Raw genomic sequence first — 144,179 nt, forward strand, 5'->3', positions numbered from 1 at the left:
CTAAAAATTAAAAGGAAATATCTCTATATGTTGGTGATAAATTCAATCGTATGTGTACTGCTATATTCATAATTATTTTTAATTCTCATTGCTATTACAAATGAGCACAAAAAGTTTCTTGTGTCCAGTTTTAATTTACATATTTAATTTGCTTAATGCCCTCTGGCTGTACATTTAGGAGCATGGAACTTTAAAAAGGAGAAGTGGTATTTGTAATGCTCCATAGTACCTGTGCCATTACAAAACTGGCATTTTTCATTTTGGAGCTTTTGGCGTTTTATTATGCCTTATATCTCTCCAAACACAATATATAGCAATAACTCATGATATATTTCCTTATTGAACTGTCTTGTCTCCTTCCATGCAGCTAGAAGAGAATACTTTTGCGACCATTAACAACGCTCAGGAGTATAACATAATGAAACCTATTTTCATCACTAGCATTCATGTTTTTCGGCTATTCAAGAGGTACAAAGGACCTGGATGCAGGCTATAATGAGTTCCAGCCTGAAGGCAACTTCTAGACAGTCGCAGCTGGACACTCTTCCCTGCTGCCTCTGGGGGGACCAAGCCCTTTCTGAGCTGCTCACACAGTCCAGCGCCCAGGCAGCTGGTGCAGATCAGAGCAGGACCCAGGCTACTCTCATCTTGGTGGGACTAGGGTTTGCTCTGGACACGCAAAACAGCCAGGCAGTTATTACTGTCATCCTGACAGACTGCTGTACCCTTGGCACTCAGCAACATTGAGACTCTTATTTAATCTACTTAAGTGAAGTTGCACTGTGGTGAACACATGCCAGGACGATTTCTCACTTCTCTCAGCAGTCAAGGGCACCTCTCCTGTTCTCCATGTCACCAGCCCTTTTCCTAGCTCCCTTCTGCCTCTTGGTGCTGCTGCATCCCCATTCCATCCCTGTACCAATTCCTGCCTCCAGCAGGTCTGCCCTTCATTGCTTCATTTGGGTGTTTCTTGGGGCATTCCCTCAATTTGAGAAGAGCTGCACAAGTGGGTTTCAAACTGAGGGCACAGAAGGCAGCCAATGCACTAGCAGAATTTCCTCTCCTGCATGCCCAGGTAGCCCAGGCATTGTTTTATTCTGTGCTAGATGGTGGGAATGCAATAGTGCTTCAGAACATAAAACAAGAAGAACATGAAAGCTACATATGCAGTTTTATTTCTTACCCAGAGGTGGCTTGTCCTTTCCAAAGTCAAAATGAAGGAAGGGCCTACAGGAGGACAAGGTGCTCCTTTTTCATAGTAACAGAGTGAAGCTTCCCTTACCTTTCTGCTTTGAGATAGCCAGTCTGCGGTGCACTCCATGAAAGAGATGTGGAATTCCATGCTCAAGCCAATATCAGGGTCCCAGAGATCAAGAACTCATCACAGGAGGTTTTACTTCTGACCACTGCAGGATTCTTTCTGTCATCCTCAACCTGTGCCATGTGGTGCTGGCTCCTGCCAGGAACTGCACTAGGCAGACTTGCCTTGAGCCAGTGGAGCACTTCTGCTGATCCTAAAATGAAGCTGTGGAGGTGGTAATTACAGGGAGTTTTCAAGTTCATCAACTCAGAGGGGCTCAGAGCAGTATGCTCACTATTGGGAAGAAACCTTGGGGAAGTCCATCCTTACACACTAGCCTGGCAAACTGGAGGAACCAAATGACACACCTGGGTGTCACCCCGTCACCTCCATGCTCCCAAGTTAGCTATCTCTGACAAACCTGGGCCTTTGCAGAAGCCAGCCAGTCAAATCAGCTGAGCACATGGACTAACTTCTGTGTTAACACTCCAGCAGCAAGGTAGAGGGAGTTACTGAAACTCTGTGCCTTGACGTCACTGTGACCATGAAGCTCAACCCGGGATTTCAGAGAGTCCGTGGGTTATCCTTGCAGAGCTCACAATCAGTCAGTGGGCAGGACACACCGAGCCAAGAATCACCATGAAGGTCTTTGCCTTGGGCGAGCAAACTAGCCACACTGGAGCGTGCCAAAATGATTCCACCCTATGCAAGTGTAGATGAGGTCCTCAGTGACATCATTTAGTGCTGGTCTCGGCAGTCCTGAGGTAATGCTAATGGGGTCCCTCTGCTCTAGATTTGCGTGGCAACCACCGCAGGACTTGTACCCAGGCAGGTTCCATACAGCCTAAAACCTCCTGGAGGAGGCAAACCACACCAGCCCATGCCAAGGACCAGCAGCAGCCGGGTGTGCCCGTGTTTTTCCACCAGTTCCGATTCCATGGAAACCGGACAGGAAACCCTCGCCTGCTTGGCAAAGGGGTAAAATTAGGCGTTTTCTGGAAAAAACCTCCCAAACCCAAATGCGGTGCAGGCCCCTGCCCGCTAGCCCCATACCCACACACCCAGGCTCTGCAGGTGCAACCGCAAGGACGGGGCCGGCCCTCAAGTCTCGCCTCAGCCCGGCCCCCAGAGGCCGGGGGGCTCAGCGGCGGAGCAAGCCCGTGCTGGGGGCAGCCCGCCCTTCCCTCCCTGCCACGCCGGGGCCAGCCCCGTTGAGGAGCCGCTTTCCAGCGGGCCGGGAGCGCGGCCGTGGAGCCCCTGCCCCTCAGAGCACGGCGACGGCGGCTCCCGGACAGCGCCCCCGCCGGTCCGGCCTGCCCCGCCCGGTCCGCGGCGCTGGGGGCGGGCCAGCCAAGGCGGGGCGGAGCGGAGCGGAGGGGCCGCCCCCGGCTGTGCCGCTGCCGCTGCCGCCGGGGCGGGCGGTGGGGAAGGGGAGGAGAGCGCGGGGCGCCGCTGCCTCGGGCCCCGCCCCGCCGCGCCCCATGGTGCCGGCGCGGGCGCGGGGCTGAGGCAGAGGCTTTGAGGCCGGCGGGGCGCTCGCACCCCGCGCCCGCCGCCGCCGCCGCCGGGCATGGAGGGCGCCGAGGCGGCCGCCTGCGGCAGCAGCTGCAGCAGCCCCGCGCAGCCCCGCTGCTCCTCCTGCGGCTCCGGGCCGGCCGGCGGCGGTGAGGCAGCGGCGGCGGCAGCAGCAGCGGCCATGGAGGAGCCGCTCGGGGAGGCTCCGTCTCCGGAGGTAACGGCGGCGAGGAAGCAGCAGGGGGTGAAGCGGCATCACCACAAGCACAACCTGAAGCATCGCTACGAGCTGCAGGAGACCTTGGGCAAAGGCACCTATGGCAAAGTCAAGCGGGCCATCGAGAGGTTTTCTGGCAGAGTGGTAAGGCAGGCGGAGGGACTCCTCTTTGCCTTTTTCTTACATATAGATGTGCATGCGTGTATATGTTTCTTTCCAGCACGTACTTCAGGATGGAGAGGACTGCGTGCAGTCCCTCTGGGACTGGTCCCTGGATGTGTCTCAGTGAGGCGGCAGCCTCGGGGCCCCAGGAGCGTGAGCATCCCACCCGTGTCTGCAGCCGCTTGGGTCCAGCCACGGCTTTGTTTGGAGTCCAGATCCTATAGAGCAACTTAGTGTTTGGGGGTTTTTTTGGTTTTTTTTTTTTTTGGGGGGGGTGGGGGTGTTGGGAGTGGTGTAGTGGTACTAGCTCATCAATATGTTTTAAAAGGATGTGTTATTATTGTCAGAATAGGGTGGCTTATAGTTTTTGTTCTGTTTCTACATGTGGGACCACTGCAACCAAGTTATCTTCCCCCAGTGGTTTAGTGGAACCTGTCACATCCCCCAGCTAACCAAAGGAACGTCAGAAGGGAAGACATTGGTTCTCCCATTAAAAATGCCGTGATTCAGTCATGCTCTTGTGACCTGAACTTTGCTGACACCTAAAAACCTTGCAGGGACTGCAACCCAGCCCCACTGGTCTTTATGATCCGTTTCACCGCTCAGCGGTGCCGGCTGGCTAAAGACTTCAAGCAGCCCGGAGGTTGTCCAAGCAGTAACTCGGCTTCAGCATTTCCTCATTGGTACAGTGCTCCAGCAGGGTGCAGAAATGCAACTGAAGAAATGTACACGTTAGGCTCATTGTCATTTTTCCTTCCCTGAAATACGTAACTGTTCACAGAGGGTGAGCGAATGAGAGGCGGGCGTTGCTTTAAAGATCGCCCAGAGAAATAGATGGTTTTCTAAGGAGGTCTTAGCGCTGCTTCTCGTTTGAAAAAGACTAATGGAGTTTTTACTAGACTTCATTTAAAAGCAAGGCATTTCCCTGGTGATGGTATAGGTTTTGCCTCATGTATCTTTCCCTTTCTGTTGCCTGGAAGCTCAACATGCACCCAGAGGCAGAAGCAGCTGTAAAACAGAAAATGAAATTGCAGATGCCAGTAAGGGATGTTTTACTTTGGAACTAAATATCTTTGTGTCTACAGTGAAAATGCGTGTTTCAGCCAAGTTGTAGAGTCATATCATGTATGCTTTCAGTTTATTAGCTCATTCGGAGGCTGGCTAAAGAGAAACCAGAGATGGACATCTCTGCACATGCTCACTCCAAGTCCATGATTTTTAAAGTTTGCTGTCTTGGCTGTTTTACAATTCCAGGCTAACAAAAGCTCCAGAGCTAGGTTATATACTAGCTACTATTTTGTAAGTACATTAGTTTTGAGTTGCACTACCAAATGTAGTAAATAAGCAAATATGTTAAAAACCCCTTTTTTCAAAAGACTTGATAAATTAAAGCAAAGGTGACTATTGTAAATATGAGATGCAGATTTGGGAAGGGCCCTCACAGGAGGAAAGGAGGTAGCATTAACCTAACCAAGTTAAGAGCACGCCAGGTCTTTCTGTATGTTGCTGTCAAGTGCTTCAGCTACAGAGCTAAGAGTACTTAGATGATACAGTGTGAAGTGAATTTGTGTGGCTAATGCCATCTTGAAATGGAGAGGGTGAAAATCAGAATACTGTAGAAATGTTACACTCTATCAGCTGGCATGTAGAAACTAAACAAATCCTTACCCGGGTGTGAGTTTTATACTGGAGTAATAGAAGCCTTGGCGTGTGGCACTTTATAATTATTAACTAGTCTGCAGGTGAGTTCTGGTGCAACATGTGTGTTTGAACTTTAACATCTGTGAGTGTATGTAAAATACCCACGTTTTGTCCGCTTACAGAGTAAAAGCTAGTTGTCAGGAATCCAGCCAGACCAAAGTGAATGGAAAATGCTTCTTGTTTTCTGACAGTTCCCCTGTCTGGCTGTTGGCGGTGAGCACTGATTGCTTTCTGTGGGTGAGATGAGAGCACTGACAGGATGAATGATCAGAAAGGGGCAGAGTTTTCCTTCAGTTCCCCCTCACCACCACCTTTCTCTCCTCTCCGCAGTTCTTGTTAGTGGTCAGCATTTGCAGTGTTGGTGAGCAGGTTGGACTGGATGCCCAGCAGGGGATGCACACAGCGAGCAAGTTACCTGGCACCCTCTCTTGTACCACATCCAGTGCAAATCATCTCTGCAACTGGCAGCTAGGTAGCAAGAGAGAGAGTCCCAAGGTTGCTCTAGTCCAGTCCATTTGCTTCCTTTTCTGCTACTGGTTTAGCTAATATCTTTTTTTTTTTTTTTCTCAGTGGTAAGCAGGTATTTCACGCTGCATGGTAACAGATTGCAGATCTGGACCTTGGCAGTGGCATTATGTTCCCAGTTATAAGCCTTGTCCAAGCAATTCTGTTTGGCCTTTCTGCTTCTCTTATCTGTCAACAATCCCTTTAGCTGTATGGCATTTCCTGAAGATATCTGTATGATTAGCCAGGCACAAACTTCAGTTTTGTTGTCATCTGTATAAATTGAGAGCTCAGGAGTAAAGTAGAAATTAGCGGATCTGTGTTAATGAAGTAAAACCAAGGTGAGAAGACAGTTTGATCCAAGGTACACACGTGCATTAGTCCTGTGCCACTGGAAATCAATAGCAGGATTTATTTTGACTTGAATGAAAGTAGTCTTTGGCAGTTATTAGCAGCTTGCATGTTTATTCAAATCGTCATAGTTTCTTTGTCATTCCTCTTAATTCAGTGGAAAGTGATCATAAAGCTTCCTGCCATAAAGCTCTGAGGTAGATAGTATGATACATTTAGTTTGTTATTGGAAACAACTTATGTGAATTTGTGTATTAGTTACCACAGTGACTGCAGACAGTGTTGCATGCTGCATGAAGCAGTTAAAATATGGCCCGCTACATGACGAATGAGGTGCCTGATACTGCCAGCAAGATTTCCTTCATTAATACTGGCTCAGTATACACTGTGTAGCTTACAGTATTTTAAATTAAGGCACCTGTTAGTAAGTGTAAGGATGAAGAGATGATATCGCAAGCCTGTGAAGTAACGCTCATGCTGACATTTCTGTGGGTGTTTTCTCCACTTGTCATCTTGCACATGTTAAACCAAAGAGCTGAGCTTTTTGTGTTATGTATTCACTGTTTGTTAGCCAAGAAATCGACAGTTACACTTATGTCAGCCTTAGATAAGCTGTGTATTGACCACCTCTGGCTGATCCCATTCATGATACATGAAGCTGGTAGGTGCTGCTGGATTCTTCAAGTAAATGATTCCACTGGGGTAAATACTCCTTATAATGCAACTTTAAAATACAGATAGCAAGACTGAAAACGCCTATCTGTCTTTCCCTGACATTATACAGAAAGCAATGCCTGGATACAACAATGCGTTAGTATTAAATCAATGTTAGTAGAGGAACATGTAGCTCTTTAAAACATGGAAGACCCCCGATAAACCCTGTTAGATACCAGATAAACCTGGAGCACTTCCAGCAGAGTTTTAACTTGGTGGTTCCATACCCTGGCTCTCACAGCTTCCTGTGGGTGCCCTCCAGTGAGGTGCTTTGCTGGGAGTTGTTTGCTCTCCCTGCCACTGTGGACCTGGAGCCTGCTAACGTTGCTGGTTTCTTACAATCTCTCATGAAGCACCCTCTATTATCTGCACTTCCTTTTGGTTACTCTCTGTTCTTAGGAGACATTTTGCCATTTGCAAAAGCCAGGAGCTTTTCTCCCTTTCTCTCCTTAGGCTGCACTTCAGAGGAGATAGGGAATAGCTGCAGGGGCTTCACCTCCTCTCTGCCTGAGCACCAGGACATCTTTTCTTCCTCCTCACCAGCAGGTGGAGGAAGCACTATTCTCCTCTAGCTGTTCCTCCAGAAAGTTAATTATTTGGGAATTGATGACAAGCTGCAGCCCAACATGAAAAACAGGCATGCGGTGCATATCAGTGCAGGCATGTTATGTGTGGTGGTGTGTGTTCTTTATCTGTTCTGCATAGAAGAGTAGGTAGGAGGATGTTGCCAAATGATACTCGTTTCTGTAAAAATCTGTTAAAATCTTGAAAAAAAAAAAAAACCCCACCAAACTTCTGAGCAACAGAAATATTTCATTTACAATTCCAGTGAAAATCTTTGCTTTAAGACAGCTCTGCTTCATGATCCTTTTGGAGAGTTGTGCAGGGGTTTTGGAAACCCTGAAACAACAAGAGGCTACATGAAAGGAGGACCTTTGTTTTGCTGATTGTATTTCTCCATATCATGACAAAACCAAAACATGAATACCAACAATGACAGCTCATGTCAGTAATTAAGGCCTTGTTGGCCACATAACCGTTTGTTTGTTTGTGGTGTGGTTTTCAGGGGTTCCAAATAACAAGAGAAAACCATGCTCATGGGTCACTGAGTACAGTGAAAGCCAGGTGGGATATTTGTCCCAATTCTCTTGTCTACTTTTGCTGCTATCCCTCTCTTCTTTCTTATGCATGCGAATTCCCTTATCTTTAATGACATGTTATGTTTCATTTTTTTTCCTGACAACTTCTGCTTCAGTTAGCAGCTGGGTCACTAGTTAGTACTGATTTTTGTCTTGATCACTCAGTGTGTATCTTCTCCAGTATAATGTCCAAATCTGATGCAGAACTGGTTGGGTTTTTTTTGTGATTCTTTGTTGTTCTTATTAAGATATCTTCCTTTGTTGCAGACACCAGTGGAAGTATCTACACAACACTGCTGTGATGTAAAGTGCATGTACAGTACTTTGCACAGCAGGATCCCGATTCGTGAAAGTGGCTTCCACAGCTATGATAATACACTTGAATAATAGTAACAATGGCTTGTATCACTACACCGTCTTATACATGAGAAAGAAAAACTTGCCGATTGAAGCCAAAATCATCAGAAGTATCAGCTAGTTTTGAGTGCACAATCTAATACCTGATTTTTTCAGACACGCAGAGTGTATAACATCAGGGTCCTCAGGATGACAGCCTCCTCCTGCAGAGCTTGGTCTTTCCTGCCTCCTGGGCACTCTCTTTACCATGGGTCTTTGTCCCTTAGTGACATTCAGCTTTGGTCTCTGTTCCCAGCCCCTTTGTACTCCAGTTGTGCTGCTGCCTCTTGCTTTGTTTTGCATGCCAGCGCTGTGACCCGCACCGAGAGTGCTGCCTCGCTCCCTGCTTCTGAGCTGGTAGCTGCCAGCAGAACCTGTGCAGCCTGTGGGTGAGGTGCTGCATACACATCTTCTGCCACAGCACACTTATGTGGGGCCAGAGGTTCCTCAGTGAAGAGGCATTCTTGCAAAACGTATTGCCAAAAACTGAATTATTTAAGGTGTGCATACTGAGTTCTTTTGGGGACTCATAATGTGATTAAATCTGGACAATGTTTTCATGGTGCTGAAGGCATGTTAGCGAAACTCAGGTCATCCTCTGTAAAAGTTGTGCCAAAGCATGCATGCAAATTCTAGTTACAGAATGAATAGAAGTTGGAAAGATAATGTGGGCCTGAAAACAGTTTTGCTGTTAATTTGTTATTTGTACCACCCTTAATTTTTAGATGTGTTCTGAGACTTTGGTTTCAAAAGGGAAAAGGAAAATCCACTGGATTTCATCTGATGTAATTCACAGTGAAGATTGTGGGCTTATTATAAAAGTAGTTACTACCTGGTTGTAAGTACTACTTACGGAAGACTTGTACTGCTACAGTCTTCACAGAAACACTTGTATAGCTGAAATGCCAAAGACGACCTAAACATAAAAGGTTGCAGACAAAGATAACTGATTTCAGCATGCAGATCATTAGGGGGAAGGCACTAGTGCAAAATACTTGTTTTCTGCGCTGAGAATTCTTGTTGATGAAGCAGATTTGTTCAGGGGAGTATAGTTCAGTGGTATGAAAGTCTGAATTAATGACTAGCCAGTTAGGGGTCATCTGAATATGTTAGCTTGTCATGTCAAATCTTGTACCAAATTAAAGAACAGCGTGTTCTTTCTGAGCTTTGAGAGGACATCATGTCATCAGAGATGTTGGGCTTTCTTACAGGTGAAGAATGAAAAGTTTTCAAAAGACTGCTTCTTTCTTCCCTTCCCTTTTCCCTTCATTGAACAGTTTTGGGCAGATCAGTTAACTTCCCTGTGCCTCAATATATCCCTTTCTGAAGAGATACTACTTAGCATAGGGAAGCTAGACTAATTAATGGGACACATTTTGGCCTGCTGTGTACTGAGTGTGATCCATCTAAATGGGAAACGCATAACAGAATTTGAGCCAATGTTTATAATGCAGCCTTCAGCTAAAAACACTATAAAATGCCTAAGCGTTATTACAAATTGTTTCATAGACCATATGCTGGAGAACACAACAGAATGGAAATTGCTTGTACAAAATCTTTCATTAGATATGGCTAAAATATACTGCATTTTTTGGTGGCATGTGTTCTAAAAATTAGTATTATTTTCTAAGAACCACAATGTGGATTTGTCATGTGGAGACAATTATTGTATATGTTGTAGTTTGGGGTCATACATGTTGAATAAAACTGTGTGGAATGCGCAGTTCTTGTGAGCAATTGTTTATTCTTTACAGAACTGTAATTGTAGTTAGTCTGTGTTTTGTCTGGTAAATAAATAAGTAGAAAGTCTTTGCTGGAGTGAGGAATTGCAAGGAAGAATGTGGTGGCCATGACAGTGCCAAGGAAGTATGCTGAATGTGAGACCAGTGCCAGGTATATAAGCCTGGAACACTGGCAGGTCAACGTGTGTACAGCCATGGTAATCTAAATGCAGAGCATATGGGACATGTTTCCAAGCCTTGTATTCCAGGGATTCAGAAATTGGCTGACCTTTGCTTTGATGTGGGCATCTACCTGTCTTGAGTCTCCTCCTCCTGTACCGTGCTTATGTACCTTATATCTATGTGAAGCAGGATGCTAGTGCCCAAGCATCTTCTGTTACTGTACCATGTTCCTCTCAGCAGGACAGTGTTGTACAGGATGACCGTGAGGAGGGATGAAGGCTGCTGCCGATTCCTGCCTCTGGTGTACAGTTTTGATGGTTTGCATGCTAGTGATGGGCATGTTGGTGTGGGAATCTGACCCACAGAGGTTATTGAACTTGTCTCTTCTTGCTTCCTGTATAAGTCAGGATTTGTCCCTAAACTGCCCAGGCATGCACCAGACACTTTATATTAAAACTCTTGTCGTTAGCCTGATGGGTTGATGTACTTGGGATAGTTGGCATGTCAGAGGAAATGTCTCGGATGAAAAGGTCTCTGACTGAATATGCAAATGATATTTGTCAGTGTTTTCCCTCAAACATCTTCCAGCAGATGTGAGTACCATGTGTGTCCACTTAATAAACTAAACTCAAAATAATTTCCACTTTGCTAGATAGCTGAGGGGGGTGGGGAGCAAACTACAAAGCAAGGTAAAAACTGCATATGTGTGTTGTTATATTTGATGACCAATTCATTAAAGCCATAAGTGTATCCAGGCTTTCAATAGTGTTCTCCTGCTGTTGCTTCCTGTACTCCCTGGCTACAAAATCAGTCTCTATGGCTCTCATTTGTCTTACCCACATGAAAGACTTTGAGCATCTGCAAGTTATGATTTGAGAAGTATCTGCTTTTAAACAGAGTATATGTATCACCGTGTCTTTGCAGGCAACAGAGTATGTTGTATAAATTAGGGGATCCTAGACCTTTGAACACTACAGGGCTGGGTGCGATAACTTCATGTCTGGCCATACCCATCAAACATCTTGGACCCCCACCAAAAATGCCAGATGTTCAATAGATGTGGAGAACCCTCCTGTAACCTTTGCTGTGTGTTGCAAAGGGGGAAAGAGGCAGGGGGCAAGGTTATAGCTGTCCCTTGCTTTTGTACCATTTTAGTACATTCATTTGAGTTCAGTGTTTTTTATATTTTGAACTAAAGGCTGTGTAGCAACCCTCAATTCAGTCTGTTGAACTATTGCATGGAGTAAATGCTTAGTGCTCCCTAACACTCTAAAATGGGTGGGCTTTGCTCCTAGTTCTGGTGGTTTAAGAGACATCAGTCCTTAAAGCAGCCACTGGCCCATGGTGGGATGCAAGGCCTGGGACCTGCTCAAGTGTAACTTTTCAGGCTCTGCTCTCACCAATGGAGGAAAATAATATACTTTAATGGGTGGCTCCTTTCATTAAAAAAACCCCAAAACAGCCCAGCCACCCAGCAGCTATGGGAAAAGGGACTGGCATGGCTGACATGTTTGAAACTGTCCTGGCCAGTTGTAGGTGAATGTGGAATCACAGAATAAACTCGGGTGTTGTGGTTTGCAAGTGTTAACCTAAGCAACCTCAACTGTCTTCTTAACGTGTGACTAATGTAACATAATTTCTGGTTGCCTCCTTGGCCTTCCCTTCTCCTTGTGTCAGCTCACCTCAGCCACACCTCTGGCATGGCACCTGAAGCCCTTTGCGGTTGGATTCCATGGGATGCCAGCCTGGTGCAGGGGAGGGTCTCCTGCGCCTTGCAGGAGGCTGTCAGCCTCTGTGACAAAGCATTGCTTGGTTGGCCATTGTTGCCTTGCCTTCCCCGGAAATGGGGGCCTATGGTAATCCCAGAACCCCTTGGCTACCCTGGCCCCGCGGCTGGCATGTGGGATGATTTAAGCAGAGAGGCTGGAGAAGCCAAGTGTCTTTGTTCTGAGGTCTGGCAGCTTGAGGGACTTGCAATTAGCCAAAGGTCTTACTGTGCCGAGGAGCTGAGTCAGCGTATTTGGGCTCGAGCACCACTGCCTTGGAATAAAGACACCGGTTTAGGGATATTAGGCTTAAAAAAACAGAAAAGAAAAAGAGGAAATGAATTGTTCCTGTGGAAAGATACCATGCCAAGTTTGGAGACTAAATTTAGCCATTGATGGGTAAATCAGAACGATTTGGGTCCTGTTGCTGATGGAGCGCTCAAAGCCTCCATATCATGTTTCCCATGCACAAAAAGGCATTTCATCTCTGCTATTATTTCTAATCTCCATGAAACACCTGATGGTGAATGATATTTCCCTGTATTTGAGCCACAGGTATTATTTTAAAATTGAGTGTGAATGTTTTTTGATCACTAAGGTTAGCAATGAGGGTTGGATAAAAATACCTGTTTGAGCCATGTGGTAACTGGACAAACGTTCCTTTGTTTAATGGTGTTTTGTTACATTTTTAGCCTTTTTTTATCATTGTCATTTTTGTCATTGATGCAGAAAGATGAAATCTTTTACGCGCAAGTCTGACAGGGGAAGATGGCAAAGCATTTGTTAAAAAAAAAACAGCTTTTGAGGTATGTGTTTGGAGCTGTCATTTATTTGTGGATTTTTGCCATAGCACTCTGCTCAAATCGAATCTCAAAGCTTCCCCAGTGGAGTTTGGCTCAGGAAGGAGGAGAGAAGGCTAGCCAGTCCTTCAGGTGGCCAGGGTTGCCTGTGGGCAGCTGCCATAGTGGTTTTGGTTGGGTCATGCCGTGGATTGTGTTGGCATGGAGGTTGAAAAAAAGTCTTTGAGAGAAGAGGGGAGAGCGCATCCTTCCTGGATGGTGCGTGCTCTAAAGCTGTGTGTCCTGGAGCATGATGTAGCTATGCTCCAGTGCAAGACAAAAATGCCTGTAAGATACCTGCTGGAGGAAATACAGGCTTGGCTAGCCTGGGCAGGGATACAACTGAGAGGCTTCCACACGCTGCTCTCCTGGGAAGACACCAGGCCTATACATGAGGCATAGCATCCTTCAGGTCCCTTGTCATAGAGTGGTTCGGATTGTCCCCTTTATTCTTTTCAGGGTGCCCAAATGAGGTGAAATAATGAAATGGTGATCTGTGTTAAAGCTCCATCTCCTGTATGAGCTAGGTGTGCTTCAGATGCCCAGGGGGTGAGTGGTTTCCTTGAGGTTCATCTGGAAAGTCTGTAGCCGTGGGGAGAAAAAGACAGGGTCAACCACAGCTCCAGCACAGCACTGAGGCAAGTTGTTCCTTGTATAGGTGTAACCGTCTCAGGAAGGTCGCTTGTGAGGTGAGTGTCCTTTTTCATGGCTGTAGTCACACTTTGAAGAGGTGGTACTGACTTTCCATAGTTAGCCAACTGTTGTGTCTTGGGGCCTGGTCACTACTGTGTACCACTGTTGGTCACTGCTTGGTCACTGTTGTGTCTTCACAGCCTGGGAAGAGTAAAGACCTTCGGCTAGACCGTGCAGTGCGTTTACATCCAGGCCAGGGGCTAGCCATCTCTTTCAGCAATGGGTGGTTTTTTTTTCAGTGTACAGCTTGAGAGTTTTCTACCTGCCTCTGTGTTTCGATAAAACAAATGTATTCACCCATCCTGTCTGGCGTTTCATGATGAAAACATGGTGTAATGGGACCTGTGAAATGCCTCGTTGTGGGTTGTGTGTTGCTCGCAAGGAATTCAATGGGGGAAAGGATTTCATGCTGTACTTTAACCTCCTTCCAGCCTTTCTTGGATGAAAGGAAAACTGTGCAGCCGTGAATGTAACTGGTTATCATTATTGGATGTCATTACTCACTCACTCCGAGCATAAAACAACAAAAAAAATCGCATCCCCTGTGATGTCCGTGGGTAAAAGGCTGCTCTCAGTTACATTAACACTGTTGTAAAACAAAGAGTAGAGATCGGCCCTTTTGTTTCAGTTGAAATATTTGTTTAACACAGGCAAGGACTAAACAATACACTTGAAAGCGATTTGTGTTATTGTCTGTAGAGCAGAGCTTGTATTTTATGAACTGGCTGATCATAAAGACAGCATAAATCATGTAAAGCATTCTCATTTACTTTTTCCTTTTTTTTTTTTCTTTTTGCAGATGGGGCTTGTAGAGTAGAGTTGCAGTCAAATGTCTGCTCCAGGATATTTTAGTTGAACTGTGTGAGTGCATTAAACAAATGTAATGGCTTTTTGGAAAGAAGCGCTGCATGTTTCAAACCAAATGTTTTACATAGAGAACATCTGGGTAGTTCTGGGTGTTTGTATGTAGAGCACATCAGACAGCAGCCGTAGTGAGCTCAGCTGGGAGGTTGCCTGGGATGTAGTTGTAGGATATGACAGTTCGGTTGTTATGGGGAATAATTCCTATGAAGTATTGCCATAAACTGAATGTTTGGCACAAACAGCTATGTCTTTGTTTTACTGTACACCCAAGTTATTCTTCTTATCTGCCCAGCAAAACTCTAAACAGTGTTTAAACAGCCCAGTAAATGTTGGCACCTCTGAGCTGTGGCATGCTTATTAAAGCAAACTTGAGGAAGCCGTTACTGTTAAGGGGAAACAAAGCTTGCTCTATTTTCAACGAAGCACTATTGATTCCTGCCACGGGCAATGCAGTGTGTGCAAATGGGTCGTGGGGTTGAGATGGGAATGATCGATGTTCCAGTGGTGTTGCATGGTGTTGCTCTGAGGAATGTGAAGATGCAGAGCTGGTGAAATGCATGTAATTAGCCTGACATTAGAGTTTATTAGGGCTACTGGAAGAACTTTGACCTGGTTATATTAATAAGCCTGCTTTTACTTCACAGCATCGGAGGGAATATATTTCCAGGAAATGTAGGAAATGTTGAAAAATGTCTTATTTGGGAGCTGGTTCCTAAATTATTTCTGCAGTTTAGCTGAGGAATGCGTGGTTCAAATGAGATTAAAGCTGTGATTTCCAGAGTAGCAATGCAGCTTCCCCTTTCAGGATTGTTTAAGTAAAAAGTTAAACAAAGTGGGTTAGGCAGTCTTTTGCTCCAGTCCCTTGTGGACAGCAATTCACATTGCGCAGCACTGGTTTAATAGTCCTGCTCGGTCTGACATGATTTGTGGTATTTGCTGAGATGAATTTCTGGATCAAGCAGTGTGAGAGGGAATTGCTCCTTACTCTGAGGAAGGGGGTATGTCCAAGTCTGTGCGAAGGTCACTGGCAGGGTGAAGTGGGAAGCCTGTGCTGCTGCTGTTGCACTACCTAACAGCTTAGCTTTTGGCAAGGGGATCCCAGAAATCTGAGTGCTAACTCTCCCTTGTTCAGCTGACTCCAGCCAAAACACGTGCCAAAAAAGGTGTTTGTGCGTGTTGAAGAAGGGGGCAACAGTTCTGGAGATCACAGGGTCTGGGCGAGTTCTTAGCCAAAAGCTTTCCATCTAGAAAACAGATCGCTTTGCTGTTTCTCCCCTCCAAAGTTAACCCTCCCCGTAACCGCTTAGAACAACTGCCTGCAGTTGTGAGCTCCCCGTCTAGCAGGGAAAGCTTGAATTATGTGTTTAAGGCTGCAAAATTGCTTGATCGCCAGCCACTTAATTGTAGGAAAGCATAATTCATTCCTCACCCTCGCACGTCTATTCCAAGCCCAGCTGGCTACAGGGAGCAAGAATGTTCCTGTTCCTGTGTTACTCTCTCCACTGAGATATTAGGGTGGCCCTGGTAATTTACTTTCAATAAATAGAAGGGAGCAACAGGAGGTTCCTCTACCTTCAGGGGTATAAGTATTTCTCAGATATCAGAGGCGGATGGGGAAGAAATGTTAGCAAACTCCTTTCCTCCCTCTGTAGCAATTCCACCATGATCCGTCATAAATTCTAGGACGGTCCCTTCCAAAAAGGAACCATTAAATAGGTAATGGCCAGGCAGAACAATGTAATACTGAAGCAGTGCTTTTACGAAAACAAGTTTAATATTGCAAAGTGATCTGCAAGCCCTGGAGTGAAATAACCTGGGTGAGGCTTTGATACACGATTGCCAGTCTTCTTGTTTGCCAAGTATTTTTCCAGATAGGATGTGGGTTTATGGTTCACTAGATTTCTACCAGAAAGTGGCATTTATATTTTGATCCACCTTAAATCAGTTTAGAAAAATATGCTTGATGTAGGTGCTTCTGATAGGTCTCTCCCATTAACTGTTCCAACTGTGCTGTTCAAGCACATCTGTGTAACTTCTGTGATACAGTCTCTGTGGCCCACCATCCTTGTGCAACGAATCCCTGCTCATCAGTGTTAATCCAAAAGCCTAAACTATATAAACTCGAGTTTAAAATCTCTCCACATTTCAAAGTTCCACTGGGTTAATTAAGAATTTGAGGTGCTTAAGCAGTATAATGTGGAGTTTTAATGAGCATTGTGGTGCCTGAAGGTATGGACATTTCTTCAAGAAGAAGACTTCCCAGGTTTTCCTTGTATTATTGTAATTCTCATGGTGAAGTAGCACATCCTTTTTCCTTCAGAGGACTACAGGACCAGGAGAGCAGAATTAGAAGATCCACACAGTACCAGCTGACTTCACGGTTTTGGCAGAGGAGGCATTGTGAAGGTGTGCAAAGCTCTGGTTCTGAGGCTTCTCTGAACGCACAGAAACATCAGTGAAAGAGAGAGAGTAAGCAGTCATGTTTACTTACCCACATCTCCTTCAAGCAGGATGTACCAGTGAATGAAAATCCACTCTCAGGTGGCTTCTTGGAGGAAAAACTAGTTCTAAGGAAGAGTTCAAACAATGTCTAACCCCCTTCCTTGTTTAATGGGAGTTACAGCCTTGCACTGATTTAGCACCTTTCACTTAAATGTGCAGAATCACTTTAGGGACTCTGGTAACTGCTGAAGTTACCATTATTTCGCAGCTATTTAGCAGCACATTGCAATAGATTGCAGTTGCTTAGAGGGTGTGAATAACCCCATTTCCAATTGAAATTATTGGGAGGAATTACAGGAGACTGTAATTTTCAAACTGGAACTAGATCCAGGCACCAGGGCTTTATACCGCTCTTCTTAAAGTCATAAAGGGTTTGTTCTAATGAAGTAGCCAGGACTTTGGTTTTGCATTTCATCCCCAAATCAGTGCCTTGAACAATGTGCACTCCTACTCTGGAGGATTACTTCACTGTGGTTCACTGCTTAATCACAATGAAAAAACCAACTCTGAATTAAAGTTCCTCTTTGCTGCCCCAGGTTAGCATTTTGTCTGCATGAGCAGCTGTGGTAGCTGTGAGATCAAGCCTCAAAATTAATGTGAAATCTATCTTCCAGGTTTTGGAGGGGGAATCTGTAATACCCATGTAACACTGAGAACCATAAACTTGGGGCTTGTGAATACTTTCACTCCTCTTGGACTTGACTTGCCAGTAATTTAATTAGTGCTAAACAGTCTGTGAATAGACTTGCAGAAGTTAGAAGATGGACTGACACAGGATTTGCTTCCAGTGACTTTTCCTCTTTTGCACATGTGTTGGATGGAGCTGTGCTGTGTTTGGAAGCTGACCGATAACGATTGCACAGTTCTAACCTTATTTAAACTATGATATAAACAGACATGTTAGAAATGGATGCTACCAGGATTTTTCCTACTTAAAAATGAAATCAGCTTTTCTTTTTCCCCCCCTGCCTTTTTTCCCCTCCTCCTGTTCTTTTTTTTTCCCTTTTTGGTTCCAACAAAATTGTAACCTGGAAGAGAAGCAGTTAGACTTTGTGAAATCCCAATTCAGTATAGCATTTGGCTTTAGTGAATGTGGAAGCCAAAAATAAACATCTGCTTGGCAACTTCACCAGAAGTTAACTGTAAGTGCAGTTTTCATCTTTTCAGTGGATGTGGCATTTAGTGCTGGTTAACATCTATTAAGAGGAAGGATCCGTAGTTGGAGGTTGTAAAGTGCTTTTTTTTTTTTCCTTTTAATTACACTTGTGACCCTCCATTGCCGTGGGGAAATCCCCTACCCCACTTTCTTTCCAAATATAATTTCTTATGTGCCAAAACATGAACCTCCCTTGAAAGCTTCAACGTAGTTGGATGGGATATTTGTGAGTTATTAGACTTTGGAAAAGAGATGGTCTTCCATCTATGTGTGCATGATGGCCCCAAAACTTCAACTTGGCCATTTTTTATCTTTTCTTTGGGCCTTCAGAATTAGATCTTAAGTAACTTTTTTTTTTTTTTTTTTTGCAGGCTGTGTTTATAAACATTTTAAAGTGCTAGATATTGTGTCTTTGGATATTCAGAAGGCTATGGAGTTACATTTAGAAGTGAATTAGGAAAAATGTAAGCGGTTCCACTCTTTTTTTCTCCAGGAAGGTGACGTCTGCACATGACAGGGACTCTCCCAGGATGCCAGCCTTGGGGTCCAGTCCTGGCAGCAGTCTCTGCTGCTACCAGGACAAACTTGTTTCGCTGTGTATCAGGGAGAATTGACGTGGAAGCAGATTTGCAGTAGCGGGCTACTGGGACAGTGGGGATGGGAGAGAAGGGGCAACTTGAGGCAGGACTATGGGAAACACTGCCTTATTGCTGCAATTGGCGACTTCTTGTAGGATCTTTCTAAAACGGAACATTCCTACAACGTAGGACTTCAGTAATGTTGTATGAAATCCTTTTATTTTGGGAAAGGAGAAGTTTTTTTGGGAGGTTTCTGACATGTATCAGTGGACTCTCCATTTCTGAATTCTCTAGCCCTCCCTTCTCCCTGTGTTCAAGATTCACTGCCCCTTTATAGAAAATCAATAACCAGGTTGCTAGCATGTGTTTTTAAATGCTGTTGGAATAAACCAGATGAATGACTTTTTTTATTCCTAGTGGTAAATCAGCCCTGGAATGATTAATACAGAGCTGTAAGATCTGCCTGGTAGTAAGGATGACTTAAGGCCAGGATTCTCAGCACTAAATGAAGAAAGGTCTGCCAGAGATGCATGGTGCAAATATGCCAGGCTTTATAAGACATAGCTGAGGGTAGGGGTACCAAACAATGAAGGGATGTAAATTTTCCAGTAAGGCAGTAGTTGCTCAGGAAATGTGCTCACAAATCCTGTTAACAGGCACCGTATGCGGGGGTGAGGAAAGAAGTGGAGGAAGGGTGTTGTACGTGTTCCTCCTGGCACCCACTTTATATATGTACAACATAAATGTGTTCATCTGGTGCCTTCTACTGTTTATTAAAACTTGGTTCCACAGACATTTTCCTTTGTGTATGAAGGGGGAACTAGAAAGAAGATATAACCTCTTTGCCGAGTGTTTGTGATTAGTTAATTTCTCTTCATTTGATGAATCATTGTTTTTGAGATAATAATAGGAACTACGCCCAGCAGAATAAGAAGAGGAAAATTAAACCCAAGGTGGTTGTACCCTGGTTCTCCAAGAGGGACTGGCACTGACTTGGAACTTTTAATGCCTTGGTGCAGGAGTGAGTTTCTATACAGGTAGTGAGTGATAGAGTGGCAGTAAATCAGCTTTGGTTTTAGAAATATGATCTTTTTTATGTGATACATTGGGGAAAGGGGAATGAAGCAGAGAGGTGCAGGTGTTTGCTATATGCTTTTACCATACAGAGTGAGGCAGCTGTAAAATATACCCTTGCCTCTTAAAAGCAAATGAACTTGAAAGGTGCATCGTGGCACATGCGTCCTTGCCCTTTATGTGTGCAGCTGCTAGTTCACAACAACAGTAACAGCGTTTTGTCCTTGGTAACATCCGTGACATGAACAAACATGCAATGGAACAAGAGTAATGGGCAGAAGCCCTGAGATTTAAATCAGCAGAGTCTCGCTGGGTGCAGATGGCACCAGTTACTGCTCCAGGCAACACCCCTGATTGCTGCATAGTTTGCCAACATATCAAAACAATAGAATTGGGCCATGGATAAATAATAAATAAGGATTTTTTGGCATGCTTGTCTCCCAGGCAGTATCACTATGGAGATGATCTGGCTTTTCGGATCTGAAAAGTAACACTCTCCAAAACAGTAGCATTGTGTCGACCTTACTCCTTCTCTGAAAGAGAGAGCTCTTGGAGATGTGTTAGCAACATGCACAAGGCCAGGCGCTAATTTTGCTTAAACTCACAATGGCCTTTTATTCAACTTTTCAGTGAGTGCATGAAGTGTTTTCTATGACTGTGCAAAGCTTGTTCTTAGAATTGCATGTCCTGTGTGATTCTCTCTATTAACCACATTTGGCCTGGGATTGGAGTCTTAAAAATAGCTTTTTTTTTTCCCCAGCAAATGTGGAAGATGCTCACAAGAAGAAGTGGGAATACCTTTGCAGAACCATTTGGATGCTTGGTTTCCCTGTAGGGGTATCCATCCATGGCTCCTTCCCACCTGGAAGGTCCAGAGACCGGATAGACAGTTATTCAGCCCATCCCCTGCCTTTCCTTTCTCTCCTTTGTGCAGCCTCTGGAAGTGCCATTTCAATGCAACTGCATTATCAGCATCCTCCTTCTTATCATTTGACTGCAGTAACCTCAGGGACCACCCAATTTCATAGCTTTGTTTCTCTTCCTCTTGTGTTGGTGATGTCTGGGCCAAGAGCCATAGGCAGAGACTCCCCTGGAAAAAACATAATACAGTGCCAGACGTTATTCTTTCTTGCTCAGCTCCGTGGAGCTGGAGAAAGAACAATGCGCCTTTTCTCTCCCCACCCCCAAACATCCTCTGCTCTCCCTTTCTTTTCTCCCCTAGAATAGGTTGATCCACCTATTCTTTACCTCCCCGCCCATGTTGGCACTTGGCACATTGCACTTCCCACCTTAGTCTCAAAGAAAGGAAGCAGAGCTGTGAAACTGGCTGGGCTCACCCACTTCCCATTGCTGGGTGGGGATGGCTTCTTTTCACATCTTTTGGAAAGGAGAGGTTTATGTGTGTTTAACCCTCCCCTCCCTCTTCACCCCAAGAAAATAGTTTGTAGTAATTTTCTTCAAGCTGCGTTCCTGAAACATCTCTCAGTAGCAGCAAGATGGTTTCCCTTTCTTGGGGACTGCACTCTGTCCTTATACCACTTGCTGATGCTCCACTATAGTACAGCAAGAGCCCACTGGAATTTGCTCCAAGCACTGGCGATATGCACAAGAGCTGGAACCAGCTTGAAAGTCACAGCCCACACGGTGGAAAGAAGCAGTTTGCTCATATCTCACTGCAGTCCTAAAAATAGCCCTGATAGATAATAAAGAGTGGAATATTGTTTTCAGTGGGACTGAATGTACTGCATGCAGAAATAGCCAGGGAGGGTTCAGTGGTTTGTGGCATTCAGGTGGTCAGCCTCAGTTACAGCACTGACTGACTTAAAAAAATCTGTGACTTTCTGCACTGTGGCTAATCTTGCCACATCTCAGCTGGAAATGAGGCAAATGTAGGTTCATTAAATGGAAACAAGCGCATGAACCAACTTCCTTGGTTGAAACCAAGAGAAACAGCATTATGCTTTGATGAAAATATAGCTTTGTTGCTCATCCCATGAATGATAATGCCAGCAGTGACTCAGCAGACACAGGGATTTGATATTGAAATGGGCACCTACTGCCTGTCATGCCCTTTGCCAGTTGTTCAGACTTTGAGATATTTTTCTCTACATGATGGTTTTGATCTGCCTCTATAAAAAGGAAATTCCACCCATTTTGCTCTGCCCAGCAGCCGAGAAGCTCATTAAAGGAGGAGAGACATTTCTCTCACAGATAGGACTGAATGTACAGAATCCTCTGCAACCATCATCCTTTTGAAGTCATTATAGTTCAATTCAAATTATTCATACCAAACAAAAGCAAAGAAGAATGAAGTGTGTTGGAAAACACTTAGTAATCTCTCTACACCAGTACAGAGGGTGAGTATAAATCCTCTTTCCAGCAAAAGGAGACAGGTAATTTATTGCAGCCTTGAAGAGAGCAGCTTATTTCTCCACTCTTCCTGCCCAGCAAACTCTGCAAGCTGACTCATTGAGGGATGGGAAGCCAAAAGCTGTTCTCCCTCTTTCCTGTCTGCTTCTGGAAGGTAGAGCAGCAGTGTTGCTGGGCTATGCTTGGGCAGAGCTTGTGCAGGCATTTGGAAATGCCTGGCCGTATTAAAGGTTCACACGCACCCTGCTTTCTCTCCCCTGTGCTATACGTTTTGAAGAGGGCCATCCTCTCTCCCTGCTTGTGAGCAGAGGATGGCACCAGAACCGGCAGTGCAGGTTGAGGTGGTTTCAGTCCATCTCTTGTGCGCCTTTCTCCCCCTTTAACCCCATGTGTGGGACCGTGTTGCCATCAGAGCTGCAGAATACGTACTGAGGATTTTACTGGTACATACAGCCAGTATTGATCCCCAGAGAGACCTTTGGATGGCCAAGTTTTGAGCTGTGACCTTGGTGCTTATACATATAACTTAACATGTGCGAGCTATCCCACAAAAGTCAACAGCCTGCTTGCACGTGTGAAGTTAGGCATGTGCTAAAGTGTTTTTCCAGATTGGATACTGTGTCTACAGGGGTTTTGGGTGAAGTTGAACCTGTTTTGTTGGGGTGAAAGGGTTTAGATTTCATTATTAAGAATCTGATATGTTACTCTGTCTGAGTGTAAGGTCTTGGAGTTATCTGAAATTCTCATTAAGACAAGAAGCTAGGAAAAATACAAATTCCTCCACTAGTAAAGTTAGTAAAACTAGTATAATTAAATTATCCAAGTCTTAAAACCAGTAAAATATATTGAGAAAGTGTGGTAGAAGTGTAAGTACAGTGTCGTGAGAGTACCAGAGGGACTAACAGCACTTTCTCTGCAGATCCTGAGCTGGCATATTTGGAGTGGTTAATGTAGCTGATGTAAAAAAGCATGTTGCGTTTGCCCTGCTCTTGATTCATAGGCTGTGACCCTTAATAAATTTAAATGTTGTACACAGTGGAGCTGTTGCTTTCAGGGAAAGCAAGGAAGGTAAGCAAGCAAGGAAGAAAGAAAAAGACCTGAAGAATGAACAAACAAGTTCTTTCATAAGATATTTCTCGATTGAGATTATTTCTCATTAGGCTTGAGTTGCTCAGGTTCATCATGTACCATATCTGGCGGCAGTCCTGCAAGTGAGGTTTTGAAAAATGGAGCCAGCTCTGCCTGGTGTAAAAGCGTAAGTGCACTTTGAAAATGTATTTTTTGGGAATACATTTCTGAGTAAAATACGTTTAATGAAAGAAATTCCATTATTGATACTTTAGAATACCTGGAAGAGAGACTTGGTTTACAACCTGATACCATAACATACAGCTAAGGATCTGACGTTGCTCAGAGAGATGAAAGCAGTGTAATATATAATAAATACCTAAATTATGGTCATGACTAGTAATGTTTCCATGAAATACTTCAAAAAACCCCTACCAAACTGGACTGCTTTCTTGTTTATGTTGGGTTTCTTTTGTATCAGTAGACTTAAGCCCAAGTAAGTTAAGGTCTGAGCAGATGAAAGAGACTTGGCTGCCAGAAATCCCTTTCTTAGAGAGGAAGAGCTGGAATCAACACTGTGCTGCTGCTCTACGAATCCTGCTTTGGGCTGCCACCTCTGACAGTGACAGTCCACTGGTAGCGATCACTTGCTGTTTAGCCTTTCAGACCAGGTCACCAGCAAAGCTGTGCACTCTTGAGAAGCTTTGATATGTGGATCCTGTCGACTTGGGGATTGTGCAGGCCACCAGGCAGACAGCATGGTGTGAAAAGTATTTATTGAGATGCTTTCAAACTTTTCACTTCCCTGAAGCTCTTTCTGAGGGGGAAAAATAGCAATTGAACATAGGCAAAGGTATCAGAAATCAGCCTTTAATAATCAAATAGTTTGTTGAGCCAGGCAGTCCCTGTAGTGTGTTACACAATTTGGGAGGGAGAGGCAGGCAGCAATTTCTGAGATGCTACTGTCCTTGTTTCCTTTCACAGTTATATCAGCTTTCAATTCCATTTCCTAATCTCCTGAAAGCCTCCCAGGGTTTAATTAATAAATGGCTGCACTCTGCTTTGAGCATGCTCGTGTACTATGCGAATAGTTATATTCTTTCATTAGTTCATGCCTGAAGTGTCTGAAGCCTTGCTCCTACAGAGCTCTTGTACTGGTAACACGCTGTGCCCTGACTAAGGGGCACTGCCTTCTCCACAGCACTCTTGCTGTTTGTCAGGATCGCAGGGGATGGTCCGAGTGTGGGCAGAGGGATGCCTCAGTGGAAGCAGCTGCCCTGGCTCCATTGACACCACTGGAAATGGTTCACACATGCTAATTCTCTTTTCCTTGTTTCCAAGTGCTGGTCACTGTGATCTGAGGGAAGGGAAAGTCTTGAATGTTAAAACCTGAGGTCTTGCAGCCTGGATGTCACTGATGATCCCAAGTACTTTGGGCTGCTGAATTCTACCTCTGCAACTGGGAAGTGATGTTTTCAGGAGAGTTTAAGTATGATCTTCAAAAGTTGCTGAAAATTTTGGGAATGGCCTTTATAAAGTAAGGCTCCTACATGCCTTAAGCACTTTTTAGTGTGGGTTGTGAGACTGTAAACTCTCTGGTCCTGTTGAAAAATATGTTCTCAGGCAACACATCTGTTTGCATTTGAAGATTAATCCAAACAAATATTTACAGACTATTTTTCAAACACATTTGCATTTTTGTATCTAAAAATGTATGGTTTTATATATGCAATTATTCCACAGAGGCCATTTGCAGTAGTTAAGTGTAGATGTACAAGAGTTCTGTCTGTGAAGCGCAGAGTCAAGTTAGTAGGAGATTGGCATGCCCTCTGAGGTGCTGTTATTACTTTACCAGCCACGAATGTTGAAGAATTTGCTCCCTGTTGTATATTTGACAATGAAACCCTTCTTAAAGTCTTCCTCAGAGCCAAGTACAAGACTGTCTTTTAATAGATAATGTGTTTTTACCCATGTCTCTATTTATTTTTTGCAGGAATGCACATGCTGCTCCAAGAGCCACCCACATCCTTCTTGTATACAGGGTGTATTTGCATTTGCAGCCTTTCCCAGTGCAAACTTGGGAAGGGGGAAAAATCCAACCTCATTTTTAGTGTTAGTTGCCTTCTCCATCTCTAGAAGTACTTGGAGATTATCTTGATCACTTATACAATTGCGATCTATTTTATTACCTTTTCTAGAAATATGTACCAAGTAAATAAGCCCATAGTTATGTTGGTACTTTTAAAATCTCTATCCCAAATGCTTGGGTCAAGAGGAAGGAAAGAATTTTTTAGGTTTTAACATGCAAATTGTTTTGTCCCTGGAATTCTGCTTTTCATTCTGTTGTCCCAAAGAAGGCTAGCTCTTGAGCATGACCTTAATTTTAAGCATGTGCTGAAATCTTTGGGAGTTGAAGGGGATGGGGCATGTGCTTAATGCTTTTTTGAACAATGTTGCTTTTCAGAGTTGAAGGCTTTGTAGGAAACCTGATCTTTTAAGCTAGCTCCTGTTTATGTACATTTCTATTTTATAATATTTTACATTTTTTGTACTTTCTTCAATATCCTTGATACTACCTCATATAATGAAAGCAATACCAGCCATGCCACTTGCAATTACTGAAGTAGGCAGTAAAATTATGTTGTTCTGAAGGAACTAGGGAAATCACATAAATCACAGATTTACATGTTTTCCCAGGAGAAGTCCACAGTAGTTGGCTGCACAGAATGGCAAAAGTTTTGTTTACCCGTAAAAGGGTGGTCATCTCAGCAGGCCAGTGATGCCTTTCAAAGACGTATTGATTTAAACTAGCTGGTAATTTATTCCTTCAACTCCGGCATACAAAAATAAAGCAGGGTAAATACTGAATATAATAAAGGCCATGCTGCCATTCAGTATGCACAATGCGCTCACCTTCCCTCTCCCACCAGCTTCTCTCCATTGTTGGCTTTGCATTTCTTACAGGGCATGAGCTGACCTCCGCAATTATTTATGGTGTTGTTCAGATAAGCCCTTTTTTCACAGGCACCACACATGCACACACTCACAAGGGCTGTTATAATTTGAATTTATATGGCAAGTTCAGCTATCACTTCCCCTGTTCCCACCCTGCCTTTTGGAAAGATACCCAGTCACACGATGTGCTTGAAAAAAAGGTTGCTGATTGAGGAAGGAGGCAGGAAGGATATGGTTTTGCAGTGATTGCATAAGTGCTATGTAGGACCCCAAAGCATTGGGTTTACATGAGGACGAGTTTAGATGTGAATTTCAAAGATTTATTTCTTCTGATTTTTAAGTAAGTCATAACTCCAGAGTGGTTTGCTTGCTTTAGAGAACCATGGAGCAACCTGTGTTAATGTGATCCTCTGTGTATTAACAGGGACAAGTATAAAGTTGTAATTGGTACCCTGGTTTCCTTGTCTCTGTGCCATCAGAGATCTCAACCTTATTTCAGAAAAATTGCTTCCAAAGCTTCTGCTTGAAATTGTCGGATGCAGTCATGTTTAAGCAAATGTATTTCCCATCAAAATCTTTTGGGAGTTTTGCCATTTGCCTTGGATGGAAAGTGCTTAAGCTAACACAGGGATCCTTCCAAAAGATGCTGCATTCTCCCTTAGTGAAGTCTTAGGACCTGAAGACCCTAAAATTTCATGTCACTCATTTCTGTAATGAGCGTGTATTTATTGGTTTAAAATGAAGGAGTTGGGGCATGGAGATTTGTATTTTAAAGCTTTGTTTTGGTCATTCCACATTCTGCCAACATCTAACATCTGTATTTATTTTTTGAACTCTCCTTAACGGATTATATGCATTTGTTCAGTTCCAAGAATAATGCTTGGTTTCCTGAATTTATAGGTTGCAATAAAATCCATTCGTAAGGACAAAATTAAGGATGAACAAGATATGGTTCACATCAGACGGGAGATTGAGATCATGTCATCCCTCAGCCACCCTCATATCATCACCATATATGAAGGTTAGTGAATACGATTCTCTTCCCTGACTGCTCTGTTATGTTCCTTGCAGACCTGATGTTGATGTTTCTTGAGATCACGCAACAAGCAAACCCCTAACCTAGTGTAATCCATCCCTTACCAAAGTGACTGTTTTGAGTGCTGCATTCCCTCTGAACCACCAGTGTTTCACAGATACATAGCACTTTGGCTAGAGGAGCAGCTTCATGTATGGCTTAAGTGCTGTATCCGTGGCAGGTGGGAAATCGTTGCATGTATCACCTCATCTCCTTGGTCCCATTGGACAGTTCAGTTTAATTTCACACCTCACACACTAGCCTGGTGTCCATTTATGTCCCCAGCCCCTAAACCAGACCTTGTATGCTTTATTTGCCCTAGACTGCACAAGACCAGTCTTGTCTGCTGTAGACCTTTAGTGCTCCTTTACCTGCCAGTGAGTCTTGCTGGTTCTGTCACGGTTGCTTTTCCCCCTGAATCCCAGCATCCGCTTCCTATCCACCTCTGCACACTTTCCTGTCAGTCTAGTCACTGGCTTATCATTGCTGTTTACTTATCCTGTTTCCCCCTCTAACTCCTTTCTTCCTGGGACACAGCCGAGAAGCCTGCTAATTCCTGCCTCCGGAAGCTGCTCTCTGGTCCTACAGCAAGGAGCAGGAAGCCAGGGGCATTCACCCCTCATTTGCCTGTTTGTTTGTTTATGTATTTATAGAGTGTCACTCTATAGTAAAATCTCCTCCTCCTTCCTTCCTTCCTCAAGTAACATCCCAGCTCTAGCTGAGGTGTTCAGGATGGGTACGTGCTAAAAGACACCAGCCAAGAGGTCTGTTGGTACAATGAGGGCAGCTGCATGGTGGACCTGGGGCGTGGATTCCAGAGGTTCAGAGGGATCAGGGTCAGGCCGCCTTGTCCCTGTGGATCACCTCTTCCCCTGCATGCAGAACAGGCAGCCTGAATTTAGCCCTTTGTATTTACATACTCATGAGGTAAACATGCAAGGTGATGATATGTATATGGCAGCTCCACTCCGAGAGTTGGTACGACTGATTAAAACAAGGGCTGGCTTGGCGTACTGTTACAGTATCACATATTGAGTTATTCAAAAGCATGTTCTTGTACTTGAAAAGAGATGAATATCTGTCTTTTTATTGAATAAACTTATAACAGGATCTGGGAACAGAAAAGGGGAGGGATGCTGTGTCAGCATGTGGGTTGCAAATGGAACAAAAGTTATTTCAAATGTGCACGGGAACTCAAAAAGAAGGAAGATTAAGCATGCTGCAGTCCTTTGACCATTGCCCTTCTTGTCCTTAATTTAAATAGTTTTTCCTGAGTTAAAACATTTGTAAAAGTTAGGAAGATTACAGCATTTCTAAGAAGCAGACAGTGAAGTCCTGTGGGAGCAAAGCTTGCCCCTTTGGCCCCATGGAGGGAGGAGCAGTGCTTCTGCAGCAGAGCCAGTTAAGTTCCACGATGTAGGGCTCATTCTGTCTACAGGAGGGCGAGTGCTTATTGCAGGTAATGTTATGGTCTTCTTGTGGTCCATCTGCTTGCAGCACTGCTTTGTGGCAGCAAACCTGGAGGCTTGTTCTCGCATTCTGGGAAGTTTCCATTCTGTTATTGGTTTGTTTCCTTTTTTTTTAGAAAGCAGAGCAGCTTTTTGTGGATTCTGATGTTTGATTCCTGGCCTGAAGGGATGGGCAGTGGAAGTCAGCTTCTTGATAGGGCTGTAGTCCATTGGAAGGAGTTACATAGAGTGGAGCTATAGCAGCTATACAGCTCATCCAGCCTTTCCAAGTAGTCCAAGTCAGTATTTGGCCTTTAGCAGCCAATGCTGTAACTTAGATACTGTAGCAGTGGGAAGACGTGTGTGTGCAGCTGAACCCAGAGGAGCGGCTATGTACAACTCGGAGATAAGGATGTGAGCTCAGGGATCCTTACGTGTTTGCTTCATTTTAAGTTGAAGAGTACTTGTAGGGAAGCTAAGGGTCTACATCTAGGACTGAAGTATTTGTATCCTCTTGAAGTCAGATTTTAAACATGGCTGTTTCTACTGAGCGATGCGTAGAGTGATGATATTGGTATCTTCTGACACAAAATGTTGAAGTTAGTCAGTGCTCAGGAATGGGCTTAATCTCACCAAATTTAAGCCATCTAACATTTAGGCAGCGGTTGTACGCTAGAAGTCTAGTGTCCCTCTCTAGTGAAGAGAGATCAGCATCTACAGAGGGTTGTTTGCTCCCTCCTGAGAGAGATTTTTTCACATAGGAAGGATAAATGACATGCTGGAGGTTCCTCTTGGCTGTAGAGGGAGTCTAGCTGATTAACATAGATCAGATGCTTAACTTTTAAACCGAAGCCACCACACAGATAATCTTCTCCTCTCTGACTAATCTTTACTGTAGATTTTCAGACTGCCACTGCATCTCTGACAGTGGTTTCTGTAGGTGCCAGGCTGCACAGGTCTACATAGCATGGACAATGCTGTATCTCCCTGTAGTTATCTTTGAAAGCTCTTTGTATTTCATTTACAAACATGTGTTTTCCTTAAGTAGAATCCTTGTTTAGGTATCCTTTTGACCTGCGTGCTTAAAAGCAATTAACCTCTGAATTTGTCAACTTGATGTAAACAGAAGCTTATCTTTTTTCAGGATACTTAGCAAATTCAGATGTGTGGAAACAAAGCTTTCCAGTTTAGGTGTATTTTTTTGTAACCTAATCAAAGTACCTTGCCTGTTACTGCAAGGGCACATGTACAATTGTGACTCCAAAGAAATTCCATCCTCTCAGCAGGGCTGTAATTGGCAATCTGTCGAGTGCGGCTGTGAGGGAAGTGCTCTTTCAAGTGACTTCAAACTCCTTGAAAGGGACTGGATAAATGAAGCTGGCTTTGCTAGCAGTGTTCTGATTTCAGCACATAAATTTTAATTTATAGAATAATGCCTCTCTCCATTCATCTCTCTGTCTCTCCCCCGCCCTATTTCTTTTTTGCCTTGAAAACTTCAGGATTTGATAATAAAGCCTTTGAGAGCTAACATATTTTTCCAGGGGTAGCCTGAGTGCAAAATCTGTCTCATCTGGCAATACTTTATAAAACTTAAACCAGGGAAAGAGCATCAGGCCTGATTCTGCAAACATTTAAACATGTGTTGGACCAATCATGAGAGTGAAGTTACACTTGGTACATTCAAAGAGTGAACTCTTGAGTCTTTGTAGTGTGAAATACTGTACCTATGTGAGTGTTTCTGTGCTAGAAGAGTTGTCGTTGATCAGCATAACCGTACAGAAAAGTCCACCCATTTTCAAAATGCCCTTAAAAATGAACATGTCATTAGCTAACATGTTTGTAGAAATAGTTCATTGAAGATATTCCTTGAGAAACGAGTAAATATTAGGATTACAGTTTGGTGCCCGTGGAACATGGTGGCATTAATGTGAACGAGTAATGGGAGGGAAGCATGTGCTGAAGTGCTTTTCTGGATTTGGGCCAGGATGCTTAGAACAGCACTGGACCCTTTGCAGCAACAACACAAAAGAATGGATTTCCCATGTGAGAGAAACTTCTTCCCTCCCTCTTTTTTTAAAGCACAGATTCTCCATCATGTATCTACCAGTCCACAATGACTTCAGTTGCATGATTTGGTTAATGAGGAAACTGGTTCAGCTCTTCAGTATTTTCAAATCCCAAAAGCAGTGGATGAAGATCTGAGAGTGTAACAGTGGTGGCACAGTATTCCAGGATACTTACTTGCTAAATACATGTTCACTCTTATGCTTTGCCAGATTTCATGCAACAAAAAGCCAGTGCACACTTGGTAGGCTTGGCCTCCAGCACAGAGCTTCTTAAACTGTCAGTCAAGTCACCATGTCATCACCTAAAGCAGCCGCATTGCCAAAATTCTGCCTGGGTGGTGGGTGGCAGCTGGCAAGGTGCATGGACGTGAGCCATAGCTGACAAACTGTGTCCCCTCCAGCAGTGCCAGCTCAGGCAAGTGTCCTCTGCCATCAGCTGCGATGTGCATCCCTGGATGGGCCAGGCAGCTGGGAACTGAGGTGGCAGCTCACACTATTGGCGGGTTTGTGCATGGGCAGAGCAGAGTTATGTGCTGGAGAGGCAATCTCAGCCTCTGTCCCAGCCTCTGCTATGTCCTGGTTTTCAGGCATAATCAAAACAAACTTTGGTGCCTAATGACTTCATCCTTTCTGTGGTCAAAACACCTGAAAAAGTCAAAAGTCCTTTAAAACATCACATGGACAGCTGGGCTTTAAACAAGAATGATGAAAGTTGGAAAGCTGGAATGATTTTTTCATTACTTAGCCAAGAAAAAGTACTTCAGCAGTGACACTATTTAACCACATTTCTAATTGATTTCCTCTAATTATGTAGGCTTTTGACCTTTGAGTGCTTTATTGCCATTGTTTTCAGTTGATAACGTCCAAGAACATAAAGTAATATTTCAAGAGTCTGGCGATAGTAATGAAACAAGTAAAAACAAACTTAACTCTTTAGTTACCATGCCCCACCTTTATGAATTTCCTGTCATTCAGGGACATGAATCAATGCTTTGTTAGACATGACTTAAACTGAAATGTGTGAGATCACTGGCAGGTCCAATTCAGATGCCGAAATGATTGCAAGCAATGATGAAGTTTATTTTTATCTTTCTATTTACACAGTCCTCCCACCACAATGTAAATGTTTGCTTGTCTGAAATTCCTCAGCAGTTTGTAATCATAATTTGGAAAAAAAAAAAAGGGAATTAGCTCTTTAATTCTTTACTGAAATAAAAGACAATTAGCGAAGCATGTTATTGTGGCTGAATTAGCAACTGTCATCTTTCTTTCGTTGTTAAAGAGTAGACTGTCAAAATCTGCTATATCCCCAGTCTTATTCTCTGAGAAGCAACCTCAGCAAGGGTAATGGTTCTCATTCTGATTTAATCGCCTTACTGAGGAGTAAATTCTAGCATGCTGTCTGATTTAAAATGATTATTGCAGGATCTTAACTGCATTCCTTTAATTTAAGAAGATATGCAGAAGAGAAGGCTGTAATTCAGGAAAACAGTTTAACACAAGTTTAGCTTTAAAACAGATACTTTATATCTCACTATCTTCAATTGTAATTAGGCATATGCACACTGTATTACTTAAGCATATTCTATATATATATGCTTATATAGAAAACACATGGTTTTCTACAGTGGACCCTGGATGTTTTAAGGTCTGCTCTATGCACTATTAAAAAAAAAGTAGTCATAAGATAATAATAATAAACTCCCCCAAACAACAAAATAAAAAATACACCAAGGGGCTGTAAAGCTTTCAAAGCAGTCAAGCACACAGAGGATGCATCGGGCTGGATTTCCAAGGTTAAAATCCCCACTTTTCAGTCCTCGCATGTCTTTTTGAGGAATAATTCGAGCCTTATTACACAAGTGAGGTAATTGGGTCAAACATGACTTTTCTGAATGAAAAGGTTATTCTAGTCTGCATCTCCAAAATTAAAAACAAACTTGCTTGTTCTTTTGATTTGGCTGACCTTTAATAAAAGAGCATTTTGTAGCAGTGGAAAGGTACTTCTGTCTGCGGCTGTTAGGAGAGTAATAAAAATACCGCTGAATGGAAAGACACCAGATGGAAGGAATGTCAACATACTGGAACTAATTTAGGAGATCGCTCTGATAGAGAGCAAAGGCATGAAGAGAATTCAGATGGTTCCAGTGCAAAGAGATTGGCCGCCCCTCTTAAACTAACAAACTAAAATCCTTACCCTGAGGTTACATGTAAACCAAATGGAAACAGCCCACAAGGAGGTAGTCCACTGTACGCTGTACGGAAATCAACCCCCCTCGGCAGGCACTCGCTCTGACTTTAGCATCCTGCAAGCTTGGAGGGAGGGCAAAGTCTTCTGCTTTGTTTTGCTCTTTGAATTTGGTAGTAAGTCCAAAGTGAACTGTCCTAATAGAGAGGTGCACAGTGTACTATTAAATCTTTCCGACCCATGCTTGGAAGCCCATGCCCATGTGGGCTTCCAACACTTTCAGGGTGAAGTCCATTTTAGCATTTTAAGAGGGATAGTGAGTATGTTCATCCAGTCTCAAACTCATCCTGTAGAGTTCCAGTGCAGGTAACTTTGGTGTAGCTAAATGTAAGGATTTAGCAGTAAGGTTGAAGAGAAGAATGCTGATCGGCAAGATGTCCCTACACAACCAACACTGGAAAATGGAAAGCTGTAGATAGAAGCTGAGTTCATCTTTTCACAGCCTCTAAATATAAATAAGTGGAGAGATTATATCCAAGAATTATTGCTATAGTAGAACAGCCTGTGAAAGAGACAGATTGTTGATGTTACAAAATGTACTTTGACTCAGATATGTCTTTGGTAGTGAGAAGTGAAGTTCTTTCCCAGTTTCACATATATATACTTCAGTGATCTCTGAAGCCAGCAGATTTGGTTTCAATTATCAGCCTAGAAGTATAGAAATTTCCTTCTGTCTTTTTTCCCCCTCTTTAAACAAACAAACAAACACATTTGTTTAAGGGGGGAGTTTAAAGAAATGCTGCAAGAAATCTTTCTTTGAGCACTGCATCTTAAGCACCCTTTGCTGCTTGGGTAGGGTGCTGCTTTTAGTTTCTGTTGAGGCTCTTGAGGTGAACAGAGCAAGCCCAAGCAAGCTTGTAGCTCGCTGGAAAATGCTGTTTCTCCACACTGCTGAGACCCACATTTTAGTACATTAACAAAGTACTCTTGCTCATCTCCTGGGAATAGACATGTTGTTCCTTGTACCTCGTGACACATCCTACTCCTTGGTTCTTGATGTGCTCCCACAGATCTGTCCATGCCTTCTTCCCTGTGGCCAGGTGGAAGTGTAGCTGTCTCAGAAGTCAATGCTTCATCCTGCATGTCTGTGAAGGAATGCTGTCATTTTGCAACCACTGGCCTGTACCACTTGATACCACTGTGGCTGAGGTGGTGCAGTGGCCCTCCCACCATATTGAGGTCTTGCTGCTCAGTGTAACCCAGTTTGCAGAGTCATGGAAATAAACACAGTGGCTCAGAAATCAATGACACACAGCTTGTAGTGAGCATTTCTCCTGCTGCTGTCTCCTCTAATACGTGGAAGCTCATGCCTTGTATCTAAGCAACCCCTATCTCTTGATTTGTGATTGACAGACCATCTCTCCTGCTACCATTTCTGGGTGTTGATACTGACAGTTCTCCACTTATCTTATTTGGCCAGCTGTTTGCAGAGTATTGATGATTTGAAAGAAGCAAGAGCAGCCCCACATTTCTTATACATAACCCCCTCCTTCCTTTGACCTTGGTCCAGGTTGAGGAGCAGTCTTATATGACACAGCTGTCCCATCAGCAGCAAGCTGTGGGATGTTCCTGGGGTGCAGCATCCTGCTGAAGCTTTGCTTCTCCATCAGCAGTAGGTACAGCCAGGGTTCAGGCATACTTCTAGGTGGGGGTGAGTTTCGGAACGAATATCCTGTGGGATGGCAGGTAATAAATCATCTACAAAAAAAAAAAACGAAGAGTGAACCAAGCAGGCCCAGAAGCTATATGGAGGCAATCCGTCCATCATCAACTCGCAGGTTACAGCCCAGGTGTTAACAGGGCAGTATATTTATTACCTCATTATTAATTGCAGTAAGTCAATCCAGTCTTTAATTGATGCCTCCTCTCTTCTCCCAGCCGTTGGCCACAATGCTTTCTTGAAGCCTGTGTTTATAAAAGTACGTACTGTGCTCAGAAGGGAAATTCAGAAGTGTCTGTATGAAACCTGCCTGAAATCCTAACTGCTACTGTGAAAATTTGAGGTGTACGTGGCTGATGGTCTGAGACTTGCCAGAATATCACCTTGTCATGTGCTCGATAGTTTTGACCACCAAATTCCTCTTTAAGATTGTGTCTATAGACATAAATCCCACTGCCTTTTCATTCCCTTCTCCTTCAGTGGCAGCTCTCATTTAAGATGTTTTTGTCCACTTTTCATTTCCCTATCTACAGGAGCTGCAGATCCCCTCTTGAGATTCAGGTGATACAATAGAGGTGCTCTGAACTGAGTTGATGCAGTTGTAAATATACCTCCCACCTCCCTGGATTAAAAAGAAGATTGTCTGTTCACCTCTGCTGGTTGGTGAAGAGAAAAATAGGTGCTTAGTTCTGTAATCATTGAGCTATGATGATGCTGAGGAGACCTCTGTAATGTCATCCGAGTCCAAGGATAGTGTCCTCCCCATGCTTCCTCATGAAGAAAAAGGATGTTCCAATCTGTCCTGAGAGTGCTGGTAAACAGAAACCTGAATACAAGTTACCAGGATGCTTCTGTTCTCATTGATTCTAGTGCTGTTTTGTGGCAAAAATTAAAAATTTGAAAAAGCAATTTCTGCTTTCTTAAATTCAGTTTCCTAGAGGGCATAAGAGAAAATTTGAAAGTACCTCTAAATGCACATTCCTCCTAACCAAATGTCTTTCCAGTTCATTTCTGTAGAAATGCAGGAAAATATGTCTGGATCAGGAGTTGTATAACATGCTAAATTTAAGACCAGAAATAAAATAGATTTTGCATTTAAAACTTCAGAACATCAAGGATGACTTGAAAAAGCTCTTATGACTGAGAGATGGAGGCAAAACTTTGATTAAAACAGGCTGGAAGAATGCTCCATCGTATCAGGGCTGATGCTGCTGTTATTGTCATCATTGGCACTGAACACCTGATAGGGCATCAGTGGTCAGGGACCTGGATGGGAAGAGCCAAGCGCCCTTTCACCCCCATGCCCTCATCCGTGCACCTCTGGTGAGGCAGATTGTCCCCCTGAGCTCAGGGTGGTCCTCAGCTGGTACTGCTTAAAGTGTGCACCACCATGAGAGTCCACTGAGGTCAGTGGTGCCATGTGGCAACTTCATCTATATGTGCATGATACAACCCTAACTCATCTGAGCAGCTTTTTTTGGGGGGAGGGTGGGGAATTGGGTTTGGTTTCTTTTGTTGGATTTTTTAAAATCAGATCTCCTAAATAAGAGCATTATTAGTGATCTGTGTAAGCTTTCTGAAACTATTTCTTTTTGCCTTCCTAAACTGCCCTGTATGTAATAAGCCTTTCCAAGCTTAGAGAAACGAATGTGTGCATTGCTGCTTCATTGGTAGCACATCACTGCACTTCCCTGTATGACATGGGGCATGTTCAGTTTTTCCCAGATAATGTCAGTCTGTCATTCTTGGAGAGGATACTCTAAGTATAATCCATCCAGAGGTGGCTCTTCCAGTTTCCGAAGTTTATTGCTAATGAGGATGCACATAGGATGTAATCACTGGCAGGAGCCTCTACTTTGGGGTACAGTGAGGCCAGCAGACAAGTCAGCAGCCAATTTTATCTGGCTGTTCACTTTTGCTTTTATCATAACTGTTTGGCTGGGGTTCAGGGGTGTTAGAGGGAACTGCAGAGGCTGTGGCTTGTAGAGTTGAGTGACAAGGTGTGAGAGGACATGAGACAAAGCCTGAGAACAGCAAGTATCTGTGTGTTGAGAGAGGCAGTTTCACATTTCACTGCAAAAGCTGAAGTTGGGTTTGGTGGTTGTTTTTATGTTGGTTTTGTTGGGTTTTTTTTAAATAAAAAACCCACTAAGGACTACTGACTGAACTTTGCGAAAGAGATAGAGGAAGGCGTTGTTCCAGTAGGACTGGTCAAAACTAACAACCATTTGTAATAACCGCTGTAACCTCATTAATTTGCAGATGCTTTGCTGCCAATGTGACCTAGCCTCAGCAGGCTGCTGCCACAGATAAAATGAAAAGGAAAATGACCATATTTTAGTATGAGCAGTGGTTATTTATGGCACATGCAGGAAATTTCCAGTGGGTCGCGGTGGATTTTCAGTGTCAGAAGGGAAAAACTCTTTAGCAGCCAGGGTACTATGGCAATTCGAGACTGCTCACAGCCTGCTTTACTAGATTAAGTGTTTAGTTATATGCAGCTCCCAGTGAGGACCTTGACAGCATGTGGCACAGAGTGTGCTCAGGCCCAAAGAACAGTCAAGTTGTGACGTGTATTGGATGAATGTTCCTTTTGTTGCTTACGTGGGAGCTGCGCATTGTTGCCAGCTCTGCCTAAGTGGCATATCTATAGCATGCAATGGGACATGCGATGGTGGCAGGAGATAAGTAAGCTTGAGGATGAGTTGGGCGCATGAGATGGGGTGAAGAACCATACTGACAAGAGCTGTTCAGCTCCAGAGACATTGCAGCCTCTGCTAGCTCAAGTGTCCATGCCCACCATGGTGCTGCACAGAGTTGGGCTGGAAGACAACACATGCATCAGTTCACTTTTTGGGGTTTTGATAATAGGTGAAAGCCAACCAATGTCATAAGCAAATAAAGCATTGGCTTATATACAGGTAACCCTGTATGAACCAATCATTGAAGACCGAGTTTATTATGCCTTCTATTAACCCTTTCCAAATTTTGAGAGCTGCTGTTTCCTTCTGGCCTTAAGAGGACTACTGGTAAGAGGTAATCCCAGTTGGAGCAGGGGTTAGTTTTCAGGTGTCACTAGCACAAGTGTCTGCTTCATTAGGATCAAGTTGATTTTGCCACCCTGTGATCCCGTATTATAAAGACAAAGAGCTTCTTTAATGTAGCCACAGGAAAGTGAAGATAGCCTCAACTTCCTTTTCTTGGTCTGAAATGTAATCTAGAAAAAATTAGCTTTGGAACTTGTTTTTTGCAGTGGTGTTGGTAGTGCATCTCTCCAAGCTGCAGTGATGATACAGGATGTGTTCAGTCACCCTGACTCTTCTTCACTCTTCAACGTGTCAGTTTTCAAACATATTGAATCAACTGTGATGTTTTTTCTTTTGTTTTATCCTGTGCAGTGTTTGAAAATAAAGATAAGATTGTGATCATCATGGAGTATGCAAGCAAAGGAGAGTTGTATGACTACATCAGTGAGAGGCGGCGATTAAGCGAGAGAGAGACAAGACACTTCTTTCGACAGATAGTCTCTGCCGTACATTACTGCCACAAGGTGAGCAAAGGATCGGATATTAAAAAATGCTGCTAGTGACTTACATATTTCAAAGTTTGTCTGAGGCAGCAGCATTCGTTATTAAATATCACAGCATGTGATTGTATCAGTATGGCAGGAGATCTTCGTTTAAAGTGTTGCAGTTCGCTGTCTGCTTTTAAAGACTAAGGGTGTTTTCCTGTGTTATGTCAGATAAGAGCCACTCCCTTACATTAGCCCTATGTTGCTTTTTTGCCTTTAAAATAATTCTCTTGACGTTAAAAAAACTATTAACATCATTAACTAGAAAAGGCATCCTATAGGATTTCTACAATATTAATAAATTCAATGAATGATAGTTTGCAATTTGAATATACAAGTGAACAACTTTAGGAGATAAAATACATGAAAGAAAAAAGCCAAGAGAATGGTGTTCATATACAAGCTTTAGCATGTACTCATTTTGGACAGGCAAAAGGAACTTTTCCAGATGTAGCAGGAGCACTAGAAAGATGCTTTGCTAATGACTTTATCTGGTACCCACTAGAATGACAAATTAAGCAATTAAATCCAACGTATCTGACTGTCATCGTGGACCTTTTATCCCTGCTTTTGAATCAACTGCATAGAGAAAAACTTGCATGAGGCTAAAGGCGCTGAGTAGCTAGCACCATTTTTTATTTGAATTCTTAAACACTTGAATTCTGATCAGCAAGAGAGGTTTTCAAAGTCCTTACTGTAGTGCTGAAAAGCTGCAGCTCTCTTTCCTGTGCAGTTCATCTTTCCCAAATTTCTTTAAAGAAGGCTCTGTCCTAAACCCAGCTTGTCCACTGCCATCCTTAACATTTACAGTCCTTTAGGATTATAAGCCCCCAATCCACATGGCTGCACATTGGAAGAATTAGGGCTTTTGTAAGGACTAACGTCATTGACAGATATTGTTTTCTGGTGCCTGGGAAGAATATATTGCTTTCACACAGTGGGGGCAGGATTCAGGCTGGAATTAAGTTCCGAAAAGACACCCCCCAGCCCTCCATTCCCCTATCCCCCTGCTGTTTTAGAGGCTTTGTGGGAGGACAGATTCCAGTCATTCTTCCCTTAACCACACACCAAGTGACTAATGCATTGCCTGTCACTAGTCACTGGGCTGTGAGTGTTATGACAGTGAAATCAGTCCTGAAATGTAGATGCAAAGACCACCCTGCCAGCTCACCTTTAATTTTCCCAATATTTTCTCATGTTCTCCCCTATTTTTTTTTTCCTTTTTCAGAATGGTGTTGTCCACAGGGACCTAAAGTTGGAAAACATCCTTCTTGATGACAATTTTAATATTAAGGTAAGATTCTTTTTCTCAGCTTCTCAGAATGGTTTTGTATGTTTCATAACATTTTTAACCAAAGAATTAGAAGAGCCAGTGTTATGGCAACAACTACTAAGCAACAGATTCTGGCAAGAGCCTCAGGGGTTTGGAAGTTGGGGAAAGAGCACTGCTGGTCACTGGTCACAGATGCTAAATGAAGCTTTGTGTGACCTGGGGGAAGTGGCCCTGTCCTGCCGTCCAAGGTCCATGATTCCCGAAGCAGTATCTATTTACTGGTAGGAAATAGCAGAGCATTTCATGTAGTTGGGTTTATTGTACGAATGATATTATTGCTGGCTGCTGCTGGGGCTAGCAAGAAACTTTCCTGGTCTACAGGGTTCAAGTGCCTCCTACAGAACACTCTGAATGTCCTTTTGATCATGGCTGGAAAATAAGCAAATAGAGTTTCAAAATAAACCTAGTAAAGCACATGTGCTTCATTAGGAAATGGCCTTGGAACTCCAGACACAAACGTATACTTTGGATAGTGATGCCAGTGATGTCATTTCCATGTCATTTCTCCCTAGTGAAAGCATGGGAATGACTTTTTTCCCTTTGTCTTCTTTTTTTCCTAATAGCTGTAGCACAAAGAAATAATGCAGAGATAAGTGTAGTTTCCAGGTAACTGAACCTCTTTCACTTTCCACTTTGTTCCTCCCTGGGTAGCTGGATGTGAGGGTGGCTCGGTGTACTCATCTATGGGCAGAGGGAAGGATGCTGAGGAGTTTCTGCTGATGCTTGGGCATCCTTTTTTAATTAACAAAATAATCAGGGAGCTCACTGCGTAGCCAAATACCTAAATAGCCTAGATCTTAATTTTGTCTTCACTGAAAGCTATGCGGCTGCAACCACTGCCTTCTGCTCTGCATGCAGGAGAGATTGTCTTCATTTTAAGCTGGTGTGCAATGGAAATGGAAAGTAACATATGGTAGCTGCCATCTGTGTAATGCTGATGACAGAAGCTAACTTGGATCAACTAGTGGATTAAAGGCACATAAATATGTGGTTTCTAAAAATAGTCTTGTACAGAAGGCCCATCCAATGCAATACTTGGATGTTTTGCTGTTAACATCCAGTGTTAGAGCAAACCTCCCTGCTCCTGTCCCTGCCGGGACACTGGCTGCAGCAGCCTGAGCTGTTCTCAGCAATGCTTAAAACAAAAAAGTAGCCTTTCTAGGACATTGTATACGAAACAGACTTCCGCAGGCACAATGACCTTTCTTTCCGCATTACACGCCAAGCTGTCTTCCCAGCTAATCAGAGAATTCTTGAGAGAAAAGAGGAATTTGGGGAATTTGCTAGCTGCGGTGGGCTGGATCTCCGCGCTGTGGTCCTCATATGCAAAACCAATCACTTCCCCAAGCCTCCAGGGAGCTGTGCTTTGTCAGAAGGCTCCACTCCCTCCCCGCTCTTCTTTATGGGAGTCTATCGTCCTGCGGGTAGAGCGGGAGGATGGGGCAGGGACAGGTAGCTTTGTGTTCGAGTCCAGACCATGGAGCTGACCCATGGACTTCGGAACCACAAATGCATTTCAGCTGCCATAATGAGTGGTACTGCTGCGGAAGAAATTCAGATAGCCGTGACTCCCCGCATCCCTTTCAGTCATTTGGGCATCTTTTTCTTGAAGGCTTTGCTTTCCTGAGCCGCTGTGTTTAAGCTGCCTTGTAGGTATTTTGCTTATTTCCAGCCTTTCCTTAGGTTCTTCTCTGCGAACGGTAAGGTACACCCCTGAAAGGGCAAGGCTGCCATGGCATGGGTAGGTGGCTGCAAGCTCCCTTGCTGTCCCATAACAACTGTTTCTGCAAAGGGTCTCATGAAGCTGAAAACCAGACAGGACTTGGGAAGCAGTTGGTATTTCATACATCTTGCTGTCGGTAGTGCTTGAATTTGGATTACTTAAAGAGATGACTTTTTGTACTGTTTTCCTTTTTCTCCCTGCTGTCTGTTTTTTACACCTCATGACTAAGATCAGCTTTGAATACTTGATGTTAAGCACACTGCCAGTACTTCCCTGATACTGAAGCTCTGAGTACATTACTGTGGTTTCCATGTTACTTCCTTCTTTTTGTTTCACCAAACAGTAACCGTTGGCAAGGAAACACATATGGAATAGTACATTATTTATTAGGAGTAAAATTATCAGGTCCTCATTCTGACAGTATTTGTATATGGTTTATTCAGGCAGAAAAAAAGAAATATGCATTTTGGGGTTTGGTATTGACTAATGGCTTCAAATACTCAGTGGAAGGCATTTTTTAGAAATGGAGTGATAGTCTTATCTGTACTTTCCCATTATTTATATTTCATTCAGTGGATTACAAAGCACTTACAACATTGGCAATTTGATTTTAAGAATGAGAAAATGAAAGGAATCCCTTTGGTCTTGGGTGCAATCTGCAATTAAATACATGTTTCTGAAGAAACCAGTGATCTGTACATTAGGCTATACACAAACATGTCATAGCAATGTGAGGAGCAAATAAGATGTTGTAAAATTAGATCTGTGTATAGTGATTAAGTAATACTTTCAGAACAGGAAATGAAGAGAACATGTAATCCATTAGAAATTATTATCTGACCGAAAAGGGCCCCAAGCCATTTTACGTGATACTATGCTAACTTGGAAACCATTCTTAAATCTTAGCTAATTATATGAAGGTCATAAAGCAGTGTATGGAGGTATGGTAGTGACAAAAAAGTCTTTGGAAATGGAGTCATGTTGGAGTACAGCAACTCTGAAACACCAGTGTCTGGAGGCTGACATAAAATTATGCATTTTGAAGAGTTCTGCAGGTCCACAGGCCAGAGGTGGAAGGTGATGAGGGGAGGAAAGTAATCTGCTCTGTGGTGTATAATTATGTTTTTCAGGGACTTGGTGTTTGTGGTAATATTTCCTGCAAACTATTACTTGAAACCCCTAAATGCAGCAAATCACAAGTGAATAAAGTGACTTTAAAACACTTGTGAGGCTGAACATGCACACAGATGCATGGGGTACAAGGAATTCATCCAGCCAATTAATCAAACAGTGCCTTGTCTTGCTCCCCAGATACACACTCAACTGTGCAGCAGAAACCCTGAGTGTGAATGTTTCTCTTGGGACCTACCCTGTTTGTGGAAGTCAGTACTGGGGCAAAATCCTGTTGCTAAACCTTCCTAAAACACTGCAGCCTTTTAGGGCAGAAGAGCGTTCTTTGCTTTCTTACCTTGCTCATGGTGCCATGTTCTTTAAAGAAATACTGTGGCAATGAAGTAAGGTTTTCTGCAGCATGTACAAACCTCTCCTTCCTCACATTCATGTGCCAGCTGCTGACAGCGCAGTTCACCTTAGAATTTACTCTGTTTTGCGCTTGGTGACAGACCCTCCAGCTCAGGTAACTCAGAGCTGCCCCTTCTGCTTGCCCTGGGGTGGGTACAGCTGCTGCCCCCACCCTGCAGTGGCACAGCAGCTTCTCGCTGTCATTTTCATCCCATCGAAAGGATACCATTATTCATAATCCTAGCACAGCTGGAGATGGCAGGGTCAGACAAGCACTAGGGCTAAGGTAGCTCCAAATTGCTTCACTGAGTTGGTGAGTTAGAAAGCCCTTTTTGGGAAGAGATTCATGATGGTTTTAGGCATCTGCCTTTGGTGGTCTTCAGAAAGCCTTCTTGTAGTGCCTTTTTCTCTTCATCAGTTTTAAAAACACTGAGGATACTAGGTTTTGGTTCATTGTAGGTATGAACTTGCTAGAAGAAATAGCAGTGGGGTGAGGATGTAGCTGCCTCCATTCACCCATAGCTCCTACAATTCGGCATGATGAGGACCTCACATCCCCAGGCACTTCAGCTCTCTCCAAAACTGCATGCAGGGATGTGGAGAGAAACTGCTGCCCAGCGCTGCAGCCAGGGAATTAGTGCTTCTCGTTGGCCTATCCAAATACAGTGTCCCTGCCCTGTTTCCCAGCCTATCCCCAAGGATACCTCTGTCATGTAACCTGGCATAATGAAGGGGGCCTCGTTGTTCACAGCAGGGCTGTGGAGGATCTTGGGCTGGGAATTGCACCTAAAAGAGATGTCTAGCAGACATTGACGTAAACTGTGTGATCAACCCCAAATTGATAGAATGAGAGAAAAATGCAAGTATAATAGTAACATAATCCTACTAACTGCGCTTTCTCTTGGGCTGGTAAGGGGACACCAAGCAGACTAACCACTAAAAACCCATGAGGGTTTCATATTTACAGAGTAAGTATATGTAATTGGGATTTACCTTGCTGGAAATCTCACTGACTGCACATACGTTTCATTTGCTTTAAGAGACCTAATTATTTCTCTGTCTGCAGTACAGAGGGACAGATTCTTAAGTGGGATAAAACTGACAATTTCTGAGTGTGAACTGCATGGAATTTATAGTCCACACTTAAACAATAAACTACATCTGGTTTATCATAGTTAACAGTAAATATGAAACATACACCTCCTGAAGCGAGTGGAATAAAAGTCAATTTCCTTGCTCCTCCCAATTTAGGAAGTTTTTTTGACTTGATGCCTTAGGTCCGTTTAAGTGCCAAGAACATGAAGTAATGTTGGCTTCTATTAATCTTGTTTTGGGGGGCATGACAGTTTTAATGGGAAAAGCTGATAAACATCAGTCTGTGAGTATGGGAGTGGGCTGTAACATAAATACTCTTTTCCGGAATGGTCAAAATGAAAACATGAATACCCAAGTCTGAGAGTTTCTTAGTGCGAACAATGGTATGTGTGTCCCTATATATATATTCATGCACATCCACACGCATTTTATACATTCCATGGTGTTAAGGGAATGTATTTTCTTAAGGAATCACACTGTGTAGTGTTTGTCCTTGTCTTAGCTGCATCCTGAACTAAAATAAAACTCTATGACCAGCAGGAATTTTTAACACTTGAAATGATCCCATTCTTCCCCTGATTGACAGGGCACACTTCATAAGGCTTAAAACCAACTTCCTGCAAGCCAGGCGGGGTGATTTGATAAGAAAGTGGAATTTAGGGCAATTAAGTGCAATCTGAGCCATGAGAATATGTTTGCAGACTGCAGTTGTACACCAGCTGTTTTCAATGACATTCCAGCCATACAGTGAAGATTTTTACAAACCACATTTATTTAAGGGTTGAATTTTCTGCTGCGGGTTGATAATACACTGTCTCAGGGACTGAGTGAATGCAAACTATGAATGGGCATGGGGAGATACAGTAACATTAATGAACAAGAATCAGATACTCTTTGAGCAGGATAGTATGAGTCCAGATTGTCAGTGGAACACCTGCAGAACATCAAAATAAAATAAGGCAAAGCATGAAATCTCATATTTGGTCTATGACTTTAAAAATTCTGTGAAAATGATAGTTTTTTAAAATGTTTTTATTTGTAATGTGAAAGTATCTATATATACCTATATATATATCTATTTATGAAGTGTGTATATGCATGTTTCTGTTTGGGGTTAGAGAAAGAAAATTGGGAACTTCTCTCCATACATCACCAGCTTTGTTCATTTTGGTCTCAACTGTGACATTTTTTAGGTGTGTCTGTAGGAGTTTAGATAGTAGAGACGAAGACTTTATGTCTCCCAAGAGTTCACTAGACATTGCAATTAAAACAGGTATTAGAGGCACTGATGACATGCATTTTAGAAAGCAGGAATGAATGATGCTGCTGGTAAATCCTTTTCTGTTCAATTTGTATTTTCTTGAATTTTCTCTTGTGATAATTCCTAGGATTTAATTTCTTTCTGGTATGAAAGACCAAATAAGGTGAAGAAAACCCAGAGAAAAGTCCTGTCTCTTACAGTTATAATACTTCTTTAACACCTGGGCTTTTAATGCTAGTCTTTTATGTACACCTTATGTCAATAGTGAGCAGTAATAAAAGTATCTCTGGGAATCAGAAGTGTTTGGGTTTTAAAGAAGATAAAAATTGAGATATGTTGCCTTGTGCTAGAGAAACAAAGGAAATGCAAAGGTTGTGGGAGTATTTAGTGTTGCTATCCTCAGCCTTTGTTTTGTAAGAACAAAACCAAAGAATTGAAGTAAACAAAATATTTGGACCTGATCCTACAATTCCTACATAGGCAAAATTCCCAAAGTCTCAGGGGAAGTTTTGTTTGTGTTGGGAAAGCCGGATTTGGGCCTATTGTTTCCAGTTAGGAACCAGACTTGTGTTTATTATCTCATGATAGACATCTCATGTGCTTAACAGCTCAGATTTCTCAGCCGGAGTCCCTGAATCTGGAAGAGTCAGAGAGCTCCTCACTTTTCCCCCTTCAAGTGTAGCAAAATTCCAGATAATTTCAAAAACCACCTTCTTCTGTAAAGCTTAGTTTCCTGTGACACTTGTGTTTCACTCCTCCTGTTGGATTTAAAGGTCTTGGCTTTTGGCTTGCATGTGTGTGATAAGAACGGTAGTACTTTCTGCTTTGCTTTCCTTTGCTACTGACTGTACAAGGTGAAGAGCAATCAGTGGACAGCAGGCCCAGTGCCTCCCAGTATAAGATTGTCTTTGCAAGTATGTGCAGTTCATCCAGGATAAAATTACTGACTGATAGTTGTGTAGTCAGCCAGTGACCTGTCTGGGAATGGAACCAAAGCATCCTTGCTCCTAATCTGGGGGATTTAACCTAGGGACCCTTCTCCTTCTCTGGAGGATCTTTAGAGAGAAAAGTAAAAAAATCATAGAATAATGGGTTGACCAGAGAACCTGAGAGATTTTCCATGTCGAGATCCCTGCCCTCCAGAAGGGACAAATATAGCTAAGTCTTTCCTGATAAAGGATTTTCTGTTGCATTAAGATAACATTAATACTACAGATGCCTTGTGCAATTCTATTTGCAGATTGCTGATTTTGGACTCTCCAACCTTTACCACAAAGACAAGTTTTTGCAGACCTTTTGTGGAAGCCCACTGTATGCTTCCCCAGAAATAGTTAATGGACGACCTTACAGAGGCCCAGAGGTAAGAAGGGTCAGTTTTTCTGTGGTGGTATGGGGATGTCTTTGATGATGGTGTTCTTGAGGTTTAGTCTTAATGCTAGTGTTATTTCATATGTGGGTTTGGTTGGGTCTCTCCCATACTGTGAGTTCTCAAAGCTCCCTTCATTTGCTTTGTCTGTGGTTAGTCAGATGTTAGATACGGTTTTGCCCATCAGTAGGCACAGCTGGATGTGATGCTGCTCTTGCGGTTCTAAAGGCAAGGAGAAGGGTGGGGATCAGCTTTCCTGGGCTTCACATGGGTTGCCTCTGTATTTCAGGTTGACAGCTGGGCCCTCGGTGTATTGCTTTACACTCTGGTTTATGGAACGATGCCCTTTGATGGCTTCGATCACAAAAATCTCATCAGGCAGATCAGCAGTGGAGAGTATCGTGAGCCAACACAGACCTCAGGTACAAAAAAGGAGTGAGGGCAACATATTGAGCTGACAGGAATTCATAATGGAGGGTTTGCCTTGCCCCTTCTGACATGTTTTGATGTCATATTAGAGTGATGAAGAAAAAAAAATACCTCATTCCCCTATTGGTTTCATTTGCTATCAATTCCTATCTGGGTGCAGCATTTACCAAAAGCCCTTTTGAAATTGAAGTTTTGTAGCAGATAGATTTTATTGCCTTGGGGAAGTTGCAACGGGCTCTTTTAAACAGATCTATGACAGTGGAAAAGGTCTGTTAGCTGTTGCAAGTGGAATTGTTCAGACAAGCTGTAAACTGATACAACATACTGGTACAGATCAGTCCTCGCTAACTACACTGTGGTATATCACTAGCAGAGCGAACATGAATGGTTAGAGCAATGCAGTCTCTTATCCAAGAAGGCAAGCCAAAATCTGAATTAATGCCACTGTGTTCACATTTAGTTCTACTTGGAGGATAACACATTAAGCAGTCACCTGACAGAATAGCATCAACTAAGTCCAGGTCATTGATTATAATGACTCTGTACAGCCTTAAAAATCTGTTTATACGTTATATTTAAACAAATATTGTATCATTTGAAAATATACCTTTAAAATATACGGGAGACTACACTGTTTATGGAAAAAGTAAATGTGAAAGCAGTAATGTGTAGATCTTTTACACTGTCCCTATTCCCCTTTGTTTTCCTCTAAGATTTGCAGTTATTAAAGTCAGTAGGTTGCTGACGTCTTTCAGTAATATGGAACTAATCATTGACTAATACAGTATGAGTATTAATTTGATAACCCAGTGTACATTTCTTGGGTGAATCATATTCTTCTGATAAGAACTAGTACTCAAATCCATTTTCCAGTGTTGACTGGTGGCCAAAGCTTTGCCCTCATTCACTTCTGTTGTAAGAAGCATTATTGTTGCTCATTTGATTGGCTTCACACTTACATTTTAAACTGATGAAACTAAGAGTGTCCGTACCTAAATATGTTATATTCCATTCTTTGTCCGTAGATGCTCGTGGTCTTATCAGATGGATGCTGATGGTGAACCCTGAACGTCGAGCAACCATTGAAGACATTGCCAACCACTGGTGGGTGAACTGGGGCTATAAGAGTAGTGTTTGTGACTGTGATGCCATGAGGGACTCCGAGTCCCCATTGTTAGCAAGGTTCATTGATTGGCATCACCGTTCTACTGGCCTCCAACCAGAGACTGATACCAAAATGAAGTGCCTTTCTAAGCCCAAAGGTCCTGAAGTCACACTAGAGAGACAAAGGTCTCTGAAAAAGTCAAAAAAGGAAAATGACATTGCACAGTCCATCCAGGAAGGAGGAGCTGAAAATACATCCAAACCCACCTCCAAGAGACCTAAAGGCATCCTGAAGAAAAGGAGCAACAGCGAACATCGATCTCACAGTGCAGGTTTCATTGAAGGAGTGGTCAGCCCAGTGTTACCCTCTGCTTTTAAGCTGGAGCAAGAGTTGTGTAGGACTGGCATAGCCATTAAAAGTGTTGTGGAGGGAGAGGTAGCGGGCAAATATGGCACTAAGCAGTCTTCACTAATGCCAAAAAAAGGAATATTAAAGAAGACTCAGCAGAGGGAGTCCGGCTATTACTCTTCTCCAGAACGAAGTGAATCTTCTGAACTCTTGGACAATAATGATGAGACAGTAAATAGTGACACTTCTCCAGGGGTCACTGAGCCATCCAGAAATGGGTCTTACAGCCATTCCTGCAGGCGTAAGGGCATCTTAAAACATAACAGCAAGTATTCTACCAGCAGCACTGAATCTGCTTTGATTAGCCCTGACACACCAACACTGGAGGCTATGGAAGAAGTGGTCCTGCCTGGAGATGTATTACCTCGAAGTTACAGTCGCCCCTCCAGCGTGATTAGTGATGACAGTATTTTGTCCAGTGACTCCTTTGATTTGCTGGATTTGCAAGAGAACAGGCCAAACAGACAGAGGATACGGAGCTGTGTCTCTGCTGAAAATTTCCTCCAGATCCAAGACTTCGAAGGAATTCAGAACCGACCACGGCCACAGTATCTAAAGCGTTATCGCAACCGTCTGGGGGACAGCAGTTTTTCCCTTCTCACAGACATGGATGATGTGACTCAGGTCTACAAGAAAGCCCTAGAGATCTGCAACAAGCTCAACTAGCGGAGGGAAGATGGAAAAGGAGGGAAGGGAGTTTTTCTGTGTACCTTTGTGATGGAGTAAGCCGGGTCACTGATTTGCTGACAGTGGTAGATTTTGCTTCAAAGGAGCTGGCTCTGTCTTCTTAGCTGAACTCCTAGTAAAGTAGCCCCAAAGCCATCTCACACTTCTCTAATGTTGTGTCCTCAAAATATTACCTACCTGACCAGAGAAAAACCTTTGGTCTTTGTATACTTGGTAAAAGCACATCAGGATCTAGCAGACAAAAGCATCAAGACTTGATAGCTCAAAGTCAAAGCTAGACAGAATTAAAACTGGAAGTGAGCGACGCATGTTTTGGGAGGTTTGTAATTGATAATAGATTAGCTTTATCAAGAGATGAGCTGAATTCTTCAAGTCAAATTTGAATGTCTTTTAGAAAGCCGTTGTTTCTCCCTGAAGTTATTTGTCTGGATACAGTCATTGCACATTGGGAACCTTTGGCTAGCATTATGCAGGAGGCCTGGCTAGGTGGTCACCACAGTCCCTTCCACCAGGATGGCATGAGAGGTTCTGAATGCTGTCCGAGACAGATAACTTGAGAGACTCACCCTAGAATAACCTCACAAAGTGTATGTGGACAAGCAGTGGAGCAGGCTTTCAGATCTGACCCCTCCCTAAGCCATTGCTCTTCAGCAAGCAGGAGGCCCTAAGATTGTTTGCAACTTTCACAGTCACAGAAATGATAATGGGAACTGGAAGGAATGGATGTTATCAGCTGCTAAATGGCCTTTTAAGGCATTTCAGCCTCTGTGTTCAGTTTGTGCCTCTCAAAATGGCCAGCCAGATGATTGCCCAGACAAAGATGGATCTAACAAAGGATCTCAAGGGTTAACTAATCTTCCAATCTAGAGTTCAGTCGCTGTCAGCAAGGTGCCACCTTATAGTATTTGAGGGTAACAGGTAGTTTGCAACCAGGATGTTAGGTAATGAAAAGGTTGTAGCATGTAGGAAGTGGATAGAGGTCAGAAAGTTAGTGGGAAGATGCCTTTCTCCAAATGAAAATGTTTCTAGTTAGTAGTAATGGAGCGGAAAGAATTGAGTGATGAAATGATAATGGTAGATTTGATAACATAGCATAAAACTGTGGGCCTCTCTATATAGTGTAGCTGGTACTGCGTGTGCAATGATACCAGTTTGAAAAAAAAAAAAAGTAAGATATGGGTTTGTGTTCTCAAACAACTCACTATCCAAACTGAAGGCTTCAACTCCCATAAAGGTACCACATGGGTCTACTGGATTACCTGAATGTAAGCCTATGTCAGAAAGGCACTGTGTGTTTGACAGGCCTGGGCAAACTGGAATCTTAAGGCCCATTTCAGTCTCATTTCCATGAGCACATAGCCCCTGGCTTTCTTGGAGGTGCACTGGTGTGAGTCAGTGGCAGGTTTCAGCCTATGATGTCAAATGATCCACAGCTGCAAAACTTACGTCTACACATACGCCCAGGGGCAAGCTCTGTTCTCACTCCTACCCTGTAACTGGAACTGAAAGCAGAATTTGGCCCACTGCATCCCAAATCCTAAGCGACACAAGGAAACAGAATAGAGTTCCTCTGGGGACTCCCTGGGAGCTGGGGATAACCCCATAAATGACTGGTGTCTAGGGCAAGGAGCTATTTTACTTGCAGATTCCTCATTCGGCATATCATGGTACTTAAGTCTGCTGGTTCCTCCTAAAAATCAGCTGGGCTGTCTAGCATAAAGATGAGCAAGCCTGAGTTTCTTAAATCAGTGAAACTGCCTCTGTGGAGGACCTTTACTAATTGTGAAACACTGGACCAAATTTGGCCCTGGAATAAACAACATCAATACCATGAAATTTATGAGAGACGTGCTCTCATGCAGTCAATTGGACTTTGGCTCAGGAAGGGCAACTGCGGGTCTTTTCTCTACAGATGTGTACCTCTCTGTATGATACTCAGCTGTCCTATTTTCTCACAGGCCCTGCATGTGCTCTTTTAGCCCGTCCCATATCAACACCCCATTTTGCAGTGTATTGAGTTAACAAGTTTGCTGTGGTGCATTTTAAAACAACTGGATATAGTCTCCGTGGCCTGTCTGAAACAAGGATGATGTGCTTTGCAGCCATGGCATTTAACTGGTGACCAAGACCATGAGAGCCAGATCCTCAGCTGGTGTAAATCAGTGCTGTCCTGTTGGCATGATGGAGCATCACTTTGGTGGGGTTGCGCTGATTGACACCTTCCCTGCAGATCTGGTGCTAAACCTTGAATGCATTTAGAGAGGTTTTAGGATGAAGGGAAGGGAACTCAGCCAGCCGTGGCCAGGAAGTGAGGAGCACTGAAGGCTCCTACCTCCTGAGGCTTTTGCCCAGGCCTGCTTCCTTGTGTACAAATGTGAATGAGTGAGTGCCTGCTTGCTGCCAAACTGGAAATGTTACGTAGGGATTTACTGGCATGTTACTGGCATGTTACATGTTTACTGGCATGTTATCATTCCTAGAAGAGAAGAAAAAAGAAAACAAACTTGACTGCACATTGTTATTATTAGTGTTGTGATTTTTATTTAATTTTTTTGTAATACAAAGTTGACTTTTTTATTTGAATTTGTCTCTTTTTTTTTTTTTTATTTATTGGTCTGAAAGCCATTTCAAAGGTATAATAATATATTTGGTGTAATTTAATTGGTGCAACATTATTTTACAGCTCCGGCCAAAATTGTCTGGTGTTATTCTTTTTTTGGTTTTGTTCTTTTTTTTCTCCCAATCCTTGGTTGGTTTGAGCTCTACGAGGCACACAGGGGAAAACGCTGGATAATCACCCGAAGTGTTTGTATTTTTAATCTGATACTGTTTTTTATTAAATAAAAGGAAATTAATGTAACTGTGAAGAGTCTCTCTCCCTTTTCTTTTCCACTGTACATCAGCATAAGCTGAGGCCAAATGGTAATGAGCTTGTCATGCAGAAATACAGCAGCATCTCAGCACATTGTACCAAGTTGTTTATGCAAAGCTTCTTGGCTCGTTTGTGCATTTGAATATACTGTGGGTGGCCACAGAGACTCCCGTGCTACGAAGCATTTGGCACTGCAGAACACACAGAGCTTTCAGCTATAGAAGTGTTTGGTGGAAAAGGATAGCTGACTGGGTTTTTTCTGCTCAAGAAGAATGAGGTTTGTGGGCTAGGTGTGCTGTGCAGGTGAGACAGAGCAGGCTGGCTGACCCTGCATGGCACAACTCATCTGTAGCCCAGGGATAGATGGCCACAGTCCTTTCCCCTCTCTGGAAGGGAAAGGGACAGTTTATTGACAGTGTTGATGTTCCTGTTCGTATAAATTAGGGGTTATTTGGGCAAAGAAGACTGGTGGCTGCTGTCAGATGTGGGATGATCGCAGTCAGATGGCTCAGAACAGCCAGCCTAATCAGCTGGTGAGAGGGAAAAAGGGAGTCAGTTTTCTTTTTTTTTTGGAGTCCCCTTGATAACCAGAAGGCTTTAGATTGTTTTTCTTGGAAAAGGGGAGGGCGTCATAAGGGAAACTGGGTGTTAGGTATGCTGCGTGTGCTGGGGACTTGTTAAATTAAAGTAAATGGTTGGCAATGTCCTAACGCTGGCTCTGAGCAAGGCACCATTAAACTTCAGCCTTGGAGCAGCCAGCCAAGATACCTGTGGTGTATATTCTCCTTTTTAAATTACAGGCGGTTTGGATTAGGATCCAAGGTTTGGATATCATGCAGAAAAGGCTTTCATTTTTCTAATTAATTTTCTCTCTCTTGAGCTTTTTAAAGCAAGAAGCCAGGGCTGTAGGTGCTAGATTTATTCAGGACAACTGCTTTCAAACCAGTGGGAATAAAGGGGAAAAGCCAATGATGCAGAAAGGCAAACAGCCGCTAATACATTACAAAGGGAATGATTAGCTGCTGTATGTTAATTGAGTCGGAAATTGTATATATTCAAAGTCAGCACACGTGTTCTTGTACCTGAGGTGAATGAGGTCTTAACTGTGTGGGTGCTGGAAACTGTAATGGAAGTCTCTTCTGTAACAGCAATTATGAAACAACATTTTTTTGTTCTTTTTAGCACAGTAGGAAAAAAAGCAAGGTTGGGGGCAAACCATTTGTTTTGTTTTGAAAATAATGACTTTTAGGAAGCAAGTTCTGGATGGCTGTGTATGGCGCGTGTATGTGGCAAGCACTAAGTAATTATGCACGTTTGTACAGCTCTCAAAGTGCATGCTGTGGGGTGGGGAGGAGGGCGTCTCGTTTTCCTGTTTCTTAAAGGAGGTAAGTGTACAGTGATATGCCTTAGCTGAAGTCACATAGTAGGTCTGTAGGCAGACCTGGTCTTCTTTCCAGTTTGCTCTATGGGGATTCCAGTGTTTCTCAAGAACTGTTGAATTTTTATGGACTGGGCAAGGCAGGAGCAAGGAAGCAAGACAAGAGCCTTGGGAGCTACATGGCTGAGTGACAAAAGCAGTAGTGGTCCGTTCCTTTTCTTTGCCTCTAAAAGTTGATAATCTCAATTTCTGATGCTGCAAAGGCTGTGTATGCATGCTGTGTGATAATACCAGGGATCCCTGAAGGCCAGGGGCAAGCTCACTGAGCAGCACTCCCTGATGCTGAGTGATACTTCCATATGTGAGTAAAGCACTTGGAGGCCAGCGCAAAAAACTTACAGGCTCCTCAAAGATCGCCAGCCCCAAGTCACTGGTGGAGAGGGAGAGAACTTGTGCTGATACAGCGTGAGGCAGATCTGTGCCAGTGCTGTCACCAGCTCAGAGGTGAAGCCCACAGCCAGCCCCTAGTGCTGGCGTGAGAAGCCAAGTTCAGAGCGAAGGGATTCAGCACTATTTCTAGCCATAGAAGATTGCGTTTGATTTGTGTGACTCTTCTCACAGAGGAGACTGGTCCCCATTTAGAGACTTCAGGGACTGTGAAAGTAAGGCGCTAAATTGAGGTGAAAAGATGGCATTTTTAATTACCGCAGACAAATGTGTTTACAGCTAAATTTGCTACTGACTCCATGAGGATGAGGTAACAATAAACTTCGCAACACCAGAGCCTCAGTTATAGCTACAGGGTAAGTCATAAGCAGTCTGATGAAGGGAGAAGTCCAATACTCATGTAAATTCAGTGTATGTGATAAGCTTATTGCTTCAGTTAATCACTTACCTCTGTGATTCACATCTCATTTTAATGAGATGCTTCTGGAGACAAATGTGCAGAAATGCTTCTGCTGAGCCAAGAGAAACACTGGTGTTTGCTAGCATCAGTCCAGGCTCTCCGGTACCTGTCCCAGGGTTAGTCGTTTCAGGGTTTCAACTGGAAGTTTTACCATGGAAGACAGCAAGTCATGTTTCCCCTGGATTAATGGTTTTTAGTGTTCAACTAAGGCGTGTTTATCATTATTATTGCTGTTGTCTGGTGGAGCTGTCTTTTCCTCCTTGCCAAACCAAGACATCTTTCTCATAAAAGACTGAGTAATTTGGCTGGAGAAGCAACTTTTTTGGATAGATAATCTGAGCATTTTCTTTCTGGCCATCTCTCTTTAGCTCTTGCTCCCTGCCCCATATTTCCTGGAATTTCATCGGTGCAGAAAACCCTTTGATTCACCATGCAGAACCCTGCACTTTTAAGGACATTGTATGTATTTGCACCGGTGCTTAACTGTTCCTTGGAAAAACAATTTACAAGAGAATTTTATGCATCACCAGAAGGCTCCTCAACCTGGTTCGTGGCTGGGCCTAGGGCTCACACTGAGAAGAAGCACACTAGGCCACAAAGGGATAAGGTAGGTGACTTCCATGTAAATGAGGAAATCAGTCCTGTTGGCTGTAGATGCGCTTGCAGGTCAGGACATCACCTTACTTCTTCATTCAGCAAAGCAGCTCTACTGCCAGCATGAACTTAGGGGTTTTAGTCGCTGAGCACCTCTGAAAACTCAGGCCTGAGCTTTCGCACAGTGCACACCCAGCCTGAAGCCTTTGCTGTACAGAGACCATGTGGGAGCGTTGGCATCAACCTGCCTTGAAGTTTTCGCCTTGCCTTTTCCCCTTTCGTTTCATCTGTTTTTATTTAACATGAGTAATGTCCTTCAGTCTCTCATGTAATCCAAATCTTGTTTGCTGCCCTGTTTTAGTTTTGCTCCGTAGGCTGCATAATATCCTGTCAGGATGGTGGGTTGAACTATGCTTTTGCAGCACTAACCCTGTCTGTGTTGTCACCTCTGCTTTGGACGCTGAAGGCTCAGTCTAGTTCTCCAGCTACGATGCTTTTGCAGCATCTTCCTGGATGCAGAAACTGTGAATAGGACCTTGAGCTAATGGCTCTCTCTGAAGGAGACACCATGCCTAGGAACGATTACAAAGCTGGGCTGCCAGGACAAATGGGTTAGACCAACTGAATATCAATCCCTGGAAGCTGGTGATGAGATTACACCCTACCTGGCAGGAATCCGCTTAGAAAACTGTGCCTCTTCCATCAGCTGGGGAGACACTATTGCGCTCAGAAATACAAGCAAGGAACAGCTGTAGAACTGGCTGAAAAGCCAGGCAGGAGCGAGAGTTTGTCTTGTGGCTGTGCAGTATATAGAGTTTATTGAGAGACCCCTCCCAGTTACAGCCTCAGAGATAATAGGACAAGACATACTTTAAATAGAACCAAAGGGAAAACAAATTCTTACCAGATGGTGGAAATATGTAAATATGTGTTTATATTTACATACAAAGCCCTAGCTGCCTGCCAGGCAACTTTGCTAGGACCAGAGTGTGTGTCATCATCCCGGCTACGCTGGGAATTATCGGTATTTCTTTAAATGTTCCTTCAAACTCTGGTGTTCTCTTCAGCCGCACGTCCCAGAGCTTGACAGTTTAATCGGATGATTTCTTGAGATGAGGGATCTGCTGCCTGAGAAGAGAGATTTGCCAAATTCCCATGCAACTCAGTGCCACAAGGAATGTTCGGTCAGCTCCGTCCCTTAGAAACCCCAAGGTAGTTAATCCCCTGTGCTCCCAGGAAAAAAATGGTGTCAGAGTGGAAAGAGGCAACAGTCAAGTTGCCTCAATGGGCAATGGTCAAGTACTACATCCCCACATAGTGCAAACTGATGTTGACCCAACCTGGGCAAGCACGTTAATATTATTGTGGAATTCTGGTTGGATTCAGTGGGAATGTTTTCCGATCCCACATGCTCATCATTGATTTCCTTGTATGAAGAGTTCTGGAGTTTCAAAAGTGGTTTTAGAAATACATGTTTCTGAGAAGCCAGTTTGAGCTGCCTGGGATTGGATGACTTGGGATACTGCTTCGAGGACAGCGAGCCTCAGCGCTTTGCAAACAAGACACTTGCAAAGCTCCTAGCAACCTAGAGCTTGTGTATAGTTCAATAAATCTTCTGTTTCCTTAGGGAAGTGAGGTAGTGCCTGTTGGTCATGTTTCTAATGTGGTCTTAACCCAGTGTATCCCAGCAGATTGGTGGCAGTAGCATACAGATCAATCCATACCTGGATGGACACAGAAATTGCCCTCCTTTGACAGGCACGAACAGCCCAAATAGGTAGTACATGAACAAATTCACCTGGTCTATGAAGAAATCACTTCAGTGGCCATCATACTTTGCCAGAGCCAAAATGCTGTTTTCTAAAAAGTTCCAAATTAAGGCCCTGATCTGGCAATGGCTTAGGTAGGTAACTGTGGAAGAAAGAGAACTATTGAAGATTACTGAAAGTGAGGCAGAGTAGAGGCTACATTTCGTCTTGGTGAAAGAGCAGAGGGACAGTCTTTTCTTGCACTGGAGGTAAGTGAATAAACCAGTTTCCTCCTGGTGTTCCACTCTAAAACTGAAGCAGATTTACTGGAGCCTCCCTCATCACTTTTCCCACGGCAAGTACAAGCAGTTGGGTTTGCCTGCAAGAGCCGCAAGTTTGTACCTTGTCACCAGCTTCAGCAGAACTCCAATATTGCATGGGGAGGATAGGATCCTGCTTGAGAGCAGGCAGAGGGAGAGCTCTGAGAGCCCCTCCAGGGAGTCCTGTTACAAAGACAACTGTAGCATAAGAGAAGGGTCAGAGCCCATAACGTGCTTGAATGGAGCTGCCAGGGACAGCTTTTGTTCAAGTTCTGCCATGCAAAGAAAGGAAGACCTGCATATTTTGCCCTCTGACATAAGCACGGCCCCCAACACCTGCAAAATCACTCTTGATACAGAGGCCACCTCTAAAAAACACTTCCAAAAATGCACATGCTGTGAGAGAACCTGATTGCTCCAAACAGCAGAAAAGCTGTTTTTGTCAATGCATTCACTACACCTTAATTAAAACTATAGCCCTTGACTGCAGAGTTATCTGGCTTTTCATTTGGTGAAGCTGGTACTGCTGAGACAAGAATTCCAGCATCTAGTTTGAATGTCTTCCCCCCTTAAACCATTTCTTCTGGAGAAGCCCTGGTCAAAAGCTGAAGCAAGGTCCTCCTATTACAGAAACAATGCTCAAGTCAGTCTGAGAAATGAAACGGGAATTACATGGCTTATGCAAGCTTGCCCATGCTGCCTGCATTGAACATTGCATATCTAGTGGTATATTCCCAGATCTACTGGCTAACTTCTCACTGGTAGGGAAATGTGTTGGAAGCATCAGGAGGCTCTAGATTAATTCAGTCCTCTGCTGTGGTATATATATTCTTCGCTCCTGTTAAACACTCCAAACAAACATTTAGTTGGCTGGAAGGACAGTCGAAGCCTCAGAGCTGCTACAATTCGCCTTACCCACTGCAAATTTCAGAAGAGAGATTTGATCTTTCACCACAAACATACCCACTCTCTCTTTCACATGCATGTGAATAGAAAGCCTTTGTTCCGATCAAGCCAAGGAGAAATAGACTATTGTTGGAAGGTTATTTCTGCTTGCTTCAAGGGATGGGGAAGAATTGCAAAAAATAACCAAATGTGGTCTTCTTACCAGTAATTGCAGGCATTGTCTTTCAGCAGAACAAGTTTTTGTTAGACAGATGTGCTCTTGTGTTGGGCTAATTCAATGTATGTTCAGGCGAGGGGTTTATAAATGTTTTAGGTAGCACAGCTCCTGAGTGTCCACTTGGGACACCCTAGCAAGGTTTGGGTTTTAGAGGATGAGTGGTTCCTATGAGGAGACAGCAGATGCAGGCACTCAGTCTACCTTGCACGTCTTGGTGGTTGCTTCTTTGACTTTGCCAGCATTCAGGAAATTATGGGCCCAACTTGCTATTAGCATAACAAAGACTTCCAGTAATCTGTTCTGTACTGATATTTGGAGTGTTTGCTTGGATTTCATACTCTGCCTTAGCATAAGTCTACCACCAGATTGGCAGCAGCCACATGAAGTCCCTCTTCTGGCAAACCACCACCACTTTTATAAAGAAGAGTTTTGCTGCAACTAATAAATTCATTATAAAGGGAGGGTGGGAAGGGGGCATATGTGTCATTTTAAATATAACTCTGCCAGGATTTCCTGTAGTTTAGTCCTTTTATGAAATCTTCCCCCCTTACCTCTCTCATATGAGGCCTGATTCGGTAAATTGCCCTTATAAATAACTTTCACACGTTTAAAGGTAGGCCTGCCCATTCCTTGCTGACTCGGGGGTATGGCTTTCTATCTGACAGTGAAATGCTACCCAGGAAAATCCCCAAAGGTCAGTTTTCAGTGTTATTTTTTGACATGAACAAAAAGAGGCTGGCAAAAACTCTTCAGTAGTGGTTTTCCAGAAAAAAAAACCCCAAAAAACTAAGGAATATTATGCATCTGTCTTTCAGCAAATCTGAAGCTTTGGTACAAACCACAGTTTGCCTGGCTATGTCCTGTTTTCTTCTGGTTTGAGTATTTATTTCTGCAGATAAATGGCTTGCAGTAGTCCATCATGCAAATGGTTGTTAACAAATCAAAGCTGAGATTTTCAGAAGCATTCAGCTCGCTCTGCTCCTGTTCAAGTTACTGGCAAAACCCCAGGGATTTTCACGTTGGTTTTTATTCCTTTTCCTGCTGATAGCCTCTCAAAGCCCACCTTATCCCTTTGCTCCAGAAGAAAATCTTCCCATTTCTGGTAGGATCATTGTAGGAGTTACTGCATAATGAATGAACACTTTGGCACGATTATAATGGCAGCCCTGATCTTCTTTTATATAATTATATAGCAGAAGGAATTCAATCAGCAAGCTTAGTGAGAAAAGCTGGTGAGGTTGTTCCAGTACATCCAGTGTCCCTGTCATTTTTCGGTTTTATAGCCCATAAAGTCTTCCCTGCTGTAGTGGACAGGCCATCCTCACCTGTATCTAGAATGACTGGGATTTATATGCGGATTTGTCTTTCCCAAATGGCATAGGTAATCTCCTTAGGCTACGGTTTAGACTTCTTAAAACCCCAACAAAAATAATAAAGCTGACCTTTAACCTGCTTGATTTCTTTTTAAGTGCCAAAGTAAAGTAAACAGTCTTTGAAGGGAAGGAAAGAGGCAAAGCCAGAGCTCAAAGCAAATGGATATTGCAGGGACTCTCTTCTCAGCTCTTTCCATCCTGACTTTCTTTGTCACCCCTTGAGCCATGGAGCAAGTCCCAGCACAGGCACGTGTCAGGAATGTCAGCAGCAGCCTCCAACAGAAGCCCAGATCTTCTTGCTCCAAATGTGCCATCATTCCTAGGAAACCCCCTAGATCCCTGCTGCGTTGTGCCTCCTGAACATCCTCTGCTCCACACACACGTTGAGCTGAATGACTTTTGGGATCACTGCTGCTCATTGCTGATTGAGGGCCAGGGCACCAGGACCACATGTTTTCCTCCAGTTTTTCCAAGCTAATTTGGTTTGTAGGTTTGCACAGGCAACTGCAGAGAACAATTCTTAGCTGGACATCATGTCCCATAGTTCATTCTCACTGGCTCCCCTAATCTACACCTTCTGCTGGGGCAGGCAATTTATTTTCAAAGTATGGGAAGGATGGAGGGACAAAGCAGTGGGTTTCTGCACTGGGAATCCCTGTTAGGCCAAGCAAAGGCTATCTTGTTTGCTGAGCAACAGAACAAGAACACAGTGTTACACAGGGACACCTCAGACCTGCAGTAACCTGCCACTCTAGCAGCCTCTGCTATGCCGGCTAAAGCAGATGGGGAGGCCAGCTTGCCTGCATCCAGATGTATGTCTTTCAGTTGAGCATCTGCTCCTGGCTGCTCATCCAGCTTTCTCCTTGTTCATAAAAATGAGTAATGGTATAATATTATTTTTATTAAATAAAGATGAACTAAGGAATAAAACCATAGCCTACATCTTCTGTGTGTCGTCCCCCCCCCCACCCCCATACTTCTTGATCATTGCTGTCTGCGTGGAGCACAGGTTGTGAACTCTTTGTGGGGGTACAATAGCATGCACACAGCTGTGCAGTTTTTATGTACATTTATACCACAGGCCTCAGCTAAGCACAACTTTGATGTCATGATTACTCATACCAGATGTCTCACGGTGGCGTTCAGGCTTCTGTTCCACTTTCATGATGACTATGGCGAGTGGTGTTGGGCAGATCTTGCGGAAGTGCCATCGTCAGGAAAAGAAATGAAAATCAGCTAGGACTTTGCTCCTGTCAGTGAGTGATATCTGCTGTTCAGGACATTTTGAGCTACTGTAATAACAATAGCAGCTCCCTCTCTTTTAATTTGCATTTGCTTGGACTTGAATTGTTCTCTCAACTTTCCACACTTGTATTCCTTATGAACTTCTTGTGAGCTAAACCAGAGAAGCAGGAGACCTGCATAGCACAATTACTGTCTAAGTGATTTTGGGTACAGACAAATTCTCATAGGAAAAGTTGTGAAAACAGTCTAACTGCTGGAAAAATAGAGACCCTTTTTTTCAGCTTTCCATCAAATTGTAATTAAAGCATTTTGTCTAAATTCCCAAATTTAAAAAACTTCAGGAGCCACACTGATCACTCATTCTGCAGCTGCATTTAGGGGAGACTTGACAATCTGTGAAGAGGCCTGGAGAACAAAGACTTCTTCCCTCAGGAAGAATATTAATATTGAAGGAGGCCTATACTTGAGCACATTTCTACCGCTGCTTCGAGGGATTTTCTTGCAGCGGGGATTTTCCTGCTTCAGTTACTACTTTGCCTGAAGGCATTCTGACTAGTCAGATTCCTCTTCATACTTTTTGTCATAGCTACGGTATTTGGGGGACACACAGTGAAAATCTATGAATCTATACACATACAATGAAGGAGCTGTTAGTATATGATGAAGGGCAAACAAAGGATTAGCTTCTAATCTGCCCCTTTTGCTAAACTGAAGTTATGTTTACCAGACTTGCATCTGTTTTAATTGCAGCTTATCATTTAGAAAATAGCCAACCTTGGTACAAGCATTCCAGTGGATGAAGAATCAATTGCATTCCTTAGGAAATTGTTTCAGTCATTTATTGCTAATACATGAAACTGAGATTTTCAGAGTCACCTTGAGAACTGAGCAGCCCAAGTCCTGAAGGCAGTTCATCTTTAAACTCTCCATATGGATTAATTTCTCCAGCATTTCGACAGACTCCCTCTGGAACATGTCTGAAACGGAAAATGTTATTAAGTCCTTGACGTCTTTTGATCACAAAGAGAACTTTAAAAATGGTTGGAGAATATGAATACTCAATGCATGTCCACTGTGTACACTTAGCCCCCTGCCCCTTTCTCCCCAAAGATCTGGCTATATACTAAACAATGACTGAATGGGTAAATAGATATTGCCTGTGGCCAGAGTCAATAGGTGTGCAAAACATTTCTCTGGTTAAGTTTCCATCTGCTCCTATGGGATGTGTATACTGAGAAATGCTCCCCTCTTACTTACACAGATCTGATACACGGAGTTTTGGCATCCTGTAGCCAATGCTCCGAGAGCGAGTGCTGGGCCATTGGGACATTGGAGCGCTTTCTTCCCTCATGCCAAACAAAAACCAGTCCTGGATAATATTTGCTAAATTGTTTTCGAAAACCATCATTTTTCCCCATCAGGCAACAAATTTTCCTGACAGGTAAATTAACGTTCCAGGAGTGTTCTACTGTGGCCAGTCTGCCCCTGAAATGTGCACAAAGTTCCTAATTAATCTCTTGCAGCGATTAGCTTTGAAAATACTGCACAGGGTTTGAAATCCGTAAACAGTAATTGATATAAATACACAAAAGAAACCCTACATTATTCGACAGTGAAGCTATTATGAAGAGCAGAAAGTTAGCCTGGAATAGAAACCATCCCTGATCTCCTGTCTGATTTTCTGATGTCTCTTCCTACTGGTATCAGTGATAGCGTGTGAAAAACAACCACAAAATATGTAGTTTCATCATACCAGAAAGACACGTAAGCAGGAGAAGGGAACTGGATTTCAAGAAAGCAAGCTGGATTTATGGAGGAAGATTAAAAAAGCTAATTATGTTTAACTTGGCCGACAGACAGCTAAAAAGGGGATATGATAACTGCCTACAAATATTTGAAAGATGCAAAATACACCAAGGAAAGAGGAAAACAGTTTGAGACGAAGTCTAGTAAGGGAAAATTTAGGCTGGGTAGAATGCTAACAATGAGACCTGTCAGACTGCAGGAAAGTTTCCCGAGGGAATTAGTCAACACCTCATTAAAAATACTTTGGACAACGCACGCCGAAGGGGATTGTGTGGAATAATCCTTAAGTGAGAGAGTCAAGGACCAGGAAGCTTCAGAGGACACATTCTACTCTAGTAGCAGTATTGTTGTCAGTAGGATATGATTGTAAAGGTTTTCCCAACAATGTTTTTGAAGCAGGAGGTGTTTATTTCCACCCTGACAAACAGGAGGTGGAGGGAAGCTCTTTCTGAGGGAATTTACGCTTTCCATGGAAAATCTGAAACAGGAAGGGAAAGTCACCGTATTTGGACCTGGAGCTGTGCAACACACCAAAATGGTGTCACACCGGCCTTCCTCTTCCCCAGGGAAGTTTTGGTGTGGGCTGAAGTGCCAGGGAACCGAAGACAGTCTGCGGTTTGGATCATGTGTGAAGCTTCTGTTCAATGTGAGCTCTGTGGTAGACTTGACTTACACTTGAGCAGCTATCCTGTGTCAAAAGCCAACCTGCCTTGCGTCTGTGGGGTTTTCAACCTGAACCAGCTAATGTGATTTTGCCAGCCCAGCTCCAGAGCACATCATTTTTTGCAGTCTAGACCTACCTTCACTATTAGGAGGTGCAGTTTCTCTGCCAGAAATACCAGCCTATATTTTTTCCTGGGTCTGGCTCCTCTGCATGATCTACCACAACTGACACTTAGCATAGCTGAAGCAGAGCAACTGTGAATCTACTTAGAGTCAGTCGTACAAAAGTCAGTGGAAACAGCTGATCCCTTAAAATGAGAAGGGAACCAGTGTTTCACTGCACATTTATGCCGATGTAACTCTTTTGCCTCATACTAGGATAAACTGAAGCTAGGCAGCAGTGAATCAGACCTAATATATTTAGTACTTGTATATTAAATTTATGAGGCACTCAGTGACATTTGCCTTATGTATAATGGTAGCATTCCCAGCAGGATGATCTAATCATTCATGAGGAATTACGGTACAACGTTGGAGTTTATTTAATGCTTAATGTTCACAACAACCTCCAGCATTGATTTTAATCTGGTTACTGCACACATTGTGAAACAGATCTCTGCAGAGCAGCCCCAGCAGCAGAAGAAATCAACCACATCCCGTGCAGCATGGCATATATCAGCAATACAAGGTTGCACTGTTTTTCTGACAAGCAGAGGAAGCGGAGTTGATTCACACGCCAGAACGATTCCTCTCACCAAGACACTTAGGAATGCATCAAAGGAAACCGGGCTTTCTCTTCAGGCTTCCTTTGAGCAATGGGCTTACTGTAAGTCTGAGACTGAAAGAATAGCATTTTCAAAAAATGGTGCCCTTGACAAAAGGAGCAGGAAAACCTGTGGAAATTTGGATCCAGCGGAATGGATATGTGAGAAGCGCACGCCGAGGTGTTGATTTTGCAGCACGCACTTGGAGTGGCACATTTTTCTGCTTCTAACATTGTATTCCCTCCAGAAGGGAGACTCGGGCCAAAAACAGTTCTCCATCTCCAGGCAACACACTGTCCTTTAAAAAGAACCCAGAATGGGAAAAAATGGAAGATAGAGGAGGTTCTTCCAAGTTGGTTACTCAAATGGTAAGGAAAAGGTTTCACATCAGTGAATGAGCTTTTCGTAACCAAAATCCCCTTCTGGGGTCCCTGCAGTTTGGAGCTGGAACATGCTTGGTTCGTGTTGCCTTTGAGCCATTTTAACAGCAAATATTTCCTGAGCAGGAAGGGCAAATTGTCCTGCTGGTGGAATTTAGTCACAAGGTTTTAGGGAAATAACGTTAATATTCACAGCGGCTGCGTCAGTGCCACAGAGAAGAAGCAGCTTTGGGAGGATGACTGGTTTGTGTCCTGTCCAGCCTTCACCCAAGGCTGGCGAGCTCATTTTGCTGGTTTTCCCCTGGAGACATCGCTGATTTATGCCCTCAATGATTTCTTGAGCGACTTGCTTAAAAGAAGTATTTACATGCATCTGTTTGTGTGATTGATCCTTCTTGTGACTTGTTGCCCAGCAGCCGCTTAAATATTACATTAAAAAAACCAGCATAGAAATTTTCTTCATGGTGAGTTAAAGTTACATCAAGGAGGTTCTCACATTTAACAGTCCTCCTGTGACCACATGTGACAACGTGGTGAGGAGCAGGACCCATCCAACTTGTTTGCCTTGGGCTGTCAGAGAAACAGATGACCGTATACTTTCCTAAAGAAGCTTATAACATCATTTCAGATGTCACGGGGCAATAGCCAAGGTGCGTGTACTCTCCAAATGAAAACACATCGCCTGTGTCTGGGCACTACCGACACAGATACTGCTTTCTGGCTAGGAGGAGAAGCAACCGCACCGCGTCTCCCACAGCTGTGGAAACAGCTGGCAGAGCGTAACAGCCTCATAGGGCTCCTCAGCTGCCCCACATTTGCAGAACAGTCTCCCCACTGCCCCTCCCATGCTGCTTTGCTCAGTGAAAAAACCCTCAACCTGCCATTTGTAGGCAGGCCTCTCTGTGTACCCTGACCAAGGATGCCTCGAGGCAGGGACACGAGCTCTTGGCCTGGCCTGGGGTGGTAAGTGCCCACCATGAGCAAGAATCCCAATTGCAGCTGTGTTCTGGGCTGCACCGTGGGGAAATCGGGTCATCCAAGGGTGAGACAGGCAGGGGGGTGATGTTAGTCAAAGCAAGAAGCTCAAGAAATCAGAGAAGGTCAAGTTGTAACTCTGGGATAACTCTGATCAAGTTCATGATACAGGATGTTATTTGGTACCCTTGGGCTTCTCCCTCAGTAAGGCTTGGAGGGCTTGATCTCACCAGTGGCAGCGGCTGGTGGGCTGGTGGGAGGGACACCCCTGCAAGCCTTGCAGCTAGTGCTAATTGTCAGTCACTCTGCAGGCACTTTGCATGGCTCCTGCGACTGCAAGCCAGCGCCGGTATGTGCAAACTGCTGAGGAACAGCACTACAGCACTATTATTGGGTAACATGTCTGGTTACTTTATAGACCCAGTTAACAAGGTTGGGGGGGAGAATTCCTACATTGTGCAAAAGAGTCTTTTCTGCCCCCACCCTGTCGTTTGGACCTTTGCCACTGTTTAAATTTAAGCAGATTTGCTATCCCAACATCTGCAGTTTGATTATTTGACTATTGCCTGGCTCTGGCTCAAACCACAGCAGAATACACTAGTCTGTGATTTACAGCCTGGGCTGTGATTATAATAGTTTTATTTTAGTTGGACCCCTATTTACAAGCTCATTTGTATTAGTGCACAGTGTTATAATAACAATGGTAGAATTATTAAGTCTCGCAGAAACAATCGCACATAGTAAATGGCTGCAGCTCACAGAGTGCTGCTTAAGTGCTCTAGCAGCCCGGCGATGTCTGTAACACAGGGGTTTCCATTTTAATAGCGAGGTGGTGGTGGGGAGCGAGAAGAGGGGGAAAGAGCCGGGGAGAAACGTGGTTGTTATTCATTCTTTCCTAAGTAAATAGAAAGGACGTGTGTTTCCTGGATTAGCAACTGAAAACAAATGCTGAGAGGGGAAAGCACTGGTGTTTCCCTCACCAAGGTTAAATAAGGTACTCTGCTGCAGCGCTGGTGGCTGCTGGCTGCTTGGGGCTGCGCCACGCGCCATGCAAAACGCCATGGCTGGTGTGCTGAGGGGTACATGGAAGTGCCTGGGGCACACAGGCCTTGCCAAGGAGTTCAGTGGCTGAGTGCCTCCCAACAGGTTCTGCCTCGGGCTGGTGTGAGCCATCATTACGGTGTCCTGAAAGGCTGAGCCACTGCTCCACAGGCATTTCTGGGGTTTGCCTCCGGACCCGTGTCTCATGAAAACCCTCCTTTTGCCAACAGCAGAAAGAGCGCTCAGGGCTTTACCTAGCACACCAGGGATGCTGATCAGCAGGACCCCACAGCGAGCCCTTGGCTGCATATGGCTGCAGTAGGTAGCTCCCGCTGGAGACTTGTGGGTGTGCAGCATTTCTGCACATTAGATCCTTTGAGTGACTTACTTATTACTTAGAAATCCTCCTCACCTCCTGCCATCATTTTCATGAAAACAGTAATTCTATATCTTCAGGATGCAGAAAGCTCTGTATTTGTTTCCTCTCATCACCCCATTTTACTGCTATGTAACAAATACACACAAGTAAAGTCAGACTCTGGTGTGAGCAAAACTATGAAAGCCCAATACACACATACCTAGTAAGGAATATGAATAAGAGAGTGAAGCTAAACTTACTTCAATTTTATATTGTCAAGATTCCTCTGAACAAATACGACTTAATTAAGACTCCAGGAACTGTGGCCGTAATATTGCAGGGATATTTGCTAGTTAATGTAATAACTTGGCTAACTTACATCATGTATTAGCGTAATAACTGGAGAACTTTACCTGTTTCGGAGACTCCATAATCAAGTAGAAAAATCCAAGGAATAGGGGGACCAAGAGATATTATCATTCTTTGGGAAGAATGTAAGACAGCGAAACAGCCCTGGAAACTCACAGGGCTTAATTCCTTTCCCCTGTGGGACTCCCTCAGCCATCACCCAGGGCTGCACATGAAGAACAGATGAACTGAGTCATCTTCTCTCCTTTGTCTATGGAAGGAACACAGGGCAAAGAAACGCTTCATATGCATGTTTCAGATAAGTTACTCAAGATGCCTGAGATTAAAACAGTTTAAGATATCCTAGCTGGGATGACTGGTATACATATGAGTGTCCTTGATGCCTGTCCTGTGCTTAGCTACCCATCCTCTTACAGATGTCCAGGATTCCTGACCAGCTCTGTTCAAGGATAAAACCCTTCAAAGCTAAGAGAAAAAGTAGTGTTTCTCTTCCTCTGGCTGACCTCTGTCTGTGTACCCCTGTGTTTAAAAGCTGCTGGTTTCCTGGGTGTTTTGGTCTTTTCCAGAAGAACCTTCTGACAAGAATTCTGTATAGTGAGAGTTTTCAGGGCTTTCTGCAGTCCCTTTGTCCTAATTGATTCCCCAGTGCATTAGCATCACCAAAGCTAGATTAATCTTCTGTCCATTTTACTGCTGAGATCAATGTCTCTGTCAACATAGTTTATTGAATGCGTTACAGTTTTACCACTTGCCTTTACCTCCTCTAGGATGGCTTTTCTCTTAAGTATGTCCTGAGAAAGGATCCCTCTTTAAAACTCTCTCTGGCCACTCTGTGGGGTGGAATTGCTCTCTTGTGGGGAATGACCCAGTGTCAAAATCCCTCCCACTTCATCACAGTAGCTAGATATCCCAGCAGCTGGCATGTTATCCTACAGGTTTAGGAATTAATATATACCTTTTTGCCAGGGAAAAATTAGGATGGACTTGTCTGCTAAAGGGAGGGACTAATAGGAGATACTTTCACACTTGGGCTGTGCAGCCTGGGCTTGTCCCATGGCTGTAACACAACAGTTCTGCAGTACAAATCTTGTTTTCTGATGGAGCCAGACATCTTCCTTGTATTTTTAGGTGACATTGAAAAATCAGACGGAGAAGTAATTCCTGTTTAATTACCCAGCCTTATAAAAAAGACTGAAAAGAAGAGGACTTTCAGGTGGTCTTGCCTGAGCTCATCTATTTCGTGCCACAATAGTCTGGGGAAAACAATCTCTGCTTGCTTATATGGATGGCACGCACAGCAAAGGGTCATTCAGCACTGAGTCTGCTTCTGCTGAAGCGGGCAGCAAACTGCCACTGACTCAGGTGGCAGGTGGGCATGATCTCTTTCGGATTGGTTTCGCACTCTTTTCTCTTTGCTTGTCAGGTCCTGTAAACTTTCTGTGCATCGGCTGCTTCCACCAACTTCAGGGATATATTTGAGTGGATAAAGATTATTTGCTCCTGTGTGGCTTGCAAGATTAGAGCCAAAGAAGAGCAAATCTTGCCTAAGAGGGCTGAACCAGATCTTACTTTACTCATCTGCTCCTGCCACATGCAATGAATCTGACTCGTAACCCTGCTTCTGGCTTCAGTGTTATGCTAAACCCTTTGCAGCACAGCACTTCCCAAAAGAGCTGGGAACCCCTCCATATGCAGGGAAAATCAAACAAACAGATTGGAGAATTTAATTGCAGAGCTCCCACACGCAGCTCTGCATTCAAAATGAGTATAAACAAATAGATGTGACAAGCTGGGCTTCTGAGAAAAGAAGATAGCAAATGCAAACCAGAAAAAATCAGTTTGCATTTATGATGTTCTAATCAATTATACCTTCATTAAACAAAACACTTAAGTAGATGCTATGCTTCACTGAAGTTGAAGGGACTTAAGTATATGCTTAAAATTCTGTAAGTGCTTAAAAGTATTGCCAAACAAGGATGCAAGTCCTCAAAGTGTTTGAGCTGAGTGTATACTTAAGTGTTTTGCTGAATCAGACCCATGGTGTCACAGAGCCTCAAACGGAGCTCAAGAGCTTCAGCTGAGATGAGGGATAAAGCCAAACAGCACAACAGGAAACTCTCAGGATTTTCCAGAGTCTAGTGCATAATTAGATTAAATGCGCAATCCTGTTTTGGGATTATGAACGCATTTGGGGTTTTTTAACTCATTAAAAAGAGAAAGAGCCTTCCTTTGCAGACGTACACAAAATCTATCAGGTAGCTTTTCCTACGCTTGCACTTTCCTAGTATTTGGCATTTTGAAATTAAAGAAAAGTCAGTGGCATTGCAGTTTAGTCCTGAGTAACAAAAAGTGCCCAACTCATGAGGGCAAATCCTTCTCCCGTATTCATGCAGATAGTGTTAAATTCCTTCTCAAGTTTCCCTTGGGCAACTAAATGGATTATAATGGTATTGCAAGCACAACGTAACACTGACCATAACAATTAGAGCTAAGCTGTGCTAACCGTATATTTCAGCAAACTATTCTTCTCGATTACCTGCCTTGTGGCACATAAGCACATTTATTTTAATGTACAGCTCACATATTTGAAATACGCTACTCCTACCTCTGATCAGTCTTAGCCACATCCATTGCCTGAAGAAACGCACAAAGCAGAGCAGATTGAATAGCTTATTCCCACTGCTTCACATCTTCATTCCTCTTAAAATTCTATCCTATCACCCAGCCCCTGCCTGATCATGCCCTCCAGCCCTGCTAAATTTCAAGGAGGTGATAACTGCTTTGAAATTGATGGAAAAAGCCATAAAGAAGACTAAAGACACAAAAAGCATGTTACCTTCTCGCTAACTTTGTCTGTAGCTGGTAGGTGATTCCTTTCAACTGTTTGAATCTATTCAGTCATCCCAGCATAGGTCCTGAAATTGTACAGTCTGTCAAGCAGAATGTCATTGTTTGTAACAAAGACATTGCACCTCTAAGGAGAACTAGACTATCTATCTCTTGCTATTATCTACACTAATCTTACCCTTGATGCATCCTGTTTGCTGATGATCTGAACCTCCACACTCCTGGGCCAGGGTCCCTAAGGCAGGAGTGACTGCCAGCCCTCATTAGCTGGGCTCAGATAGCCCCAGATATGGGTGACCTGCCAGGAGCTGAGGTTCAGTGTCCCAGGCTGATTCCTTGCAAGAGACATTGGAGTGTCTCTGCACCATGCTCCTCTTGTAGCAGCCTTTCCCTTTTCTGGGATACCTGAGCAGTCCCCCATCATCTTCCTGCCTCCTGTGAGCACAAAGGCAAGAGCTGGCTGCAGAGCAGCATCCACCCCAGGATCTCTAAATGTGCTCTGATGCCTGGAGTTGGTTTCACAGGCCAGATCTGGCTGAAGAGTGCTGCAGCAAAAATGAAAAGAGCTCTGAATTGTGAATGTAGTTTCACTTCCAAGATGTCATTGGCCTCCTTTGCCTTTCACACACTCTGTATATGTGACTTTAAAGTGGGTTGGCAGTGGAGCTTAGAAGTTACAAAGATATGCTAAGGGCTTAATTCCTTGTGGGCCTTTGTTCCTCTGCTGCGGCTCCATCAAGGTGTCAGAACAGGTCCATGTGATGCGGCCCAAACTCCAGGTGAGGGTCACCACTTCACCCAGCATGGCCATGAGGTGAGCTGTGCCAGTGGTCCTCCCTGGGGGCTACAAGCAGCTGCTCTGCCCCAGCTCCAATGTCCTTGCCTCACCCTACACATACTTGTGTAGATGCCCCATGTTACAGATGGCCCCAAAAGGAGGTGTGGAGGCAGGCACAGCACAGCGCTTGCAGGCTGCTCATTGCTGCTCCAAAGGGGACAAAACCTGGGCATCGACTTTTCCCACATACCTCTTTAAAGCATGATCTGACAATAATTGCTTTAAAAAAATACCGTCATATCTCAATGGATACTATCTTGCCACATCAGCTTTAAAATCTAGTGAATGCAGGAACAGTCAAGATCTAGACCTCCTGCGAGTGGCAGAGTCCTCAGTAATAAGGAAATTAGCAGCTGGAAGATAAAGATGCCAAGGAAAAATGAAACAAACAGGCCTTCAAAAAGCACTTGGGAAGATATAATTGAGAATGCTCAATTAAATATGGATATTGTTTAAAAAGTATGGGTGGAGGCAGCAAAAGGCAAAGAACAGCTGTGCCTGTTGAATCCCATCTTTTTTTGAGCAACAGCACAAAGCCCCACACATGTGGGATCTTTCCTTATTATTTTACCCCCTACCTCATATATACTTATCTTTGTTTATAGCATCTCTGTTAACAGCATCTCAGGTTGTAACCTTCACTCATTATACTGGAAATGCTGGCACACCATTTTGTTTGCATGCAAGCTAGCTAGGTGAATTTCATAGCTGTGCTGTAATGTTGCCATGAAGATTAGCAGATGTTTAGCTGATTTCCATTTGCACTCCTTGGTGGACAATCAACAATGTCTGATAACTTCTCTCGCTTGCTATGGGGTGGCCCAGAAATCTAAGTGGGGGGTCTGGCCGGGGAATCATACACTACTGGATCAGCAGAATACCTCCATCAGCCTTTGCATGGGCTTGATAATGGTAAATAGCTCAGTAATTTGGGCATTGCTTGGAGCTGCCCTAGGTCTGTTGCCAAACCTTTCTGGGTTGTTTTGTTTTTGCAGTAAGTCCTCTTCTGGGACTTCTCACCGGACAGCAGGCACCTTTCTTTTCTTCAGGAACTGGAAGCACGCAGTACAGATGGCTGAGAAACATTTCTCCCCTAGTGAGTATTTTCACTAAAATGGAAACATCTTTATTATAACTGAATTTCCCATACAATCTCGGTGAGAAACCTCTTGCTTTTCAGAGGAAAACAAACAAGCAAGCAAATCCTCAACCCACTCTTGTGCTCGGCAAGTTCCCCAGCTAGGGATCCAGCCAGGCTGCAAAAATTGTGTTGTGTGATGCCATGGAAATGTAAGAAACACAACAAAGTGCTCTCATCCCTCAGTCAAGCTATCTTCCCACTCTTTTCCACCCAATTTTTACTGATATCTGCCTAGTGACTACAGGGGAGCTTCTCCCTGAGGGAGTCCTAGACTGTGTGATGCAGACAGAGTCTGTGTCACCCAAACAACGGCCCTGTTTGCACTAGAGCACTTCAGCTCAGCTCTGAATTGATCAGGATGCATCCAACTGTATACCAGTTGACTCAATCCAATATCAAAGCTGACTCATGCCAAACCAGTGCAGCTTGATCTAAAATTGCTCAAGAAGCATGGCTACTTGAAAGGGTGTTAACTTCACTGATTGCAAGGGAGTTACTCTTGTTTTGTGCCACTATAAACAAGAGCAGAGCTAAGCCGTGAGTCATCACCCGTCTCTCTTTTGCTGCTACTATTTTCAGAGCAGATCTGCTGGCTTTGCTGCTGGCTGAGCTTGCAGTGATGCTTTTTGGAGTTTCTTGCTAGTTAAACAGGGGTGGACTTTGTTCTCTGTGGGAGAGCAGGGAGAATTGGGATGTTATGAGCCAGGAAAGGCTGAAACCCAAAGGCTCACGCAGTATTTTTAGTAATATTATAAAACACAGGTGTCCCAAAGCTTAGGTTTTGTCTCAGCTGGTAGCAAGCATTTGAGAGCAGTCATTCTGTGGCCAACTGGGTTCTGCAAAAAAGTGCTTGTTCTGTGTGGTTAAAAAACAGGTTCCAGGGAAAGAAGTTGATGGTATTACATGGACCTGGACAAAGATGCCTGAGGTGAATAGTTATTTGAACCCCTTAAGTATCTCTACATTGCCGTATAATCAAGAGGTATTTTTAATAGAGGCAGCTATTTTAAAACTCATTCTCCTGACACAGGCATGCATGAGACAGGCAACGTAGCAATCCATCAGCTGAGAAACATACGAAAAAGGGTGGTTTTCTTCAAAAAGAAAATGGCTAAAGAAAGCCTGTGGCTTTCAGAGCAGGAATACTTTATTATTATTATTAAAGAATACAGTCCATGAAATGTTTTTAGTCTGACATTTAGCATTTGAACCATCCCATGTGGTCCAGCATTGTAGCTATTAAAATCACTTGTTTGCACCCACTAGTCAGCAAGTAATTCCATGGCTATGGTGCTGTGTTCATATAGAATCATAGAATCATAGAATAGTTAGGGTTGGAAAGGACCTTAGGATCATCCAGTTCCAACCCCCCTGCCATGGGCAGGGACACCTCACACTAAACCATCCCACCCAGGGCTTTATCCAACCTGGCCTTGAACACCGCCAGGGATGGAGCATTCACAACTTCCCCGGGCAGCCCATTCCAGTGTCTCACCACCCTAACAGGAAAGAACTTCCTCCTTATATCCAGTCTAAACTTCCCCTGTTTAAGTTTTAACCCATTACCCCTTGTCCTGTCGTTACAATCCCTACTGAAGAGTCCCTCCCCAGCATCCCTATAGGCCCCCTTCAGATACTGGAAGGCTGCTATTAGGTCTCCACGCAGCCTTCTCTTCTCCAGGCTGAACAGCCCCAACTTCCTCAGCCTATCTCCATACGGAAGGTGCTCCAGTCCCCTGATCATCCTCGTGGCCCTCCTCTGGACTTGTTCCAGCAGTTCCATGTCCTTTTTATGTTGAGGACACCAGAACTGCACACAATACTCCAGGTGAGGTCTCACAAGAGCAGAGTAGAGGGGCAGGATCACCTCCTTTGACCTGCTGGTCACACTCCTTTTGATGCAGCCCAGGATACGGTTGGCTTTCTGGGCTGCGAGCGCACACTGAAGCCGGCTCATGTTCATTTTCTCATCAACTAACACCCCCAAGTCCTTCTCCGCAGGGCTGCTCTGAATCTCTTCTCTGCCCAACCTGTATCTTCTTTTTCCACTCAAGCTGCCATTAGCTGTCTGGTTGTTGCTTTCAGAAACCACACATTGCTTTCACCAGGCCTGAAAACAAGACGTGGTAGGAGCCATTACAAATGGACAGATTCTGTTTGCAGACTTAGGGATGGATACCATGCCCATGAGAGTCATGTCTTCCGTGCACATGTTGCTTTTGGGTACAGTTTGTCCTAAAGATTGCAATGCGGCGAAAGAATGGGATTAAATCCCCCCTTATAGGCAGCCAGCGGGGGGTATGTGCTTTTCCACAGTCTCCTGTAAGTCTTATTTTGACAGCGCAGTAATGTACAGCCATTCTGTTGGTCTTCTGAAAATGAGTGAATTCCAGTCTTATAACTTAACTGGTGTCACGTTATTATGAATCACCACCAAAATATTTTCAGTGCTCCTTAGAATAAATAGGAAACTCAAGCAAAAGCAGAAGAGCTAAATAGGAATTTAGTACTTACATTAGGAGCCATAAATTACACTAGTTAGAGCCCTAGAAGACTTGATGTAGAGTGTGCTGAATAAAGTTGCCTCTTTCAGACTACCTTTCAGGCTTTAATTTGCAGTCATGCCAGGTTGGACTGATCCACGTTTCTCTGCTGCAGCCCCGCAATCAAGCAAAATAACATACCATGCTGGCAAAGCCAGAGAGCTTGCGGACTGCAGGCTCCACTCTGGTGTGTGTGCATGCACATGTAGATATGCCTGGGTCAGAAAAAACTGGAAAAGATCCTACTGCTAGGGTGAATTTTACTGCTATTGTACCCAGGCGTTTTCTATGCAGCCCTGTTGACTTCAGTAGTTATTCCATCTGCATGGCAAGGATCTCCAGAACAGAACTTGGACTATGGAAGTTAGTGGGAACTTTGCCATGTCCATTGGCTTCATGAGGAGCAGGGATATTATTGGCTTAAAATTACAATCAACTTTCAATTCTTATTTTTGGCTTGGGAAGGAAGGGCTTAAAGAGGAAAATGGATGGAGAGAAACACTGGTTAAAGGCAAGAGAAGGAGTCTGAGAGCAGCATCACTATGCTTTCTTGAGACAACAGGAGCACAACACATCTCCAGAAGAATGCAGACTGAAGTCAAATTGCAAGACTTGTATATTTTCCCTTAGGAAAAATGCTGTGGTGAAAAATGTTAACGATTTTTAAATAATGCTCCATTTTGCAGAGAACAATTTTCCAAACAGTCTTTGCCTCCAAAGCAATTGCTGACCATTTAATGACATAGTAAGTATCAAATACTGGCAGAAAACATATGTGGTAAGGACCATATAATCACAAAGTAAATTCACCATTATTTTTGCCTTAAAAACCAGCACACGTGTTAAATGATATTTTTGGGTCTGCTGTGTGTAACTACCAAGCATCGTACACTTCGGGAATACATAATTACTGTGTAAACTCCTTGCACTAGGAGTATACAATTACTCCCTCAGGTCCAAATTCTTACCTTGGATGCTATGAATGTCCTGTCTGAAAAGCCAACTGTAAGCTCAAATCTAGGATTTTTAGTGACCAGGACTTCAGGGACTTTCACATAAATAGTGAAGTCAGCAGCTTACCCTGTTCTGGTTTCCTTGAGAAAGTTTTGGGTGAGCCCCAGATCTCAAGTAAATTTTGCAAAGGAACTACAGGCTGGCTTTGATGCTTTAGTTTTGTCACAGAGGCAAAGATGTCTTCCTCTTACCATTTTGTTGTGTGGCACCATTCCTGCCTTCTAAAGGAACTGGCAAGTTTCAAAATGGGTGCAGGAAGAAGAATGACACCGTGGCTGGAAAACATGCCTGACAGGCAGACACTTAAGGTGTAAACAGGAAGGTCAAAGGAGCGACTGAAGAAAACACTAAGTACAAAGTCAACTAAAGGCACGACAAAACGGGTGCCTGGAAACTAATGTCAGACATGATCAACTGAAAAATTAAGGATGGCAGTTCTAACTGTTGAAGTGATTAACCGCTAAAGCAAACTGCTCAGGAAGCTATGACTTTTTCACCTCTGAATGTCCCGTAATCAAGCTCTGGATGTCTTTCTGGAAGGAAGAGAAACAAATTATGGGGTTCAGGTAAAACAGAGTGTCAGTCTGTGGCCTTGAACATACAGTAGGTCACACTGGTGCCAGTGCAAAACACCTTGAAACCCTCATCTGATGGGGAATTAATGAACCAGAAAAATCTGAGGTTAGGCATAAGTAAGAGACTTTATGACAAAGCCAGCCCTGAAGCCTGCCCTGTTTGGATAATGATCCGCTGCCATCAATGGTGCTACGTGGTGCTGAGTGGGGTGCAGATGGGAGCAGAGCCAAGCACATGGCAACCCTTTGGACCAGTGTTTGGGGTGTGCTGGGATGGGCAGCTTGGGCAGAAGCAGCCTCTGAAACTCTGAGGATCAGGAGAACTTTTCCTGCCCAGGGAGCACAGCATGAAGGATTTGGAAAAGGGGCAAAGATAGAGGAGAAAAGGAGGAAACTTCTTGGCCAAGGCTTCACACTGAAATACAGTGCATAAGGGCATTTCTCACCTCATTGCATACTGGGCAGACGAATGTAAGGGTGTATCTGCCTGAGGCTTAATTTCTCAAACCTTCCACCTGGGCAGAAACCTCTCCATTCCTGGAAGGAGACTGGTAAACTACCAGTCATCCAGCTGCTCAGGTCCTAGAGGGAAGGGCGATTTTTGGGCTGTATGGGCTGAATGAATCCCTGGGGAATGCTGCCTGGTGCTGTGGATGTGATGGCCAGTGTCAGCGTTTAGTGCAACGCAGGGCAAAGAGAAAGCGAGAGCTGTAGCCAGACATGATATCTGCATCACAGAGAATCTGAACCACAATGAAGAATGCACAGAATGGTTAAGCAGAATAAAGTATTTTGCCAGAAAACTGCCAGTTCTATAAATTTATTTTATTTTGACTGCAAACCTCTAAAGGGCTGTTAGATCCTTTTGATGAGGGAGAATAAACTTTTTAGCTATGAGAGACAGAATTAGTTGATTTTCATCTGATACCTTTGAGTCCTGGGAGTGTACGTTGTGGGCTTTTTCTTCCAGCCAAGTTCCTGAAGCCTCTTTTCTCGAAGGATATGCAGAACAGAGCAAAAATATACTCTTTTACGTCTGTGTTCCTGCTTTGACATGTTTTTCTCCCTATGGTCAGCAGCTGGCAAGTGGTCACTTGTTGTGTCTGAGGAGAGGAAGAATATCGCTTGAGCAGACGAATGTAACCACAGGACTATAAAACCAAGTCACTAGCGCTCTGCTAACCCTTCCTGTGACTCAGTGATGCTGGTATATCTGAGGCACGTCCTGTCACCTTCTTTAACATTGTCTCAGCAAGCACTAGATGCCTGAGCTTTAGAAACCTTTCATAGTCAGAGCTGTGCTGTATTGTTGGAGCTAGATAAGGGCTCTGGGTCACTGAAATTCAACATGTGCTCGGCTTGCTTAATCTGAAGACCATTATACGAGGGAACAATTACCTTGATATTCTCTGTCTTCACATTTGTACTCTGCAGTCTAGGGATTTCAAAGTAAATGCTAATTAGTCAAGATCTCAATTTAACTTTAAAACTATACCCTAAGATTTTAGGAGAAAGGTTAAATTTTGCTGATACCCTCCCACCAGTGATAACGAAATCCCTCCTGTTCATACTTTGAAAGTCTTGCTTGTAAATACCACGAACATTCATTATTTTACCATTATTTTTGTCAGTGGAAAGCAACGGAGAGCTATTTCAGTGTGAAGCATTTTGCCATGCATCTAAGTAGGTGATTTAGCAAACCTCAAGCTAATGTCAAAGGTCCGCATGGCTCTCACACTTACAGGCTACTGCGCTTTGCACTGCCTGACATCTGCGGTGCCTCAGCTGCAAAGGTTTTGTTCAGGATAATGCTGGCAAGTATTTCCTTTGATATTAGATAGCATTAAGAAAATGGTGAGGGGGGAAAGGGGGAAGGAAAAAAGAAGCCAGATCTGATCCTAGAATCCAATCTTTCTGAAATATTCAAGATAATAGATGGACTGTTTTCACAGCCAGTCTTCAAGAGATTGTTAATATCAGATAAGTTCCTGGTGCTGTTTAGTACTGCACCACCAACACACATTTCATAGTAATTACAAAATGGTGCAAAACCTAGGGCACAGTTTTTGCCTTCTGCTGGGGCAAGCCAAGTGTTTAATTCTCCTTGCCAGGGTCTTGAGTCAAGCCTGATTTTGAGGAGAAGCAAACCAAAGTCTTTATTTGCGAAGAAATAAAAATAGCAGTGACACAGGAAATATCTGGAGGCAGTGTGACTCAGGGGATTAATAACAGTGACAAATGGCCCTTGTCTGCTTACGGCTGCTCACATTTGGTCGCATATCACAGCCACCTCGTGTTTCCTTCTCTCAGATGTAAATGACCAAACAAGACGCTGGGCACTGGCAAGTTAAGCCCTACAGGGATGTTTCGGATCCTGTGGGTAGTGACAGGCAGGTGGTGTTGCTGGTGGTGCAATACCCCTCAGTGCGCCTGAGTGCTGAGACACTAGGAGATAAATGGTGCAGGGGAAACTGCAGTTGAGGAAGGAGAGCTGCATGCAACCATGCAGCACGGAACAGGGAGCGGGAGTGCCAGCAGCTGGAAAGGAACCAATGCTTGAGGAGGGTGGAGAGGCAAAGAAGCAGAGTTAAGAAAGACTGTGGGTGTTCGGGAGTGCTTAGAGATGGATAGGGAGGTTGTTTTGGCAGAGCAAAGGGAGCAGAAGCCAGGACAGCACAAACAGGTCTGCAAGGCCCGGGGAGCAGAAGGGAGCATCCTCGTGAAGCGCAGCCCTTGCAGCTCTTCTTGCCAACTTTTGTTCTTTATTCTTCCTCTTCTCAAAATAGTTACTTGTTAGAACAAGCTTCTTGCCAGGATGTCGCAATTGAGATGTTTGCTCCAGATCCTGGCTGTGATTCCTGCAGCACAACTATGCTGGGTAAATCATGCCACCACCACCCCCCTCCCAACCAAGTGTCAGAAAGTACAATCCTGGCTGCACTGAAAATAACAAACTTCGACTCACTTCCTCTTCAGAAACTCTTCAGTATGCCCCATTATGCAATTCTCTAGCCTCCTCGTACCAAAAAGGGATTAATATCCATTTAATCCCTCAATAACAAGCTTCTAGGGGATAATTTTACCAGCACAGCTCCTTCAGCCATGGCCATTTTAATGTCCAGCTATTCTTGTCCCTGTGCTGACTAGAGAATGCTCTACCACTATCATCCACCGCTTTGTGTGTGTATGTGCATGTGATCCAGATCTCTCCTTGCTGCTTGGTTTACAGAAGACATGAGTCGCTTGGCGTTTTATCTAGAACACCTCAAATCTGTAGCTCAGACTCCAGGAGATCAACCTTTCAGCTTTCCAGGTGTATTGCAGTCTCTAGGAGCTATCCCGACTGTGTCATCAAACCAGCACCTGACATTAAAAGGATGTAGGTTCTACTCCAGTGGATTGCATACATTTATTTCTCTGGTGACTGCTGGGAGGTAAGCGGGGAAAAAGAGATGGACAATTGCTTGGATGTGAAATATGCAGGAAGGACATTTTTATTAGCACAGAACTGAATCAGGATCCCAGACTGCAGTCTTGCTGGGTTTCACATCTGTCACTAAGGTCTTCAGTCTTCTGAGCTTCAGCAATAAATCTTTCCTCTGGTAATGACATCAAGGCAGCATGGCAATTACTTAGGCAAAACTGTCCTGCACGCATATATACAGACATATGCCCTTTTGGGGACTGCTTGTTGGAACAAAAATACTGAATAGATCCAGGACAGATGTGCAAAAGTAAAAATATCTTCTTAGTCATTGGTGTGAATGAAGCTCTGCTAAAGAACCGAAAAGGGTGAAAGGAATTTCCATCAGTTCAGGTGCTGGCTCTAACAGGAGCGTTCCTCTGCTGAAAACTCAGGCACATGCATATGAACAGTACAGTATCCATGGAAAACCAGGGGAACCACAGCATATTTTTCAGCCAGATCACCCCCATTTTAGCAGCAATTTCCCAACGAGTACAGCAACATGGAGGACCTATCCCAAGCATGAGGAGATGAAGCAAGACATCATTCATATGTCATGAACACTGAATGTCCACCTCTAAATTCAGTACATTGTATTGTGACATTTTCTGGTGATATCTTGGAGTTTTAGCAGAGATGAAACACCTTGAAAAGGTGCAGAGCACAGGGTCCTTTTGAGAAAAAGCCTTTTACTTTCGTTGCCACCCGGAGAGACGCCGCAGATCCTGCTGCTCACAGGGATCTACTCTTAATTCTTATTAAAACACCCAACTGCTTTTGAAAATCTGGGCTTCTGTGTTCTATTAGTGCCTCCATCACTGACAAAACCCTATCGTTGCCAGGCCTCATTTACACACCCCTTCTAATCCTCCAGGATTTATAATTTAAATAAGCATATCAGAGACCTTAATCTGAATCATCCAAGAGTTTCTTTGGGGTTTTTATTCCAGATTCCAATCAAAGAGATAAAGAGCTGGGACCTGGAGCCTTTTTTAATGTAGTCAGGTGTTTCTTCTAAACCAGGGACAAGGGTAGGAAGAATGCCTCTGGCTGACTCCGGGCATCTTTATCCCCTCTCCGATCACATCAGCTCTGCTGCATGATGAATTCTTAGTCGGGGGCACCGATGAGGCAGCTGGCAGTGAGGTGGGCAGCCGCTCCCTTGTGACTCCTCCAAGGTGGTGGAGCTTTGGATGCATCCGAACAAGCTGAGTGCTCGCGGGGAGATGTGTACGTGCATGCAGAATGCTAGCAAAACACCCGCCTTGCCAACGAGGCTGGCGGGCAGCAGCCTGTGCCTCCCAAAGCTGGAGGTAGCTGGGGCTCAGCTGATGCTGTGACAAGCAACCCGCATGCGTGTGTGCTCGGCCTCCATGGAAGAAGCCAAAAAGGCCGGTGAACACGCAATGTGGCCGACTTGCCTGGACCTGCCTGGCATTACGCACCCAACACGTGTACAGAAACACTGCCTTTGCTCTCCTGAAAGGTGAAACAACAGCAGCTGGTTGTTGTCTTTGGAGGAGCTGTTTACTGTGCCTGTTCTCATGGGGAGAAGAGTGTTTTTTTTCACCTTTTGGGAGCTCCCCATAGAACAGGAATGTACCAGCACAAGGTAGACTTACTGTCTGAGGTACAACGCTATCCATCTTTCTGCCCATCCTTTGCAAACCAATGTGAACCTAGTAGGTGCCCACCAAGACACTCTCCAAGGTCCAGCCAACAATCATAGCTGGAACCCTCTTTCAGGGATGTCGCAGGCCTGCCCCATTTCTGGTGCCACCTCACACTACATAGGGAAATGTGGCTTTGAAAGGGCAGTTTGATGGCACAGTCATCTGCAGCTCATTGCCCAGCTGGAGGACTGTCCTGAAGACCTCTCTGACACAGCTCGGTGTCTTCAGTGGTGATGTTGAGGGTGTGTAGAGATGGTGTTTGGTTGATCTGTGGAAGACACAACGCTGGGAGACCTGCAGTGCGTTGGGGTGAGGGGTGGAATTTAAAATATCTCATCAGCTTAGAAAAACAGACTGGAGAAAGTAGGATGAGATTCAGCAGAGACAAGTGCAGAATGCTGTACTTAGGCTTGAATAAAGAGCTCCTTTAAACTTTCAGCTTGAACATGTGAGGAGGAGACCTGTTCTGCTAAACCCTGGAAAAGCCTCGACTGGACTTCTGTGCTCAGTTTCATGATCAGCTGGAAGTCCAGATCTCTACAGTTTCTTTATGACTCAGTGTAAAACAGAGGCTTTGTAAAACAACAGAGAGTGGCTGTTTAAAGTTCTGTCATCATTCCCCTGTGGCACAAATACCAAAAGGTTGGTTTGGCTGACAGTGTAAGCTTCTGGGGTTAAACCTCGACTTTCTCCTGGAAGGTGGTGGCCAGAAAGTCTATTGGAGACACCCTCTGAGTGGGAGAAACCATGCTGATGTGGTTGCACTGGGGAATATTCCTTGCTTCCCTCCTGTGTTGCTCCAGGTTGATAGTGGTATTATAACAGTAACATCAAGGGAATTAGGCTGGTATAAAACTGGAAATAATGCAGTGTTTAATTAGATGATTTTGATAAGAAGAACCTGGGTTAACATGTGTAGCTAGAAAAGATTAATTGCAGCTTCATTTCCCAAGGTAATTCCATGTAGGATTGCCTCTGGTCACAACACAGTTTCGCTGTAATGGTGCTGCGCATTGTTAAAGTCAGCAGTCATTTATTTTGTGCTGAACAGACTACATTATGAAGGAGATAATCCAGTTTGCTGTCATTTTGGCAGCTTGTTAATGACACAGGGCAGCATAATGTTGCATGGGTTCAGAATTGAGCTGCTAAGCTTCAAGCTTTGCACATAATGTCATTCTTCAGAAATAGTTTTTGCTTTATCCCAAAAATCTGCATTAAATTTATTGTCACTTCTGGCTAGTGTCTAAAGGGCAACCAAATGACATTTTTCTTCATGCCTGTTAAATGATGTAGTAACGGGGGGGAAGAAAAGCACTGGCAATTAACATGGCCAGAGCCTTTGTAAGAAGCAGACAGAATGGAAAAGAGAACAGGTCTGATCTGACTCACTCAGAAGAGATTTTAACAAATCCTCCATTACTCTAAATCTCTGTATGGCCACCTCATGGTGGATATTAGCCTAGGACCCATGTCAGGTGAAGAGCTGGCCTGGACCAGGTTTCTTCCCACCTCCCATACTCCATCCCTATCTCCTGATTTACAGTTAAAGGAAAGTCAGGCTTGTGGCCAGACCAGAACCAAGGCACACACTGCTGGCAGCACCAGGGACTCATGCTTAAGCCCAGAAAGCAGCCCACAAATGTGGCTTCCATGGCATCCTATGTATATCCTGGCCCTCTGCTCTCCAGTGCTCCAGGGTTATTTTCCAGCTCTTTGCTCTGATCACAGCCTGGTGTCCTTCCTTGGGTAGAGGGATGTTCCTTGGGTACAAGGAGTTTCTGCTGGCAGGTCTGCAGATCTGGTGTAGCTTCTGCAGCCACCATAAAGCTTGTCTCTTGGTTTTGGTTTGCATGAGCTCATGTCTTCGGAGTTTTACTTTGACTTTCTGGTAGAAAAAGGGAAAATGTGCTAAAAATGGCTGCAGTTTCCACCACGCATTATCAAGATTGGTCTTCACTGCATCAAACTCTCCTAGGCCAATTTTGCTACTGGTTTGGTTTTTGAGGGTATTTAATGCTAGAAAATGTTTCAGGATCACAGACAATAACAAACCCTTCCAGAAATTGTGCAGAGTTTGTGCGGCGATGTGGTGGGTTTGCTATTTGGTTTGTTTGGTGAGTTTGACTTGGTTCATTCTTCCTTTGGAGGTTCCCAATAAGTAGAGGGCAATTGGCTCTCCTGCTTGCTCCTATTCATAAAGGCTGGGAACTCAGGCACCCTCTGACAGTGCAAGCTTTATAAGGGCAGGTAGGCAGAAGGATCAGGCTGTGGAGGGCATTCATAGTGGATACAAAAAGCCTGACCCTCATGTCCTGAATCCAAGGGGGTCTGAAGAGTGATTCAAAGAGGGTAAGAGAAGCTGACACTGGGCGATTGATGGGAAAAGAATATCATCTTAGCAACTGCATTTTGGAAGGTGGCCTCCAGGGGAAAAAAAAGGGAAATAAAAGAAAACAGAAAAAAACTCCAAACCCCAAAAACCCCAAGCAAAAGGAAAACGAGAGCAAGCATTAAAGTTAGCAAACAAGTTGACCTTTATTGATGCTAAGTGCTATGAATTATATCAGTTTATACCAGCAGAGGAATTGAGCCTGAATTTATTTTCCTTACAGACTTCCTTATTAGATGAACTCACTGGTGAGTGAGATAAAAGTAGGAGGAAGCTGAGTGCTGATATTGCTAACAGCAAAGTCCACCTCTCAGGCCAGCCTTTCAAACAACTTAGCTGTGATCTCATACTTTTGTGCCTTATGAAAAAGATTGAAATAAACTCAAAACTGCACTGTGCTGCACTGAATGGTACTTAAGGCAGTAGGAAGCAGCCCAGCACTCTCCTCCTCTCACTCTCCTCCCCTCTGCCCACCCGATAAAACATGGTCAGGTGAAAAGAGTTAATATTTGCAGAGATCTGAGCTAGGTTTTGCAGGAGATGAGTGTGTTGACTTGCTGACTGCATTGGGGTTTAAGTGCCTGGAGTGAGGAGCAGAAGCTGGAAAGTAAAGGGCGAGAGTAGGGCTAGCTTCTGGTGCAGCTTCTGGGCTATCTTCAGGGTGCGCAGAGACCCTGGCCCTGGCAGGAAGAGATCCATGTTTTGGCAGAGCAGTGATGCTGGGCTGGCATTTCTTTTTCCAGGCTTCCTGTTATCACCATTGCTTCTGGTGCATTTGGCCATAACTAAATCCCACCACCACTACCACTGCCCCGGTATCTCGACCTTGCACCATGAAAGCCTGCTCACCCAGGGGACAGGGACTGGAGATGGTAAAACTCCTTCTGGAAATAAAAAGAGGAATGATACACCCATTACCAGGATAAATCTTGAGTGGCAGTATAAAATGGAGCTCAGAGAGCCAGGCTCCCAGTTCAGCCCAGGTTCCAACCAGGTTAAATTCTGTCCTTTCAAACGTTATAGCCAAAACGAAGAAAGATGCAAACTGGTATCTCAGAATGAAGAGAGGGAGGAAGAGAGAAATAAAAGGAAGCCTATTTTTACTAGTTGGAAAGCTCTTAGATACAAAGGGTCACTCTGGATAAGACAATACAGAGTAGGCAGAGGCAGCAGCTTTTCTGACTGGATCAGGAACAAGGAAGGAAGGAAAGCTAAGAGATGAAGATGACTCATTTAAGGACTTGAATAAGAAGGAGGATAAGAAGGAGGATGGGGTATTCAGCAATTTCTGAAGGAGTACATTTAAAAATAAACCCCGTCTTTCAAAGAAAAAACATAAGAGAAACAAAACCCAGAAAGTTTTCATGAGATTTTGAATAATTTGTAAATGACTTTTGCATTTTTCTCATCCTTAGAAATTTTCTTAACGAATCAGTGGATCTCTGTTGTAGGCAGGAGCTTTCATCACCATATTGAGTGAGCAACAATGTTCATGTCAATCTCCCATCTTTGGATTGCATTAAGGACTGTGTGTGTCATCACAAGGGCTGCGTTTGCACAATGCCTTAAGACGCTGTTGCTGATGCTTGTGGAAAGTATAAAACGGTCCCCAGAAGGCACTGTACCTTATTGTCCCGTACTTCTTGTTTCCATTCTGTATCAGCTGGTGATAACAAGAAATATTTGTTTTTCTGCTAACATTTTTGGTTCCAGTCCTCCTATGATTTATATAGGGTGTGAGTGAGAAGTATCTCCTTCGACACCCACAGATTTACAAGGGCTTTGAACTAATAAACTGAGAGAGTATAAACCTTCTGGATTTGATTTGTATATTCCCTATTTTACAGAACTCTTCTCTCTGGAGACAGCAGATTAACAGCAAGACAGATTTGACAAGCCTATATCACCTTGGAAAGATAAATGCAGAATAAGAAAAGATGATCTTAATCCTTCACCCATTAAGACAAAAAACCCTACCTGTAGTTTCATGCAGTTTGAGATGCATGGGCATCCCTCCCTTGTGCTCCTGCTGTCTTCTCATCTCCTCTGGCATCTCCAGCTGGGATGACCTTAAAACCGTACATGCTCTGTAGGAAATAAGACCGGTTGATATTTCCTATGCTTCTTCACATTACCCTTTCCCCTGGCCCCAAACACCAGCATGCATCTGTTCTTTACTACTAGGTTGATGCAATTAAACTCAGAGATGAATGCATTTCAGGTGAATATCAGTGTACAGGACAAGATACCCAACTTTATGTGGGAAAAAGCCTGGAAGAGAGAATGAAGAAAGTCTCTGAGGTTTCCCATGTGGTGGTTTTCCTGGGTACTCCTTTTGATGAAAAGTGATCGGTAGATTGGGAAATTTGGAAGCTGCAATCACTGCTCTCTCTTGCAACACCTCTTCCTCACTAGGATATGGAAAAATTCTTGCTAACTGAGCCAAGCACCATCTTCCAGGAGTAGCCTGTTTTTGTTGAACAACATAGCTCTACATGCCACCTTGCAGCACTGCTCTGTATGGCATTTGCAGGGCTACGTTATCACATGCATCCTGTTGTTCCTAGATAAGCAATTCCACCCTCCACTGAGTGTTAATCCCTTGCAAATATTTATATACACATCTCCTCATACCATCACTCAGTCAATGCTTTTAACTTTCCACTGAAGCCCCTCACATCTCTTGTAACTGCTGTTACTCTTTTCCTCCATGGTCACTCAACATTCTCCTGATAACAGCCTGGCCACTATATACATTTTGCTCTTTAAACTTCTTACAGACCTACCCCATCTCTGTCATTTTTCCATAGGCTACAGCTGTTGTGACAGTGATAGCTGACATCTTTCCTCTGTGATCTGAACCCTTTAGTACAGGTATTCCCAAACTGCACAGCTGGTGGTTTCAAGTGATGTGGTGTTCAATTGTTATCTGTAAAACTACAGCCTTCCCCAGTGCTCTTGCATGTGAAGCTATTTCCTCCCTGCCTCTCAACCATGCTGTAATTTATAATGAGGGAAAGTAAGTTGCTCACTGTTCTGCTTTATGTAATTATGTATTTGGAGCTTTAATTATAATGCCACTAAAATCAGAGAAGACAAATGAATCTAGCTCTAAGAGATTATTTAATCACCTAAATGCATTTTCAAATTAAGACAGAGCTCTTTGATAGCAGAGCCACTTAAAACAATCCACATTGGTAGCATTATTTACTACGGAACCATGCGCATGTCGCCACCTGCATCCATCAAAACTAAGGGTGCTCTAAATCATCCAGTGCCAAAATTAATGCAAACAGCTAGCAAAAGGATAAAGAACAAAGCAAATAACATATCAGTCCTGGGGCTTCTCTCTCTAATCTTTGGAAGAGCCTTAGGGTAGACACGTCAATTATTTTCTTTGTTCCTCCTTCTGTACACTGTTTGCATTACAATTTGGCATAATGATTTAAGAAGCCCTGCGTTGTGTTGGATGTGGGTGGTGGAGTCATGGCTTGGAGATTGTGTTGTTGTTGTATATTACTGTCTAACTCTCAGGAGGCTGAGATTACTGTGCTCCATCTGCAATTAATTTATCACTTTGCATGAGTGTTTATGTAGTGTACATACATATGCATACATACCCCTGTAGCTATAGGGCAATATAATTTTATTTTTTCCTCTTTTTACTGTAGACAGTAAATGTCTGCCTTGACTTCTCCGTGTTTGATCACCTAACACATGACAGAGTGAGTTTTGTAACATGTGGCTGAGCAAACAGCAATATCAATTCTCTTCTCACGCTGACTGTTCTCAAGTTACAGTAATGCAACTCCAGACAGATAGCAAGAGATTGTAGGCACACAAAGCAAGATCATAGATGGCAGTTTGGCCCAGTTTTCTCCTGCTAATGATTTGGTTCAGAAAGCTATCATCTAGAATCTGTGATATTTCTTCTCAATGATGGTGATAGGAGAGACAATGAACACATTGAGTCAATAAAATCATGCTGGAATGACTAAAAGAAGGATATGATCCATATTAGATTCAGGCTGTACGATTGGCACATCATCCAAGAAAGCTGAAATAGTTGCATTCTTCTAAGATTCAAGTATGCTTTGAGGTGAAAATACCATTTAACAAGCACATATATCAACAATTCATCTTGTGGCCTTTTTCCTTAATACCACAGACTATAGGCCAAATTCAAGACTGATGTCTGCTCCCTGGCTTAGATGGGCTTTCATCTGCGTTCACATTTGGTCTTCCACTTAAAACAGAGCCAAACTCCTGCAGCGAAGTGCATACATGTCAATTAAGTAGTATGGGCAGCACTGGAATATATGTAGCCAGTGAAATTGCTATTGAGGAAACTTTATGCTCTAAGTGTAAATGGGCACTAACCAGGAAGAGAAACTAATCATTAAAAGCATTAGTAATTCTCTCCCAAACTGACAAGATTACAGATTTGGTAAACCAATCCTTTGACGGAACAGCACACAAGCCCTGTCACTTTACACATTAGGTATTGACTGGATTTAGTCACACCCTGTTACAAAATACTCAGAGCTGTACAGCAAATAGAGCAAATGGCAATTTTTCAATGCTGTCTGGTTGGTAAGGAAATATTGGGAAGAAGGAAGAACAGCTTGTCTGCCTTTCCTAAGCTCTTGCACTGCAATGTTTAACTCATCATCATACTCTACCAGGTAGGTGGGGCAGAGGCTTACTGAGAGCAGAGCTGATCCTCCTCCACTAAACGCCTCAGAGCCATGAAACATGGGGTATACAGAAGCTGCAGCCAAGACCTGCCACTTTCTTGGGACCACCTTCTTCCTTTCAAACACAGGGACTGATAACCTTGGCTGGGCTGAAGAGGCTGCTGCAGAAGCGAAGTATGGAACTTTGTGTGGCATGAAGGATTGCATATTGACTAGACGCAGGGAAACCTGCAGGTTGTTTCTGCTATATCGAGGTAGGTATGACATGACAGCAGATGCCTGGCAAGTTGTGTCATGGCACTAAAGAAACTGTTCTTTTAGCTTTATCTTCACCCTCGCTTCAAAGCAGATGGTTCTGAATCATACTTACTCCAATTCTACCTATTCCTTGGACAATGTAACAGGTCCTTGTGAAGAGTATGAGTTGATTTATACACATGTAGGGTTTCAGAGCAATATTTGTAAGCCAGGCTTGCAAGATGTTTACCACCTAGTCAGCACTGTTCTACAGTCAATCACCTCTCTTCACTCATAAATAGGAGATGAAAAGTGCTACCATGTAAAAGTGCTTCAAGAATGGGGAAGCACCGAGTTGTGCCCAGTGGTCACACAAACTAGCTGTCTTGTGCCCTTTACGCCATAAGACCCCTTGTGTTTGTGGTGGGGTCAAACCTAACATTCTAATTGAAGTTCTGCCTTGCCATAAAGCCCAGCTTGTGGTAAATTAGAAGCAAAAAGTGGGTTCCTCCTTCCACTCAAAGAAATCTCCTGTTGCCTTGAAATCTAGTTAGGTTGGCCAGACTTTGCTCTTGAAGAGCCTTAGCTACATCTTTGGCTTAGAATCTGAGCTAAAGCCAGATGGGTTTTGCGTGTTGTTACCAAATTGGGCAGAGCTCTGAGGTAGATGCCATGCTGCAGTGCCAGTGGTGTAACATGCCTGCAGGTGTGAGGCCACACACCCAGTCAGAGCTCCCATAGCTTTCTGCTTACTTTTCCAGGGGTCAAATCTAGGGTCCGTAGAAATTACTGAATATTTCTCCAATGCTAGGAAAATACTCATGAGTGCAGACCCAATGCTTTATACATCTATTAGACAAATGACCACATGAATATGCATTAAGGGGCCTTGTCAAGTAGGCAAAATGTAAATGGTCTAGTCCAAAAATCCGTGCTACTTAAGCTTCTCTGGCACTTGAGCTAGAACTTCTTCCCTGCTTTAACCTGGTAGTCATAGTCTCCTATGTTTAGTTAACCTCCTAACCTTCTACAGACAGACAACTTGCTTTCATCACCAGGTTTTGTAAGACATCTGAGGATACACTACCCAATCAGAGGAAACCCAGAAACTAGAAAGAAGATCTATTCCTAGAGAATCATAGAATCATAGAATGGTTTGGGTTGGAAGGGACTTTAAAATCATCTAGTTCTAATCCCCAAATCATTTCCATTTGTTCTTTGATGTAGGAAAGCAAGAAGCCTCCAAAACATAGAATCACAGAATAGTTAGGGTTGAAAGCACCTCAAGATCATCTAGTTCCAACCCCCCTGTCATGGACAGGGTCATGAGCTGTGAACATTTTCTGAATTACTACTATGGTAATGACATGGTTTTTAACTTCAGGTATAAGAAGATGTGGGGTCAAGCCCTCAATTATGAGACAAAAGAGTCATGTGGCTGCATAGTACTAAGGGAAATTGTTTGGCTATTGATGCCATATTGGCAGATTGTACAATTCAGACACGAATAAAATTGGGCAAAAGTGTGTGCCATGGTTCAACCCCAGCTGGTAACCAAGTGCCACGCAGCCGCTCACTCATGCCCCCTCCCCACAGTGGGATGAGGAGCAGAATCTGAAAAAGGTAAAACCCACAGGTTGAGATAAAAACTTCGTAAGCTTTATAACTGAAATAAAGATTATAATAATATAATGAAAAGGAAGATAATAAAAAAGGAGATGGGAATGAAACTCAAGAAAAACAAGTGATGCACAATACAATTGCTCACCATCTGCTGACTGATGCACATCCCATCCCCAAACAGTGATTGGCTCCTCCCAGCTAACTCCCCCCCAGTTTATATACTAGGCAGGATGTGCTGTGGTATGGAATACCTCTTTGGCTAGTTTGGGTCAGCTGTCCTGTCGCTGCCGCCTCCTGGCTTCTTGTGCCCCTCCTCACTGGCAGAACATGAGACTGAGAAGTCCTTGATCAGGGTAAGCATTACTTAGCAACAACTAAAACATCGGTGTGTTATCAGCACTGTTCTCGTATTAAAACCAAAACACAGCACTGCACCAGCTACTAGGAAGAAAATTAACTCTATCCCAGACAAAACCAGGAGAGTGTGAAAAATAAATCCCTGAATAACATGAAAATAAATTCATGAATAACTGGATAAACCCAACCCTCACTGAAAATTTCTGTGTAATTTGATCATGATGTCCATGACTATAATTGAAAGGCACAAAAGGGTATCACAGAGGATAAATAGAGTTGTTACAAGACAGGGGTCTGATTTTGATTACGTTTGTAAGGCACAGTTGGGTAAGTTTCTGCTTACATCCTAATTTATGAGGATGTGGGTCAAAGCCGTTTGCTACAGCTAAGAGTAAAGCCAGGAGATACATTCTTTACCTATTATGACTAATATACATCTGTAGAGAGTTAAATAAGGAGTATCTCTCCTCCATGCTTTTTCAAAGCATTTTTTCTACTACTGAAATGGGAAATAAACTCCAGGTTAAAGTGTCATTATAACACCAAAACCAACAAAGCAAGGGCAACCTCAGACCTGTGCCTGAAACCTGGTGAGTTTCCAAAAGAGCTCTATGTTCAAGGCTGAGTATATGGAAGTAGTCAAGGAGAAGTGGAAATTGCGTGACTGATTCTTTACTTGATCATACTAGTTGGAAGAAGGAAGACGAAGTTTCATCTAATTCACTGATTAAAGAGTGAAGAATGACAGCATGTGCTTCTGAATAAAAGTGTTGCTAACCAGTTGGTCAGTAAGGCTACAATACAACATTAAAACCTCAATAAGAAAGAAGATGCACTATGTCAGAGAGGTATTGCATCAGAAGGTGGCTACAAACTCTGCTTACCTGGGTTCAGCTCAGTTTTGCCACTGACCTTTCTTGCCATCTCAAGTCAATATTTTAAGATGTGCAAAGAAATCTGAAATAGAACTTGGCCCTGATGCAAAACAAATACCAAGATAAAACATCACCTTAAAACCTGAGGCACTGACTGTGGCGTTTGTTATCTGGGGTATTTACTGTCTTGTGCTTCAGGTGAAATACAATCGACTGATGCTTATGTCCTAATAGTAAGAGTTTTACAAAGGGCCTGCCTCTAGCATTGGTTTATAGCTGATTTTCACTACTGCTCATGAAGTACTAAGGAATATGACTTTCCTGTGCAGCTTGCTCACAGGATCCCCTGCATGTTGATGTTTATGAGTCTCTCTATGCCAGGATGTCCATATTAATTAAGAAGAAAGGGGTATTCACAAAATGAAACGTCAGGTATAGGAGCAACCTTGTTAGGCATTATTGCACCCAATGGAGAAACACAAGTCACCATGGATGTAGCCAGTTGCCCTTTTAGGTACAGAAATATTTCCCAACAGCATGTACACATGGGGAAGGCTGGTCTCCTGGAAGGAAACTGATACATAAGCGTGTGGTTTCTGCAAGTAGCTGATAAAGGTGACAGGGAGCGAGCACTGAAAATGCTTCATGGGTAGAGCAGGACTAAACTTCATGCTGCTGTGCAGCTGAATTTGCAGTCGAAGTCTGCACTGTTTAAATTTTCCGTTGCAGGTTAAAGGTGCAGCAGATCTCTGATAACAGCTGTGGGTACCTCTTTCAAGATGTAAGGTAGGTGCTTCTGAGAGCTACCCAAACAGTCTACCATCTGAATGGGCCTTTGTTTCCTGTTCTGTGGCATTTGCTCTCACAGGTTAACACTGCTCATCTCATAGCCCAAGGACTCCCATGTTGCTTTCCCCTGACTGCTCAGATGAGATTCTGAGTGAGGTGTGTCACTGTCAGGGTGGATATGTGGGTGCCCTGTTCTTGAGCATCTCTCCCACTGCTGCAGCCACAGTTGTGCTTCCCTTTTGGAACAGATCATGCACCCTTGCTTATACTACCTTTTCCTTTCTGACACAAATCAGCTGGCAAAAATATCTAGTCTGTAGATTACAGAAGAAATTTCTCTTGTGTTCTCCAGGGTACTGCGAGTAAAGACTTATATCCATGCAATTTCTCTTGGGTGATTTATATTTTAAAAAGTATTACTTTCAAATTATGTGCTGCCAAACTTGTTCAGCATCTTTGCCATTCATAGCAGCACCGATGCTACACTGTGCTCATAACGTGTAGTAGTATCTGAGAAATGCAATACAACTTGTAAAGGATTTTTGCCTTGTTGTTTCCTTTCCAGATTTTCCTCTGACATTTCCAGCTCTCTTCTCTTTCTCATTCCTCTGAGATTTTTCCTCAAGGGACACGGTCTCCGAATGATTTTATTAGCTAGGATGCTGTTATCTCTGCTTGTGATTCTGTATTTGCTCAGAAGTTTCTGATTTTAAAGGTTTTTAAAATTTTCCCTTTGGCTTACAACATCCACTGCCTGATATCACATGAACAAAACCCTTTATAGGAAACATAGGAAGCACAGACCTCTTCTGCTCCATTTCCAGTAGTTACTGCATCAGAAATGTACACAGGCTCATATGTTTGCTGCAGTACTGCTCCAGGGAGGTTGTCAGGACCCACGTCAATATGTCACACAGTTTTGTAGATGGTCTGTGCAGAATTTGGTACCCTCAGACTGGGTAGAAATGCAGAGCTAGCCATGACCCTTGCAGCCCAGGTGAGGTTCATATCTGAATAAAGCAACCCTTATGGTTTTATGACTGCAACCTGGAAGCCCACAGAAGAATGTTCAGTACTGCAGAGGATCCTGAATCTTTTTGTGCTGACAGTGATGAATATGTACAGATTATCCATAGCCCGAATGCTGAGTGATTTCACCAACCCAGTGGGAAAGATTCTTCTCTTAATTACACAGGAACAAGTAGGGAATTGCTCTAGTGACGTGAATGCAGTTATTTTGGATAGGCACCAATACAGGAGAAAACACAGCTTGGTGCCTTGAATGCTGTCAACAAAAGCGTGGTTGTATTATCCCATTATTTGACTGATCTCACTGAACTGATGTCTGACCCAGCTCCAATGGGAGTCAGTGTGAGCCTTTGCTCTGATTAAAATGCTTTTGGTAGACCCTCTTGGCAGTCAGATTGGATTTTGGATCAAGGCCTTCCTCACCTACTTTGACTGAAACTCATGTCCTCGACTGGCCCCACTTTGACTGCAGATGTCAGACCACACGACCTTCTCAAGGCTGCTCAGGTATGAAACACTCTGTTTCTATATGGCTGGAGGAGACATAGAAATGCTCTTGTCCATCAGCCCAACTTCTACTTTCAATGGAAGAAAGACTCCAGAACAAGTGTCCTTGGGAATTTTAGACATTATTTAACTATTGTATTAGCACACCTGTATCTTTTTACCTTATGTTTTACCTTACCTCATCCTGTTACAACATAGATCAGGACAAGCCCCAAACCTCAGAAAGTTAGCTTCTCCAAAGGAATGTTTCCAAGACTTTAGCCCAGTAAATGCTGGAGCTGAGCTGGGATTTAGGAGGAATGGCTTTTCCTGTTTGATTTGCGTGGTCTGTGCTTCCCTGCCTCACTACAAATTTCCAGAATTTGGGGTGATAGGGTTTCATTTAAACAGTTAAAACTCCTTGGAAAAAAAATTAAACATGTTTAATTTTTCTTCAATAAAATATCTCAGCTGACACAATTTTGGAGCTATATGCCAGTGAGACCAGACTGATGAAAAATGCAGTTTCTGCAGCTTCTGCCCTATCAAGGTTTGTGCCCAGCAAAGCTTGCTTCACTTTTGAGGCTTCTGGGCTTTACAGTTTATTTTGCTCTTCCATCTTAATCTGAGGTTTTGCACATTGCAAAAAGCTACTTTTTTCCCCGTGGAACTTTGGAGGAAGGGTGGTGATGCAGTAGCAAAATTAAATAAGTGTGTGCAAATGAGTGTCTATTAAAAATCAGAATGGAGACAAAAATAGAGACCCTCTAGATCTGACCTTTCTGCCAGATTCCTCTGTACAGCTTGGATTATGGAAAGACTGATGATCTGCCTGACTGACCACTGAACCATGTCATTCTTCTTCCTTATTGCTTTTGACCTGATGAATAGCTTATGAATTGCTGACGATGTTCCCCGCACTAAGCAGACTGCACACTTATAAAAGGCAGGCTCGTCTCTACCCAATCCCTCTCCCTCCTCCCAGGATTCAATGTCCCTGTCCTAGTTTGGACAGGGTTTCTGTAAAATCATAGTGCAGTTTGACGAATGCAGCTGTCTGATACCAAAGAGGTCACATGAGGGTAATTTGTCCTCTCCCTTTCCTCTTGAAAATCCAAGCCTGTGAGTTGCACATTTAGGAAGGGAAAAACCAGTCCCAAACCCTACAGATTATTTCTAGTTGAGAAATGACTAAATTTGAAAAATAAAAGACCCATAGCAGTTATGTAAGTGGAGTATGAATTATCCATAATTGAAGGAGAACTAGTCCAAATCTTACCATAATTGCCACATTCTTTCTAAACATGACATGTGGTCAAAAGCATGACCATTTTGGCAGCCAGTTTGGTACCACAACAGAACAAGCATACAGCATGCAGGTCCAATAATATTTGATATGGTTATACTATTAAACTGGCAGTGTTCTGCACCCTTGTTGTAATCAAAAGATCCACGGCCTGAAAATATTATAATTTCATAGAGTAAAATCTTGGGGAAAATTATATTTAATCTGATAGAGCCTGCTACTGAAATCCTTACATGGTGAAATGGTTCATTGACGTCACTGGAGTTTCGCCTGAATAAGTACTTCACAATAAGGCCCTGCAAGATCAGCTGTGCTCTTCTCTACTTATTCATTAAGTAAATCACATGCAACTTCTAATGAACGTAAAGTAGTATAAATGTGTCTTATATAAAGTGAGAAAGGATTTACTGTATTTATTGCAGACACCTTAACTTAGGCTATTTTTTACATGTTGTGGGTTTTTTTTCCTTCAGAAGAGTGCTCTCTGTAGAAGATCAGGATCAAGAACGTCTGTAATCTGGATGTGATAAACAACATGACAGAAAATCTCTCAAGGACTGTGGTTTTCAACCTCTTTTGATGTGGAGATCCCTAGAAAACTTCCAAGGGAAGCGCAGACGTCCTTCTGAGAACATAGACAGCCTGTCAGTTGAAGAAGAGTTTTCTTCATTACTATTTCATGCACCTTTTGAAAGTAGCCCACCCATGGACCCTTGATTTAAAATCAGTGCTGTAAGAGGCTGGCTTTTTCCATAGAGGCAACATCTGCTGTTATATGGGCTGGTCCCCATAAGAAAAGAAATAAACATTTGAAGGGGGAACATTTGGATCCCATGCAATCACTGGCGAACTCTGGAGCCTTCATCACCTGCTGAAGGTTGCTGTGCAACCTTCTTGCTCTAAAATGATGCAGGAATTGTTCTGCTGGATAAGAATTGGGATCTAGCCCTGGCACCTGCCCTTCCTGTCTAACTGCTCTCCAGCTGAGCAACATGGACAACAGGAGGAAAGCCCTATGCTGCTGGGAAAGGGATCTGTCCTGCTTTCCCCCTCAGTGCTGAGGATAATCTTGCTATTTGCTAGCAGCCAGAAGAGGGTAGGATAGCTAATTGCCACACGTCTGATGCCTTTTCTCAGAGACAGCTTCCAGGAGGTGGTGAAACTGTAAAGCCAAAAGAGTGCTTTTTACTCTGGTCCATGATATGTGCCCACTCTAGATCATGTCTAGAGGGCCTGACTTCATGAGAGGCTCTGGCCCTGCTGATCCTGGAAAATGGTCTTCTAGTCCCTAGGTCAGTTTTCCCAAATCCCTTTGGGCTGGTGGATGATTTGGTGTTCATTCTAACAGGTAGGTCGGCACCACTGACCCCTGCCTATCCCCTGACAACAGTATGTCACTTTACTTTGGCGCGACTTTTCTTTGCCTTATCGAAAACACCAAATAGCCATTGACGTACCAGAAGCACTCAATGGCATTTCCTTCATACAGTATTAAACTCACTGCCTTTGTTCTTCAGTGCCACAGACCTTTCCATTCCATAGCAAGTCAGCCTTCAGATGCTGCTGAACGTCCCCGGTGCCTTCTGATCCTGCTGACCAGCTGATACTGCTGCAGCCTTGGTGTGCGAAGGTGCTATGCACCCTTCCCTATTGATGGCATGAAGGGGAACACCGTGGTTACCCAGCCTGGAGCTTGGCAAGACACAGGCGGGAGGGAGACTCAGACCTCCCCCTTCCAGAATTAATGCTTTGATTAAACACATTGACAATCAAGTAAGATATTGATTAATGCATATTAGGCCAGGCCTATAGAGAGTCCTAGGTTTCCCTGATGAATATTTCTTAGTATCTCTCATTTTGTCTGGAACAATCGCTTTGTTCCTTGTATGGAACAAAGCCGTAAATGGGAGACTAACCTGAAATGCTATCCCATTCATTGGCAAAGTATTTTTTCATATTCTTCCCTAATATCAGGACTCTTTTTTTTTTGAAGGCAGAAAACTTAGCTAACCTTGCCATGTCGCAGCAAGCACAGACACTCTGTTTGTTGTGTGATGAAAATGAACAACACATTTTCAATGTTAAATAAACATTTATCCAAAGGTTCAGCGTGACTGCTCAAAGCTTAAGTAAATCAATCACTGTAGGTTAACCTTTGCTCGCAACACTATTTTTCCTTTCTGAAAGCACTGTAACCATCAGATCTCACAGTTACATGGATTTTCAACATGCCACTGTCAGGAGAAATACTTAGTGGAGAAATCTGGCACAGCAAATGCTTTTCCACCCAATGCGCTGTGGAGCAAAAGAAGTTTATGGGTTGCTGTGCTATATCTTAAGGACATTAAAGATACAGTTTCAGCTACAATTCGTCTGGAAAAAATACCATGAATGTGAAACTATTGGGAGCTTAGGAGAAGTTAATGTTCCCTGGCACATGCATATCAGCGTAGTTCAATTACACAGTTACAAGCATGCTCTAAATTGGCTCAGTGGAACAAATCCTAACATGCCATACCAAGGTGTTTGCCTTACAAAGGATTATTGTGCTGTGGCTTAGCCAAAGGAGATGAGAATAAGAAGCTACAAGAAAACATTTACAAGGAATTGAGGCCGTGGCAAACAATGGCTGCTCTCTGCCCTGACAGAGCAAATATTTTTGTACCTGCAAAGCGCCAATTAAGTTGGGTAAGCAGAAAAGTTACCCAGCTTAACCGAGGACTAAAATGGAAATCTGAGAAGAGGAAGGTGTCCTGTTCCCTGCAAGGCAGCTTTTTTTTGCTTAAGTTTATTCCCTCTGCCGGTCAGTGTGGATGGCTGCTTCACTCTGCACACCTAATACAGGCACTGCACAAGGTCAAGACAGGATGAAACAGTGGACAGAGAACAGAAGTAGAGTGCTTCAAGAACAGGAGTGGAGTGATTTCAGTGATGGGAAGTTATATTTAGAGCATGGTAGGTGATACAGTGGAGGTAGACAAGGTGGGATCCTTTTCACTGCATGGGGCCGAGCCAGCTAATGCTTGCTCCAGAGGTACTCTTAAAGGATCTTCTCACTTCTTTGGAAAGTCCTTTTTCTCCTTCCGTAAAAATCCTAGAGCACTTTTAGTTTGGATGAAACCCAGACTGTGACAGGAGCTGGGACTGTGGAAATGCACCCTATACATCCTGGCTACCTTTCAGACAGCTGCTCTCCAGTTTTCTATGACTAAGTATCTCAGTTCTTCTTCCTTTTGGGGAGATTCTCAGTGACAGCTACAGAAGAAACGTCAGCAATGTTTAAGCCATGACAGTCATGGAATCTGCTTTCTGCATCTCAACTGGACTGTAAGCATTTCCCATCAGAAGCTGAGCACGCTGCAGAGATTTGCAGATGGGACCTATGGCAAAGGTGCCACTTCTCTGACACTCCCTTGTGAGAACTGCTGCGGCTTCAGTGCGGTGTATCCCAGTCACCAAAGCGTCAAGCATAGTGTGGGCGCTGTAGAAACCCATGAATGTGGCTTACCCAGGAAAACGTTCCATATCTTTCCATCTTTAAAGCCAAACAGGAACAGTTCTTGAAGGAAAGCTGCAGTCAGACACCAGCTGGTGGCTTACTGCAGAGATACCTGGAATTTTGCAGCCAGTGATTGCAGAAAGTCATACTAAGGGGGCTTAGTTTCCTCCTGCCTCAGCCACTGAGTATTCCTGAGGCACCTGTTGCTGTTCTCCCCATATGGCAGCTCTTGCCTTTCCTTACTCTGCCAGACCCAAAAGTCTCTTTTAGCAATGCTATTCTCTAACATACAAGGCGGACCTTGCTTCTATATCCAGTCAAAGCCAAAACTTCTGGACATACCTTCCTTTCTCTCGCCTGTGTCAGGACTACTGCAATAGTTTGCTTCCTCCTTACAAGTTTGCACTTGCAGGTCTCTAGGGATGATCCAGCTATTTCCTAGCAGTGCGTGAGCAGGCTCTTAAATGTATGGCTTGAAGATGGAAAGGAACCTGAAGAGTCTATAGCCTGATCAGTGTTTCTCACTTTGTGTTCCCACTTGCATGAGACTGTTCTGTCCCCTCTGTGTAGAGATCCCGTTTACAGCACCAGCCATGGATATGACAATTGTACAGACTCCTAAAGGGACAAGCCACTGTCACGGCCTCTCTGGAGCACTATAGTCAGGCATAAAAAGTGTAATAGTCCACACCAATGCTACTTGCAAACTCTGTAAATGGTGGGATTCTGTGTTGATGTGGTGCAAATTCCATGTCTCCTCACAGCTTTGTATGGAAGTTTGTTTCCTTCATGTCTGCAGGATCTCTGAATTAGGCCACATGCAACTTTTATGACTAATTGAAACTACAGGAAGACCTTTCAAATCCCAAGACATCCCAGCCTGCTGCCAGAGGACATGCAAGAGAATACATGAAGTATGTACAATCTGCATCTCAGGTGATACTGGGGGTGTAAATGGAAGCCAGAGATAAATTTCCTCAATTTCAATGAAGAAATAAGGCATCCTTTACAGGATGGTTCAGAATGAGCATCTAAATCAGCTGCTTCGCGTCTCTCCATAGAAAAAACTCTCCACTGACTAGAGAAGAAGGCTAGGATGATCAGACTCACTGAGATGAAGACATCTGTTGTGAATCCCATTTCTCCCTGACCTTGCAGCCTCTCACACCCTCAAAATCCACAGTCTGACATTGGTCTGCCAGGAGCTGTAGACATCTGCTTGTTGCTCAAGTTCTGCTTCCTCAGTGGGAAGCACTGCAGTGTTCTGCTTTCTACCTGCTGGGTCTCGATGAGATGCAGCCCCTCTACCCTCTGCTGGGGTTTCTATTGCAATCCCAAGAGCATCAAACCTGACTTATCTCATTCAAAGAACAACTCAGATGGGAAGAAGGAGACGGTTTCCAGTCTGGATGTCAGACAGCTTCATGCTATCAATGCATCTGCTGAAAAAGCATGTATGTGGGTAAGAGGCTGGCTTCTCCTGCAGCTCCTGCTGGGCACTCTGGACGTGCCTGTTGGAATTCCCGCAACCCAGCAACCATCACTGCCCACTCCAGGCCATGCTGGAAAATCCCTGAGCTCTGCCACAGCACTTTCCCTTTTCTCCACTTTTAAGTGATATCCACAACCACTATGGCTGTGGTAGTGTTCTCTTAAAGAGCTGATTTTCTCCGTGTTTTGAGGTAAACCACCAACCCAAGTCAATTGTGTACAGCGTTACTGGTTTGAGCCTTACCCTAGAAAACCTTCATCCATCAGCCAGAGAGGTGTTACTATACAGTGTCTTTTCCACTAATAATGGCAAAATGGGCTGCTGGTGGGTGACACAGGAGGTCCTGTCACTGCTCCCCACTCACTCTGTGGGCACACTGCTGTCTGTCAGCCCCTTCAATGAGTACCCTGCACGGACAATCCCAGCAGAGATTTGCCTTTGAAAATAGCCACAGAGAAAGGAATTGGCCTTGTAGGTGCTACTTCACTTCAATCAAGAAGCATGATTTAGAGTCATCCCTTTGAAAGGAAAACTGCAAACAAACGGTTGTTTCCTCGAGCCGCGCATTACGGTTGTGTTTGCAGTAATTTGCCCCTGAGGCAGAACATATAAAAGATACACCCCTGTAACAACCAGCTGCAGCTTGCTGGGGAAAAAACAGTCCAGCAGCAGTGGGTCCCTGCTTCAGAGTGACTCACTAACAATGTTTATCCTTCATTACAATGCAGGTTTAGTTCATTAATTGCCCAACTATTATGTCACTAATTAGAGAACCCTAACTGACTAGGACAGGAGATGTTCACAACAGCTTGGTGAGGTAGAGGGAGTGACAAACAGGTCAGAGACTAGATGTGACCCAGCTTTAGAAAGGATTGAGGGCTGGGAGAATTGGGAACAACAAACTTCTTGTCTGGGGCTGCCACAAAAAGAAACACATTTTTCTTGCTAATCTATGGGCTATAAAGGCAACGTTTTCCCATAGCTGGCTTATTCTGTGCTTATTGGTAATATGGGGAGGGAAAAGGGGTGGACAAACAACTGCATCCTTTTAAAGTTAAAGAATGAAGTCTCATACAGAAAGCAGCAAACAGAAGTAATGTCTTCCTGGGGCTGAGTGACAGTGCTGTATGCTGGATGAGTACGGGGAAGAAAATCTGCTCCCTGACTTTATAGTGCTTTAATTTATGTACTATAAATGTGTGCTTTTAGCCCTCAGTTGTTATGAGGTCTAATAGAATGCTCCTAGACAAAGACAGTCAAGACACCATGGATGCCCATGGCATCTACAATTAGCAAAGCTGCAAAAGGGATTGTCTGAGCTACTCACACTGAAGTACCAAGGAAAAGAAGACAGTTCATCCTGGAAATAAACCACTTGAAAGTAAGAACTTGAGGAAGTTGAAAGAGCAGGCATCAAAATGTCAGTCCTTCATGTTTGCAATTAGCAACTGAACATATGCGGGAGTGGGAGGACTCGCTGCTTGCTCAGAGTGGAGCATCTGTTACAGAGGATATGCAGCAGTGCCAAGCTTCCCAAGTCCAAGGCACACAAGTCTCCTTGTGGGGCAGATGCACAACCGGGTGCCTTGCCTGTGTGCCCCATCCTCACTATTGCATGGAGCCATGGTACTTACAAGTGGGTGATTGCACACTGCTAGCTGGAAGTGGGACTTATTATGATTAGCATTGAATGAGAGAGTTGTCCCAAATGCCAACACGTCTCCTGCTTGTCTCTTTCAATCAAGGCGTTTCATATTGATACTTATAACCAAAGCACTGGCGCATCCTTAGAAATGAGAACCATTTTATAAGCAGGAACTGGTTAACGTTCAACCCCCCGGCTTAGCTTTTTCCTTTTTCTGTGCATCACTCTGCTTCACATGTTTTGCAGTGGAACCAGCTGTGCCCTCCTTTCATTAAGCCCTTGGCTCTTGGCATTCACTGGAAACATTTTCCAGCTGTGAGATGAAATGTAGAAGATTTAAAACCATAGAGTGGACAGCAGAGCTCTGAAGCAGCTTATTCACAGTGAATCTGGCATATTCCCCGCGAAATACCACAGGCTGTAAGAAAACCTTTGAGCATAGCAACCTGGCAACTTTTTTTGGAAAATGTAAAAATGGGCTACCTGGGGATTTCAAACCTTCTGGCTGTGTTCCCTGCAAGGGGCAAAGTCCACTGTTGATCAGGGGATCCCAGCACTTTTTGACTCATCAAGCCCAGTTATACGCAGTCTTGGGACCCAGTAAAGGAAGCATTAGGCAGCAGCTATTGCCTACGTCTCCAGGTCAGCTTCCTGGTAACTAGAAGTCTGGCACAATTACTCACAAAGCCTGTATAGGGCCATCCTGGTTAGGGGTCCATGTCCTTTCATCTGTGTATCATCTTCTCTCGAGTGCTTCCCTCTCAGAACTGTAGATTCCTTACACCTCCACCAAGAAAGCACTCCTTCTTCCCCCTCATCTCCTCCTCCCGCCCTGGTGGTTTTCTCTCTATGGCTCCTATTGCTTCAGCTGCTCAGATCAAGAACAGTAATATTTTCACCACAGCTAAATGAAATACACTCCACCCACTCGTTGCCACAACTTGCCTTTAAACTAGCTGGAGCAAAAAGGCATTCCAACAGGTAAAATATTAATTTACTGTGGGCTCAAATGAGCCTTGGAGCAGTGCAATGCGCTATGAAATTGCGCAGGACAGAGCAGGTATTGTCTGCAGCTGCATTCATTACACTTCAATATAAAAGGTTGGAGGTGGGCCCGTTGGAAACTGCAGGTCCAGGTTCTGCATCCTGTTGTGACTGCGCGCTTCTCTCCCGGGCTCACCACAATGCCTCCCAACAATCCATGGCGCTTCAGCATGTGGTTCAGAGACATATCTGTGTATCTTTGCTTTCGCTGTGAAAACCTCAGCTCCACTCAGCAGCAATCCTTCACTCCAGGAGGCGTGCTGGTCCTTCTCTGTTCTGCTCAAGCCTCGTTCAAGGCATCCTCACCTTTACCAGCCTGTAAAAAGTCAACCAGAAGAGCTACGGAAAGAATAAGAGGAATGACACGTGAGCTGCTCAACACGGTCTTGCAGAAGCAAGCATTTGACAGCTTAATCTGGCCGTTCAGCTCTATAATCTAAATTGACAACACGGATTGCCGTTACAAAAGGGAAAACTGAAACCATGTTTTCCCAGATTGCGGAGATTAATCCAGTCAGAGGAGATCCCATTTCCACAGTGACAGCAGACGGCTCCCCACCTCCCCCTGCCCCACAGCACATCTCACTTGCAGGTCACCAGCCAGGATTTGGGCAGGAGGGGGTTGCTCAGAATAGCGAGGTCTCACAACGCTTGAAAGAGCAGCGACCTACAGGTCAGCCCCCCGCCTGCAGGCACAGAAGTGAGAGCGGGGGTGAGAGGCTCTCAACTACACCCTGGCTTTGGCAGAGCACCGCAGGTCGAGGGGAGAGCTGAATGGCATAAGCCTGTGTGAAGCTAGGGAGGTCCCACATAACTCCATCCTAACCCACATGCCCCCCTGAGAAGGGCCTGCTGTGACAGGTGGCAAACAGTGGTTTACCAGGACTTGTGTGGCTGTCAGTAGCTGGTTATGCTATGACAGAAAAGCTTCCTTCTGTTCAGTGCAACGAACTGAACCAAAGCAGAGGGTCAATGCTCAACTGTGGGAAGGCAGGAGGGGGAGGTAACCCAAACCCCCACATTTATCAGCTGCAGTTGGTAGTGCTGCCCCGAGGTGTGCTGCCCTGCAGTGCTGATAGTGAGGAGCACTCTTATGCTGGAAGCTGCAAGACCTTCATCCCTGGAGTCCAAGCTGCCCTGGGCTTGCCTGCACCTTCTGGCTGTTTCTCAGGCTCATTGCTCATGCTAGTGCTTTTCTGGGATTCACAGTAAGACTCAGGCCAAGCTAGACCATATATAATTTATTCCAAGGAAATTTGTGACTGTTGTCTGATTTAAAATTTGAGAGGCTTGTGAATTACTGATGCAGAAAATGTTTTTCCAGGAATGCTTGTACTGGTCCTGTTAATCATACATGTACAGTGGTATGTGCAACATAATTGGTTCTCCAGTGTTTTCCCCAAGAGAGCAAAGTGACTTTTACATTTTCCTAACTTGCATTACAAAGCCACAAACAAGATTTGGGGTCCAGACACTTAGCAGTATAGAGAAAAAAAAGAAAGACATTACAACGGTAACTCAGCTTCTCTTCAGAGTTGAGTACGAAATAAGCACAAAGAGATACAGTGGCTTGCTCAAAGCTGCCTGTGCAGTCTATAGGAGATGGTAAATCAAGTCTGGATTTCTTGACTCTAATCCAGCTGCCTTCCATGGGACTCTATTCTCTTCACTGACAATATTACCTTTTGTTTGCATAACTTTCAATTTTAAAAGATATGTGAATAGAATCTTGTAAACTGAAAAAAAAACCCAAACCCAAACCATAAAAGAGGCTAGATATGACAAAGAATGCCAATGAATACAAAAGCAAGTGCAAGGTTCAAACCATCATAGTAGGACACAAAGTATAAGTGATTTGTTCCAGAAAGAAAAGTAAGGTTGACTGGCACATTCTAAATTATAAAAGGTTGAAAATGAGAAGCACGAATTCCTTTGCATGACTTTCTCCCAAGACTGGAAAGGGAAACATTTGACCTAATTAGATCAGTACAAATGAGGCCCAACAGAAATGGATTGCTTCTTCATGCAGTTTATTATTAAACCATTCTGAGAAATTGAGTGGCAAATTAAATCAGTCATTGAATCAAATGTTGCATCTGGATTTAAAGAAGAAATGCATAACTTTAATAGAACAGGTTTTGCTGCTGGCATGATAACTAGGGCCAGTCAAATTTGGCTATGCAGGATATAACTCTCAGCACTGGGAAGGCGTGACAACCTGTCATACCCTCTCTTGGGCAGAGGGTATATATTTTCCTAACTCATAATGAGCTGCACTGGATTTCATCAGATATGGGTGATTTGATGGCTCTTGAGTGGGAGGCACCACCTCTCATTGCCCTGGTCAGTGGAAAGCGCTATTGGTAATGGACTCGATTATCAACATGTAAGCACAGGTAGGACATGCTCAGACAGCTCCTAATTTTCATACCAACTTGCAGGAGATGTTTTTCTTTGATGTCCTGTGCCCCTGACCCAGCCATATTTGGGCTAATGAAGCAATGTTACTATTACTACTTGAGGCCTCATCCAGGTCTCAATCCAAGATAAAGATAAATTTCTCTTTCCACTCACGTACTAAGGTGTCAGGGAGGCCCAGCATGCAAGCAAACAACTGGAGCAGATCTGATCTGCTGTGAAAGGATTGTGTTCATGTAATAAAATGAATGTGTGTTTGAAGAATTTTACAAACAGTTTTGTATCGTGCTTAGTATACAGTAAATCCCACACAAATCTTTCCTATCTGGATTATAGGATGCTGTTAGCTCCTCCGGAGCAAAAATAAGAGCTCAACAGCAAATGAGTGACAGCCTGCCGCTTTAAATATCAGCTCTGGAAGGCGGCTATTTCAGCACAACAGTTGCTTTTCTCCTCTGAAATTACAGGAGATGCCTGGGTTCATGTATGATTAACTGATCCATCCTTCAGCACTTCCTTTCCCTAGAGTGAGGGAAAGTTAAGCAGGGCTCCACTTCCAGCAAGGTTGCAAATACTGTTTTGAATTACAAAGAGGAAAATGGCAGACTCTCCCTGGGCAGCCTGACGTGTGTTATAAATGCCTTTGTTGTAGGTGTAGTCTTGGGTCTTCCTCCAGTGAATAAGAAAACCAAACGGTTCAAAATGCCTTAGCAACACAAAAAGCCCAGTTTAACTCTAAAACCTCGAGAAATCTTTCCTCTCATCCCCCCACAAAACCCCAAAACAACAGTAGGCAACACAGTCCCAAATGCTTCTGTTGTAGTTACACTTCTCAGTGCATCAGAGCTCTGGCCCACAGTGGCTTACTTTTTTAAGCAGGCAAGAAGAAAGCATGGAGGAATTAGGGCAAACCATAATACATATGAGCTGAAAGCTGCTCGGGAAGCAGGACAAACTAAGCAAGGAGGGGTTTCTCTGTACTAGTGTTTTCAAGCCATTTCTTCCTCATTTAGTCCCATTACTGCACATTGAGGTTAGGTTGGTTGTATGGCCTGTCTGACCTCAAACAACTCTTTGCTCGTTCACTGAGCCAGACTTGAAAAGTTTAGAGAAACACCTGGGTTTTGACACAGTTTACTGCAAGAAGAAAGATGCTATCAGGTTATTACCCCTGCATTAATGAAGTAAGGCAGGGGACACGTGGAGGAAGATTGTGCCCCATAATTTAATGTAGTACGGCTAAGAAATAATAGTGAACGCAAAAAATGACAGAAAAAATGACAGGACCCAATAATCTTTCAAAACTGGTAGTTAAAGATCAAGAAATACAGAATCAAAGGGAATTCGAACTGCCCTGCCCAACAACCAGGAATATAAGCCTGACCAGTAATACAAAAATAGCATCTTTTTATAAAACAAAAAATCTGTCCTAAGCCACAAAGCTTCAAAGCATCATCTGGTTCTTCTGTTAAACTATCATCCTTCTCTGCCAGACACATTCCTGCGCTGCCCTTCCAAATAGAAAAAGAGAGGGAGAAAATTGCTCAAACATGATGAAATAAACTCGTAACAAAAACTACAGAACCTACAGCAATTACAGATAAAGACATGGAAAAGGATTCTTAGAGGGGAAGTTTGTAGTGCTTCTTCCAAACGACTCAGGCCTGTCAGTGGCCTGTAAAATATCACCTCTGAAAGATGTCATTTTTAATAAAATTATTTATTAATTCCTTAATTATTTATTCTACTTCTTCAGGGAGAATAATTTTATAGAGTGAAGTAAAAAGATAATAATAGCTGGGTATGTGTGAGCAAGGGACCAGTGTTCCCCAGCTGTGCCCCAGTGGAGGAAAGAGGGCAGTTTGCCACTGCCCCTGGATTTGAGAGATTAGAGAGTGTATTGGCTTGCTACTTACAGAACACAGAAAGCAAAGTTTCATAGAGAGGTTTTCAGCCTTTGCAGCTGGTGTCCTGGAACTTCTGTAGCTACTCCAGTGATGGATGGATTGAATCTTTAGTGGTCTGGAGGTATGAGCTGGCTGAGGTATGCCACCAGGCCATTAAGTTTAGGTGCACAATTTGGGCTCCTGTGCCTTGCAGGAGTGGGCCAGAAATACCACGGGGACCGAATCCTTTCAAGTTTTGTACATAGTACAAACCAGTGTGAGGGCTGTGGTCAGAACCTCTTGCTTGTACTGGGTCACGACAAAGCTGAACTGCCAGTCAGTGATGACAAGGATCCCAGCAAAGCTCAACAGAGAAGTTAGCTGGGACTCACAAGCACCAAGCATGATGATTGTGCACTGAACTGCTTGGAAGTCCCTCAGGTGGTCACAAAAGTGTCATTGGCCAATCCTTGCTGCTTCTGACAAAGCTGTTCATTTGTCCTTCTCTCCTGTAGGAGCTTGACTTCCTACTGGATACCAGATGCCTATACTCTTCTGCCAGTTCTTGACTCTCAGTCAAAGGCTTGGCTTCCGCAGCTGAGATTGCCCACTAAGCTCCATTTTAAATGTCCTGTCTGGGAACCTGCATTCTGCTAACAAGCAACAAGTTAAAATTATAATTAAAACAGCCTAATTAAACATTGCTTCTTTGGGTAAAGGTAGGAAAGAACAAACAAATAGTTTGGAGGCCAACAACACTAATTCCCAGAGTGCAAACAGGGGGACAAGAATCAATGACTATCTTTCCTGGGAAAGGCAGCTCCCCACTACTATCCATGCCAGTCCCTTAGCTCCCATGCTTCCAGGCCATGAAGGGGGCAAGAGCTGAGGCCATTTCATTCACTCTGCATAATCAGCCAGGCAGAAGCTGGAGTAGATGGTCACCTTGGAAGAGATGAGCTGCCTTTTCAACCACTACTCCAGCTAGCAACCCTCTGCCTGCTACCCCACTCACCTCCTCCTCTTCACTGAGTTTAAGCTGCTCCGTAGATGACAGCTGCATGAGGGCCCAGGAGGACTCCTTCCCCCCTGAAGCCATTTATTTCCCACACAGACTCCCCCCCCTTCTTCCAAAAGCCAGACCTTTAGGTCTTCGGGACTGCAAATTGCATTGTCTGAGTTAGGGAGACTCATGTTTGCTGGATACTTTTGGGTTGATTAAGACTTTTCACATCCCTGATATATCTTTTCCAGTTCCTTCAATGTATCGATTTGTGTGGGTTTCTCTGAAAAGTAGATGCCCCATGGATTGTACAAGGTGCGATGTAAACAAGATTTTTTTAGGTGTGCCTGCTGGCTCTGTCCATGTATCCTCACTGCCTTTCTGGCTTCTGGCTCTGGATTGTTCTTCATGGGAATCTACTCTTCTTCCTCGTTAGACCTCAGCACTAGCCTTATGTATCAGCCTAATAGAAACTCCACATTCCCGAAGGCCACAAACCATAACGGGTTGTCTGAAGAGACCTTGGTTTACTGAAATTTTGCATTAAACCCACATTTTCAGTCGTAAATTTTTGTATGTTAGTTATTTTTATATACTTTTTATATATACTTATATACAAATTCATATTTGAAAATACACAACAGTCAACCAAAAACTTTGCATATGTGACTCAGCATATGAAAGTCAATACAAGACATGGGCCCAGGGCTAAGCCACTGGCAACTCAGTGGCTGCCTTTCCTTACCGCTCCATTTTGACCCCCCTTGCACACTCTCTCCACACACTTCATTACCGCATCACTTCTAAATCCGTTGGAACGGGATTGCTGATGCTGTGTTTCTTCACAGACCTCCGACTCTCAAAGCATTTCTGGTGCTCTGTGAAGGTCTGCGTTAAAAGCTTTTTAAAAGTATGGCTAGATTAGATCTACCACTTTATTCCTGTTGGCTCTCTGGCTGTGCAATATAAGCATCCGAGCTTTGAGTTAGATGGAATTACGGCATTAAGAAAAACACAAGTAAAATTAATGACTGGACAATGGTCTACCTAAAGGACTATATTTATTCCTCACGACCTTCATGCTAAACTGTAATATAAGCATTTATTTTTTCATGATAAGATCAGTCGATAGTTCAAACATACCAAAATTAGACCTCACAGAGAGGGATACTCAAGCTCCTCACTTGGCGTGACCTGTGAATACGTTCTTTTCTGAGTCCTAAGGCTACTGTAGTCCTTCTAATACACTTTTTGTTAGGATTTTTTTTTCAAGCACATTTGTGTGTGGAACAGAAAAGGAGGGAGCAAAAGGAAAAGTTAATGATACACCAAGAGAGCGGGAGAGAGAGAAGATAATCATCCATATTAATGCAGCTTATGCAATTTCCAGATGCTTGTTAATGAAAAAAACATAGAAGGGATGAAATTAAGAGAAAACTCAGATAAAAATAATCGAAAACCAAGTTCACATTTGTGTATAGTTTGCCGCAGCTCGGAAACCCTTTGTGTGAACCTGGACTGATTTATGATTTCACATCAAAACCACGCCAGCCAGGGGATTTTGCACGGTTAGGTTGTGAGACCAGATGATTCTCACTACTTCCAGGGTTTATTCAATTCCCAGAACACAAAAGAAAAGCCAGAGGGTGCAAGCCTGCATGAACTGACATAAAAGAGAAAACAGCAGATCTCTGAAAAGCACAAGGGCCAAGTTTTACATAGCTCCAGTTGTGAACTAGGAATTTCCACATATTCTTTCCACACTAGTGATTCCTTTGAAATTGCACCCTCTTCCTCTTCCAGCCCAGAGAGCCTAAAGTTACATGTGTCTTGCCTCTTCTGTAACTACATAGCTTGGCTCTCAATCCTCATCTGCAAAGCTACATTAAAGTGCCCAGGAATCCTTAGCCAGGCACAGATTTGGGACAGAGGAAGAAATCGAGGGCTTTGGTGCATGCTTCAGGTCATGTAAGGCAGTAGCTGCACAGCTCCCTCCATGCTAAGCATGGCTGTCTTGGCTTGTGCTAGGCTATTTTTAAATCACAGTATGCCATTTCCTCATGCTTTTCATTCTTTTATCTTGCTATTGCTTAGAAATGTTATTCTCATTTATTTAAATGGCTGGAATACCAAGCAGGCACAACTTCCTTTCTAATCTATGTGGACTGCAGACAGCTATTTCTTGGTTATGCTTACCCATTTCAACATGCAGAATTTACACTTCCCGTGTTTTATATATATCCATACATAAACATACATATATACACATATATATATATATATATATATATATATATATATATATATATATAGTGTCCTCTGGCACTGGTTCATCTGCTTCTTGGTTCATTTAAATAGTGCCCAGGCAATGACAAACTGTCCTGAGAATCCCACAGATGCTGTTTCACAACATTATTTGGCATACATTTCCCTCACTGAAATTATTCATTACAGCTTCTAATTCACATGGGGAGGACAGCAGTCACCCAGTTGTAGGTTTTACATCCATATATTTCTCTGATATGGTTCATCAGTCTGTTTCTCTGCTCTGTGGAACTGATCTAGAGGTTTTACTCCAAACGGTGGTCCATTTTGGTATCAAACTGACTGATGGTGAAAATATGACACCAACAAGCACCCCTCTGCAACTTAAAGTCACTAAATAGCTCTGAAATACGGCCTCCTCTGTGCAGCTACTATTTTTCCTCCTTGGTATCTGTATTTGAAGAGCTCATCTTGCAGCTGTCTCTGATGTACAATAGAACTAGCACTGTAACTAAAGGTTTGCAAACTGGCAGACATAAGCTACCTCGAAGGGGCATGGCCAGCAAAAAGAAGGATGTGTCATCTACACACAGCAAGCACCAGAGCCCTGGAACTCTTGCTACTGCTGCCATTGCCGCTGCTGGCTTCCAAACCAGTGAGGATTTGAGAAGCTCTCCCCTAGGTGATTCCTCCTACTCATAAATGGACATTATTAGCAATTCTCTCGCAGAGAATGTAGCGGTTCTTGCCTGAATTAGGTCATATGGGTCTCCATGTTCCCAGCAATAGATTTTTCACATCAGCTTCTGGAAATGTGGCCAATTCTTTTCTTGCTTCTAGTAGCTGTTGTGCAGTCTGCATTTCCCAGTTCTCAGCTGGTGCAAGGCAGCATAACTCCTTCACAGTAAACGGGGTTGAACAACATCATGCCACGCAGGATGCCACACCATGGGACAGCATTTACCCTGTAAAGTCCCTGGACATACATGGGCTTTCAGCTGCAATTCTTTCAGCTTTTCACACCATGGTACTCATCTGTCTAAGGCTTATTTGCATTTTTGTGCATTTATTTGCTGGCTGTGATATAATGGCACGTACCATGCCTTAGTTTTTCTTGTGCTGCTGAATGAGGAAGCATCCCCTTGTGATCTGGATTTGTGTCATCTACCAGTATTTTAGATTAACATATGTGCTGTTATGGAGCATGTTGGTCCATGTGTTGAAAGCACAAAGTTACCACAGCAACTCCGACCACTGTCAGGAGATCCCAAGCCAAGACTGAGGTCAGCATTCCACCCCCCCCACCGAAAAACCCCAAACCTTAGAAAAGATCCCCAAACTGATTGCAGTCCGTGGCTCTGGGTGATCAATTCACCCACTCCCACTCCTTTGAAGACATTCGATTTACACAAGGCCTGTGCCACTGGAAAAGCACATGCTGCAGGGAATCCTGGCATGGTAATCACCAATCACTTCCCATTCCTAGGTGACTCAGAAATGGTTCTTATTAAGTAGTAGTCCAAGGTTACAAGGGTTTTAACATATTTTAATAAATTGGAGATCTGTTGAAAAGGCTGAGAAAGTTAAAAAAGCTCTGCACGTCATTTTTGCAATCAAACCGGTGAGTGGTTCCTGGGTTGGAGCTATTAATAAGAATTTCCAAGCCAATTAGATTTAAGATGCCATCTTAATCTCTTATTGCTAGGGGGTTTCTCCTAGACTGCCAAAGGAAGCAAAAATGTAGCACATGATGGGACAAAACTGCCAAATTCTCACCTCCTTGACAACTGCTATATGTGAAGCAAGTTGGCACTTATCTTAAGTCATACCAGTCTATGGGACTGTTGGAAAAATTTAACAATTTCTATACTTCACGCTACTTTCTGAGACATTCTCTGCTGGCCCCTGGGCAGCTGCCAAATCTGCAGGGTTCCAGGCTTGGATCTGACTAAAGACATCTTTTTCTAACTGGGAAAGTACTTCAGATTGTGTAATGTTGTCAGGAGATTTAGAAATTTCAAGCTAAACCTTAAATTAAGCTTATTTTACTACAGGCTTTCCCAGCTTGTGCTGTGTCTTTGACACAGGCTTGTTTAATTCAGGCTTACTTAGCTTTTTGTGAGGTTTGGGTTGGAATTAAAAAGGAGATAGGTTATGGAAACTGGCAGGGTAACAGAATAGGAATTCTACCCATTGTTTCATCTCTTTTTGTGTGTGTATGAATTCAAGTACTTTCAGTACAAGTTCACCCTATTCCTCTAGTTCCCTTTTGAGAATGGTGGAGAAGAAAGAATGTCTTAGTTAATATCTCTGAGTTAGAAAGATGTGCTGACTTCTCCCTCCTAGCGTTTCAATGATCTACAGCCCTGACAGAAGTGTCTAAACAGACACTGTGACATTTGGTTTGAGCCCTCAGTGCTCGGCTGGTCACCCCCTTATGCTGTAACTGATGAAGTGCAACACCATGTCCTCTGTGGCACTGGCTTTTAGACCTAAACAGTTTAAAATAATGTGGAGTTCTTCTTCATTTACCCCCCAGTTATAGATTAAAAAACCCCCAAATATGTAAAGCCCTATTCGTTTAAGAGTGGCTGTTTTCACAGCACTTACATTTATCACTAAAAAACCCCAGAAGAGTAGAAATTACATGGCATATTTTTGTTGAGAAGTTCTTTATTTCTTGCAAAAGGCTGAATGAAGAATAATCCCAGCAGGACACTGTTGTACACTGATGTCTTTTTCCAGGAGAGTAAGAAATCTGTGTCACCTCACCACTTTCTCATCTGGAAGAGTCTCTAGAGTAGCTTCTAAGTAGTAATACTCTAGCTATTCCATGTAAAATTGCTGTTGATTCTTCCTGAGCTTGTGGAAAACACAACTTTTAAAAGACATTGTGTAAATAACAAAATACAGCTGGCATTTTGAGGTAAACTCGATTCCTTTAATACTAATATTTTCAAGTTAAAAGTTGCATGTGTGTTTGCAAAGCCTGGTGCTATTTTTTCAGTGCTGCTGTATTTTATTAATGCCTTGCTCATTAAGGGTGATCAGCATGAGCAGTTAAGAAAAAAATAGCAGGAGAAGCACCCAGATAGCTGAATGCAACCTCAGAAATTAAACCATGACACTTCTCTTTGCATTTTCTGAGTAAATGAATATGCCCTTGCCCTAGTAACTCCTTGGATGTGGTACCATCACTATTATCAAACAGGCTAAGCCCAGCTGGTGACTTTAAGTAGTTAACTATCTTTTTTGTCTTCCTTCCTTACGAGAAAGGACTTAGCCATTTTTCAGAAGGATCTAATGGTTTGGGGTACTCCAAGTCAGAAACCTCACAGATACTGCCTAGATATGTTAGGAAGCATCAAGCTCCCTGGGAAACAGGCTTGCTTCAATATTCCCAGTTTGGGCATAACCAAATAAAAACTTCAGCAGGGAACTAACTCCTGGGCAGCAAAAGCCGACGTCCTGGTGTGCTGATTGTACCTTGCAGAAAGAACACACATGACTTAGGATCACTTTCCTTCAGTATCTTCATTCAAACCTGTGTGTCTTTTGTGAGTTCTCACAATTCACTAGAGTTTCTTAGGGGGCTCTTTGTTACTCCCATTCATCTGTCTTTTTTGTCTTCTCTGACAAATGCTTCTGCTGTACTTTGCCAGCCTCCTTTGTGTGCAACATTGATTTCGGTGGAAATCCTGCCTCTGAAGATCAGGCTGGTTCACTGACCTATTCTTCATTCTCCTACACTGCCAGCTTGCTCAGTCACTGAACTTTCACCTATGTTTTTGCCAAGTTAATGGTTTCCCTACAGACTCAATAGATGGGCATTTCTTCCTTGCCACGTTCTTTTTCCTTCTTGAGTTTCAGAAATGCACATAACTTTAACCTACTCTCCAATTACAGCTAAATTATTCCCTAAGGCAATTAAGGTGAAACATTACTTCGAAAGACATTGCTAGTGTTTTGAATTAACAGCAGCATTTGATACAGTTGTCAGTATTTTTCCATTAACAGTGCTAACCTCCCCATCCTCCCTGCAAACCCATAAAATTGATCTGATTCCCATGGAGCTGATGGGAAGAGCCCAGGTGTAGTTTCTCCCAGTGAAGCTGAAATAAAACACTTGCAATTCTCAGAACTCCATGCTTCGTTTATTGATCTCTTTCATTCAGTGCATTACGACTTAAAAAGCTCTTCCTCCCCCCTTTTAAACCCCTTTAATCAGTGGAAGATCATGTTTCAGCAGGGCTTTAATGGATTCTTGAGGACAGTTATGGAGCGTTTTACCCTTATGACTTGGCGGCTGTGTAATCAGTCTACTGGCTTAAAATCCATCTGATTTCCTGGAATTCTTCTGAAGAGATCTGAAAGGACCCCGACAGTGACAGAATTACACCGCAGCAGGGAAATCTGCTCATACTCATGGTATGTGCTACTGGTTACTCATTCCTCTCTCTACGTGTCTAGCAGTGACAGTCCAGCATATGCAGTGGGAGAACAGCAGTGCTCATCCAGGGGATTTCAAAAAGGCCTGATTATCCATGTATGCACACAGTGTATTTCCAAGGTTAAAAAGAATGTAGTTACATTACACTTCCTTTGGCATTATTTATAAAGCCATGAGCTCTCATTCCCTATTGATGGAGGATAAGGAGCAAGGTTTGGGCAACCTAATTCTCTAAGATACAATCAATGCCCATACGATATTGTGTTGCTTGAGTAATGCTGGCATCAAGCTAAGCCTTAGCTGAGTGACAATGCCATCTTTGCTCAACCAATGAATATTTTTTGAAGTTACTTCATGCATATTTCTTGCATGTTTGTTGATTACCTATATATTTATTTAAAGCAAATTAACATTAACATTTGCTCAATTCTGAATGTTTTTAGATTAAATCTTTAGAGGTAAATGAAGGTATTATGAAGTGTAAAACTGCTCTCCACTGATCTGTTCTGAACAAGGAAGTACAGAAGGATACCTTAAAATGTCCGAGCTGGCCGCTCAAGTATGGTGGCAGCTACAGTGCCTGGAATACTGGGCACAAGAAAACAGAAGGGTTGTTGTGGGTTTTTTTTCCTGTCAGAAACAGTCTCATGGAATTACCCTGATAACATCCAAAAAAGCGCAACATTTTCTGGGCTTTGCATTTATAGATAAAACACTTAGGAGCACTGTAAGTATTCTATATGCAGTGAGGAGGTGTCCTAAATAAATGAATAGGCACAACAGGAGAGCTAGTACTCTGACGGGAATGTGGTGGTAGCCTGAGCCTCTGGCCAGCACAGCAGAGATATGCTGGTAGCTGCTGCATCTGACATGTCTCACAGACCAGTCCCTGTTCCTGCCATGGTCCTCCGCTAACAGTAAGTGATGTGGCAGGCAAGCAGGACTGTTTGAAACAGAACTTCATAAAACATGTTGAGAGGTTAAAGTTTTGAGCTAGAGGCTACAATTCTAGATAATTTTGTGGACAAGTTCGTATAACTGAGTCAACAGCCCTGACCAGACAAACTCTTTCAGAAAACCTGGCCATTTTTAGGTCTTTTCTTTGTATTATAAGAGATCTCTCTGTGGCTGACAGCATTTTGGCACATACATGGTTATGGAGAATTGCTACCATGTTCACAAGGCAGAAAAGACACAACACACAGCTCTTCCATGTAAAGCACCTTTTGTTGTCCCCAGAAGCCCATGATGTGACCTCATAGCTCAGTTCAAAAGCTGTAAACAAAGGTCCATAGGAATTTACATGAACAGACCAAGACACAGAGCAAAGAACCTGTAATAAACTAGGAATATAAAGGGGCGTATTGTCTTTCTCAAGAAATGCAGCAATTGTCATGTGCACTACAGCCAAGGCCGCTCTGAGAGAAACCATTCTCCACAGATGTGATTGTGATTGATTCTGCAGGAATTAATCTCACATTGCAATATTTTTGCTACCAGTAAACATCAAGGAAAACGGAAAAGCTATAGACAGCAAAGTGACTGCTGTGCATGGCTGCAGCAATTGTCACTGCCTCTGCAACTTGCAAACCCTGCACTCCAGGACAAATTAGTCCTTCTGTCTTCCATGGGCTTCCTAAGTGGAGGTAACAGGCACACAAAAAGTATGAGGACCAATGCCAGTTTGCTGCTTAATCTGGAGCCTGTTGTCTCTACTAACAGCTCTCAGCCATGAAACATCAGTGAACTGCACTGAGCACCTGATGCCTAATTTACACCTGGTAAAGAACTTACAATTCTATTGCAAATTGTTCTAAAAGCAACTACTAGAAACAGAAATACAGATAAACCCGTGAGATTGAGGACTAGACTTTCTTTTAAAGGCTATATGAGCTGTGAGAGAAGTCATGTTTAAAACTACAATTTAGTAGGTAATATTTCCAGTTATCATTGCTTTATTTTTCCCAAATATCAAGATAATAGCTGACCCTGCTCTGAGCAGGAGACTCCTACACGGAGACTTTCTGAAGTCCCCTCCAGCTTGAACCCTCCTGTGACCCTTAAACGTTCAGATCTTTCAGCCTCTTCTGCAGAAGGTCCGCATGCCTTCATGGTACCAATACGAAATTCCTCTCCTCACCACTTACCCTTTTCATTCCTGTTCTGGATCTTTGCCAAAGCTTTTACTCTCTCATTCAGAATCATTCTACTACCAACATAAAAAGATATGGGGCTTTGAGCAACCTGATCTGGTTGAAAATGCCCCTGCTCATTGCAGGGAAGTTGGACTAGATGACTTTTAAAGGTCCCTTCCAACCCAAACCATTCTATGAAATACATTTCTCTCTAAGTCCTGAGCTTCAAGAAACTCCAAGAAAAGCATACATCCTAAAGGATTACTTCCCTTCTGGTTACAAAGCAGCAGATTTAATAGGACTCCCTGTTGTAATTCAGAGCACCTGAAGGAGCCCAGCAAGCTGACCTTCAGCTCTGCATTGCTACACTTGTGATCTGGGGCTTGCCTTGTTCTTGGTCTCCCTGTCAGACTCTCCCAAATGGGGTGCCCAAATCAATGGGGTTGCAGTTCGCCAGCTAAGCGCCTGGCCCACACTGATTTAACTCTGTCAGCTAGTTGGATCTGGTTAATATTAGAGATGGATAAAATTCATCTGGTTTGGAAATAAAGGTGAGCCAACAGCTAAATCTGCCATCAGTAAAATAAGAAAAGGTTAGGGGAAGCCTGAGAATGATCAGTGCTGGGCCCAAACTAACCAGAAAACAAATGCTCCTCAAAGCTACCACCAAGAAGAAGAGGTTGAGGCCAACATTTTGATGCATGATGATGTAGAAATAACTCTGACTGAGAAGCATAATGCTGGAATCAACTTTATCCACTAGCGCAAACAATAAAATCCACGAGCCAAAGGCTACCCTGGATGTACACATGGGACGCCTGTTGATTTCTGTCCTAGCCACACACATGCATCTCAGGGTGGATATTGGAACCCCAGGTCTTTAATCCACTACCCTTACTAAGCTCAGTTATAGCATGCACTAAGGATGAGGGTTGAACAGCTGTAACTGAGAACAGAATTTGGCCCATTTACTGTAACTGCTGTGTCTGAGGTAGGTTTTCTCCTACTAAAGAAACCTAACTTTTTAGCATTATGGAAAATCATAAGTGCCATATCATAAAAAACTTGCAGTCTACAATATAAAATGCACCCTGGAAAACTACTTACACGAACAAAATCCGTCTTCCAGAGTCAGGAAATGATTCACTGTAGAAAGGGAATGAGGAAAGGCTTTCAGTTTCTTTGACTCTGGGCTGGGCTAGTTTTCTCTGCTAGTTTTCTGACTCTTGAGTCCTTTAGTACCCTTCTGTCCAACTTGTACTGTCTCTGAAAACATCTGACCCTTTGCTCAAATGGATTGCAGCATCTGTGTCTCCCCTCTTTGCTTTGGCTAGCAACACTAGGAAGACAGATAAATAACTTCAGAAACATATATCATAAATCACTGGGAAATTGAGGTAATTTGAATAGTCCTGCTGAGTTCTGATACGCATTAACTACACACACAGCTTTAGGAAAGGCTGCATGCAATTGCAAGTCATTAACCTGAGGTGCATCCCACACTGTGCTCCTCAGAGCCTGACCCAGTGCTGCTGACCTTAGGGGAGTGCTCTCCAGAGTTCATGGCTCACGTACTGAATGCTTAAATCCACCTGGAAAATCAAGCAGATTATGTTTTTCTTAAGAATCCATGTTCGGAAAACATGAATTATCACAAAAATTGTTAGCAAAACAAACAGAGGATTTCCAGGGGACCACAGAAATGTGGGTGTTTGCACAAGTTCTGTGTTTGCTTAGGGTCATTGGGAAATTACAGCCTTCACGGGCTGAACTTTCCGAAAGCATAAGGAACAGCTAGGACATGAACTGCAATTGAAAGCCAATGGAAACGACGTGTCAAACCACCGGTTCTGCTCTCAAGAATTTTCCTGAGGGTTCAGTAATTCGACTGCTATTAATTTCAAGGCCACCTAAATCTCTGGCTGTCAGGGCCCTGAGTGCACTCTCCTCAAGGTTCAGCTGCCAGGGTCAGGGTCAGTGGGAGGCTGTTCCAACCTGCGGTGGTCATGGAGGGCTCTCAGTAGTGATGGGGGAAGGGGACTTTCAGCCAAGCCAGGCACTTTGACTCTGCCAGAGCTACCACCATGCAACTCTGTGGGAGTGTCCCAGAGGGATATATCACCATAACCTTTAAAAAGTCTAAAGACAGGCCACATGCAGGCTCCCTGAGGCAAAGCACCTCACCTCTGAGAATATCTAGCTAGAACACAGCTGAGCCCCATTTTTGCACCCCACATCTTGGCCATGAGCCCGCTTCTGGACTTCAAGAAAATCCCACGGGGGCTGTGGGAAGTTTTGCATTTATTTCAGCACAGTGACATTTTAAAAAGGGGTCATTTACTGTTCTGAGCAGGTCCTGATTTATGTGCAGAAAAGAACAACTCCAGCACGGTAAGATACCATCCACCAAGAAACACAAGATCAGTTCTTACTGGCAGCCTGGGAGAAGGCTTTTCCCAACAAGTAAGTTATCCGTCACAGGCATTTGCTCCACCTTTGTTCTAGATTCAGACATAGAAATTGTACCACAAAACTCAAGAGTACATACGTATTTTTATCTAAGATATATATCTGCTTCAAAACATTGTGTTTAACTGATATATGGTCTGACTGTTGAAGCTGTAGCCAATAGTTTTGGGAAGAACTGATAGATACGTTGAAGGAAATTCATGACAAACCCATCAGCATACCCTGCAATTGCCGGTTACAGTATTTCTCTTTCTACTTCAAAGAGTAAGGGAAAACTGATTCGTAAAGTAGACTGTAACGAGCATCTGTTTAGGAAAGAACACTTACATTGATATGTGACAGTTCAGCCCTTGGGCTGGAAATGGTAAAAGCTGCAAATAGTGTGACTTTTGATCAGATGATCAATGCTTGTAAAAATAAGGATCTGTACATATTGTTCTTTATGTCTCAATGTCCTGAACTGGGCTGCAAGTGAAGCATCAGCTTAGCTGACCGCATTAACCTTTTGGAGTTTAAATCCTAGGAAGTCAAAAAGCCCAAGAAATGTAAAACACTGTCAATCATGACTGGGTCTTTCACTCATTTCATTCACATGTCCAGGCAGAGGAACCAGGTTGACAGTAGACTCACTTGGCACTGATGAAACTTGAAGCAAACTTGACTGAGGGAACAGTCTGTTTTTGAAAACCCAATCTTTCTGTCATTTGGTGCGCTCCATGCTCCAACCCAAGCCTGCAGAAAACACACAGTGCACCACTTCCTTTGCTGAATTGTGCAAATGTTTCTGATAAATTTATCTCACGCTACCATGCGTAATGGATGGTTCAAGTGCCTTGGTGAGGCTTCTGAAAGGACTGACTGTCATCAGTTGATACCGAAGGCCAGTGTGCAGACACAGTTGCCACAAAAGAGGCAAAAAGCTAAAATAAACACCACAATATCTGATGAGGAATGGTTGTCTCTTATCGGAGCCATTAAAATTCCAGTCTTGCAGGGAGAGTGGGCTGGATTGTCCCCTGGAATTTGCCGTCGTCATTCAGAGGAGCGTGGTATTCAATAAAACAGTGAATAGTCCAGGAAGTGCCAAATACGTTTTTTATTACAATACTGTATGGCTGCCTATTCTCTGATTGATGCTGTATGACAACCTTTTGCTGATAAGAGTACTTGTGAGTGCTGACTTAGCTTGGTCAGGTGGGTCTGCTTCTGCTTCCTGGGAGAATGTTTTGGATGGAAAACCAGACTTGCCTTGTTTGAATTACCTGAGTAAACCCAGCCTTGTAAACAGACTTACTTCTGCGGAAGGTGAATATCGCTCTTGTAAATCATAAAAAGCTGCAGGACGTATGTTCTTGGCTCTGATATAAACCAGCAATAATGAGGAATTTCATAGCTGGAACTTCAAACCTCTGCTGCTGTCATTTTGCTCTGAACAAATTCATTGCACAAATGGGAAATCAGCCTCTCTAATTATATGAGTAGACTGCAGCAAGGCAAAAAAGAGGGGAAACTGAGCATCCAACTTTTTATTTCTTTGACACTGGCAAACCGTCCTCCAGAAACACTCAAGCTAAACTTGACTGACTGATAAGACTCAGTCATATCACTTAAAGGAAAAACACGGTCCTTACTTTGGTTTTTGCTTTGCAGACACTGGCTAACATAATTTTGTTCAGTAAGGACCTTCAACATTATTATTACACATGTGGAAAAGCTCTATTCTTTGGATACTTTAAGAGAGATACCCTATTTTCAGTTTACTCCTGGAAAGGTATTAAAAAGCTTTCAAATGAAGTCTTAAAATAAGCAGGCTTTTAGAAAAGATATTGAAGTGGCTTTGAGTGCTGGCAAGTGTTAAAAAACATACTCCTAAAGCCTTTAAAGATAACTTTTATCCATCCAAATCCATCATCTGTACTATTGTATTAGTATCCACTCTCTCCCTCTTTTCTCCTGCCTACCCTGCTGATGACTGGACTTAGTTCACTCTGAGCTTCTCACCCATTGCCATGCATAGATTGTTAAAATCATCTTTCTAGCATGACCAGCCTTCTTATCTTTGTAATGTTGGCACTGAAAATGGTTAACACTATGCCTACATTTGTTACAGGGAGCGCTGAGACAGAAGGAGGGTTTAAGGCTGAACCAATCCAGCCTTAACTCCCCAAGAAGTGGTAAACTCACATGCTGACAGTATCTCGGTGATAGGACTTCTTCACATATGGAGATTTAGCTAGTAATTGTGGTTCATGTTATCTCAGTACAAAAACTGGGCCCTAACCCTACCCGTAATGGCAAATACTATTGATACTGAGATTGGTACAAATGAAAATGCAGTCCAGAAGCTTTCCTTACTATGCAGGTCTTCCAGAAGACAACTTTTCATTATGGGTAGCATTTCTGAAAAGTTTGAGGTGTTCTACAAATAGATCCTTTTGCTGTAGTGGAAACAGGTGCCGTCAACGCAGCAACACTGATGCAGCTTTGCTGCATAATAAGAGAAATGTATTTGGAAAAGATCTTTCCCTGGTATTGCCGAGTTATTTGGTGTTCAGATTATCAGAACATAGCCAACAAATTAAGAAACAGAATGAGAATAATAAAACTTTCCCACCTATATGCTGAGAAAGTCAAACTCCTGTCCAGGTTTGCTAACATTTCTTGCATATTTCTATTGTTCTACCAATACACAGCATCTTATCAAAACATCAGCTATGCCTGTCACTGTTTAAATGAGGGAATCTTTGAAATCTTCTATATGCAAGGTACATCCATAGTTTATTTCATTCCACTCCTTCTCGGTAGTCCTCCAACCTTAACACGAGGGCCAGCATAGGTAAATTTGAGAGAGCACCAACACTGAACCTTCATATGGTTTCTCTTTACTGGAGGGCCAGAAGAAACATTAAATAATATGTCACAGATGTTAGAAGGAGATGTCCACAGACATTACAGATACAACAAACACTCTCTGTAAATGCGCTGGGTTAAACAGAACCTGTGGGTTAAACGTGCACCTGTACATGTGCACAGTTTTTAGAACGATAATTAAGGTCTCAAACAACACTAACTACAATACACTTTACCTGCAGTGGAAGAGGAGGGAAAGGCTTTCCTGCATCAACTATACATGCTCTACATTTTGTAAGACAACATAGGAAACCAAAAATCAGGTTTGGCCTTTGTTGAGGACAGCGTGCCTCTGCTGTACAGACACTACTTGTACATAGGTGATGTCACGAATTCTAAATCTGATTTGAACTGTTCTAGATGAATGATGACCATAATCACTACGAGCTAGCAGCTAATTCAAACCAGTGGACTATGCATTTAGAGAGACGCAAGGCAATTACATAGTACAAAGATTCTTGCAGGGCATAACAGAGTTTATGAGCAGCTGGTAGATAATAGCTTTTAAAAATAAACACTGCCTAAATGCACAATCCAGATTGCACACAGCTCTTTGACTCTCAGTGGCTGCTGTTTTATTTTCTCTGCCGGTTGCAGCCAGAGACATAGAAAGATGGCAGTGAGCTGACTGCTGGTTGCAATTAGAGAAGCCCAGTAAGGTGGCATCTCCATTAGTAGGTGACCTCTGTAGCTCCTCTGTTTGCTTTAAACAGCTCAGCAGAAAGTGTAACGCCTCCAAGAACATTACCAGAACTCAGCGAGGTGGAAGGGAGGGGTCCAGAGGGACCTTTCTATCTGAATTACTTTTCAAGTCTAAGCATGCTTCATCTAAGGGGTTGTGATTATGGGCTGCAGTGTGATCCTTGCTCTCAGAATTTTCCATGTTACTCTTTTGCCTTCCCTACTTATTTTTATGTTTGTCCATCATATTGGAAAACTCATGGCAGTCAGGTGAAGTTCCCAACAACTGGAAAAAGGGAAATATAACCCCCATTTTCAAGAAGGGGAAAATGGATGACCCAGGGAACTACAGACCAGTCAGTCTCACCTCTGTGCCTGGCAAAATCTTGGAGCACATTCAACTGGAAGGCATGCTAAGGCACATGAAAAACAACAAGGTGCTTGGTGACAGCCAGCATGGCTTCACTAAGGGGAAATCCTGCCTGACCAATTTGGTGGCCTTCTATGATGGGGCTACAGAACTGATGGACAAGGGTAAAGCAGTTGATGTCATCTACCTGGACTTGTGCAAAGCATTTGACACTGTCCCACACAACATCCTTGTCTCTAAATTGGAGAGACATCAATTTGAAGGATGGACCACTCGGTGGATAAAGAACTGGCTGGATGGCCACACACAAAGAGCTGTGGTCAATGGCTCAATGTCCGGCTGGCGACCAGGGATCCCTCAGGGATCGGTGTTGGGACAGGTCTTGTTCAACATCTTCATCACTGACATGGACAGTGGGATTGAGTGCGCCCTCAGCAAGTTTGCCGATGACACCAAGCTGTGTGGTTGGGTTGATACGCTGGAGGGAAGGGATGCCATCCAGAGGGACCTCGACACACTTGTGAGGTGGGCTGATGCCAACCTCATGAAGTTCCACCATGCCAAGTGCAAGGTCCTACACCTGGGTCAGAGCAATCCCAGGCACAGCTACAGGTTGGGCAGAGAAGAGATTCAGAGCAGTCCTGTGGAGAAGGACTTGGGGGTGTTGGTCAATGAGAAACTTAACGTGAGCCAGCTGCGTGTGCTAGCAGCCCAGAAAGCCAATCATATCCTGGGCTGCATCAAAAGGAGTGTGACCAGCAGGTCAAAGGAGGTGATCCTGCCCCTCTACTCTGCTCTTGTGAGACTTCACCTGGAGTATTGTGTGCAGTTCTGGTGTCCTCAACATAAAAAGGACATGGAACTGCTGGAACAAGTCCAGAGGAGGCCACGAGGATGATCAGAGGACTGGAGCACCTCCCGTGTGAAGACAGGCTGAGGAAGTTGGGGCTGTTCAGCCTGGAGAAGAGAAGGCTGCGTGGGGACCTCATAGCAGCCTTCCAGTATCTGAAGGGGGCCTATAGGGATGCTGGGGAGGGACTCTTCATTAGGGACTGTAATGACAGGACGAGGGGTAATGGGTTAAAACTTAAACAGGGGAAGTTTAGATTGGATATAAGGAGGAAATTCTTTCCTGTTAGGGTGGTGAGACACTGGAATGGGTTGCCCAGGGAAGTTGCGAATGCTCCATCCCTGGCAGTGTTCAAGGCCAGGTTGAACAGAGCCTTGGGTGACATGGTTTAGTTGAGGTGTCCCTGCCCATGGCAGGGGGGTTGGAACTGGATGATCTTAAGGTCCTTTCCAACCCTAACTATTCTATGTTTCTATGATTCTACGATTCTACTATAGGCTAGTTCAAAATCACAAGAGACTTCTGGCTAACTTTTTGCAGATTTATTTGAGCTGAATTTCTAAATCATTGCAATTTTCTTGATCAGGTGCCATTTCACTGTTGAGATGGTTGTTCTTTTTAAGATAGCATCTGTAGATCTCTCCTTTGCTGGACTGTGTCACCATTCTACTAGGAGATGCCTCTGGACCCCAGGCTAGCCACTGACTGTGGACAGACACTCCTATTCTGGGGTTCAGGACAGTCAGTTCTGTACAGAAAAGCTCCCCAGACACATTATGATGTTATCAACAACTACAGAAGCCTGCTCAGATGTGAGGAGAAATAAGGGAGGTTTAACAAATGCACTCATTCACTAGGAGAACTTTGTCTAGATCAATGCCTGACAGGAACGTACAAATAGTACCTCATGTTCTCACTTATAAAGAATGCTCCGATCAAACCAGTAGGACTTTGGGGATTTTTTTCCAACTGGGGGGTATCACTGTTTTCTCATAATCCTTGTGCATAACCTTTGCTTTGGTATCTCCCCACTGGACATTATTCATCTAAGTCAAAGGAATCCATCAGAATCACAGATAAATGACCAGCCAGACAAGTAGACTTCTTAAACTTACTTGGATGCATAAATGTTAAGTAGCTGAAACCTAGTCTCTCCTGGAGGTATCAACATCAGCTCTTAACACAGAAGAGCTGAGCCGCATGGTGGGACCAAGTTCTACCCTGAGACAGGACCTTGGGTTTTGTGCTGCAGAGAAAAGGCTTCCCCAAGGTGATGGGGTATCCACTCTGAGATCTGTTGCCTCTCCTGAGCAGTGGAGACAACAGGAACAACAAGCAAAAACTGAGAGGGAAAAGGAGAAACCAAAAGATTTATTAGAAAACATGCCACATTAAAATAAAGGCAATCCCACACCATTCCAGCTGTACAAAATTCGGGCCCTGAAGTTTTTTTCCAAGTGAAGATATTAATAGCAGAGACCAGCATTTTTGATGCAATTCTTTTTATGTAGAACAATATAGAGAGTCTGCTCTCATAAACACAGTAGGAGACAAACAACCAGAGGCAGCTTCTCACAGCAGCAGATCTTTCCCAGCCAGCTCTCTGACCTCTCAAGCTTGTCCCAGGACAGGCATCCGCACAGCTCTGCTGAGCTGCAGCAACCCTTTGCTGCCTGTTTCCCACATGCTGTCTCCTTCCTTCCCCACCTGAACTGTCTCTCATCCACCCACAAGTATTCCTTTCCCAAAATAATACCCAGACAAAGCCCAGCTTCCCACAGTATTCAAATTCCTGAGCTGCCTTTGTTTTGGGTGGAAACGTGCTTAGCGGTCTATTGCAGTGTCTTAAATGAAGGAGAGTTTACTGTAAGACATAATCCAGTTTACAGTACACCAGTGTGCTGAGATGCTACATTCAGGCCTTTGCCCTGAGTTCTCTCCTTAAACATCAGCTGTCATATGTTTATGCAATACTAGAGCTGCGTGACTTATCACAGTATTAATACCAATGAAGTCTACCAATGTCTGTTGTCTTGTTTCTATGAATTTGACATCCAACACAGGCAACAGTTGTACTTGCAGAAATACTGTTAGGGTCCTGCACCTGTGATAAATAGAGAAAAAAAGCAGAAGCAATGCATGAGAAAGAGCAAATGGAAAATGCCTGTGAATCTGTGCTGCACGCATCTGCCTCACGGCAAATGACTTCCTCTTCACCACCTCCTCCCAGCTAACAAAATGGCCCAGCATACAGCCAGGGTAAACTCCTCTGCATCTCAAGGCAGAAAATGAGTATAAAGCTCCATTGTTTCCTTTTGTAGGGTCTTATGTCTATTGGCACTAGACCTTGAGGCAGTGGTCCTGTGCACCTCTGAAAGCTGAATGTGAATCACGTGAAGTAGTTCCTGCCTACACCTGAACACTTGTGAAAGAGTTGGGTTTTATAGCTAAAGTGCTTGCTGCTTTGTCTCCACAGCTGATGAGATCCATGGTGGCAGTGGAATTGAACCCTCTTGTTGAACACATTTTCTCCTGCCTGTATAGGCCACCCACTACCCACAGATGTCCTGTAAAGGCAAGCCACATACCTTTAAAAAAAGCAGGAGATGAAAGAGGTAATATTAAAGCAGGCTGCAAAGTGCATGGTAAAGTTCCTTATCATGCAAGTAGGAGTGTGGTGGGTCATTTACTTGGCGCCTGCAAATTCAATGCCCCTGGGGAATCTCGCTTAAATGTTATCATCCTGCAGCAGGGTTTCTCCTCAGAGCCCCATAAAAGAGGCCAGGAAGTTACTTGCATTCCAGGGCCAGCAACTGTGAGAGTACAACAGAGCACTAATGCCCTGGCTAAAGGATATCAGGAATGAGACATTAGCAGAGATCCGGATCCTACTCATATGGATCTTGACAGATGGTGACTTTTATCCATCAGAGGAAAACAAAAGCAGCATAGGGATACAAGCTAAGCTGAAATACTGAAGCCAAATATATTCTTGTCACTTGTTCAGTGTCAATGTCAAAACCACCCCCTGTGGGTGCATGGATATGAGGCATTCTGTTACCAGACACTTCTTCATGCTGGGTCAGCCAGTGTGGTCCTACTGCATGGCTCCTTTGCAGAAGTGGTAGCATCCACATGCAAACTGTGACAGCAGCCTCAGGAGTCTGGGAGGTGTCATATTTTTTTTTCTGTGAGATATTTGAAATACTACATTCCTCTGAAAAGCAGTTGGAAAATACAGCCAAGAGGCAAAAGGAAAGGATGAGGATACTGTTTTCTCCAAGACATCTGTATCTGTCAAGTTTGGCTGAATGTGGAGACTTTGAAGAGATAGGACTTATGAAATAACAATGAGAGCCATTATAGACTTTTAATACCAATATTTTAAATGCCTCTGCTTGGGTATAACGTATAAGAGAAATGACAGAACAGCTAGAAGAGTTTGGCTTTGTCTCAGCACACTTCAAAGAGAGCATTTGAACAGCCTGGACCTACATATACAATTCTAATTCACTTGAGTACTGGAGTTCAGCCCCACTCTGCTAAAATACTACTCCAGTGCTCAGGAACAGGATCTGTATTGCATTTTGGAGTTACAAAATTAGCTAGGACTCAGGTTTTGAGAATGTGCCTCCACTTAAGCACAAGCAAAGGGGCAGAAGTGGTTTTATCAGGCTAAAGACTGGGGATGTAAATCTGTGGTGAAAGGGAAAATGGAGAAAGTAGAAGTTTTGTCTGAAAATGGGTCTCATTCCAACATAACCAATTCCACCCCGACCCAGCATCAGAAAGTGATTTAATGAACCACAGCTGAAGTGGGAAGCAAAACTGTTCAGGTTTAAGGACATGCTGTATCCACTCTATGAGGCACAGGGAATTCATGTTGGGGTTTCAAGGGAAACCCCTTCTCTTGGTTCACTGTTCTAGCCTTGTATAATTCATGCTGACAAGATTTAACAGCACTGAGCAGATAACAAACTTTTGGTTGGTGTTGCACATGAAAAAAGTTACAGGGCTCTGCTATGTACAGGATATAGCTGCATATAGATATATGCATCTTTCCAAAAGTATCTATACATACACAGATGCATCAGACTTCATCTCATTTAGCCCACTCTCTGGCAATCTCAGGGGAGGGCCAAAGAAATACATCCAGAAAGCTTAATTTCTATTCTGACAAAACACATTTTTAAGTTAAAGAGGACGTGTTTTGCTCTGGGGAAGTCTGTCCTGATTCCAGTGTGACAAAGCAGCAGCCTCAGAGTCCAGGTCTCTTTGCGATGTGGTACCTCTCAGGCAGGTGTTGCGGATGTGAGAGAAAGCTCATGTTCACCCTGGATTCCTTTGGCTTTCCAGCCTCTCGCAGCTTGAGCAAAGGAGGAAAACACAACCACTGCTGGAACAAAATGTCCTTGTAAAAACAACAGATCTTCCTAACTTTAAGCATTTGCTAATTAAGGCTATGCCTAGGAAACAAGACCTGTTCTCTCTAATCTCCATAGAAACACTCAGTCATGCTTCCTTCCTAAGCCATGCACAGACCAATGCAAGCATGTGAGCGCAGACCAGCAGACCAACCCTACTGGTTGGTTCAGCCTTTTTTAGCCAGCACAATGTTTGTCTGAAACATGCAGAGAGGATTTTTGGTTTTCTTTTTAATTTATTCTCTTATTTGTAGGCACAATTAACAAGAAATTCAAGTGATCATTCTACCTTTCATGTTTATCATGCATTACAATGGGAAACCTGGGATACTGAGAGCTGGCTGCAAATTCCTGGAAATCCATAGACATTTGAATGCATTCACATAATATTTGACTAAAACTAGGACTAAAAATCACAGCCATGAGCAGATCAGGTTGGATGGGGCTTTGAACAACCTGGTATAGTAGAGGGTTTCCCTGCCCATGCAGAGGGGTTGGAAGTGGATAATCTTTAAGGTCCCTTCCAACCCAAACCATCCTATGATCCTATGAAAATGCTTTTTATAGCAGGTGCTGGTCTTCCTTTTTTTGTTAGAAAACCAGGCTATTCAATTATTCTTCAGATTAAGACTTTGCCGCAGAGACTCCGACTAGAAGCTAACTTGAAATCTTGCATGACATTTGAGGTCTTGCTTGCAGCTTGATGGCTGGAAATCCGACGACAGCCTGAAACAACTGAAAAGGCTACTCCACGCTCTTCTTCTGGCACAATCTAGGAGCACCAAGAGCAATGCATATGAGTCCTTGCCAGTCTGTTGGCTGTTTGCAGGCAGACTTCTGGCACTCAGTTTGGGTACATGTAGCAAGATAGGGAGCTGCTGGGTTTGTTCACTCCTGTGACTGACTGTCCTCCGGAGAACGTTTTCTTGCAGTGCATGGGCCCCTTAGCTAACCTGTCCTTAGGTAGACCTTCAGGTGTCATGCATGCTTGCTGTTAGGTCTTCTCCTCATAGTCAAAGGTATATCATGGTGTTCAGGATAATAGTGCTGGCACTGTGATTTGGAGCTTTCTGGCTTACCTGCTCCGTGAACAGGATCCTCCATCTTTACCTGCACCAGCAGTGACTGCTTCCATCTAGAAGCCACGGTGTGATCACCACCAGTGACAAAAATGCCTGCTGCCAGACAAGGCAACTCATTTGCCTTAACCTATCATGCAGAGAAGCTCTGCCATACACCAGCACCTGTTCTGTGGCCAGTGTCCTTCAATGCATGTTCATGGAAAAGACTTTGTATGCTCCATTCTGAGTTCATTTCATTTATTACTTATCTCTTTTTCCCTTATTTGTGAGGGGAACAGCTTTTTGGTTGGCCTGTCTCACAGTAGCAGTTTACTTAACATCTCAGAGAAAATCCTAAAGAAAAAGAATAAAGATCCATTCCAGAAAGCAAGACTTGTGTAACGAGTATGGGTTCCATATCTGCTCCCTGACTAACGTTTCAAATTCATCTTAATAACAAAGCGACTGAAGTCTATTTGCATTTTATAAAAACAAAATGTGAAATCCTAGCCTAATGCTTTGAAATTGAATCTAACAGCTCACAAATTCCATGTGTCATGCTAATCTGAAGGCTCTGCCTACCATAAACATTTCTGAATCCACAACTGCATTTAATGCTGCCTCCGCCACACTTCAGTGGAAGAAGAGAAAGAGAGAGGAAAAGCTCTCTCTGCAGCACTGAAAGTAACCAGCCTTAGCATAATCAGCCTTTTATAATAAATCTTAATTGTAAAAACGTTCTTGAAAGAAAAAGGATAGAGTAGGAACTTGTGACATTAACAACAGGATTATCTGGACATTGGATTTTTTAATTCTATTGTCTAGTTGAATTAGCCAATTCCCTCCATCATTCCAATGTCAGATTTAGCCAATTAACATGACCAATAAACTTTATGATGTGTAGATTAGGATTTCAAAATCGATTAAACAATGTTTAGGAGGTAAGTGCAATCAGGCTGCATCACAATCTTGATGGTATTTGCAACTAACTAGAAGCTTCAACATGAATGACCAAAGGCCAGATGCTCAGCAAAGCACAGCTGGCAGTAAGTTAATTAAATTATATCACATGATGCTAGCTCCTGTTTGGGCTTAATCCAGAACCCTAGCCTGATGCAAGATGAATTACCTTAATTATACACTGCAAAAGGAGAACATGTCCCCCACTGGCTGTAGGTAAATCATGGTATGCACCTTAGCCCTGAATCAACAAAATTCATACATAGTGTAGAAAAGCACCAGTGCTGAGTCAGACCAGAAGCCCGTGTCACTCTCTGTGATGCCTCTGAGAGCACTTGGTAGCAGATGATAGGGGACATCCCTGCCAGCTGGTTTCAGCGGGACTTGAAATTAAGTACAGGCTTATTTACGTAGGAGCCTCGATGCCAAGGAACTGGAAAGCCAGGGTGTACAGGCAGAGACAAATGCAAACAGTGAGACTTCTGCTGCTTTGCCCTTTGCCATTTCCCCCAGGGAGTTAAGATTAATCTTTATTAATAAGGCTATGATCTTAGTTTAAAAGGCTATGAAGCTGTAGCACTGGGTATTCCCACATCCGGTGGCCCATGGACGTCACTACCACAAGGTCTTTGAATACCTTAAAACCTGTGAGCAAAGCTAAGGGGACTAGAAAATTTTATGGACATGGATAAGGCTCCAAACAACATGAACAGACGCTAGCCCATTTCCAAATACAACAGAGAAGTTGCAGTGAACTGTCATTTTTTAACGACTACTTAAGAAACTAGGTGCTTGGCTGTGAATTATGAAGATTACTGTGCAGTTGCTCTTGAGTATATTTTAGGAGGCAATAAGCATTTTTTTTCCTTTCTTCCACAGAAGCTGTTGAGATCTACATCTTAAGCACCAAAGAAATGAGAAACTTAGAAAAGGGCAGGAAAGGACAGAAACATATATATAGCAATTTGAAAAAACCCAAAAGTATTTTTCATCTGATTGTACTAATATATTTGCTCACAAAGTTTGAAATTCATCTTGTCCAGCTTCATATATATAAGAAGTATCTAAGTTTCCCTTATAAGAAGTAGAGAAAAATAAGCACCCCCAGAGGGCATAATATCCCAGCTATCTTCCATAGCCATGCTTGAATAGGGTGACTCGCTCTTCAGAGATGGCTGTTTCTTTCTATAGAGAGATTTCAAAAGCTGAACTTAAACTGGGATGACCAGATTTCAGTTAGGGGACAAATTCCACTCACGGAAACCAAAAATGTGAGGATTTTTCCTAAAGAACTAGTCAGTGATTAAAGTAAGTAGGAAACTGAGAAGGAGACCAGAGCTGTGAGATAAGAATTATAGCTCATTTACGTTTATCTTCCCATTTATTTGCTTGTTTGCAGCATTTAACTGCTATGTACTAAGACATAGCCTGGATCCTTACTCTGTTTTGGCTGAGCAAGCATTTGAGGTGAATGGGAATTTTTCAGAATAAGGATAAAGATAATACTAAGAATGCACATCTGGATTTCTTCCTGTGAGAAAAATAGGAACAAGGAATCTTACTTATCCTTTGCTACAACAGATGAATGTCATCACCCACTAAAACCTACCTACAACAGGACAAGTAAAAAGAACGTGCAGTCTTCGAGCCAAGCTTGGAAAACTCTGTTCCTGGAAGTAAAAGTGGCTTCTTTCAAGATTAATGGTGCATTCTGCACCCTTCTGCTTAACATGGGAAATGGAAAAAAGGCTTTTGGAAAACAACGTCAGCCTTGGGCAATACATGCATTTGGAAGGCCCTATAATATGTGCCTTTGCTGAAACCTTGCTTTCTTCTATTTACTCAAAGCAGCTTGATACCTTATTCTTCTTTTTATCCCAGCTGATTTTCACTTCACTGCTACATTTTGCAATGTGTTATGTTGGAGGTCAGGTGAAGAGATCTGTTTTCCAACCATGAAACTGCTTGATGCCTGTTCACTGCACCTTCCTTTTCCTTTTCCCTCCTTCTCATGATTTCATGCTCACTATGACTTCAGTTTCCAAAGCTTCTTTGGCACCATGGGATTTCTACCTATACTTAATAACATTCGTTATCTTGTTGGTTTATTTTAAACACAGAATGGTGATGAAAGCTTCTATTCAGCACTTTTGTAGAAATTTCACTTTGGATATCCATTCTTGAAAACTATTTGTTCCATGATAGCTGGAATCCATTTGCAGCCTCTAAAGATGAGCCTGCTCCTATGCAATAAAACTGGTATTTCATAGTGCTAATGTAACTTCACTGATTTCACAGAATCACAGCAGAGTGGAATTAACACCCATTTGGGTTTATACTACCCCAGAGCACAACTTGGTGTAACTTGTTCATTGGTTTGAAACCTCTGATGCAATTTTGAACCTGTACTTTATGTATTTGTCCTGAAAAACTTTGCCCTATCCAACTCTGGCTGTCTAGAAAAGCAATTTGTTTCAAAGGCAAAATTACTAATTAGTGCCATTTTAATGAGAAAAACACTTTCTAGAGTAATCCAATTTTGTCATCCTGATTTGATTAAGGTATCCAGCCTAAGGCAACTAAATTTGCTTCTGAGCAATCCTCTGTGTTAGTAACTTGGGTGGATGTAGGTGGTGGAAAGGTTGGTCTCTTCTTTCTAAAGGTATTCACTGTCAACTCCTCTACCTTACTTTTGCAGCTTATTTACAAGTGGCTGCTTGCAATAGCAAGGGCTGATGGTGAGCTCAGAAGTAGCTTATTACCTGTGCTCTTCCATATTTCTGCTGTGGAATACTCCTTTGTGTGACCACAGAACTACTGTATTACACTAAACTCTGAATTAGAAGTAAATATGCACCTGAGAGACATTTCTTTCTCATGACTGCTGGTCTGAATTATTATACCTTAAAACTTTAAGACTTACATAAAATTTTTTGCTGCTGCCATTTTTAGGCAGTGGTTAAAATAAAGTATGTGAGATACAGAATAGCAAATTTCAGGTTGTTATCTATTGATAAGGATTAAGATGGATGTTTACTCTTAGAGTCCCTTATATGCCCTGCAGATATGCACAGACTGACTGATGAACAGGCAGTGACTAACCCAGGATTTCTCTTTGATATGACAGCACTGCTGAGGGTGGAAGGATCCTACTTGCCCTGCTCTGCTCAGCCTGCTGCTGTGGTAAAGAACTAATGTAACCAGATTGAAGCAAGTCAGCCTTTTCAGCAGATCCAAGGCAGAAAGTTCATGGCTCACATTTTGGACAGAAAGCGTACAAAATGTAGAAATTTAGCAGAATGATGCTTATAGAATTGGCTGAGGGGGCCATTGGTGAGATGATAGTAAAGAAAAGGGCATTTTGCTGTAATTTCTGAACTGGCATGAACTTAACCCCAGGGTCCTGTCAGTATTGCCTCCTGTGGCTGGGAAAGGGGATGCTGGGGGCAGAGCATCTACACTGGTGGTCCCCATGTCCAGACTATTGCCACCAGTGAAGAACCCAAATCCCACCAACCTTCATCAAGCAAAACTCCAACGTGCTGCAATGGTCCATGAAAGCTGGCATGGGTTCTCATTGTTAAATGCTTTGGGACACCTCAAATATGAATGGAGCTGTATAAAATTCAATTCTATTGTAAAGAAAACAGCTGTCACGAATTAGGCTATGTTCAGCTTTTGAGATGTGGACGACTGTCCAGTAGGGAATGAACAGAAAACTCAACCCATTTAACTTCAAAACAGAGATTTGTCTTCTCTTTCCCAGAAAACAAAACCCCAGGGATTTTAAATCTATAAACCACATATAGCGTATCACCCAAACAATTTCTTCTGAGGTTTGAAAAACCCCTTGCTGCTAATTATTGGTTATAGATGTTTGAAAGAAAAATGTAGTTTTAATGCTGGCTTTAATTAAAATGCCTTCAATAACAGTCATGGATTTTGCAGCACAAGTGCTAAAAGGCCAAATCCTACTTTTGCAGTGAACTGAGTTCAGAAGAACTAGATGGGTAAGCAGTCTGAGGCAGATTCAGGCCAAACTTTGCAAAACAGTTTTGCTTTTAATGTGACTGAAGTTCACTTTCCCAGTAAGAACATTTTCTGGAAAGGAACAGATTTACTGTTTGAACTTTACCATTTCCTCTTCTACAAAACAATAGGAGAGAAGAGGAACCTTTCCAATTTTTCACCCTTTTAATTAATAAGACATTCTTTGGCGTATGACAGGAAAAATATGTGATGAATGTACTTGATAGGTTATGATTAATAATGGTCTAGGGAGGTTTTAGAGACATGAGACGCCCCATAAACACGGAATTAATACCAAAGTGAACATTTTTATAATGTCCATTTTGGCACTCTCCCTGACCTAAGATGTTAGTAGCTTTATATGTCATTTAATTAGTGCTTTAAAAAAACAAAATGCAAGCAGCTCTTCAAACCATAACAATTCATTGCATGACTTATGTGGGTTTGAACTGGCACAGTTAGTCAAAACATTCCTAGTGCCACTTTATTTCCATAAACCATCTGTATTGTAAACTTTACCAGAAATTTCTGTGCCAGGATTGAAGAGTTCAGGCAGAGGGCACTTTGAATATAGGGGCTAGATGTAGCCCGCATATCAAAATGATTTAATGATGTAATTAGTAATAATTAGAGAAAGAGAGGGAAGCTACACCAACAGTATCTCTAACTTATGATTATATCTAAGAGTCTGCAGCTAGATGTATTTTAGGAAAAATTAGTATCTTTATTCAGGACTGAAAATACTGGACCTGACTTACCTCTCGCATTGGTAGAAATTACAAGTAATTAGTGGTGTTAATCCAAAATAATACAAAAACAAAGGGATCTATTTGCTTATTGCCTCTCCCTTGCAAGAGATCACCTACATCAGGTGTTTTTTGCTCCTGAGTGGCAGCCTCCAAGCATGTATTATCCCACCCTTCTAGTTTTATATACTTGTCCCAGCAGGCTTTTCTTCAGTGGTTGGCTGCCTCCACCATCAACTCAGTACTCAAAACAGCCCTTGACTGAGGACTTCTCCAGAGAGGGCCAAGTGGAGGACATCACCTCCATCAGGTGCTCTAGTCCTCTGAGCATCTTCATGGCCCTCCTCTAGACTTGCTCCAACTGGTCTCACATTATTCTTATGTAGGGGACACCAGACCTGCACACAATACTCTGAGTGAGGTCTCACAAGAGCAGAGTAGAGGGGCAGGATCACCTCCTTCAACCTGCTGGTCACGCCCTTTTGATGCAACCCAGCACACTGTTGGTTTCTGGGCTCTGAGTGCACTCTAAAACTGGCTCATTCCCTCAGGACCTGCAGATGCATTTTACCAGGTCCCATCAATCTGTGTACGTTCTTCAGGTCCCTCAGCCTTCTACTACTCATCAACCTGTCCCAGCCTTCAAAAGAAACACTGGAAGGGAGGAAAAAATTGAATGTTAATACTGAAAGCAATCACTCAAGTGATGGCACTGCTAGAGAAAGGGTGATTTCTAATCTAGTAACTGAACTAGCAACCATTATGGGACAACTGAACTGTCCAGGTTGTGCCCCCCCACCAAAAAAAAAAAAAAAAGAAAATTAGAATGTGTAGATGAGGATCTTAAATCCCATTTCACCAAAAATGCGAGGTATTTGTCAAGGATGAAAAACAGGCATATTGAATGATTTGTGATTAAAACATGTATTGCTAGAGAAAAATAAGGTGGAGTAACACTATGTACTATGCTGTAAGAGACCATAAAGGAATAAGTAGTCACATAACATGGATAAAACTACTCAAAGTACATAAGTGCAGTATATTATGCTATGCAAAAATATAGGATGAAAAATAAATATTAATATTAAGGATAAGGTCCAGGTTTCCTGAGTATGATAGCAGAGAATTTTCTTTATCAACCGAGATAAAGTTCATCAAAGAAGAGGGCACCCTTAATTACACTTTGTTTTTATAAGTGATAAGAAATAAACACTTGTTTCAAGTAGATCATGGGTTGATTGAGTTTAAATACAATTTAAGGATAAACAAAGGCAGTTTTGTAACTAAGGTTTTAGATTTCAAATGGATAAAGACTGAAAAATGAAGGTATCTAATTAGTGAGCTATCCAAAAGTGATCAAGAACCTGAGTGCAGAGGAAAAATAACATTACTCAAAGTCAAAGGGATGAGGACTATCTGTATTCTGTACCATATGCAAAGGAAAAATCTTTGTAAACTTTGAGGGAAGCACTCTGGACAGAAAGAAATAAGTAACTACCTTAAAGAATATATTAAGGTTTTAGAAAAGCCTTCTCAGGAGGGAAAAATTGTATCAGCAAAATGAGCTACATTAGCTGTCACGAAACATACAGGTAAAGTGAAAACTAATGCAATTCAAGCTGAACTGCACCTTGAAAGAAAAATTGAGACAATAAGCAAACATCTGTTTAACCATATGTATAAGACTGAAGAGTAGACAATCTCTCTCCTGGAACTGTGAAAGAGATGGCATGAGAAACAGGATCAGGAAATAAGTTTAGTACTGATCACATTAAATTGGATGGTGCATTATGGTTGAACATAGCTAATGCAACATTACTTCTTGTGAAAAGATGGGAATAGGACACTCACAAGTAGGGACTAATGTTACTTTAATAGTGTACAAAATGTAAGAATGAATTTTGAAAGAAAGTATATGTAGGGAGAAATAAAAACCAGTATGAAATTGAGCATGGCTTTAACAAAACTGAATCATGCAAGACTAAGCAGGCATATTTCTTTGGTGATAGAAACGCTTTGCTAGGCAAAGGAAATGCAACATTTTATCTGGATTTCAGGTAAACATTTGATATGAAGCAATAGGGAAAAAAGGCTACATTATGTGCAGAAGCTCAGAATTAGTATAACTATAAGGTCAACAGGGAACTGCCTAAAGGGCAGCTCACAACAGGTTCTGCTGAAAGGGAAATTATCAGGTGGGAGGAAATCTATTGTTTGACAGATTGACTTTAGGACCTGCTTACTTAATAGTTTCATTACTGACCTTGGCACAGAAAAAAGCAGCAAATGAGAGATATTTACCGATGAAATAAAACTGGAAAGCATGAAAAGAATTGGAAAGAGAAATGGATGACCTTGGGGGCTGGCGCACTAAAAGTGAGATCATGCGCAACAGAACGAAGAGCAATGCCCTTGCATGCAGAGAGCAAAGACACGGTTCTTCCTCTATCTGTCTGCTACTGGCTAGCTTGAGCCTTTCAGAGATAACTAACCAGTAGTAAGCACATGGATACGGGTTGAATGTAGGCCACCTGCCTCTAAACCATGATTTCTACTGGAAATAAATATTCACATATGAATGAACCACAGGATAGGTCTGGGCCATCAACAAGATGCATCCATGGATAAACCCCGGAGCTATTGTGAGTATGTACGGGAAGTACTTCCAACAGCAAAAGGAAAGTAATAGTGCTAAATGAGAACCTGTGGGAAGTCCAGAGGGAGAACACTGTTTTCTTTCCTGTTCATCCATTATCAAGAAAGAAGCACTGAAACTAAAAATAATGCAGTGAGGGCCTTCTCAGAAAAGTAGAGAGTCTGCTCCCTGAGAGAATACAACAGCACTTGTTTGGGTCAGCAAGGTGAAGTTTGAGAAGAGGTAGAACGGTTTTCTCTAAGTACATTGGGAGTGGTGAAAGGAGATCGTAGAAAAAAAAAGCTATTTAAACTGAAGAACAGCTCTGGCACAAGAGCTGCGTACTCTGCTTCCTACTCAGAGCCATGATTTTTGGAACAGCTTCCTACTAGCAGTATTTGAAGGAAGAAACCTCACTAACTGGTTATTAATCAGTTTATGCAATGGGCTCTGCTTCCACTAGCTGCCTGATGTAGCCAGGCAGAGGGCTCACAGCTGGCCGGATTTCTTCCAGTCATACGCACTGAAACTGCAGCCACATGCATCCTGGCAGCTGAGGTTCACTTGCACAGTTTTCCTCTGACAGTTTCAATATAACCGATTTCACTTATGATCCATCATCATAAATATTTGGATGCTTTAAAAATGCTGGCTTTGAAAGAGAGGTGGGAGACCTGCAGGGTGCTGTCCCCACACTTTTGGCTGTATTAGCCTCATCACAGGGATTTTAAGAGTTAACTGAGCTCAGAAACACTGAAGCTGAAAAAAGGAGCAGGGAGGGTGTGGGGCAGGAGGGAGGAATTGTCAAAAGAAGGCAAGTTAGGGTAAGACCTTACTGAGCTCTGTCCTTTCAAATTTCCTGTGCTTGACACATCATCAGGATGATGTCAAAGTGACTTAACCAGCTATGACACTTCATTCCAATGATGTGGCCAAGCAGAGGAAATTTGAAAGGATGTGGCTTATGGTACAGAAAACAATCATTTAGAGAAATGCATGACTGCTGTTTTTCAATTTAAATGAATTTTAAGCCCTTTCTCCCGTCTTCTAAACACATATTGCACCACTTGGAATATTTGCATTGCTGCTGAGCTTGCCAAAGTTTGTTAAAATAGCTTTACTGTGATTAAAAGACAGCCTCTAGTTTTGATGTGGGGACTTCATCATCATATTGGCTATTGTGTATTATACTGTCTATGGCACTGAATGGGTAACTACTAAAAATAAAAAAAAATGAATTCTGTTGTTATTGCTGTTATTAATGTTAATGCTATTACTTTCCAGTAGTAGCATGAAACAAGCTCTATGAGCCCAGAAGCTGCAAAGCTTTCGGCACACTTCCCTCTCATGTGCCCACTCACTTTGCAGCCCTCCTCCGTACCTCTGGCCAATCAGTTGGTCCTGGGGAGGATGGGCAATCCTCACCTATCTGGCCAAATCCTGTGTCAGAGCCTGGGACAGCAAGGACTGCCCCTAGGATGTCCTAGCAGTCTTCTGTGTGTAGACAACTCTCAGGTGATGGCATCCCTCAGTAACACTTGGCTTGACCACAGCCTGTGCCTGCAAAGCACCTTCTTTCACAGCTTTTACCCTGCAGCAATCCCCACTGCTACAAGAAGGATGCACTGAACACCATGGCTTTTTTTGGGTATCGCATTTTCTTTGTGGTGGAAAGATGCTGCTGTCTCTATCTCTCCCACATCCTCCTTGAGAACTTTATATTAAAGCTGCTTCTCAACCCTGAGGGGTAATGTGCCTCATGACAATATGGCATAACAATTTCCAGAGCACTGAAATGCCTTGGAAGCATCATTTTCAAAAGGAAGTTCATATTAAAAATATGTCTTAGCTCTGAATAGGCTTCAATAGCACAAGTCACAGTTCCAGCAGTGTCTCAGTTCCCAAGGCATATCTTAAAACTCTAGCTATTCTTTCATGTATAATAGGAGAGAGCAGATTGTTCAAATGTCTGTTTAGAGGATGTGCAGCGTATCTGCGTTTGAGGATGCTTAACCCAAATCTGGGTGCAGTAAAATAATTCCCAGGAACAGAGAAACTGTTACACCCGCAAAAAATATGTTAAAGGACACTTTATATATTACCAAAAAGAACTGGTAAAGTTTGTTTTGGTCCTGAAAAAAACCCAACAGATAGATATTGAAGCATTAAGGGATAAATTAAAATAAAACAAAGAAGAAGATGTATTTTTGAAGGTGGAGAAAGAGAGAATGAAATGCTCAGAAAATCGAATAGTTATGTGACTCAGTCACTAAAATACACAGTAACTATAGCTGTTGAAGAAATCTGAGGACAAACATACCTTCAGTATTTACACTCTTCTTAGTTAAAACCAGATAGCTTTTATTTAAAGAATGTGAATCCTTTCTTTGCTTTTGCTAGTCTGTTAGATGCTGGTTTATAGTTTCAGCTTCCACTGCTGTTTTAAGCAAGCAAGCAATCTTTATCTTAAACAGGATACATAATATTTTCTGGCAAGTCTTAAATCCTTGAATTCTTCTTATCTCTATGGTGACAAGCCTACATTTGGAATAAAGTATCAAGGCTTTTCGGAGCAGAGGCATTTTCAGATAAAAGCTGGTGCCTTTGATTTATGGCAGTTCTCAGCTTCTACCATTTGAAAAAGAGAAATGCCTGATTATTGATTAGGAACAGCTTTTTCAGGAATAACTATTTTGGATTAAAAAAAAATCCAACTCTGTAATTACATGATTTGCTGATTTACATGAAATGACATGTGACTGCTGACACCAAATGGGCATACACATGGGTCATCTGTCTCTGAAGTACCAGAAAACTCCTTGTTGAGAGGAAGGAGAGGAAGGAAGCAACACAGGCTAGTCTAGGACTAAGATGAAAAAAAAATCCCATGTAGTAACTTTTACAAGTGGTATTTTTGCTTCTTAACTTCTGTACACTCACTACCACATGAACTGTAGCTATGACAGTAGCCAAGAACAGTATGGCCCATCTTTCACCAAAAGGGTGTGATGTTCAATTCCATTAAATCTGTTAAAAGAACACTGAAAATCCAACTTCTTAATAGAATGGCATTACTTTTTTGAGAACACAGCCCTGTTCTGGTTCTGATGGATGAGCTCATCTCTCACTAGCCCTACACTGCAACACGTAAGCATCATAAGCAAAGCATCATGATGAAAAACGTTGAAATACAGATTTTTGCATTCAGATACACAGAAACTGACTGCAGAGGGTCTTTGAGTATGTCTGAGGTAAGATCTGGTGCTTTGTATGCACCAAGAAGACAGTGAAAATATATAGGATCTTGCTAAGTATATTCAGTAGAGAACATAAACTTTCAAGTGGAACATAGAGTCCTCTTTTTCTTAGAGAGTGTAATGGCATCATTTTGCGGCAATATTTTGCCAGGTAATACTTTGCAAACCCCCACCAGCAATTCTTTCATAAAGATGCTATAGAAGCTTGTGAGGCTGACACAACGCCTTTTAAAAAGAATCTGTGAGGGGAGCTATTAACAGTTCTCCAAGCTTTCTCACCTTTGAACTCAGCTATGATGCTAGTTCAGTCATAAAATCCCAGTGGAAACTATGTGCAACACATGTTTGGTTTCAATTGTCTGTTGATTTCACCCGATTTATATATATCAGATCTTTGCCAGTGAGTGTAAAGATTTATTTTCTTTACTACTAATTGAAGCCTTACACTAAGTCCTCAGAGTTCGTGTCAAATTTTAACTTCTGTTGGCTTTAGCCTTATAAAAAAAGAGGAAGAAAAATGTTCCAAAATCAGCTCCTCTGGACCTCCTTGATCTTATCTGACATGTTCATATGAATGCCCCTCTAGGTCTCATGATCTCATTATTCATGAACAAAGATTTATAGCATTTTACTTTTTTCCCCCCAAATATGTCAAAGTGGAAATGAGCATTTTGGGCCTCTTAAAACATTACAAGAAATATGATGTTGGGAAAGAGGTGTATGAGGAAAGGTAATAACAGCAGTCATATAATCCCCTGGGGAAAACCTGTTTCCTTCAAGAAGCAGTATCTTTTTGTCTTTGTATGGAGCTTGAGACATTTGAAAGGAATTCCAAACTGGTATCTCAAAGGGATCTGACCAGACAGAAACATGTGATTTTGAAATGCTGCTGAGCTGGAAGGAAAGACAAGACCAGCACATCTGTGGATGCTATAGAGACCAAGAAGCTTTGGGTGTCTGCCTGCACAGTATCTACCGTGCACTTTTGTTTTGTTACTCATTTCAGTCTGACACAGCCAAGATCCCTGGACAGGATGTGTGTAGCTACTGGGTGACAAAAGACTAGACTTTCAATATAAAACTGTTGTCTTCACCCATACATTTTTTAAAAAAACAGAAAACAATACTTTTCAGTGAAAAACTTTAAGAAAGAAACATGAAACCAATTATTTTCATGCTTTGAGAAAAGTCATATGCCTGTAACCACAGTGCATAACAGTTGTAGTCATGTCAGATAACCCCTAGACCAAAAAGTGACATCCTGCCAAAATAAAGTTTCTTTTGCTGGATGCCTTCTCTGAATCCCCCCACTTTCCCTCTTTGCCTTATGTTTATCTCCTCCTTACCTCTAATCTGACCTTATTTCTAACCTAATGCTATTCAAATGGCGATTTTGAATGCTATTTTGGCACAGCCATTGGTGTCCTAACCAGGGGGATTCTCATGTTTGCACTCAAAGCCACTTCTTGGGCTGCCACAGCATTTCTAAACCATGACAGTCTTCTACAAGCACTGTAAAACCATTCTTCATACAAACACTTCATCAAACCAGAATTTCTAACATGGTCTTAGCTTTCCATGGCTGTCACAGGATGCATAAGTCACAAAGAAGACACGTTTGTAGCAAGATTCACTGTGACTCCCTTCTATTTTATTTTTTATCAGCTTTTGGGCCTTTGGGCACGCCATTGTATGCAAATGTATTCAATCACCGTGTTTATATTTACCAACCATGCACCCCAAAGAAAGCAAAAGAAGCTGCCATTACTAACTGTCATTTATAGGCAGGGAAGGAAGCCATCAAAGATAGTAAAGACCCAATGAAGTCAGTAATGACCTTTCCTTTTGATTCATTGGGCATCAAACAAAAACAGCACCCAAGGAGGAATACTCTAATGGGATTTAGAAAGTCTAAAATGTTCTAAAAGAGCACCCTTAAAACATTACCCATCTTTTTGTGGACTGTGAGCTTTCCAGAGCTCTTCTGTCACTTCTTCTTTAGCCTAACTTAATCTATTCCATTTCCTTGCAGTCAGTGACACTGAATTCAGCTGTGTGTCAAGGCTTTTTGAATTATCTTTCATCTTTGCATGTGTAGAGCAAGGTACAATTTTGCTTAGTGCCTTGCATGACTGGAGATGGAACAAATGATAAATTCTGTGAGCTATGTTATATGAAGTCCTAGTCCACAATCTTTATACCAACAGCCCTCTCCTTTTGATAGTAACTTAATGATGACAAGCATTCATTTTCTGCAGATCAAATGTACTAGGTAATGCTTCAAATTATCTCTTTACTTAAAAGGAAAATGCTGACAAAGACCATTTTTACAGATGAATTATAGAAATAGCAAATTCAGTCCAGTCACTGCTGCATATAATTACTACAGCAAGGATTTTAGATGCCATGCAGGGGGACTGTAGTCTTAGTTGGACAGCCTTTGTAATGATGGTGGGAAATGAAATCAGACTACTCTGTTTTACTTTAAAAAAGCATATTAGTTGATAGGAAAGCATCAAGATAATCTCTGTACTGTATGTAATGTCAGCCTTGACACAAGCTGCTCAGCAAGGGACACTTCAGCCTTTTAAACTTAGGTTGTTCCAATATGGAGATGGGATAGACATCCTGCCTGTGAGGGCAACCAGGACAAAGCTGGATGGATGAACTTTCTGCCCTTTTCTCCCTTCTTATCTCAGTATAAGAAGACCTTAGAAAGTTGGCCAGTCTAAAATTACTTGAGCTAGATAAGAAATGTAGAGCTCAGTAAAGAGAAGACAACAATCTGGTGGGATGCCATGAGATGGGTATCTAGAGTTCCATATCGGAGAGGCATGCACTCAGGATGAAGATAAGGATTTGGTTGTGTGCATATTTGTTCAGAGAAATTTGTGGTGAAAGAAGCTTTTTAAATCACATAACACACACACACCCCCCCCAAAAAAAAAAAAGGGTTGTGGAAGGGTTGGTTGTATTCATTCATCTCGCTGTCACTCGGGTGAGCAAGTGGCAGAGAGTGCTGCTCAGCAGGGTACGGTGCCACTAGCACAACTAGCAGTGCACAGTGGGCTTCCTATCCAGAGCACTAAGAGTTAGGTACCAAAAGTACGTCCCTCCGGCAACCAGTGTGCATGCTTACGCCAGCTTAAACCTACCTCACTCAGTCAGCTGCACCTAAGATACCTCTGTGTGAGCTTCACCCTATGCCATGCAAACCCCCTAGGAACCCCTGGGACATCCTTGGGTATACCATCATCTATAATGCCACTAGCACCTGTGTGAGAAGGATTCACAGGGTTGTGTGTGTACCTGCCCTGGCTGTAATTCAGATGGCTCAGCAATGTGGCTGAAACAAAGCAAGGTGTCACCTTTTGGTTACTGG

The 144,179-nt window shown here is 43.1% G+C and overlaps 1 protein-coding gene across 1 annotated transcript; it reads left to right on the plus strand.

Moving 5' to 3' along the window:
* The first annotated feature begins 2,841 nt into the window (after positions 1 to 2,841).
* On the plus strand, positions 2,842 to 49,446 carry NUAK1 (NUAK family kinase 1). The gene is made up of 7 exons (XM_065679757.1): positions 2,842 to 3,176; positions 26,669 to 26,789; positions 37,664 to 37,815; positions 39,065 to 39,130; positions 46,010 to 46,129; positions 46,425 to 46,557; positions 47,590 to 49,446. The coding sequence occupies exons 1-7, from the start codon at positions 2,871 to 2,873 to the stop codon at positions 48,741 to 48,743; spliced, it is 2,052 nt and encodes a 683-aa protein (XP_065535829.1). The 5' UTR covers positions 2,842 to 2,870; the 3' UTR covers positions 48,744 to 49,446.
* Positions 49,447 to 144,179: the final 94,733 nt, after the last annotated feature.

This window comes from Lathamus discolor, chromosome 1 (assembly GCF_037157495.1).
Source record: "Lathamus discolor isolate bLatDis1 chromosome 1, bLatDis1.hap1, whole genome shotgun sequence".
Taxonomy (NCBI): domain Eukaryota; kingdom Metazoa; phylum Chordata; class Aves; order Psittaciformes; family Psittacidae; genus Lathamus; species Lathamus discolor.

Bases quoted from the DNA above. Each gene is read 5' to 3' on its own strand.
- NUAK1 (XM_065679757.1), top strand. From the start codon at position 2,871: ATGGAGGGCGCCGAGGCGGCCGCCTGCGGCAGCAGCTGCAGCAGCCCC. The intron at 37,816-39,064 runs GTGAGCAAAGGA...TTCCTTTTTCAG, and splicing joins CCGTACATTACTGCCACAAG to AATGGTGTTGTCCACAGGGA. The intron at 46,130-46,424 runs GTAAGAAGGGTC...TCTGTATTTCAG, and splicing joins GACCTTACAGAGGCCCAGAG to GTTGACAGCTGGGCCCTCGG.